Here is a 122,551-nt window from a genome sequence, read left to right on the forward strand (position 1 = left end):
CTTTGAAGCAAAAAAGCTGTGGTTCTAAGTTGCTCACAAGGAGCGAGAGGGTGAACACAAAGAGGGAGGGAGGCACTTTTAATGTCCAGAGCAGAGTTGCTGGTCCGGGGGCTGCAGGGCAGGAGAGGGGCTGAGCAAGCGTTTCAGCACCATGGACAGATACCTGAGCACCAGCCAAACATGAGCATCCCTGAAACCTGAATATTTACAGCTCCTGCAATACATGTGCATGGGGTTAGGTTTGTGTGTGTTAGTGTGTGTGGGGGATAATTTAGAATCGATTATACCAGTGCATTTTACCCAAGGTGAATTTGTTATCCTTGAAATACAGAAAGAAAAATAGGAATACTTAATAATTAGCCATTTAGAGTTTTGACCTTCAAAGATTCTGCTTCAAGTGATTTTAAATTGTTGTACCTATTCATTTATTATCATATATTTTCAAGGTTTAAAAAAAAGTGTGGAATGACCGAAGGGTTGGTTGGATTTTACCCCTTTAAAAAACATGTAGGTTTTATTTTAATTAATGTCCTAAATACACACATACACAACCACATGACACAATTTTTAAATTGAGTAAAACAACGACTCTATGTCATCAATCCACAAACCAAACATCTCCCACCGCCATCCTCGTGACAAATTAAGAGAATCAAAACGACCCTTATTAATGCGACAGCCATGATGGTTCATCAATTAAAAGATGCTCCTGGTGAGTGCTTCTAATTTCCCCTAAATGAGCCATTCACTTAATGCGTTAATAAGAGCGAATTATTAAATTACACATCGAATTATGAAAAGCAGATAATTATGAGGAGCGAGTTAAGGAGTCATTAGCCATCCCTGTTAATTACCGCTGGTCAGGGAGGGCTGCCGAGTGAGGGTCTCATCGGGAATTGAAATTAACTTTACGCATTGGAGCCTCGCTGCTGCTTGACAAGCACAGAACGACAGACAGGGAACAGACAGACAGACAGGGAGCAGACAGACAGTTTAGACTGGTGCTGCTGCTGCTGCCTTCTCTTTCACATATTGGAAAAAATCAATCTAGATTCTTTGATAGCGAATCAATGTTGCACCAGCACCAAAAATATAAAAAAAGGAAAAAAAAATCACACACAGAAAAAAAACAAGGCCTGAGCACAAAGAGGAAAATCGAAGGTCTATTTTCTAATATATAATAAATATGAGAAGTTTACCTTAGAGCCACACATGCAGCCACCACGCTGCATGGGCCCCATACATCCACACAGAGAAAACACGATGGGAGCTGTGTACAAAACGAAGAAGGGCAGCGCTGTTTCCTTTTGTTATAATTACGCCCTCTCTGGTTTTATTTTTCTCTCTTTCTCCCCTGAACATTCCCCCCCTTTCACAGGGATCCTGATGCAATTTTAATGAAGCCAGGGACCGTCGGAGCTGCGCCTGGGGACGCGGGAGTAGAATATTTTAACTGTACATTTACGCCAAGTGTCTGAATTCAAAGACGCGACTGCTCGAGAATTAGACGAACCGCGCGAGCCATAAATCGCGCGACGCTGCGCCGCCATACATCTTCGCTTTATTTATCATGTGTGTATGATGCTGCTGCTGATGCTGCTGCTGCTGCTGATGCTGCTGCTGCGTGGTGCGGAGCGGCCATCGCCATTTGATAGTGTCGCCAATCAGTTGTTGTTGATGCAATATTAATCAGCCATCAATAGTCATTAGTTTGTTAAGTGTTTTCCAGAAACTAATCGATGGGGCAGCGTTGGGTGGAGGAGGAGGTTGCTGGTGGGATACTTTATTTGGATCTAGGACCGCGCGCACTGCAGCCTCTCCGCCAATGAAACGGCTCCATCCATCTCCCTCTCTCTCTATATCTCTCTCTCTCTTTCTACTCGACCATACGCGCGCGCACGTGTGAGCCACGCGCACACACACAATCATAAACAGCAGAGTTGATTTCAGATGGAGACACGTGTTCTCATACTTTTCGTTCGAAGGCTGAATCTTCGTCTTGACCCATGAAAAACAGTTTTATATCCGCACATTTAATTCGGACTTAATCTTAAATTTAACTTATTGGCGTGTTCTTCATCACATTGGAGGCCAAATTCAGAAGAAAGAAAAAAAAACCTGTCCCTGATCCAAGTCCTGACACACTTTATTATTATTTTGTATTTTACACAAATCTGAAATTATGCTGAGATTGCATCACATCCATAAGATTTATTTTCTGCAGTGTGTTGGTAAAAAATAAATCAAATGCTCGTGGCCCAGAAATAAGTTGGTTAAGAGTTTGAGTGAGAAATAGAGAATAATTGTAGTGGAGGCCTTTGCTGCGTTACCTTTATTTTGAAATCTGAGAGCAGAGCTGTAGCTGTGCTGCACATGCTGGATGCTGTCTAGACATGCGTAGAGCTCTCGATTAAAAATTCATCAGGTCCATGTGTTTAAACACATCACCTTTACTTCAAGACAATTCATATATATTTTGATATCAAAGAAAATAAAGTCAAGGTTGCATTTTAAGTCTGATCTCTGCACCAAATGATTACATTCAAATAAATAAACGCAGAATATTAATTAATTAAATAGACTATACAAAAAAATCGGAATTAATCATATTTTCAATTAAAAAAAATAGAAAATCTACAATCTGAAAAAAAGTGGCTGTAAAATGAATGCCAGTGGAAACGTTCTCAGCCTTCATAAGTAAAATAGCTCAGGGGCGTGATTAGAGGGTGGCTGCTGGGAGGCCACAGTCACCCCTTGACATGTGGCTGCCCCCAAAATAATGATTTGGATGCAAAACGAAGTTTCTCCTCTTTTTACTCGGAGCGTTTTCATCTCTTTCATATATTTGTTACTAATGGAAACACTAGGCATATGTTTAATTTCTTTAAGATCCCGTATTATAATTCTTGGTTTTGTAGATTTGTGTTAACTGGCCATATACACTTGACGCTGTTTTGTGAATTTGTGCATTATATCGTCTAACGTGACGCTAAATTAATATTGAAATGCTTGTGCTTCAGGGGAAATACTGTCTGTACGTAGCCTAATCTGTAGCGATACAATGATCTTCAACATGGAGTCCATGTCAATGACTGATTTTGCTGTGTTCAGTAACAGCTGTCTGGAAGCCAGTGGAGTTTATCAATACAGATATTGATAAATAATTAAATCCAGTCCAGAGACGTCATCCACATATTAACTAGGACCCATAATGTTGCAAATTGAAATGTATTTAATTATGATTATTTCTGTACATCTACACCTTCTTAATAAGGCTAAGGCTAATGTTATTAACTTTCTGCAATACGTCTTCTTACAGCTAGGTGGATAGTGAGTCACACACACACACAAAAGAGTAACAAATTATTGTTATAGTGAACATGAAGGCAAAGTATTTTAGTGACATATATTTATTTGTATTCTGTGAATTTATTCCCATGTTTTCAACGAGACACATGACATGACTGACCTAAAAATAAGGAATTGAGTCAGTTTCATTTCCAGACTTTTTACATCACTGAAGAAGACGGTGCCCGAGTTCATGAACGTGAGCAACTTCCCAGAATAATCAATTCTTATCTCATATCTTAAACTTGTGTTCTTTCTTTGCAAAGTCAGTTTAAAAAGAGAAAATGCCAACCAAGGTGATTTAATCATGTGAATTAATTTAGCATAACATACATAGATGTAAGGAAGCTTTTAAAACCATGTACCGATTAATAAACAATGGCTCACAGCTTCTTCACTCATTCTGTTTATAAGAGTACATGTACATGGGCACACCCCAGCAACTTTGACATCAGAATAGCAGATCTCAAGTTGTTCGGTCTTTACAATGTGTTTAAATTCGCAAGCTATTAACTAAATGTGTTCATCATTTAATTCCGCCTCACTGTGTCTACTCGGTAATGTCTTATGACCTAATGTGTAAATTGATGGCATCAGAGTGCCTTCAGTGATCAAATATTTAACAACATCTGAAGAATATGCACCTTTATAAACACCAGCATTTTATTTTCACCGGATCTCCTTGTTGCAGCTGTGGAGTGTCAGGCCGGCTCACAGAGGCTGGTTAGGTGTTCCCAATGAGTAAGTTGTAGACCTCGTGGAGATTGGACCTTAATGAGAAGGTGGTAGAGCTGTCTAGTGGATGTGTGTTCATTGGGCTTTGACAGCCGTGCTCTGTTGCAGATCTATTAATCATACCCACAAGGAGTGCAAGTCTCTCTCCCTCTCTCTCTCTCACTCTCACTCTCACTCACTCACTCACTCCCTCAGTTTTCAGTTTATACAGAACAGAATCATTTACATAAAGTCCTTAAGGCAAATAACTGTTGGGGGCTCTAATTTATATCTGATCGAAAATTAGCCGTCATTATGCGCGCCATTAGCTGCGTCTTTAATGTGCTTCTAAGCACCATTTGTCAAGCAGCTTGTTAATATCCTTCAAGTCTTTAAAGTTGAGAGCTCATTAAAGACTGCTGTGCCTGCTCTTGATGCTATTTCATAAAATTCCGTGGGAAGGGACAGACCATTTAAAAGTTTTTCTTTTTCCCTCAATGACATTGTCCAAAAACAGAATAGACAATAGAATATAATAGAGCATGTGAATCCTGCTATGATTTAGTGATTCACAGTTTTATCTTTGGAAAATTATTTCTAATTATAAAGACAATACACATGTTGGGAAAGTATCAAGTATCAATCGTCAGGAAAGCCAATTGTCTTTTGCCAAACAAACTGTTTTCAAACGTACACATCAGAAAAGGCAAACGGACCTCTGCATATAAATTCTCTCCATAGCTGTCTTGCCCACAGCCCATAACAGGAGACCCTCCCAGGCCCAATCTTTGCCTTTGGGTAATGGGAGTTATGCTGCTTTATTATTGGTTAAAACTCCAGTGTCCTTAGTCTCCCTTTTTTCTCTCCAGTATAACAGACTCCTCCAGGCTAAAGCAATAAAGAGAGTAATTAGAATGCTAAAGACAGATGTAAATAAAGGGAATGAGACAGTGGTGAGGGATGAGGCGTCTAGGTCACACACTCTCATCAAAAACCCAGTTGGTAGCAAATGACACAACGTTCAGTGCCAGAGGCCTGGGGCTACTACCGCAAACCAGAGGACATAATGGACTAAATTATGGCCTCAATGGCTATGCATCTCAAAGCACCAATAAGGACACACACACACTCATGGACCCACATACACACGCACACATGCACACGCACACACACGCACAAGTCTGTATGTTCGGATTTAATCTATAGCATTACATAATGTATTCAACATTATACACCATATAATCTACAAGCATTATTATTCTTGTTGTTATTATGATTAAGCAATATGACCGGTAGACAACCCACAGAGAAACAATGTCCATTGAGTCTTTTTTGCCCACCAGCAACATGGGAATACTTTTTTGCTAAATCAATACCTGATTTCATTCAGATACAGTCTGAGGCTTTCACTCGGGCTTCGTTCATTCATTTAGAGGAATAACATTTGGGAAAATAAGAAGAATCTTATATTGGATGAATTAGAGGAGCAGCGTCAGAGCGAGCGAACGCAAACCCCAGCAAGCATCAACACTAAACACTATACACATGAGATTACATGCACGGCGAGGGGGTTGGGCTAATTACAATATTTGCATTATTAAAAATACATTAACTACTAGAATGCCATCATATTAAATAACATGATACATTAATAAATTAGCCAAATGTTGGTGATGAAATGAATCCTGTCTTTTTATTGGGCTTCTAGGGGAATTTCAGTGAATTTTTCTGGTGCGTCAGTGTTATTGCTCCTCCACGTTAACTCTCTACTCTGGTGTGTCATGTTGGAAAACAGCATTTTGTATCATGTGATAACCGTTGTGTCTTAGAGGGGGTGATTTCAAGAGGTGAAAACACCGGATCCATGTTATACAAGGTGAACATGACTCATCACGATATCCTCCAAAAAATAAACCAGAAATATGGTGGAGTAAACTCCACTGAAGGTTTTTTACAGCTAAGAAACAGAGGCAATAGTGTAACATGGGTAAAATCATCTTGGAGAAAGTGTAGTTTTTTTAGGATTTCGATGTATCGCAAGTTTTATACATTTCCTGGAAATTCTATTAGGTTAACATTAAATGGATCAAAATAAAAATACACAATTGACTTCAATCCAGTTCAATGGCTTCATCGTATGTATCTATTTACAACCAATCCAATCAATCAGACAAATCAAGCTACATTAAAACACAAACCTGTAAATCCAACAGGTTTGTGAAAGCATCTTTTGCAACATCAATATATTGTCAAGTAACTTTTTTTATTTAGAAGGAAGAAGTCAGAGGAGAGTATAACGTCACAGATACTGAAAATGTCTGTGTTTAAATTTGAAAACTGTACTTCCAGTATTCCTGACAACACTGGATTGCAGCCTTTACTAGCATCATCCAGATTGTTAGCTGCCAATCATTCTGGGAATAGGCCATCGGAAGAATTTCAGCCAGACATTCCCATTGAAGGACTGCTACCGAAAAACATGGACCTCATGCAAATGTGCATTGAGTATGGAAAGACAGTTTCCTGAAACTAGAACTTAAAATTGATTTACTGTGCTCAAATTATTACAAAGTACATAATGTGCAAAAAAAAGAAATGACAACGCACACACGCTTGACCACTAGGAGGACATGTCAGGTGAGTATGTCATTGACTGTAATGGAAATGAGAGGTATATATTGCATTTTTATTGCCAGTCACAAAAGTTACATGATCTTGTCATGCAAATATTCAGTTGGAAGTAATGTCTCGGCAAAGCTAGTTGATGCCAGCCACTATATCAGGTTACACAGGGCTGTTGAAATGCGTGTTTCTGAGGTGCCTTTGCGAAAGGTTGATTACCCTGGATATATTTCTTCTACCGCTCGGGGCTATTATTGCTTGAGATACAGACTACAGTCAAAACCCTGATGGAACGATTCTGAATGGGAAACGTCGCTGGTAAAACCATATAAAGTGATTCAATGCGAACATAAAGAAATGTTAATGATCATCAAAGACCTTTGTGTTGGATGGCTTTTTACCTCCAGTTCCTCTCTCTTTTCTCACTCTCTGCTGTCCTTTTTATTCCCTCCTCACTTTCCAGCAGCACTGATTCGAGCAGGGGTTTTTTTCCACACAAGAACATTTTAAAGAAAATAATGAAGAAGACGAATATGACACATCTCCAAGAAATAACCCTGTTGGGAAAAAGACCCCAAAAATGTAGTCCATCGACATGTTTCTTTAAAATTGCTAACATTGACAGTGAGCTTTGCCGGGGAGCTCTCAGCGGCGGTGCTGTGAAACGTGGCAGCAGACACAGTTTCTGACCTCTATAGAGCAGCGTGGAAGGACCTCAACAGCTGTAAACAACACTGCAATCAGTGTCCCATCTGCTCCCGTGTCCCACTTGTGTGGATGCCTTTTTGCCATTTCTTTCACCCTCTGCCAAGTGGCTGCCTCAGGACATCTAACCCACCGAAAAGAGCTCATTTACCCAAGGAGGGAAGAAGCAAACTAGATTTCTGAGGGCGTCTGCTGACAGGGAAACTTGGTCGTGGCAGCCATCGACCACGATAGAGAAGTTACAATGTGAAATATGTAAAAAAAAAATGAAAAGGTTCGATAAACCATGGAAAAGAATCTGGGACTAACAACGATCTTGTGAATAACCAGCTATCCATGCAGCTATCGCATGTTGAATTAACCTCTATTAACCCCAATTCAGGCTAATGATGCTTCACAGGGATTATATGAAGAGGGTAGCTAAGCTGCATGCACTCCAAAGGTAAGTGATGTGACTGCTGCTCAAGTGGCGCACACGTCCCCAAGAGGGTCCCTGCTTTATTTGTATGGTGCATGAATACAAGGACACACACTCCTTCACGCTCTTCAACAGATCGACAATTGATGGGGGTAACATGCAGGAAAAAAACTAAGGTGAATCAGGGAAGACAATGCAGAAAAAAACAAGTTGATGTGGTTATTTTGTTTGTTTTTCAATGACAAACGTTAAATGTTGGTACCATTATTCTAATTTACATTAAATTTATTACAATAAATAGTTCCCGTCATATTTTCTCATTCACTTTTTAGATCAAGTTTTAATTGCTTGTGCAGTTTTGCTTAAATCCATGTCTATAATGCGTGTTTATTAACTGTAAATTTGTAAAACGTATCTTTATCTACATTATTGTGCTCGTAACGTCAAGCTTGTTGACACATTATGCTAATGACCACGTTGCATGCTGGCTGTTTAAAGAGCGAGAGCACATTAATTAACCATTTCCATATATTTGGGTCCCTAAAAGAGTTTTCCTTTAAATATGTATGATGATGAAGATGATAACACGCTGCCCTTGCCACCTCGATACAGGGAGGTCATCACGCCTCAATCAATCCACGCTCCTCTGCTCGCCAAATAATTGCCTTATGTTTCTATAATCAAAGTATAACATCTTTACAAGCTCTTCGTTCGGGGATGGGCCGAGGCAAACTTTGTATTCTGAATGCATAATCCCGTGTATAAATATGCCTCACACCGGAGCCCTGTGTGTTATGTGATGTGAGTGGGGGTCAGAGCCACCTGTATTCCTGCGGGTGGCATCGTGGAATTGCAGGAGATCTGATTGGAGCATTACACGAGGGCCCTCCAGAACTGCTATCTGTTGTTCCCCCTGCTCATTTACTTTATCAGTGCACTCCTGTAATATACATAATTCAGACAACCGGGGAATGTCTTTGGGCTCTGAACCACCTGCTGGCTTTTATTAGCTAATTAATGGTGATTTATCAGAGCTGCTAATTTGAGTGGGGCCGCTTGCCTCCAGGAGTCTCAGAACACCGTATGAATCCTGATGGTGATTATGCTTATTTGCTGGGCAGTTTGCTAAAACAAAAAGTTCTGTCTTTTCCAAGCCACAGGGACGGAGTTTCTGTTCTTACTGACGACGACCTTGTGTGTTTTTTTTACTGTTTCTCTTTCTCATTAAAGTCTCACACACATTTCTTGTTCATACTTAAATTCAAAACATTAGAAAAGATATATATTTTTTACCTGTAGAGGCGTGTCCTTGGGAAGGTCTTTTTTTGATGCCCTTATGTTACAAGTAGTTTTGCTGTTCAAGGACCACAAATTCGCCTTAAGTGCAAAACGGGTAGTAGGGCAGCCTTAAAAGAGAATTCCAAAGTAAAAACAACCAATTTACTGTGTACTATGTATATATATGCATTTTTAAACACCTACTCACTTTTGTTAACACAAACTTCACCATGTTTAAGACTCCATTCTTGAAACTTGTGATGGAATGAGTTTTTCCTTAAACATAGACCTCTAATTCTCCCTCTAGGAGACAGGTGGTTGACAACGAGAATACCGTGCATGCAATGATGCAAATAAAAGTGCTACATTATAGTGTTAGTGGACTATCAATAATAAGTACTTGTCCAGTTTACTGCTCATGTCAAGAAAAATAAATGGCAAATTCTTGTCTTCTGGAAGATAATATTCAAAAATGTTATCAAAGATTTTGAATATCACCTTTTAACTCACCTCAGACTGAACCCAGTGTTACAGAAATTATGTTCATACACATTTAAACTGCTTCTCCAATTACATTGTGGTGGAGACGTAATCAGTGACTGGATCACGTTCAGAGGAAATGTTTTCTTTAATGACTGAAGCACTACATTTCCTAACAGCAGAGGGGTCATCAGGAGGTGGTTGGGGGTAGAGAGCAGGCGCATAGAGCACAGGACTAAGTCTGTCACAACCAGAGATGCACTCACAGATCCCTCCATGGTTAGACTAGAATGCAAAGGCAAAGAGGCAAAACTATTCTCTTTGGTCAAAGTCAGGGGGAAGATTGTCAGAGACAACAATGTTTCCTTTACCCCAACCAGGAGGGACGAGGCCACAAGCGAAACAGAAATGAGTTTGAGTTTATTGAAGCTACAGTCAGTTGATATGGAATTGCAGAATCTGATATTTTGGTGAAACAAGGATCTCTACATATGTGTCAACTCAGAAAGACAACATGATTCAGTTTTATGTTACACAGGCAGGGTCTGGAAAATATCTAGTGTGATAAAGTTCCTAAAGCATCCTCTGTTTGTAAAAGTAAAATGCTGTGCTAACATCTGCTAGTGTCATTAGAGTTGTGAGGATTCAGCATAATCATAAGGGTTCTTCCTCTGGGAAGCATGAATATCAAATTTAATACACAAGGTTGAGATCACCATGTTTGGAGCTGCCCTAATGACACAGACTAAACATTTAATGATGATTATATATGAATTCAAATCATTATTTAACTGTTACAAGGGATCCATCCTTTTCTTCATAAAGGGATCTTTGTGATGCAATGATATTTGATCCTAACGGAAGTATTCTATTGAAGAGAATGCTTCTTGTCATTCAATTCACCTCCGTTTCAAAACATTTGACAGCAGCTTGTCATATCAACAAAGATCCGACGTGTAAGGCATCAGCTGGCTGATTGATGTTTTCTGCCCTCTGCATGCATATCCTTGGGGAAATATCTTCGAGTCTCACCCTTTCTTCGCAAGCTGTTTAAATCCCCGAAGGCAGCCAGAAGTATAAAACATTATGTCAAGTCATTTTGTATGTCTTGAATTAGAAGGTGGATGTAGAAAAAAAACAGGGTTAAGATATGTCTGCCAGTGCCTACTGTATCCTTTCCTGATCTTTTCATCCCAATTCAAATAAAATTCAAAACAGCAGGTAAATGCTAATATCACACAAGCAAGCAACTGTGCCTCCAGCAACGCGCTCTATTAAAAGAGTTTGCCGCGCAAGGTGCCGCAGCTCTCTGCAGAAACTGAAGTGTTTGCTCAGTGGGATTTGAACAGGAAACGCACTTTAATGTTGAAAATCTCTCAACGCACACACACACAATACAGATGTAAAAATAACCATATTGTATGTCTGTCATGTTGTTAAAGGTATCAGTTGTGCATACATGTGTTGCATCACATCGTCAAAGCACAGTTGCACAATGACAGCAGTGCTCAATTCGTAAACAGAGGTGGATTGTTTGTGTAAAGACCGAATAAGCCCTTTTGATCGCATTCATGTGAACCAGCTTAGAGTCAATTAAGATGGAGGTCAAGATCTCCACATGAAAAGGTGGGATGTGTCTGTGCAATTCCAGCGATGACCCAGGGAGGTCACAGTGTGGGTGTTTGTGTGTCTGTTTTCTGTTGGTATGTACACACAATAGACCTCTGGTAGAGACAGGCCACCTCAGCCCCTCTTGGGAGAGAACCTTCAGTATAAAAGCATGCTATTCACAGGGACCTCAGCAATTGTACAAGGAGAAAGGGACCAATTCTCCCCCCTTAACCACAACACACACACTCACACATACACACACACTAGAAACTCACTTGGTTTGATGGGGGGCGAATGGAAATAAGCGCCCCTGTGCCTATGAATGCTATCATTTCATTCCTCTACTCTGAATGCTCCGGGGATCTGTGTGAAGGAGTAGGAGCAATAAGTTCACTTTGCTGAATTAATGCTGTAATTCTTTATCAGGAGAGCCTTGGCATTACCTTGAACCGGGCTGGTTTTATGCAAAATGGTTTCAAGCCTAGTTTTTTTAATGATGGTCCTAATTTGTTGGCTCACTCTGAATTATTAATCTCTTTTATATTCAAGTAGTTATTACATGTCATGACTGTATCTATGGGGTGAGTTTTAATAGCATCTACTGGACCTTAGGAAAGGAGCCAGTGTAGAAATGCTATTAAAAATTGATAATTAGCTAAATATTTGCCTTGGCACCTGCTTTGAGCCACCGTGCTAATTGGCATGGGAACAGCTGCAGTGGTCACTGAAGACACACACACACACACACACACACACACACACACACACAGTGGGAAGTTCGCGCAGAAACTCACAGACGGAGGCGAACAAATCAATTAGAGAGATGAAAATGTGACTTCCACAGGATTCCACTGGTGGCTGTTAAAAATCTGGATATTGTCTCATTTTGAAAGTTATTAGAGCATACTATGAAATTTAAATCTAGTCTCATTTTAGAGCAAGTCCTCCTGCCGTAGGGTTTTAAAATGATCTGTGTGGGACAGGGAATCAAACCTCAACCTTCTTTAGTACTTACCAGCTTAATATCATTATTCTGTCCTTTTTAGCCCAGGTATTTTTGCTTAATTGAAGTGCTTATACAGCTTCTTCTGTTTGGGAACAATTCCCATTTGACATGTTAGACTCTAGTGGTGGCTTCTTCTGTGGTAGCTCACAATCTGTGCAGCACATTGTGCGTCCACCTGGAATGAAATGTGCTGTATAAATAAAGATTTTCTTGCTTGCTTGCTAAATGAAAAACCTTCATGTTTACTATTGTGTCTCAGAGCTGCATTAGCCTCCATGCAATATTAGAGGTGGCAGTTTAGATGTATGTCGTGTGACCAAAAGACGATAAGTAAATTTCTAATCCATATTGATACACAATGCGAAATTGTGTATCAAATTTACTGTAAATTCAGTTGTTATTTATAAATTTACCGCATGGAAAAGCCTATTTGTCATTACATTTAATTAAATAAACAGGTGTACAATGTAGCAAAATATTAATGTAGTAAATATAAAAAAGAGAACATACTTGCAAACACAATAAATATAGGCTTAAAATGTCCAAATGGTGAATATCACAGCCTAACATACAAGTTGCAGGATCTATTTTTTGGTTTGAGGTATCACGTTCATTCTCCTCCATTGTTTTTCTACTCAGGTTGCTTTCATGCAAATTTCCGGCCTGCATCCATACCATTTGAAAGACTGTAAATCGTCTAAATGACACAAATATTGCTGTTTAGAGTTTGATCTGCCACTCAACCAAACAAATAAGATAGTTTAATCTAAAGGCAAATGTGTTTTTATATTGTCAAACAATACATATCATTGTATCGCATTGGCTCTATTGCAATCCATGTAAATATCATATAAAAACCGTAGAGATTTAGACCATACATGCAACAGAGGAATGACAGAGTCAGCAACATCCATCCATCCATCAGTCAGTCCATCCATCAGACATACCACTGAACCATCTGCCAGCCTCCCCCATCCCTCCCTGAACCCCCACAGCCACCAGCCAGGAGAAGGCTCTCTCTCGGGGCCTGATGTGCTAATGTGAACCTTTGTGGTGCTGAGCCAAGTGCGTGGCTAGGTGGTTGAACTGTGTCTGTAGCTTAGCCATGGGGCCTTTCTTATCAGGTTCTAATTCATCTTTGATTAATGTCAAGCCCATACACATGAAACAAGTTCTGTGTATCATTATGATCTTGAATCGGATTCAGGGAAAACCGCTAATGCTCAGAATTATTTTTAATCTATTCATAAGATGTTTTAGAAAAACCTTTTGTTTTAACATAAAAAAGAAAATAACCCTCAACAGCGCACTGCATGGCATCCTCTGCAAAATTCAATTAGAGATAATGTTGCACTGCAATCTATTCATTTGAGGCGCCCAGTGAGGCAGCCAGTGGGAGTGTATTGATTGGAATGTGTCATGTGTGGAAGCGAGAGAGGGGTGGCCGAAGTTTTTTGCTTAATGGACTGAAATAATAGAGGCGGGAATGGGCTTTAATTAGGGAGCAGCGGTGGGGGCATCTAGTCTCCCCTCCTTGTAGTTGCACCCTCTGCAGAACACAGTCAATGGCCCATGCATTTTAACATGCGGATACATGCAAACGCACTTGCACAATTCCACTACCAATGCATACAAACAAACACACACTCACACACTTGCAGTCTACCACCCATGCACACCCACACTAACACACACACTGAGACACACAGGAGGAGGGCAGAGGGGAATGGAGGGGGTGATGGAGGGAAGGATGAAAAAAATAACAAAAAAGGCAAGGGGAGTGCTGGGCTCCCGGGGTCTCAGCTGCTGCCAGGGTGCTGCCTGCTCCTCGCAATGAGTTGCAACTGTCAGTTTATTTTATCTCAGGCTTTTCATCATCACACAGAGCCTGGTTGGAGGAAGCCACCTGAGAGTGCAAGGAATTCTGTTGGCTACGAGTCATTAGCAAAGACTGCTGAGGTGCGCCGGGGCCAGAGACGTGGGTAGGCCGGGTACCGCCGCAGACGAGTGTGTCCCCTTAACCCTTGATAGGCTGATTGGCACGGCAGCTTGGCTTTGATGGCTGGATAATCACTTGCAGTCAGGACGACACAGGGCAGGTCAGAGAGGCTTAGCGGTGCAAGTGAGGAAAAAGAGAGATGCTGTGAATGAAGGCATGTGGCGCTCAAGCCTTTTCATTTCCTCCTTTTTTTAATCTTTTACGAGCGCACTGAAAATTTTAACCAAATATATTCGACGATGACCTTTTTTTCCATGACTAGGATGAGATAACCACCAACATCAACAATCTCTAACTGTGACAATATCATTATCAACGTGGAAAAAACTGAAAACTGCAAAAAATGTCTATGTATATTTGTCTAATCAAAACAATGGAGACGAAATTACACACTGAATGTTTGTGCAACAAACCGACAACAGTGCTAGGCTTCGACACGGAGTAAACATTGGAGCTGTAGGAGATTGGATAATATACAGTGAAGGGAAAAGAACATGACATTTGGATCCACTTCAAATATTACGCCACTGAGAGAGAAGAAGTGAGCGTGTGGTATTGTCAGGAGAAGCCCTGCAGCTACAAAATCGCTGGGAAGAAAACCACAAACCTAAAGAGACACCTTGAGGCGCACCACAGACAGACTGAGGTAACCCAACATTAAGATGTTCGATAGCATTACTTTACTTTAAAAGCCATATCAGGCTAACTACTAACGGCAGCAGCATAACGGTGTCTGTTTACATCTTCCAACAACGGGACATTGCTGCTTTGTTTTTCCAGATGGAGATTTAGCTATTCGTCAAATCAGCTACGACAATTTTTGTTCAAGACAATTTTTTTTTAGGGGGGGGTTGTATTAAATTTGCTTTGTATTTTAAAAGCACACACAACTTAATTGTCACACATTTTCAGGTCTAACATTTGGTGCACGTAAGGTTAGGATTTATTGCGTTGCGGTTGTACAGGATATACGTTTTGATCGCAAAGAGTTTTTTCCTGATGAATTTCATATCGAAACAGGTTGTATTAAAATTACTAATGTTGTTGCATCCAGTTATTAGTTAAAATCTGGTGGATAAAATATAATTAGAAAGCAGTGTCCTTTTGGTCTGGACGAATTCTAGACCAAAATATCCAAATTAAAATCATATAAAAACTGAATAAAATAAATTGTGAGGTAAATTTATCATGGCTTACGCAAACATGGACTTTTATATCAGGACTAAGACTAACTCTGTAGATAGTGAACATCATGGGTAGTAGAGCTTTTTCACTTAGCTGCACATTCACAGTCAGGGGGACATGACTAAAAACAGATACTGTAGACAGCATGTTAGGCAGGTGGACGGATGGTAAGCTGATGGTGTCTTAGAGGAATATTTCATCCAGGAGGGTTTAGAGATAAAATCTAAAGTGAGTGCAACCAAAAGATTGCAAATTTTCCAAGAGGTGAGAGCTCCACAGCCCTGATGGGTATCTACTGCCCTTTTCTAAGTTTAGATCCTCTGTGACTTTCTAACCCCTTCTTACCCAGCAATAGCACAGGTGACCCAGACAACATACACTACCGTTCAAAAGTTTGGGGTCACCGAGACAATTTCGGGTTTTCCATGAAAACTCACACTTTTATTTGTCAAATGAGTTGCAAAATGAATAGAAAATATAATCAAGACATTGACAAGGTTAGAAGTAAGAATTTTATTTGAAATGTGAATTTTGTTCTTTAAACTTTGCTCTCGTCAAAGGATGCTCCATTTGCAGCAATTACTTAATTGGCTCCAATCAAGCGCAGTCGCCATTGTATGGCATGGTGTTGCAAAATGGAGTGATAGCCTCCCTTATTTAAATTCCCTTTTACCTTGTACAAATCTCCCACTCTACCAGCACCAAAGTAGCCCCAGACCATCACATGACCTCCACTATGCTTGAAAGATGGCGTCAGTGTTCTGCGTCTCACAAATGTTCTTCTGTGTGATCCAAACACCTCAAACTTTGATTCGTCTGTCCATAACACTTTTATCCAATCTTCCTCTGTCCAATGTCTGGGTTCTTTTGCCCATATCAATCTTTTCTTTTTATTGGCCAGTCTCAGATATGGCTTTTTCTTTGCCACTCTGCCTAGAAGGCCAGCATCCTGGAGCCGCCTCTTCACTGTAGACGTTGACACCGGTGTTTTGCGGGTACCATTTAAAGAAGCTGCCAGTTGAGGACCTGTGAGGTGTCAATTTCTCAAACAAGAGACTCTAATATACTTGTCTTCTTGCTGAGTTGTGCACCGGGGCCTCCCTCTTCTCTTTCTACTCTGGTTAGAGCCCATTCGTGCTGATCTCTGAAGGGTGTAGTTCACACCGTTGTAGAAAAAGTTTAGTTTCTTCGCAATTTCTCACATTGAATAGCCTTCATTTCTAAGAACAAGAATAGACTGGCGAGTTTCACATGAAAGTTCTCTTTTTCTGGCCATTTTGAGAGAATAATCGAACCCACAAATATGATGCTCCAGTTACTCAACTAGCTCAAAGGAAGCCCAGTTTTATAGCTCCTCTCTAGAGCTAAACAGTTTTCATTTGAGCTAACATAACTGCACAAGGGTTTTCAAAGGTTTTCTAATCATCTATTGGTCTTCTAAGGCGATTAGGAGACAGAATTTACCATTAGAACACTGGAGTGATAGTTGCTGGAAATGGGCCTCTATACACCTATGTAGATATTTCATTAAAAAACAGACTTTTCCACCTAAAATAGTCATTTACCAAATTAACATTGTAGTGTATTTCTAGAGTGTATTTCTGATTAATTTAATGTTATTTTCATTGAAAAATTCTTTGAAAAATACGAAAATTTCTAAGTGACCCCAAACTTTTGAACGGTAGTGTATACAAAAAAAAAATATATCTATCCTTTTCTCTCATGAACAACATCCACCTGACGATCTATAGGCAGAAGAGAGCAGCACTAATGTGTTCAGTGACCGCTGGCTGCTTAGATGAGTGTGGATCACTGCACATGTCATTTCCACTACACTACGTTAGCACGCTGCAGGTACAGTGAAATGTCTGGATGTATCTGTGCGACCACCGAGTGCCAAGTTATCAGAGCGGTCGTGTCTGTGTTGGTTTTGTCTCTTCGTGTTTGGGTGCGCGTGTGTGTGTGCACGCATCAGATTGTGTATGCGCATGTGTGTATAATATGTAGGTTTCAACAGCTGATTTACATATTCTTATAAAGGCTACCAGCTCGTCTCTGATGCCACAATGCCTCGGTCAAAGAGAGCAACGTCTGTAGCTTCTTTTATGCTGACTTGAAAGAGTACATGTCCAAGTGAGAACACATTATTAAATATGGATTCTGTTTGGGTCCCTCTTCGGCTGGCTCCCTGCTCCTGCCAAACTCCCGACCAGTGTCAATGTCTCCATGTATGAATCCTTGTAAGTGGATTTTTTTGTAATGTGGAGGCTCCAGAGTGCAGGGCGGCTTACCTTGGAAGCGCTGTATGATTACCCAACTAACACAAACAGTGGTTGTAACCTTGACCACACAAAATTATTCTTTGGAGCGGAGGACATGTGAAGAGGAGTAAAATGTGAAATTCCAGCGGGTGTCTCTGTGTGTGTCTAACCTTGTGAAAACACAGAGGCGTGAGTTTGATGGAGTTATTACACATCCGTGCTTCCACCATTTGTGCGGCTGAATCTATTATCGCGACAGAGACAGGGCTAAGCTGAGATTCGGCCGGGACATTTCATCACCTCGTGGTCACGGGTCAGGCAATTGTAGCAGCCACTGTTTGCTTTTCATTACTAAAATACAAACTTAAAGGATGGCTTTTTGCTTTTCTTAACAGAACAGTGTTGACTCTGGCGATGATTACGATGTTATTATTTCTAGTATGCCTTCCGAAAAAATGTGATTTTAGAAGCTGAGACACTATTTCGGCTTTTGCTTCAACAATATGCTGCCAGTTTATTGTAGTTATAAGCATTGAGGAAAATAATCATCCAAACACATGGATGTACATTAAGTATAAGGCATCACTGTACCTTCTCTGGAATCTTGTTTTTCATAGAAATCGGGCTCCACTCTGCACTATGGTGGTGACTGAATCATTTCAGTCTTCAATTCCACATCAGAATAAAACTAGAGTATTTGATCATCTAGGTACGTCAACAACATCAGGCCTTTATCAAATTTTTACCATGTGGCCCGATGTGCTTGTCACTTTACATTGTCAGAGACTGTTATCTCACATTTCTATCTCTTTGCTACATAAGGAGCAAGTGGTCGCTCTCAAGGTGGGTCCCTATATCCATCAGGGAGGGGAAATAAGACGCTGGTTATCACTGCTCGACCTCCCCTGACAACTGTCCAATTATGTATATCACACCCTGCCCACTGTTTGCACTAGAAGTAATCAATAAAGGACGTGGCTGAGTGCACATACATTTTGGCGAAACCAAATGCATGAAAACTTAATCATTCGCTCAGGCTGGCGGGGAATCAAATATCGGTAGGGGAACAAGTAGGCAGTGGTTCTTCAGGAGGGGAGGGACTGATTAGTGATTGTAGCTCCAAGTTCGACAGGGGGTGCGGGTGGGGAGGGCTTCCCTCCTGACGGTGCAAATGGAATGGGTGACAGGTGGAAACGGGGATGAGAAGGCGGTCCTCCGTTTCATGAATAAATGTAAACACATCGCCGTGCAATTACTGCGGCTGGTCATCTCTTTTAGGTTGTGATGGGGGTAAACGTGCGGCGACATCCCTGCAGGTCCAATCTAATGAAAACGTGCAGGTTACTGGGGCGTTTAATTGTATATACGGTAAAGCTAAGAGTGAGGAGTGTGGCGGCTTGTTGCGGATGAAAGCCTAACCCCACAACTGGAAAATTTGATTCAGTTTAAACATAGCGTTTCGTTTATTGATCCGCTGTGGAAGGTGAGATCATCACAGGGACAGGACCTGAGCAGATGGATTCATTTGAACATGTCACGAGAACACATGGGTCTTGTTGCTCCAGAGAATAAATTGTTACACAGGGGCGGCAGCAGCTTGAATGTCATTTTAAATGTAGTGATCAGATAAATACCTCACAGATTTCTCAGAAGCTCACTGTGCACGATTCTGTAGATTGTGTACAGTTCATATGACGATTTATTCCGTTATAAAAATGTATAAAAGTGAATTAAAATCTCAGAGTATTGACACCGACTTAACCAGGATTTAGTCGAAATGTGTTGTTTTATTAATTTTAACAGATAGTTATTCAATGTATTCCCTATTCGAAAAGCTATCACACAGACAAGTGCTAATCTTTGCACTATTTAAAATAAATCTTATGTAATCATCTGCATACGTATGCATATCTATTTGGTATTAACACTTATTCACCGCAGAGGAGGCAGGTCAAAGCATGCCACAGTTATATCTTTTCTATTACCAAGGTTAATCAATAATTCATGGGTCACAATAGCAGGCAGTGAGAGTCGGGGGGGGGGGGGGCACCCTGAGATCCTGTCTCTAAGTAGGATCCCCTCAACACAGGAAGGAGAAATCAGAGCCTAAAACCAGGGAAGAAAAACATAAACATCCCAGTGGTTCCCCTTCCCACACCCACCCACAATTACAGCAAAGGGTAGAAAGGTATTCAGGATCATCATCACTGACACTACAGCCCTCGTTGTTGAGACGATAACCTTTTCTTTCCCCTCTTTCCCTGCGCCGCTCTCTGAGTAGTACTCACACCATCACTTAGAGCATTAATCAGAAAGCATGTGCCTAATGGCTCCTGACAGGCAGCGCCCATAATGGGCTGCAGTCCAAGCCTGCATCTTCCTCACGCATCCGATAACACTAACAGCAGCCGCCCGAGTACAGCTGCCTGCACGGCCACCGCTAGATTGTTAATGACAGTGGGCGATGCAGTCTCACCCACCATAAAACACTTAGGGCCCCGAGATGCTACCAGATCATGCATGAAGAAAGCTTTTTGATAGTATGCTAATCTCAGCCATTACTGTAGGATGATTTACAATCACTTAAACAGCACATGAGCCGGCTATAGAGACACAGGCCGGCTGGCTGGGATAATAACGACACTGGCATGTGTTGATCATTAGAGAGCTCTCTCTCTCTCTCCCTCACTCCATCTCCCTTTGTGTGTGTGTGGAAGCATGCACTCTGGGTGCAGTGGCATTTGGCTTAATTAGTAAGCGATTTTTAACATGAAAGAGACAAAAGACGAAAGGGAGAGAGCGTGTTGGGCTTTGTAGTGGTGCAGTGTTTACCGCCAATACCTGTGTGTGTGTGTGATTGCAGGTGTTATATTAACAGAGAAGAGTGTGAAGTCGAAAGAAAAACCTGCTACTATTTCAATAGAGTGTTTTTTGAACTGCCTTGGTTGAAAGTCAAACAGGAAAACATTTCATTTGGATTCTCCAACAACACAATTTCTCTAAGTTAATGCTTTTCCATAGACTTCTTATCTAATGTAGGAGGGAGTAACCGCCATTGCTATAAATTGAAATGAAATAAATGCAGACTTGAGATATAGATGTAGGATTTATAGTGGACTTTATTTACACTAAACATTCAAGCTTTAACCTATTAATCCAACATGCAATATTTGCTAATAAGCCATACATTTTGATTTCATGAATAGATATGTCTTTCCTGCTTTACCTATGGTGGCTTATGAATTTTTAACAATGAACTGATACACAAACGATGCAGATACATCAGTTATGATCCAATAAACCATCTTCAATACAGATTAGATTAGCAATTTGACTCTGTAGTGATTTACTATATTATTTTCTATTTTTGTTGATTAATGTACATGTTCACAAACATATTTTATCAATACATCTTCTCAGCATCCACTTTTCAGCAACACCTCAAATCGTTTACATCCTTAAAGATCCTTAAAAGAAATTCTATTCACAGATTTTATTCCAATTCCCACAGGGGCCGGTGTTAAAATAAAAATGTGCCACACAATAACAATAACAACATGTGGACCTGACCCGCAGTGAACAGTGTGACAGCTTGTTGTACCTGCGTTTCACCAGTGCTTTGCTGTTTCTAACAGGTTCTGTTACCAGGCTGCGTGCCATTCAGCAACCTGCTGCCACTGTGTAACACCTAGTTTTTCAATTACTTTTGTTCTACATGTAAAGCTAGGAAATTGCATCAATATTTCATGGAAGGCAGCATTTTCTTGTGCACGGATTCAATGGGCAAGGAGATAAACAGTGGGGTATTAATAATGCAGTGCGGTGACACTGACCTTATTTTGTGCCTTTCAACCTGCACTGATATTTTGATGCACAGTGCCCCGCTACTCCGAGCACACAGGAGGTTTTCACGCTCTTTGTTCAAAGCCTGGAAGAAGAAAAAAAAACACACTTCCTGTTTGACAGAGGTTACATCACTGCCTAAACCTCCTAAAGACATTAACGAAAAGGCTGAGGCCACGTGCCATTTTCTGGGATACACTGTGGAAAAAGCATATCTTCATTTTCACAGAAACAATGTGAATGCTAAGTGTCGGTTTGACAACCCGTGTTGACAGCTGAGCAGATGCCTTGAAGGTGAACTGTGAGAGGCTTTGACAGGGGACTAAAAAGGCAGCTCACACTGGATCTTCCCCACACTCAGTATCTCCCCCACTCTACAGTACGGGGAGGATGCTAAGCAGCCAGGAAGAGCTAGTTAGTATAACTTCAGGTCACCTGTACGAACAGAAATATCTGAATTCAGTTTTTGAAAGGAAAGATCAGGTCGGCTGTGTTGCACAAGGAATTTTATAGATTTTATGCAAAGTTTTGTTGGAAAGATGTGAAACAAATAATGTACAGTTGCTTTTCAAGGTGTGTACCTTTTAGGAAAATATAAAAAATGTATGATATGATGACGTTATATTGTTTTTTCAAAATATAAAACTCTGCTGCTCTAATTAATCATTTCCCATACTGTGATTTATACAAAAATTATATTAATTAGGTCTCCCAGCACTAATTATTCTTTCACTGAGGAATATGCAAATATAATGGCAATTATAATAGTAACAAATTGATTCGACTATTGTATATACTTTCTGTATAAGCTGCCTGAACCAATATTTCAATATTCTTATAACTCTTTAACTGTCTCTCAAATGTTTGAAATAAACAATGAATTATATTAAATCTTATTTTCAGACATTTAGATCAAAAAATGAGAAACATTAAAAAGGCCAACAACTTGATCCACGGGTCATGTGTCCCACTAAACCTAGTTTAGCTCCAGAGTTTCTGACTACCAATTAAATACGATGCCACAGTTAGCGGTTCAACTAGAAATTCTAAATCTAAAATTCACATGTCAAACATTTTATCTGGCATGTTTTAGAATTAAATAACTAGAAAGTTTCATATTGCTTTAACCACTGAGACCCTTGAGAGTGTGTGTATGTGTGTGTGTGTGCGTGTGTGTGTCAGTTTGTGTGTGTCAGTGTGTGTGTGTCAGTGCGTGTGTGTGTGCGTGTGTGTGCGTGCGTATGTGTGGCCTGGTCATGAGTGGTCATTTCTCTGAGCACCAGAAACACTTCCCAGTATAGAGTTGGTTGTGTGTGTTTGTATTTGTGTGTGTTCGGCCTCTCGTTCACACATTTACAAACGTGACAAACAATGACTAAGCCTCATCTGCCAGGAGCTTTTACCATGAGTGTTATAACAACTAGTAATAAGTGTAAATAATAAATGGCCCATATCTTACCATGAGGGGGCCTCGCCAGCGCTGCTAAACTATTTAAGGTGCCTTGTTGATGGGAGTTATTTTTTGCTGTGGGGTTGTAGAAATTCTCAGGCTTCCCAGTAGAATTTTGGCCTGACAATAAACAACAGTTTAATACTTTATCTAATCCCTGCCAGGAGGTGAGTCCAACAGCAAGCTCTTGCAGATGTTCACATCCAATAATCTATCCATAATTGATGAAACAGAGAGGTCAGATGTAATGGCTGCTGCCATTCCAGCAACAAATAAATGGTTATTGACAAAACAAGCCAGTGTGGCACTGAGTGGGCTGTGAGATGACAAGCGCAGGGCGGAGTGGAGAAGCGTGGAAACGAAGGCGGGATGCAGGAGAGAGAGGCTGAACTCTGGACCACTGATCCTCAGATGCACCAGCAGGGGCCAGCAGGGGCCAGACGGGGCCCAGGGATGGCCCAGAGAGCGAGGGAGATCCTCCCCTGGTGGAAAGTGGCGGACACGCCCGCAAGGAGCCGTCAGGAGAGCATAAACATGAGGAGAATGAGAGTGAAAAGGGGGGAGGAACGAGGAGGGGGTGCAGCGAGCGGCATGGTGAGGTGAGTGCAACTGCATAGAGCGTGCAGTAGGCCAGCTGTCCGCTCCTCTTTCATCTCTGGGCTTTATGTCAGATACAATCTACCTGGCTGTCAAGCCTCAGCTACCATCTCCCAGCCCTCTCTCCCTCCCTCTCACCTCCTATAACTAAATACCCCCCACCCTCCCCCTCCTCCCTCTCTCTCGCTCGCTCTCCATCTCGCTCTCTCTCCCCATCTCTCTGGTGGCTGTACAGAGGCGTCCACCTCTGTGTCCTCTGATTCTTCTGGCTAAATCTGTGAATGGTCGGCAGCATGCTTTATTCTCTGACTTCAAAGTCTGTCTTTTTCAAACCATCAAGTAAGTATATATTGCCCACATTTAAATGAAAATATTGGGGGAGGTGGGGGGACACTAATGCAAAATGAATTGTAGGGATGGAAAAAAATGTAGCAATTTCAAAATGTAATGTTGTGTACTGAGGGGCATTTTGAAATACTGCATCTAAAGAGGGTAAGCATCCATGTTTGAGTGAACCACCTAGTGACTCTGACAAAACAGAAAACAACACAGATGTGCAAATACTAATATGAATATGTTGTTCTAAAATTAATAGTGTTAATTCACATTATATTACTTAAAATGTTTACTTTATACCCAAGAAACAGTGGTGAAAGATCAAAGTTAAACGTGACTTAAGTTTCAACTCAAGAATTAAATCCCTAGTGAAAATATTCATATCAAAACCAACACTTAATATGTAATTCAGCAAGTTGCTTTTGAAAAGTGAAAGCAGGAGATTGTTTCATTCTATTTCAGTCACATGAAGAATCCCATTTCCGAGTATCAGTGTGTATATGGAAAGAATAGTAAAGGGGAAGTTAATGATGGACGTGGTGCAGTGAAAAACTGAGAAAAACAGGCTGGGTGTCACAATACGGGTCCTCTCTGGCACTTAACTCAAGTTAACTCACTAAACAAAACTGCTCTTCTTTGAAGCCTCATTAACTCTTACATGGTAAATGGCTTTGTGTTGCACAACAGCGCGCACACACACACAACCAGGGAGAAGCTTCGAAGAATTACTAAGAAAGCAGAGGATAACATGCTTTTTAGTGCTGCAGAAAAAAAAGGGCCATTTTTAACTCGTGCAGAGGGGGAGTGACTCTCCCTCGCAGAGTTCCCTTCTCCACTGCTTAATTACTCCGTGCGATCATGAATATTTCAGACATATGCTTTCCCACTTTGTCATTGGAGTTCAGAACTAAGAGAAACAAGTTCATATGCATATTAATAGGGGGTTTGCGAGTGGAGGGGGACAGGAGGACTAAGGGTTGCCAGTGTGCTGGTGACAGCAGGAGGAAATGGCACTCATTCCCCAGCAGCTGCTCTTTTTAGATCCCCCTCAGAGGGAACTGCCCGAGGAGGGCCTCCGCCACAAAGGGGATAAAGGAGATGAGGGCTCTTGATGGAAAACAGGCAAACAACCACTGGGACCCCTTCCTACCCCCCTTCAAACACTAATGCGAGTGCGCACTCGCACACACAGAAACCCTTGGCCCACACTTAGCCAACCCCCAGGAGTTGTCAGGACCTCTTTAGCATTTTCCGCGGTGGCTGCTAAACTGTGCATTAGCACCAGGCTAACGGGACCGCTCTAATGACAGACCGAGACCGAGGAGAGATTTTTTTCTTCCTTCTCGCTATGTATAATGACAAATGGGATGCAGTCCTGAGGGAGGGGGGGGGGGGGGACGAGCTGAGGCCCTGGAAGCATCTGAGGCCCCTATCGGTTGAAGAGGGGTGTGCTATTAAAATGACAATATAAATGTAAATCCTGAGTAATAATTCTTAAAAATGTTGACTCGACCCTCCCCCTGATCACGTGCGTCACTGCTCTAACGCGTTCTAGGGGCAGCATTAAATAATGTCTAATTGAATTTATGGACCTTTAAAATACCACTTAGCACCCAGTAGAGCATAATGATGGGCTTTATTTAACATATCCAAACAAAGACGATTACAGCATTGTGCAGGTTTAATGGTGCACAAAGTGTTCTCTTTCCACTTGATAAAGAGCCTGTTTTCTCATGTAAATGTCTCGTTATCAAACCATTTGCAAATAAAAGCCTTGTGTTCAGTTATTTGTGCATATTGATTAGAACACCTTCCCACGAAACAGAATACAAACAAGAAAATCTACTCAAATATGCCTGTTTCCTGCAATTAGGACGACGCTTAATTAATTTGAACTCTGTCAGGGCTTCATGGACACATCAGGAAGTTTCGGTGGCAAGTTCAAAGAGACCCCTAATTAGTTTGACCTTTCCTGTCATCATTAGCACGGCCCAGTCAACCTCCCACAGTCCACCCACGAGAACAAAAGAGGTGGCACTCAAGCTGCGTTTCTGGTTAGGAAACGTTCTTTTAATAGATGTTGTCACACAATACATGACACCGCGTTTTGTTCGGCGTGCCCCTCATTTGCACAATTCCTTAAAAAACGGCCACGGATCTAAAACACACATGCCGCGCTAGGAAGTGCTAAAGTCGGCCGAGTGTCTTAAAATGTAGGAGAGGAGCACAAAAGACAAGACGCGCAGGGTGAGGCAATTAGAGCACTGGCAGCTATTTCACTTCTTCTAACATGTCAGTGGTACTAAATGTGATTTATAGTGGGAGCTCCTGCTGGGCACTCTAAAAGGGGAAAGAATTGAGAGGCATTCTAGAGTGCAAGTAGCGAGGGGGGGGGTAATATTGCTATAAACAAGTGCTTTTTGCCTCTGTTTGTTTGTTGTTGGTTTTTTTTTTAGGAGAAGCAGAAAAATAAATTCACCATAGGCAAAGACGGGGAAAAAAAGCTTGTAAGCGCGCACAGATAACAACGGTAGCTAATATATTCTGCTTGGATACAAATGTATGTGTGTTAAGTAATCTTACAAGTGTAAAGCCCATTACTTAGGCTACCCAAAGTAATGTTAAGCATTTATCTGCAGCCAGGGTGAGCTTATTACAGCTTATGGACAGGATTAGAGGCACAAGTCTAACGCTTATATCTGCAAACACATCAGAATAACTGCCACGGCTACATAAACCCCTGTGATCTGGTTCTGATGTTGTTCCACTTTGCCATCAGTCGTCATCACAGCTCCCATAATTCCCTTTCTTGGTGCCAAGATTTTGGGGTCTTTTTTCCCTTCAGATAGAAGGCACAAAGAGAACAGGACAGAGAGGGTGTTTTTTTTGTTTTGGTACCTCTGTGTCTTCCCCCACTCTTTCTCTTGCCTTCCCTCTGTGGGGCTCTGGTGTGATTATTACACTTTCAGTGGAGGATTTAACCACGGGCCAGTTGGGCCATCGCCTCGGGGAGGCCCCCATTTCAATGCGTGTGTGCTACTTTTTCCCCCAGTTTATTGCCTTGCCTTTTATTCTGCCAGGCAGTCCCACTGACATCAGGGGCTCTTAGAATAACTTGCCTGAGGCGATCAGATCCCTGAACCTTAAATCAGCCACCGTATACTGGTATAGATTCCAGATTTGAAAATGAGCTACTGCTAATAGATGAAGGTAAATCATATAACGTCAAGGATGAAAGATTTTCTTTTTTCAAAGCTTTAATATTTGTGTATTTCCTGTCTGTCAAGCAGGAACACGTATATTTAACAATCTTCAGCTGAAATGATAAAACAAATTCTGATAAAAGATGTGGACTATTTATATCTGATTGAGAAACAGTGTTTTTTCATGTTGTCTTCAGCATGAGGGTTCTGGACCAACATGCTTTCACAGGACTCTTCCCTCCAATTGACACAATTTTAACCAGTGTCAGCAATTCATTAAGTATCTCTACATGTAAAATCTATGTCTCCTGTTTCTCTACATCAGACCAGATATGAGAGGCTCCTCACACAGACAAAATGATTATTGTGCAAATATGTTACATACTACTAATGTCTCTGAATCCCCAAATCTTGGAGACGTAGACGTGATAAAAAGACGATTATTTCTGTAATTCTAATTAAAAACTTGAATACATATCACCTTTACAATCTCTTTGCTCTTTTATCATCCTTAGACCAATCTCACCTCCGACATCCTTTGAAGGTTCAGATCATGGAGAGAAAAACCTAGCGTGGTTTGAATAACAGCTAAAATCGATTGGTGAAATAACAAATTAGCAGATGAAAAAAAAACATAATATGCGGAAAGTTTAGGTTTAATTATCCGTTGGTGAAGTCAGCGGGGACTCCGTTATGTATCGACAGTCTTGGCCTCTCGCTCCTCTGGTCAGCATGGACTGTGTGCGGATCAATGTGACAAGTCAAGTGCAGGTCAACCTTATGCGGAAAATTCAGAGCAGATATGGTGAAATGAAAGGCGATCGATACTCTTTTGTGTTGTGTGAATAAACAGCACATAAAGCCAACAATCCTGAGCTGGTTAGAAATAAATAAAATTATAAATAACGTTAATAATCATATATCGATCTTTGAGATCCAAATACTTTCTTTGGAAAATTTGTGTGAAAAGTACAAATGGTGTTTTAATGGTATTCTCAATTTTTGGGACACCTCAAAATGAAACATAGCACAACGCAAAAATATCTGTATAAAGCTATGTAAATACTATATGACCTCTTTTCATGGGTAGCATGTGTTAGCGGGCTATAAATAACAGGGCTGACCCTTATTATTCAAAATACTAACATTCATTCGAAAGTGGGAGGGGAAAGTTCACATTCGAACAGTTATGACCTGTTCAGAATTCAATGTATAAACTTCAGCATCCAGCAGAGGGCGATCACTCTCAGCTGAACATATTGCACGCCCTCTTCACCTATCAGTGAAGTAAGCCGGTAATTGAACATTGTTTTGCCACAAAAATGGAGGATGGTACCGGGGAAAGCCGACACCAAAGCACAGAATAATAGCCAAAGCTTTAAAAAGGGGAAATATTTCCATGGCCAAAATGTGCTTTTGTTTCCTAGTTTCTTGAATGAATTGGCGACCCCTCTGATTTTCTGCTGTTTCTTTACACAAAGGTTGAAAACGTTCAAGGTTTCATTTTGAGTAACAAACCAAAACTCTGTGAGGACTGACAACAGGTTCACGGGAAGGTGAAGCAGCCACATTCTCATCCTTTGTTCCTCATCAGCAATGAACCCACAACGTGTGGGTTGACTGTCCCAGAGTTAACTCGTAATCAGTCAAGAGTCAAAAATGCAAACCAAGACCTGATTAATTCAAGTTACTGAGTAAACACCTAATAATTTCTTAATGTAGGCCTGTCAAAAGACCTGATTTGTTGCTGGCTGATATAAATCCATAATTATGACATACTGTAATTCCTGTCTACTGTGTGTTTGTGTTTGTGCACCTGCATGAGTGTATGTGCTTCGGCGTATGAATGACAACTCGATGAGCCCATGTAGTGGGTAAATATTGCAGAAGGCCAGAGTCTCACCAGTGAGCACTGTGGATCTGAGATCTCTGATCTGTGCAGGAACTCAGCAGGACACTACCACGACTCCACAACCGTATCAGCCGTAGACATGAACTCACATTTGCTGAACTCACCCGTCTCCTGCTACAGGAGGTTTAGCATGTCTCGAATCGATGGCCCGCCCCGCCCAGTGGAGGTATATCAGGAGTCTGAGCTCTAATAAGAAGTAATTGTGCCCTTTGCTTTACCCCGGTACCCTACGAGGGATAGAGGTCAACAGAACAGCTGGAACTCAGAGACAGTTAAAAACAAACATGGCTGTTTAGGGTTTATTTGTAGATCTTCTCCAACATGAAATAAATGGCTTTGCTGATTTCTCGCAGGGCTTTGAGAGGGATCTTCACAGAAGTAAAGTCCTGGCTTCCAAAGTCTAATTGCAGCTGGAACCGAGCAGTTGAAGCAATGCTTGAAAGGAATAAATAGATACAGCTTAAAAACCAGAAAAGTGCTTTAAACCGAAAAAGAGCAAACATTGAATCATCGTTAAAACGATGTTAAGTTAAATTCATTAATATTGAAGGTGCGGCTTTGTTGAGACGGTTTTAAGTCAGATCGTATCAGCCTTTAAGATCTGACTTTAAGATTTTATATGCAGTTTATGCAAGCAAAATGGGCCAGCGCCACATTGAGTTCTCGCCTCACTCTTTATTGAAAGCCATCTTAAAAAACGACTGATAAAAGCCAAGGGCATCTTTAAGAATTGACACACTCTTTAAAACATACATCTCATGAAAAAGACTTAAAGAGGGCCAGTTGCAAATTTAATATAACTGGGGGGATGCAGCAGTGAAATACCATCAGTGTGGTGCAGGCAGCGAGTGGCTGTTCACAAAGTAACTGCCTGGGTCTGAGAGAATACTCTGCTCACATCACATCTGAAAGCCACACACACTGGCAGACAAAGGCGAGAGGCAGGGCTGATGAAGAGTGAGGAGAAAAGGCAGGCTCAATTGAGCTGGAGCGATATACCCCTATTTCACCTTTTTGCATCACTTGCTTTTGTACAATATGTCCATGCAGACAAGGGCCTTTTATGGCATGAAAGTGAGGGTTTGATGAGTTCATCTAAGTAAATAAGCAGAAAAAAGTGTAAGAAGAAAAAGTTCTGTGACATGTCTGATTCCTTCAACCCTCTACAAGCCAAAAAAGAAAGAAACCTGGACAAAAGAACTCTCAGTATTCAGAACAATACAAGTCGAGGGCTGTGAACATATGAGAAACTTAAGTGTAATTCTGTTCACCTCTGTTCTGATTCACTTTTTTTACCCCATAAATATTTGATGAAATGGGCCCAAACCAAAGCTATACAACACTCCTGCATAACTGATGCTCACACCCGTGAGCCATCAACATTAGGGGCATGATTGAGTGCATTCAAATGAATTCAAACTGCACATTGATTACTTGATGGAATAAATGGGTCCTTCCCATGCACCGCATTCTCCCGTCATTCTTCTACGCTTAGATGCAATAGATTCCAGAGAAAGCAGCATTTGCCAGACAAGGGAGCAGCGAAAGGGACGGACAACCTTGGCGAACGCTCGTTTTGATTTCACATGTATTTCAAAATGACGGGTAGATTTGATCTCTGTGGGAAGTTAATTAGGTTCACGGATTGCTCCAGGTATTCTTCAGGTAATTCAGAGTGTTGTGATCCCCAGAAAAAAACCCTGAGACCCCACTCTGCTCCGAAACACTCTGCTGCATTATTGGGAGAAGCTAATTATTTTTACTGTGTCAGGGGTGTGCATTTTTGCCCGGTAGTAACACAGTGAAAAGGAATAATAATTGGAAAAACTAATGAGATGAGGCTAGCAGACACACAAAAAAAAAAACAGAGCCTACATTGTAAAAAGTTAATGCAATTTACAGAAGTTGCTGTGATCCTCTGAGGCTGACGTTAAGACCTCAACCTCACCAGAACCTTTTCTCTTTCTTTAAATCATCATTATTAGCTGACATTTGCCGGTGAGGAATAACTAACACTGTTTCAGCGGAGCCCTCTTCATTGTAACAATCAGACTGTCAATCAGGACTATAAAGGCATGCAGTTTCAGGACAAACACTGTCACTGACATTGCACTGCAATTAATGGAAGATTGCAAAAACCCAAGGCAGCTCTGCTCTAAATAAAAAGAGGTAGTAGCTTCAGGATGAGCCTTAGGCGACTCCCAGCTGTCAAAGTTGGGAGGACACGCAATGAGGCCACTCATTTTCTTGCGCGGAACAACTTGTTCAGCTCAGAGCAGGTACAGGACCTGCAGGGTGGTTTGCATATCGGCTCACTGAAGGTTGAGAGAAGCAGAACCTCTCATTAAAACCCTCAGATATCATTAGTTCTTTCATCAACTCCTCACACCAGCCACTTCCTTCCCATCTCCTTGGCAGCTTTTCCTCGGTGGAGCAGGTGTCTTAAGAATAGCGAAACATAAACATGAATAAATAAATTTCTCATCTAATCACTCAGTGGAGAAGATTCATTCACGCTCCCACCTCTCAGGCATATTTTATTTAAACAAAGGACATCAATCCTTGAATCATAAATAGTGCCAATAGTTTTAAAATGTTAAGCTATAACTAAAACCTCATAATGAAGCTGATCCGGAGAGACCAAGGTCAATAGTAAAAAATCATTTTTGGGAATCCAATGTACAACATTTCCCTAACTCTGCCATAATTAACTTGAATATATTAAATCTTTAGTGCAATGCTTATTGAATTATACATCCTCAATTTGCCTTCGACAATACAGTATATTGAGCAGTGGTGGTGCATAAGGAGACCTGTTGGCATATATAGAGCCCCTGAGCATGAATTATTATCTATGTCTCACTGAAGGACCCTCTGTTGGGTTCAGGGGGGTCTCGAACCCCTCCTGAATAGACCTATTTGTCTAAATAAGTTGTAATTACTTTCTCAGGACATGCAGAACAATTTTAATATTTTAAGCCATATTGTCAAGGCTTTGTACACAGGAGCTGAACCGACACTCAGAGAGAAGGTTGTGCACGTTTCTTTCTATACAAAAATAAATGTCATTTCATTGATGGACAGCAGTTTATAATCAAATGATGCTTAAGGGACTATTCACAAGGGCAGTAATTACACTGTAATTACTGTATCTTTTATTTTGTTTGAAGTAATAACTTAATTCATATATAACAAGATTTTAAATGAGAATAAATTAATTTCTTTATTTGCCTGAAATTGTGCTCAAGATATGTACAAAGCAAGCTGGAAAACGTAAGAATAAAATACACTACATAATGATCGACAACACAGTTCCCCAGAAGTGAACCCAAATTGTCTTGATCGCCCCCTGGTGGCGGGCTGCAATAAAGATCATAAACTGCGATCCTTCTGTGTTGGCGGATGGGACATTGACTAAGGTCCATATACATCTGTCATTCTTATTACACTGATGTTTGTTTAGTAGTTCAAGTTTCTGATATGATAAAAATAGGGTGACACATTATAACTGAAAGCTGAGACTGAATGGTTGAGCAAGCGTATCAGTGGGACCATCTGCTGATCGCTGCTGTGCAGAATCTGCCCCCAAATGATGCCATTGCCACAAGATGGCAGCGTTCGTAAAGCAGGATTCATTTCTGGTTAGACAGAAGCTAAATAGAGACACATTTTCCATACAGTCTAAAGTCGAGTGCACAAACTGTAACTGTAGCAGTATTTCTATTTACATCTAATATACATTTTGTTTGGTTTTCTGTACTGCAATTTCATTTTGTTTATCAGCCATGCTTATACAAATGTTTTGGCCTGGAAATGACTTGAAATTGAATGCAAATGTTTCTGTTTATACAACTCCTCAGTATCTTTACATTTGGGTGTGTGCACGCTTGGGTCTTATTGTGCTGTATCGAAACAAGATATAAACACTTGAATTTTCCCATTAAATGCCCTGCAGTTAACCCATAATCTTCTCTTTTTGAGTGCCATCTGAAAACCAGGTCGACAAAGGCAGCGACACTGTAAAACTTTCCTATTGTCTTGTCAGTCATGCCTGAAGAACTCACATTCACATCTCTTATTCTCACTTTTTGATCCCCAGAAAATGGCAAAGATTCTTTTATATTCAAATGAGAACATTAACATTAGACATCCGGCATCACAAAGTCCCTCCCTGTTAGCATCTCATTTGAATATCTCATATCTTCAAGACACAGCTCAGTTAGAGTCATCTGGGCTTTTGTCCCCAGCACGGGACACCACAGGCAAGTCAGAGAGGTGTCAGACATCCAGCCTAGTAATTTGTCATGAAAGAACCCTTTCCTGGGATGAAGGTAACGAGCTGTCAAGGTTATAATGGCTAGCATAAACATAGCTAATTAATTAGGAACCAGGTGAGGCTGGTTGAGGCCACACTGCTGAGAGAATCCATAATTAGCTAATATGTTACATACACTACTCGGAGATATATTGTTCAGAAGGCAAAGCAATTACATTGGTGTGAATATCAACAAGGAGAGACTGATAAGGAGTCTCTCAGTGGCACCTGTAACAACCTCAAAGAGAGCATGCATTATAAATACAAAAGCCAAGTCATTCTCTATTAGAGATGAAGACCAAAAGGCACTCAGACAATAACATGTCAGCATCTCTTAAAGTGCACACCAACTCCCTCAGACGTCTCAAAAATGCCAAACAAAATGAAAATGACATGCCACGGCTCAGAAACTTGGCACTGAGTGAAAACTTTGAACAATGCTTCTCTCAGAGGACCAAGTTGTCTCTTTTTAGACTTTGACAGTAAATTGCGGCTCATCTAGCTATATAGTTCAGTGGGCGGAGAATGGCTTTTTGTTGTGTCAGGCTTGTAATATCACTTAGGATAATGTAATTTTACATAATTTCATGATATCGCAATTAGTGATTGGAAACAGAGATTGAGCGATTGCTGTAGGTGTGTGTGTGCAGACAAACACCGCTGGGACACTCAGGATCAATTTGAAATGTTGATAGTTAATAGTCTGGGTAGCTTCCTGTATGGAATCATTTATGGGGAGATTCAAACTATGACATTTAGAGTTTTTAGAATCCTATCAGTTTAATAACTACTCATTCTCAATAACATAAGGTGAGATATACATTTTACTCACTCAGCTGTCCTGGGTTGTAGCTCCAAAAGTTGCTTAATTAGAAAAATTAGCAATTAAATCTAACACCCTCCATTTACAATATAGTACGGAGAGTGGGATGCAATGTGGCTTGTGATGATGCAGGGTGCTGGGTGGATGATGGGACAACGAGGGACACCCTTATTTCTCTTACACACTGACCACCCCTATTCTATCAGCTTGTTTAAGTTGCTCCAGTGCCACTCTCTCTCTCTCTATTGTTCTCCTTCTCTCAAACACATTGACCTGTCTGTCACAATCGGACAGGCCGTCGGCAGCACCAGGAGAAATCCCACCGCATATGAGGGCTGTCATACCATCCATTAAGTTTTAAATGTCCTCGGTAGGCAGACAGAATTTGTTACTTGATCTTTCTGCTGTAACTGAGTTCCTGCAACGGGTTCTCAGCAGGATTAACACCTGCCTTCTCTGTCTTACCGCCACTTCTGCATGCATGTTCACTGCACAATCACAACAATCCACCCCCATTGGCCTGCATCCATTCCCAGAGCCGCTACCACCACAGATTGAATGTGATTCTGTGGGAAACACCGAAGATGATTTGTGCCTTGACTCCAGGCCATATCATTAAACAGATTTATTTCTAAAGGTTGATTCATAACAGCTTTGGAAGGTCCGGAAAACCAGACGGGTGATTTTGCTTTGAATTTTGTTCTATTGAATTTTGAGGTGTTGGTTGGAAGGGAGTCTGAGAAGGATTTTATAACTTGTAAATCACCTGTATAATATGACAAGAAATCTGAATTTCCTTTTACAGCTCAATGGAAACAAGTTGAGAAGCTTCAGTATCGCTTGCTCGTGTTACTGGGATCTTGAACACGAGGGGTTCAGTTGTTTTACACATGTTCTGTGTTGTTTTTCTTAGCTGACACCAGTGCATTAAATTCAGAAGCACACAAGTGCAAGAGAGCAGCAGAAGGAGGAAGGCCTTGCAGTCAGGAATGTTGAAGGGAAAGCACATTTGGAAGGAGATATGGCCACTCAGCATGCTGTTCGGAGCCGCAGAACAAACCACAATGCAAAATACGTCATCCTATAGATTACTGTGCAAATCAATCCACATACAGAACCCTGGGAAAATTATGTTATTCTGTAAAAATCAAACAAACTGCACTCCACAGACCTATCGCCTAAACACAGAAAACTAATGAATACATATTAGGGAACATCTTTGGCCTAAAAATACTCTTGCCTCCTTATAATTTCTGAATGTTCTACATTTGATCGAGTGTAAATATGATAAAAAAACTGGATTCTTTCACGTTTCCAGCTCCGTGTCATTTACATTTTCTGTGGATGTAACAGCATCACAGGAGTGCAAACTTTCTGACTCAGAATGCAATGGTCCCTTCTGAGAGAGGAGACGTGCCAGCAGACAAATGTGTCTCACCATGCTCAAGTCCTGAGGGCTTATGGTTCTGTTACACTGGCCTCATAAACCAGTTGCCTGATATAACTGTTCAGCTTTCAATAAGGTCCAGGGCATTTTATTGCATCACATTTATTAGGCCAAATGCTATAAAAGACTTAATTAGCATTTTAGTTTTTGATGCTTTAACAGAAACTCAATTCCCAGTTTTAAATAAACACTTCAATCATTTATTCTTGTATTTGAATGGTCTCTGTGACGAGAGATAAGAAATGCAGGGAGGTGGGACCATGGACCAGGAACCAGTGACCAGGCTGGATTCAAACCCAGTCCACTGTGGAAAGGACTTCGCTTTACGCTCTAAGTTACTGGTTCACTCCTCAATTGTCATTATTTATCTAAAAATGTTATGTTGTTGTGTTTTATGCTTAATTACAAATGCTTATGAATTGATGTGTTTTCATTTATTATTTAAAATAGTTTCAACAGGTTTAATATTCATTTTTATTTGACAAAATCTTCACTGGCCCTGAATATGTATCCTTAAGTGTTTTCAGTTTACAGTGGCAGAAAAAAATAACTTTCTGTTAATAATGTCAGATTTTAGATAATTAAACACAATGGATTTTATTTTGAAAGCTAAAACAGGCACAGCACTCAACAAGTTCTCCCTTACAGAACAGAGTACAGAGAGGATCAGCAGATTTATTGTAAGTTTTTAGCTGCCCTGACTTTAATTTCCCTTAGCATTGCAGATGCCAAGGATGAAACCATTTCCATTTCTCTGCCCTCAGGCTGCTAATGGTGCTGCTGTGGTTCCTGCTGCTGAAGGGGTAGCTGCCACCACCCCCCTTGATTACCTGCTTGGTGGTGCGGCCGGAGCCTCGGTCAGGAAGTGCTGAAGCTGATCCAGCTTATATGGCTGGTTCCACCAGGGGCTTCTGCCACCATATGTCTGACCCAGGCCCTGCAGCCTCCCCAGGGGGGGATTCGTGCCTGGATTAGAGTAACGATTCAGAGTTTAAAGCTCTCCACATTACCCCACTACCGCCAGCATGACTACACAGATGTTGTTTAAGGAAATTGCTGAAAACATTAACAATAGCGTGGGGACATGCAGGTTAATCTGGATGCACCATCGCTCCTACATGTCTAGTTTGAAAGTTGATACCAGATATGAAAGATATTATTTAAAAATTTTCTGTTTCAGCACTATGATGCAAAAAAATAACAGAAAAAGACATAAGTTGCAACTTGATTGGCAAAGGAAGAGAATGCTCTTCCTGTGGCAGTTTAGACCATGACACTCACTGTGGCCTGTGGGAGATGCACTTTTCAGCTGTTTCTCTTTTCCAGGCAGTGCCCTGACATTTTAAATGTGCTTTCACCAGTGGTTTCAATGGTCCTGCTCCAATATTTGCATGTCTTTTGTCACCAAAGGCAACAAAAGAGGAAGGAGAAGAGATGGGAGGAAAAAAGTCAGCAGTTTTTACACCAGCCAAAGCTGTATCTAAATATGTCTTACATCTTTGCACCCTGCTAGGGCCCCCCATCCCTCTCATCCCTCGTTCCTCTCGCCTCCTGGAGGGCAGAATGATTGAGGGGCGCTACCCCAGCCTTTTATCCTGCAAGCGAAGGTCTGCCTCTCTCCATAGTCAAAAACATCAACAGCAGAGGTGTAGTAAAAGATGAGGAAAGCATAGGGGAGGGATGTGACGTGTCACATAATCGCCTAGAGCACAATGAGCCATGCACAGGTTAGATGCAAGGGTATGGAAAGTCATTATTTGCAGGCCTAAAGGGATGTAGTTGAAGCCCAGGCCAGATGGTGTATAAACAACAGGCAGAAAAATCCGACCTATTAGAATCCTCTGTAGTATAGTGCTGTGCTATCAAAGACCTACAAAAGCCTTGTTGTGGCTACCTTGTTATCTAATTTGTGTTTATGGGCCGTGTGCACTGGTCGCCTGTGGGAATATGAAGATGCCGTTTACATGTTTGAGTACATCGGGGAATATGGAAGTGTGAGCAGTATGTGGTTAAACCTGAAGAAATAGTGTTTAACACGAATTGATTCTTAATGAAAGTTCAAGAGTTAGGTGTTTATTTGTGAATAATTACAAAATAACATTAAAAGTAAACATAACCATCATGATTCAAATAGAGCAATTCAATTTGGTATGTGACCTTTACATGATGCAATTTCTAATTCATTACATCATGTCAATTTGATTTTTTGGATTCAAGTTTTTGTTTGTTTATTCACAGTTATTTGAATGAGTAGCTTGGTCACTAGTAAGCAACAGCTCGGAAGAATTGAAAAGACATAAAAAATAAGGGATCTGATGTTTTAATCCACAAAATGTGAAATAAATACATAATCCAAATACACTTTCATGCATAACACTCAAATGTCAAAAGCATCAAATCATAGGATAAGCAACTGGAAGTCAACTAATATTGCAACAAGACAGAGCCACTCCGCAGTCAGTGTATCAGGCAACAAGACATCATGAATACAATTACAGCCCAAATCTAGCAGTGCAGAGACAAAAACAGACTCAAGACAGTTAAAAGCTATCACAGAACAAAGGAGACGGCACATGGAGGAACATCAGGTTTCAGTTATTGCTGGGTTATTGCCGGCTTTGGAGGCAAAAAGCAATTATCAGCGAGAACATCAGTAAAAGCATGGAGCTGTTGACATAAAAATGTCCACCTCGGTGTTCCTCCGCAGCTCCTTCCAGTTGCTGGGAACAGTAAATTGTAATGAGGAGAGCCTGATGGAGGCGTTAGCTCCTGGGACTGTTAACTGACGGGCAAAGCGGGTATCATAACTGACAGACGAGATTTGTTGCAAGCTTGGGTTTGTAATCTAATCTCTGCTGTCATCAAATGACACTATCAGGGGCTGTTTTATCGCCAATGTATAAGAAAATCACTTTGGGTACCCATAATATAGTTCCTTGAACATTTTACAGCCAAAATAGTTTCATTTCACGAGTTTATAAACTCGGCTAATGTCCATCTTAGTAAGTCGAGGCATTACCAGAGAAGCAACCCAAGATATTACCACCACCTTTTGTTATTTTAGAGTGCTGCGCTTTATTATAACACGTTACTTTATTAGTTGCAAAATTATTGCGAGCATTCCGATTTTTTTCACATTTTTGAGTCACTGTCATGTCTTGTAAATATAAAAAATCTCCATTTCAATTTAAACTTCTAAGACATTAGATCAAATCAGTTGGATTAGTCATGAAAATTGTATATACGAAATTAACCCAGAAATCATATACAAGCAATTATATATTGTGTCATTATGTTCAACGAAAATAAAAAAAATGTCAAGGAATGTACACGACGCGTAAATTACTTTGTAATCATCAGTTTCTTGTCCCTGTGGCCTCTGGTTCTGCACCAGTGAAAGAGATGGGGATGATTGTTATGTTTGCAGTTACAACTGTGCCACGCTGCGGGCACAGCCAGCACGGTGCGATGTATATATGGTTTGCAGGGACACCTGTTGGCTAAATGTGGGTACTACGTGGCGTGCTGCAGATGCACACGAGATGAAAATGTCCCAGCAATCAAGAGTGCATTGCTTTTAATTTGTGGAGTTCATAACAAACAAGACTTGTCATACATAATGGATAACAATTAAAGTGCAAGGCATATTTTTAATTCCTTTTCCTTAAAAACAAGGGGGGGGGGGGGAATAGCAGGAGCTCGAATTTTTTTTCTTAGACTTTAAATAGAGTTACACACTGAGCAGTCAAGTCAGCCTGTTAGGAATAAAAAAAGCACTGCTTCCTTAGGACATAATAATAAATCATGTATAAAAGATAATCATTATTGGTTTATAAACGCAGGCGTCTCACAAGCCACAAGCACATAGTTCAGTCCCAGGATATGCAACAACAAGTAAGATTGTAATTAAAACTGGAAACATGGCTGAAATCCTCAGACTTCAAATCACACAATGTTACAGCGTCACTCAATGACACGATACGCAGAAGTGTTTAAAAACTCTGCGTCTTTTTAAAACGTCAAAATAACACATGAGTTTCAAAATTTCACAGTAAAAACTGTCGATGATATTTTTTATTTTAGTCATCGCAAACTCAATCTTCCAATTTTTTGAGAAACCTTTAGGAAAAGTCGAAAATGTCAAACTTTTGGTTTATAAATCAGTGAGTCGTGTTTGAATACTTCCTTCACACTATGGGGAGTAGTAGTTTCTGTTTTTTGTTTGTGTCATTTATCATATTTCTGGATTTATAAAATAAAATAATGGAGAATCGTGAGAAAACAAACAAAGAAAAGCACTAAAAATATTAGTACTAAAAGATTGACTTTTAATGTTGCACTTAGCTTCGGTTCAGGTCCACAGTGCTCAACAGGTGTCGTTTGGTGCCGTAAGTCCTACTTAACAGCAAAAAAAGACTTTCCTCCTGTTTCAGCTTCACCTTTCATGGACCAGCTACCTTTGAAAGAGTGAGTGTATACAATAAATGGAATAATTCATGATTTTGTCATTAAAAATGAAAAGTTTCTTTTCCTCATACTTGGGATGTGTTTTGAAATTATACATAATGGACCATAGATGTTCAGAAGTTTTCCAAACCTCCTCTAGCTACATTGGGAGACGTACAAGAATCCCCCCCCCCCCCCCCCCCCCCCCCCCCCTTTACGTTTCACAGGAGAGGGGTACCAGGGCTTTAATTATGTGCAGAGCTCGGATCATTAGCATGGATGGGGGAGTGCAGTATGGAGCATCCTCGTCTCCAGTCAAGGCACCGGGCTCCGAGTCGACCACCCCCTCCTTTCTCCTCCTTCTCCTCTCATGTAACAAACGAGCCACGGTCTTGTTTCCCAAGCACAGGTTAACAAGCGGCAGCAAAAGTTCATGCTGATGAGCCGTAAATACATGTAGGATAACAGCAGCTAGGGCAGGTTCCTGTCCATTCACTCAGGACTAAATCAAATGAAAGCTTGTTTTTAAAATCAATTTGAAATAAAGTTTGTTTTCTTCCAAATAAATCCTAAACTTCAGGTTTTGAAGTTGAAATAAAATTCAAAATAAGAATGAATGGGTACGGTAATCAATACATTTGCCAGTACCTGTCTTTTCATGAACCCATGTGATCAATACGCTTAATCCCACAAAGACACCCTGCTCTATAGGGCTGCACTGCTGGAAACAATCCAAGCATTACCGTGACACAGATACATGTAACGCTCGCACACATTTATCCCAACCCAGTTCTAAACTTTCTCAATTATTCATTAATATGAAATTGTGTTTGTCTCAAGTGGAACAGTGCGATTTCCTCCTGCGACACACAGGCATTGTTTGGCCCCTCTCCAGGGCCACTGTCACTCCTTTGCCAATTTCTCCGTTGACACATATTGTTCAGGAATCCATTTCCCTCCTGATAGTTTGGAGAGCCCTGATTTGTCCTAATCCTGAGACCATTTGTAATACAGAAGACTGGGATAAATAATAAATTGTGTATGACAGAGTCAAAGGAACCCCCCCAAAAAAATGGAACTCGTGAACAAATGGTTTGCTTTATGGTTTGGAAAGAAAATCTTTCTTTACGGCCGCATTATCAAATCATGATATGTATATTCATTGTTGAAATGAATTATAATAAGTGAGTGAATGTGGGAGAAATATGTAGAACTAAAATAACTGAGTCTGCTATGTGCTGTGACGGCTTCATAATTGTGCCGCTCTGAGGCTGCTTACTGTGAAGATGTAGAATTTTGTATATTGTTGAAAATCACTTGGCTCATGTATACAGCTACAGCTCAGTCACATACTGCGGACATTGTGCACTACTAAGAAATTAATGCATCAAAATATGAGTCAGGCATATTGCCAATAATTTAATGACAAAGCCAAGGTTTTAATCATCCTTTCATTTGAGTCGCTACTAAGAACTTTGACGATTAAGAATGTATGTAGCACAAGAGGTATTTCATGAATGAATCATTTAATAAAAAGATTAAAGTGACTAAAACTCTCAGGGGCTTATTTTATATATGTTTAAACATTACATTCAAAATGGGATGGGTTTGTCATTCAACTCACATATGAATTTGTTTAATTGACGACATGTGCAACACTACAATGTAAAATGTAGACCTCATATTTCAGAAGGAGTTGAGCAGCTTATTTGATCAAATGTGATTTAACAAAAATGCTATTAAATATATATATATATATATATATATATATATATATATATATAATAAAATGTATCAATGAAGATTATACAGTCTCTCTTTATTTGGACCAAAAACTTCTTTAATATTAAAACATTTCATGTTGTGTAGTAATTATAGTGAATTCGGATCTGTTCATCTGGTTGACAAATAAATAAAGAAAACTCTGGACAATAATTCAATGTAATATCATGGTTGCAAATGGTCAACAAGTATCACAAAAAAAAATTCAGCTGCATGCTGTAGATGAATCCATACATAATTAGAAAAAATGTACAACACTTACAGAGGATCATACTGTGATGTGATAGATTCAACTACTGCAAAGGACTCCTGAATACTGAATAACTTTAGGGATAAAATCTGTGATGCAAAAGACTCCTAAAACAATACTCATCCAATTTATTGCTCCATTTCAATTTCCTTTGTAATTTAGATTCATTTTGCAGAAGCTAAATTAGTTTGAATAGTATAATTTGTAAATATATGTTAATTAAGCCCTTTTCTTCATCTCGTTTGTTAAGAGAGAGCAGAGCCAAATGAAATTCAAACTTACCTGTAAGGCAGACTAAGGACCTGTCTATGAATTAAGGCAAATAAAAACACGCCCGCACAGTTTACTTTTTCTGCACACTCAGTTGTTTTTAGTTAGGCGAGGGTCTTAATTGCACTGTCGTTAGTGTGTCTAATAATCGCCACGGGACATTTGGGTTTATGAACCTATTCAGGCTTCTACTGTGTGTAAAACCCGCAAAAGGAAAACCACAGGAAAAGGATGCCCACCACTGCTCCCTAATTTAAGGAGAGATTAATAAAGTAGTTGCTAGACTTGCAGTTTGTTCTCCCTAAGGGTTGTATTAATAATCTCGGAGATACAAGGTTCATCTGTGGAGATCTGCCCTTTTGAAAGACTGACAAAACTTAAAAGGCTTGTCTTAAGAGATCACTGATCTGCTGCTGTTACTTGTCGTCTATAATTTACTGTTAGATTCAGGCAGATTAAATGTTAAAAGAGAGTCTGTCTTTACAGTAGGAAATACTGTACTGTCGGCCTGGTAGACTAAACTGCTAACAAAATGGCCTGTAGATGAGAGGCCATTGAGGAAGTGATGTTGAGGCAATCTAGTTCTATATTAAGACATACAGTACAGGGCAGAGGAGTGGATGAGGAAGGAAAAGAGCGAGGAGAAGAAGAAGAAGGAGCAAATACGACGGCTTCAAATACAGAGACCCCCTGTGGCTTTTCACCATGAGCCGTGCTAATTTAAGAATGGAGCACAACAGAAAGTGGAAAAGTGTTTGTTTCCCGGCTGGAGACCGGAGATTTTCTACATCCAGGGAAAATCTGGAAGGGGGAAAGTTCATTGTTTACTTTTTTGGAAAATAGCAAATTAAATCACTGCTGGTCATGACTTTACTTCGTGTAAGTTTACTGTTAACGGCTTATTTCAAAATCCCTTATCTTACCTGAGCTTTTCCTCCTTTTGCATTTTACAATAATTCCAGTAACTACAGCTGAACAGACCAGCTGATAAAGTGGAATTGACATTAAGTGAAATGTGTTTCAAAGCCACCCTCGAAATCCTCAAATACGTTTTACACATCTTCTGAATAATAACTGGTCTTTGGATAAAACACAGGCTGATGAGTAATTCTTCTAGCTAAAGGACTAATGGCACTAAAGTCATTTGTTGATTAATTGATTCGTGGATTAGAAGCTGGAAAGAAAAATTAACTACTGACAATTTTGAATAATAGAAGAAACTCCAAAGTCATCTGTCGTGTGAGAGGTTGAAACATTTGATGTCTATAGCATCACTGTAAATTGAACACCTAAAGAACCAGGGACTAACTACAACTGTGGCTCTATGTCATTGTTACAGGTTTTTATTTTATTTTCTAGTCTCACTAATTGTTGGGTGCATGTATGATTTTTGTAATAATTTGTCTTTATATTGTTTTTACTGGTCATTTGTGTGTCTGTGCTTCCCATTACTTATGTGCTTTTGTTTGTGTATGTGCATGTACTTCTGTGTATTTATACATATTTCTATTGGTTATTTTAGCCCCTAAGGCTAAATCTGGTACATTTACATGTTGGACTATGTATGCATATTAATTAATGTGAAGTGGGTCTTTTACATAAGTAGCCTTAATGCCTTTGTTTTCCTTATAAGTGGGGATTTGATTCTACAACAACTACTTTTCGATTAAGTGAAAATGATCATTATATCAGACTGAGTGGTGGGAGTGTTCAGAAGATGCAAACTGCAATAAATAAATATTCTTGTCCTCTGACACGAGAATCACCACAAAAAAATTCAGAACTCAACTATTTAAAACTCTTCATTAGTGACAGTAAATGTTACAATTGCAGATAAATGTTTATTAGAATGAAAAAAAAATAGAAGGTCATTTTGAAGTGTTTTCTTTTTTTAACCACAGTGTTGCATAATTAAATGATGCGGGGTCATGTAGAATGGGTGTGTATCATTAATAAGATGAACCCAGATGACAGGGAGCATTATCGTATTCAAGTGTATTCACAGAAACACTCCAGTCCCTTTGCAGCGAGCTATCCTAGTCCCAAATGTTCATTAGTTTATAATTTATCCATTCTGTTCCCCCCCAAAAAATCAGACAGGCAATATTTATCAAACACTGTTCAGACACTATTTGAATTGATTGCATTAAAAAAAAATCAAGTGTGGCTCTCTGAAACAGAATTCCATCAGTGTTTGCTTCTGAAGCACCACACAGTTTTTGTAGAAGTATCATGTAGAAACCAATAGTGTGGTACGCCGCAGCACGAGTCTAATGTCAGAGTGGAAACGGTTTCTCACACTGTCAGTATAATAGTTACTGAAGATAAATCAGTGATTTTTTTTTAAATAACAAAACGATCTCTTTGCTAAGAGGGATAAAAATATACAATCTTAAAGTTTAAATTCTTAATGGACAATTCTTTAATGAACATGCTTTGGCCTCTAGATCTTACATAACATCTTCTCTTGTCTTGTTTGCAATAATACAAAATTTAAAGCTACTTTTATAAAGCAAGTATTCTTTAACAACTAGCTTCAAGTGGTATTTAACAGTATTTTATATTTTCTAGCAATGAAATACTTTCTGTGTTTAATTCTTATAGCCTAGTTGTCATTTAATTACACGCCGAAACATAAATATTGTATTGTATTTGTGTTATATATGTTAAGAGCGTTTCTTTTTTCAATTAGAAGAAAACAAATGACAAAAGTATAAGCATCATACAATATTCATTGGTAATGAAACCATAGCCCTGCATTGCACTCTTGACCACCTGTTGGGACCTCATACTAAATATTTCACAGCTTTTCTCCCTTTTTAGCCCTTTGATGTTTTTGTTCCACATTCTTTCCTCCTTTCTCATCCTCCCAGGAATAGCCGAGGAATAATCCTACGGTTTTCGACTTTCATGCCTGAAACTTTGCATTGCATTTTAACATTTGTCTGGAGAACATCCTCTGCTTTCTGTGTGAAAGATCATCTTTAATAAAAGTGAAGGGCTGAGAGGAGCTGTAAATCTGTACTAACCACACAGCGCTGAGGTCTCTGGGAGACTGATTAGCATCAGGGAGCCGGCGCATGGCTTCTTAGTAATAAAAAGTGCTGGTTGGCTGCCATGTGACTCGCATCGGCCTTGATGCCATTTCCCTGGTCGGGCAGGAATTATTACAGCCTACATTTTCCCTGTGTCCATCATGGCAGGCAGCCATTCAAAGAACTTTCCACTTGAAAGCTTTGTTGATTTCTAACAATTGTGTCACCAGAGCAGAGATGTGACTGTTTCTCCCTTAAGATAAAAAGATGCTCCAGTGTGGCCACATATATAAATCTCAGATAAAACCTATTCAAAGTGAAGATTAAGAGAATGTCTCTCTGCTTCCCATTAACAATAAAGTACATGAAAATGTATTTTAAAATGTGGTACCAATGTTGAATCAATGAATTTAACGACAATCATATAGTATTTTTTATGCAAGCAAAATTATTACGATCCGTGCCAACGCCCCGATGATTACAAGATGGTGTTGAAACACATGGCTACTGAACAAGAGAACAGCAGATTTAATTTGTTTTAGATGTGGCTGTTCTTTAGTTTGAATTAAAACATTTATAAAAAAGTGATAAATTCTCTAACGTAAAGGTTGTGATGTTTAAGTTTGTTATTTTCAATATTTTGTATGTTAAACAGCCACATCACATAATAAAATACAGATGCAGAGTGTAATTTCTGTGATTGATGCGTTGTAACACATCCTTAATGAAATTCTCAAGTTTCCTGTCCCGGTGTCAGGTTTGACTCGATGATGTGGTGCATCCATGATTCTCTTCTTTTTGTCTATTCCCTGGACAAAAAAGGGAAAAGATCTAAACCTTTTCTTTTCTACTGAATTTACATCTTTTACTCATTTCTCCTGCTTTCTTACCAAGAGAATTCTAATGAAGGGCAGAGTCAGATATCTACTGGGATACAAGAGGACCTGGAGATAGGAGAGAATGCAGCCACTGATGGCAGGAAATTTCCATAAAAAGTACAATCAGGTTGGAATTTTAAAAGTGAATGTTTAAGTAGTATAAGAGTTGAGCTTTGATTCACACTCTGATCAAACCCAAGGCATCTCATTCAGAGAATAATGATTTTTACCCTTAATTTTCTCTGTTTCTGTCTTATCTGTGAGCTTACAGGTAGAGCAAAGCCCAGTGGTATTGTTTTCCCTCCAGTACTTGAGCACAGGAGCCTTTCTTCTGCCGGATTAGACATGGCCAAAAAGAATGGCAAATGTAGATGTGCCACGTTATTAGCGGTTGGCTACAACGTGAAGATTCAGGCCCAATCCGGTGAACGCATTTCAGGTCTCTTCCAACCCCAGGATTTGCAAGTAAATAAAGATGTATATTTCATATGTTTTTATTTGAAATGTGGAAGAAAACAGAAAATAGGCTTCCTTTTGTGCATACGTTCACATGCATATGAGAATGTGGCTGGATGTCAAAATATCTATTGTTGCAGACAACACAGTGGTAAGAAGAAAGAAATGCATCCATTTGAGAAAAGCCCTTATTAGGATTATAGCCTCAATAAGAAGTCCTTCACAATTTTGCAGATATAAAAAGCGCAAATACTAAAATACAAGGAGTTTTAAAGAATCATTATGTGAATACTTCCACTTAGAGAAGCTGTTTTTGACCATCCATTTCCAGTAATAGATATTTCACTCTTGTTCGCTCCTTTGTCTCTTTGTAGGTTTTGCACTTCAAATGTATGAAATGTTCAAGAGGCACAAAAGGTCACGATAGCCAAAAGAAAGAACAGAGCACCACAGAAACTCCACTGATCAACGAGCAAAAGCCTCACAGGAGCTGCAAAGGAAATATAACCAAACAATTTGAGCCTATTGTTACTTGATTTAACATTTCACTCATATTGCTTTTTACGTGATACAGAGTCAAGCGTTATATGACTTAGTTAAAATTACATTTAACTATTTGTTAACACTCCAACCCAGGTCTTGCATCACCAAACAGAATAACTGCATTGTCAATGTCCCAGAAAAATGCTGTGACAACTACAATATTACATTGCACGGGAGAGGCGGTGGTCTAGTGGCAGAAACTTGGACTATGGGCAGAGAAGGTCTCTGGTTCGTCTCTTGTTCGACTTCACGGAGAGACAACAAAAAGACGAACCTGGATTGATCTGTCCAAAAATCCAAGAGCCTCCTTACCCTGTCTAGTGCCCCTGAGCAAGGCACCTTACTCCCCCTACATCTGCTCCCCGAGCGCCGTACATGGTCGCTCACTGCTCTGTGTGTCCTGCACCAGATGGGTCAAAAGCAGAGATTAAATTTCCCTACCTGCATGAGTGTGCCTTTGCATGTCTTTGCATGTGTTTGGGACTAATAAATGCATCTTAATCTTAATCTTAATTATATAACATAAGATTATAAGATAATGCGATAAGGACGTTTACATATCTACGACTAAGTAATACTCAACATAATTGCTTATCCAGAGAATCCCCTTATTCGGGTTAAAGTGATCAGATAATGTTGGCATGGCAGTGTCTATATAATCCAACGCTTGTTATTATCCAAAGCCATCTTTAACACTATCATTGTGTCCTGAGAAAAAGTAAAAGAAACTTTGTCTGAACTAGCTTTGAGGTTTGCAGGGCACAAAGTGGAGGTCTATACATTTTTTGTGTCAAATGTGATCTGTCAGACATACCTGTTTTTTGCTGCAAGCTATTACTCTTTCATGGCCCTTTTTGGAGAGAAGGTTCCTGACCAATTATTTTTAGACAGATGCAGGGATGCAGAATGACTCGCAGCATCAGTTTTTTTTCCAGATGATGCCTAAGGTAAGGGGAGAATGGCCAGAGGCTACGGCAGCCCTCCAGGGACACAGAGGGCTTATAAACTGTGAAATTGACATATCTCATCCATTACTCTTGCTAAGTAAACCTTTAAAAACCTTGACAGTCCTCTCCATGCTTTTCCCAACCTGTATAAATTTAGCATTTTATGAATTTGAAGTCAATTTTGAAGTATCGACTGCGTATAATCTTGTGAATAATCACTGATCCAAGGATGAATAAAAGCACTCAAACTTAAGAGTACCACCTCATCTGCAAGCTTTCATATTTTTTTAAACACACCTTATGTTACTTTTATGTAGTACAACTTTCCAAAAATCCATACACTCTCCACTTTCAAGATTACATATGTTTTATTATATCAATATACACTTCCTTCACAAGTCGGTGTTCACCCCTGCCCATCAAAGTCTGGCCAGTCAAAGCTAGTTGTAGGGTTGTAAAGTTGAAGTGAGTTTGTTGATGTGGTGCCGTGAGCAGCAAGTAAATACAACAAGAATAAAAAAAAGCCACTCTTCCTGCTGCCATGCAGGCTCCCTTGATGATGGGCCCTTGCAAACCGAAAAGCCTTGCAGGGTGCCTCCAGAAACATTCTTTCAGTCACAGGGAAGCCAGTCAACGGTCCCCTTTGCAAGGTCACCGTGTTTGAATGCTGTCACCTCCACTTAGAGACAGGCAAAGCAGCAGACATGTCAGTGTAGCTTCCTCCTAATCTGTCAGATGCTGTGCTGAATGAATACTGTATACTATGCCAACATATAACGATGGTGAACTGCATTATATTTACAATTTATCTGCATAATATAAGTGAGAGACAGACAAGTCTGAATGTTCTCAATATCGTCTTTAGATATTTTTTCAAAGAACATGATATTCTAGCAGACCAATACTGTACATAAAAAAAAAAATCCACAAGCTAATACCGATACCACTGATTACTTATCCATTAATTAATTTGTTTGTTTCATGCATTCCCTCTTTTGAAAAGGGTAAATGTAAAATAAAGAACTGATCAGTTTCAAAGTCCTCAAGCCCTTCATAACACCATTTTTTAATTAGCCCAATTTCAATCAAATAATGGATAATAATATAATATGTTAGGTCATTTTAAACTACCTTTAATATAATCATCTTTCACGTGCCAAATACTATATTTTATGAAAAATAAATGATTTTCATTATAAAATGATCATTAATAAAAACTCAGTATCTCACTGAAGAGAAAACTAAAATAATGAAGTAGATAATGGGCAAGCAGCCCCCTTCCCATTACATGTCGATATCTTGATACAGAAAATCTTGTTTATTGGAGCTGTATCAGTAAATAAAGTAAAAACCTTTACTCTGATACAGAGTGTCACCGGTTTAGCTCTAGATCAGTCCGCCAGGGTCAATAGGGTAAACAGATTTATAGTTCAAAGTACTACACAACATCAAAAAAGATCAATCTTTTTAAGGTCATTCGTATATCTGGGTCTGCAGTTGTCATTAGGGCAGCATTAATTATTCAGCACACCCCAAGGTATACACAGAATGTCTTGAGCAACAGTAAAGCACAAAAGCAGGACAATGCCATTCCTCAGAAGAAGGGACGAAGGACTCAATTTCACTTGCCAGTTGCTCTAATTTGGACAAAGATCAATCATTGTTTGGAGGACAAAACAATTCCCCAGTTTGTCCAGTTATGTCTGCTGTCCTTTTTTCAAAGCTAAGGCCTGTTCAGTTATAAGCTATAATAACCCAAATGGACGTAAACAGACATCAGCAATACAGATTGACCTCTGGAACTCAGGAGACAATATCTAGTCAATATTGCTGATCGGCGTGCCATTAGAAATGCCCTGAGGCCTTGATAGGCATTATGATTAGCATCTTGGAGAATACACAATGAGACAGGACATACATTATAATGGGTAATGTTCAGAGAGGCTCATCGGGCCTCTGCATAATGTAGCTGCAATGCTAACACGCTTTTCAGTTTTCAATTTAATACCTCATTACAGCGTATCTCACATCCAAACCTTATATTAGTGCCGGCGCTGGACTTTGCTTCTCTTCAGCAGAACTATGAAGGAGAACAATAAGGGAAGTAGCAACCATTTAACAACTTGTCTTGCCTCAGTGTCAGCAATCTGTAATGGATATAGGTGATTAAAAGGCAAAACAGAGCAACCTTGTTTCTAGGGATGAAATACAAGCCCACTGTCATAAAGGGTATAGTGCCCAGTTTTTGTTAGAACTATTTTACAGAGGTTTGGGATTTAGCTTATTATTTTGAAGGCTGTTCATGTTGATGAGAAAGGGGATTATTCACATTTTCAGGTTATTGAAACTGTTAATGCAAAGTGTGCTTGGAAGTGCAATAGAGCACACAAGGAATCACTTTTGTTTGATAAGTGCAACAGATGTTTATACCAGAAGAGGTCAGCCTGGCTTTCAAATACCATAAAACTTCAGAGTATAATCTCCTTCTTCTGTAAACGTATGTAGGCTAACGGTGACAAATTCCAAGCTTTCGTGCTGTAACCAGTGTCTGGGGGTTGGATTATTTGGACAGATAATTCTACATCCTTTTTTTTCTCATCAGTACATCCTGAAAAAAAACACATTGTAATGAGTATTAAACTGGACTCTTCTGGGGAATCGGAGAGGGAACATTCCAGAGGTGCAGAGCTTGAACACACAAGGGATGTCAGCAGCATTCCCTGGTGTAAACTTGAACAGACAGCATAATGTTCACTTTTCAAAATGGGTATATAAATTCAGAGCATGAGAACTAATTAGCTCACATAAACACGCCTATACAGAGGAGCAGGAATGTGGTTTTAATCTAAGAGAAATACTTTTTGTAACCTCTAGGCTTGACTATTGAAATTATCTTGTATGGCCTGCCACTGACAACTTGTCCGGAAAATCACGGCGCACAGCACTGAGGAAGATCCGTTAGGGAGTATAACACCTGTATTAAAGTTATTGCATCAGTTTAAGAATTGATTTTGAGAATTTCTCAGTAGTTGTTAAATCACTGAATAACCTGGCACTATAACATCTCTCTCAGAGAAGTCTCTTAGTTGTGCATCTAGCAGATCCCTCAGATCTATTTGTTGACTAATTTGACTGCCTGTAATTTCTTTTATCACGTTTGGTGTTTTATTGTTGCAATCTGTTTAAACTTGCCCTGTGATGCAATTGGGCTGCATGTTTGAAAGATGCTCTATAACTAAAGTTGAGTTGAGTAAATGGCTCAGTCGGACCTCTTCACAATCACATGGAACCAAACTCCTTCGACTGCGTAAAATTTCAACTTTTGTCGCAGCCAGGGCATCACAGCCTTAAATTACCCCAAACAAATGGACCAGGTGCAAGTCCTGTTCAACCTCTCGTTCTGTTTTTCATCATCTCTAAAAAGAGGAGGTCAAGTTGCAGTCTCCAGCAAGAACTCGAAACCAAGGCACAGTGATGTGTAGCATGACTTCCTGTCAGTCAACAGAATGAACCTCAGTTGGATTTTCCCCCGTGGTCACTTACAGCAACTGGACCAAGGAAACCAAACTAGAGGTCTAAAAGCAACCACAAGAAAAACAAAACCTGTTTTATCTGATAAAAAATAAGTTTGAAGGCGAGTGTAATTACAAGTTAAGCATTTACAGGCAAGAAAGAGTCAAAGAAGTAATAATGATTGTGGTTTGTCATCCTTAGTGTATGTGAGAAGAGAGTCCAGGGCTGAAATGCAGCCCTTCACAAAGCTGGACAGTGTTGTTTGAGTTTCAGTGAGTACAGGCAGCTCCATCAATATTTAGCTTCTCCACCTCCTACTGCAGATAAAAGCAAGTGGAGGCCAGAGTACAAGGAGACACAACCTCTCCCAGTGATGCTAATTATCCCTGTTTGCTATCTGGGTAGCTCCCAGGCATTCTGATTGGATTTACTTGACAAGATAAATAAATGATCATCATAAAAGTATAATGCCACCTCTCTGACCCTTCCCAACACTCAGGCCATGTTAGCAAAGGTATAGTGGAGCAAACATCATTAGAATCTTTTGTTCTTATGTTAGATACTTTCTCACTCTTAAACCATTGCTGAAACCTGCCAGGGAGAAGTTTGTGTGTGTTCCTCCCGGAGATTTCGCCCGGTTGCCTCTTGTTAACGTTTCTGCCTTTGATTACAGTCAACAGTGGTAAGATACACTAGATTTAAGAAAACATATAAGACACACTGTGTATACCAGAGTAAACTTGGTTGAGAGCTTGTGTGTAGCCACAGACCACAGCACGGCGTGTAGGATTGACCAGTAGTGTATTTAACTGAGAATATTTAACCTCTGCGGTGATGGATTTTCAGCAACTTGAGGGCAGCAGAAAAACACCCTTTAAGTTGATATATTAGATAAAGAGGAGAATGATTACGGGATTCATTTTTGTAAAGTTAAATCCAATACTCGCTTTCTCTTTAGTGTACTTTTGGTCTCCACCAGCTCCTCAGTGAAAGTTATGCTCTGCTTCACCCTTCACTACTTTCACCAGCTAGTCTCCAATTCTGTTGGTATTTGAAAAACATACTTTTGTACAGCTAAATCCAATAATCACTTTCCCTTTTATCTGACTTTTGGTCTCCACCAACTCTTGAGTGAAAGATCGAGCTTGACTTCACGCTTCAATATGTTCACTCCTCTCTACTTGTATCTGTAAGTGTATACTGGTAAAACACAGAACAGTGGGTTTTATTTGGCTGAAAATGAAACTGTGGTGAGTTATGGACTGTGCAACTGAAACAATAAGCTAAAAGTCACAATGACCCTGCATAAAGCTAAAGGGGACCGACTGCATAGTCTGGCTTGTGGGTTCATCATCAGTACAAGTAACCTTTTAGCAAAGAATCTATGTTGTTAATGAAAAACTAAAGATTATATGAACTTAAAGGGATACAGCTCATAAAATTGATCTTTCAAGTCTCTTAAACTCAGTCCCTGTGGGTTTGGAAGGTTGCTCTAAAAAGATATGTTCTTATTTACTCAGCCTACATTGTGGCAAATGGGATCGGACCAAAACTAAAACTTGTTAGAAACTGTTAGTGGTCTTTTTTAGGATTTGTTCAAGTTAGACATCCTCACATAAATCTAAGTCTATGACTCACACAAAACATACGGTAGGCATTTTTCACCACTGACATTTTGACTTTCATATAAAAAGATGCGTGAACAATGACTCAGTTCCCTTCAAGTGCAGCAATAAGACATTGCATTGTGTCAGTGAGCCAGAATGCCCCAGTCCCTGAAACTGAAGCAGCTAATCGGAAATTCAACTAATCAAAAATTGTATAATTGAAATCTGTGCTTTTCACTACTGTGATTTGTCTGCTGTGGTAAAACCTACTGCAAGCCAAAGCTGTTGCTTTGGAGCATGAAGGCCTTAATGAGAGGGCTGCTTGATATGATAAATGCTAGTAGCAAATTAATCCACTTTGGTAGTACTCACAAGCTTATGTAAGGTGACTGTGGGGAGATGTGCGGGACTTGATCAATGGCAGCATAATCACAAAATGTTAGGAGATCCATCCATTCCTCCAGGGATCCAAGGAGAGCTTGTTTGTCAATCGTGTGATGAACACACAACGTCCATATCTTCAATCCGTTAAATCAACAGGAGAAACAATGCAACAGGTCAATAAACAATGAAGTTTAAGTCTGTCTTTTTCACTGTTTTCGTGACCCTGAAAATCAGACTAAACCTTTGGTGAGCTCTGGATTCTGCTGCTCTGCATGTTCTTAATTAAAGTGTACCTACAAACACATATTAATGTACTCTCCATAGAATAAAGGTTTATCCTCAAAATAGTGGACCCTGTCAGCAATGTATTAGTACTATTGTATTATACTATGTCTCCTTGAATGAATATTACTGTTACCAAATACATTTTATTTTTCTGCTCTGGTTGTTTTACAAATTCTTACTAGACAACCTTTATTAAATCTTTGTGACTCCAATCTTTCCAGCTAATCCGATGGTAAAATTGTCTTAAGCCATTAAAAAACATAATTCTTAATCACCAAATTACGAGGTGAATGGTTCCCAGTGAACAGAAAGGATATGAAAACCTGAAACAGGAACTAGCTGTCAGAGGTAGTGGAGCTGAAAGTTTAATATTGTGCTGTAGTGGAGTAAAGGAGTTGAATAGCATAGACTTAACAAAGTAAAGTACAATTACCTCAGTTGATTACTTACTTAAACACAGAATAGTAACCGATAGGTAATGAAGCTACAATTAACGGGACCATGAGCTTCCCACTGTTTGAGCAAATATATCAACCTGACTATCTCCGTGTACTATATATACAAGTGTTTATATATATATAAACTTGACTTTATCATTAGGTCTCATATAACCTCCAACTAACAAATCTGTGACACAACACATGTTAGCATGCAGCTAATCAAGTGAAAGCCCTGCTAACAAAGCAAACTGCTAACGTCACTACCTTTTAAACGTCGTCACAACTCCTGAAGTATCAGCCATGAAATACACACAATTATATATATATTTGTATATATACATGCACACAAACACACACACACACAAACACACACCTGAGCTGTGTCTTTACTCCTCCATCACAGGTGTTCCCTTCTTCCTCCTCCTCTGGTTCTTCTTCCTGTTTTAGTTTTTTTTGCTCCTCTTCCTGTTCTTCTTCTTCTTCTTTCTGTTCTTCTTCTTGTTCTTCTTCTTCAGTTCTTTTATGGTTGTTTATCATTGCAGGTTGTATTCTCTGACAGGCTTTAACTGTGTGTGGGAATTTAGAAATTAAATTATGAAAGAAGTACTAATAATAGGTAATTTGGTTCAGCATGTTCTCAGTGAATGTCGTGCATTCGTCTTAAAGAAATGTCCAAACAAAACCATAACATCAGCTTTTCATCAGATTTGATACACTTGAGATAAATCCCAGTGTCTCATTTTACGTCTTTGCCATAAGACACAGAACACGGTCAGCAGAGCTCTGTCCTTCAGGCTCTAAAAACTATATACCAAATGAAGTTGGGCAAATTTATCACACCACCGGATGAAAGTTACAACCAAATAAATTGTTAATTATACAGTTGAAGATTAATTCAAACCTACACCATATTTAAAACAGTGCTTTCTATAACACCTGCCCAATTCAAACGCCCAAATAACATCCAGTATATTTTGTTTGATTGTGAACTGGACAGCCTGAACCCATACTTCCCTCCACACCTTCAGGTGGGATGATTAACAGCACTCAGGGAGGGACAGTGTAAAACTTCTCTCAGTGGCTGGGACTGTGCCGCTCGCCCATAGGCCACAGGACAGCCCCCTAGAATCCGGCTTTTTCCCCTCGCCTGTCTGTCACTCTCTTTCTCCCGGGCTCAGAGGCTCACTTTATTGTCTCTGTCAGTTGTGAGCCGGTGGTTTGCCTCCACTCACTGTCACCCCTCTGTCAGGCCCTGACCGATAAAGCTAGCACCAGCGCCAATCTCCCTTCTTCGGCTCCGTCGGCTGTTCCTGGACTCCATTCCACCGCTAATTAGCTCTTCAGAGATTTCTCTTCATGGAGGCAGGGGGCTGGTGGTGGTGAAGGGTAGGGGGCTTGAGGGGCGGGGTGGGCTAAGGAGGGAAGAGGCAGAAGGATGGAGTGAAGTGTTTGTACTTGTGTGTGTGGGGGGCGAGGGGGGGACTCTTATTGGATATCATGGTTCAAATGATAGTCCTCTGATTCTTGTACGGACAGACCTACAGAGTCCAACACATAGATAGACAGATAGATAGATTGAGGGATGATTGTTAGGGTTACGGATGGATGGATGGATGGATGGATGGATGGATGGATGGATGGATGGATGGATGGATAGATAGATAGATAGATAGATAGATAGATAGATAGATAGATAGATAGATAGATAGATAGATAGATAGATAGATAGATAGATAGATAGATAGATAGATAGATAGACAGACAGATGGATGGATGGATGAGGGTTAGGTTTACTGACAGATGGATTGATGGATGAATAGATGGATGATGGATGGATGGATGAGGGTTACGACTAAATGGATGGATGGATAGATGAATGGATGGATGGATGAGGGTTACGAACAGATGGATATATGGAGAGATGGATGGATGGATGAGTGGATGGAGGGATGGATGGATGGATACTGTATGTACTCCAGCTCCAGTCTCATGGCTCTGGTCAAATCGGAGGTGATGTGCCGAGGTGTCTCACTAATGTCCTGCCTCTGCTGGGCCAACAAAACCACTGCAAGTCCTCAGGTGATTAACATGTTGGCAGGGGTTCCTACATGAAAAGACCCCTGTTTCTTTGTCTTCTGGTGTGTAAATATTGTGCTAGCGGAATATGAAAGTAGTGCAACTATAAGGTACAAAAACATAGGGAAAAAAGATCAAGAGTGGGTCTCACATCAAGGAGGACCCTGAGGATGTCTTTGTTGTCAACTTCAGAAGGGGGAAGAGAGCAGCAGAGGAGGAAACTGGCAGAAGGGGGAAAGATGCCAGAGAGAGCTCAAAGGATTCGGTCTGGGCAAGGTGATCGGTATTCCTCGGCAGTCTGCCTTCTGGCTCAGATCAGTGGGAGTAAGCTGGCAGCCAAGCCAGAGGGCATAACAGCACAAACACACCTTCAGCACTACACTGCTAGAGGCTCGGCTTCACAATCTGGAGGGGCGGGAGTTGGAGGGCAGAGGCAGAGGGAAGAGCAGGAGAAAAATAAATACGACCGTAATTATCTTCAAAATCATCAACCGCTGACATCCCATTGTAAATATGTGCATGCGCGCGTGTGCTCAACGCATCGCTCTCTGCTGTGTCAAAACAAGAGTCCACCCGATGGGATTTAGCGGTGGGTTAGGCGCGGTGGAGGCACCGAGGTCACCGCTCAGGAAGACTCGGGCCAGTCGAAGTCGTATCTGCTCACATCACCCCCTCGCTCCTGGATGGCGTCCAGAATACCCTCCACGTGTGCGACGAGAGGAGGGACGCCAATCCTCTTCAAGGGCTTCCCGCCGCCATGCTGGGACACGAGGCTGACACACTCCTTGCATTAGACACCTACATGGCCCTCGCTGATGTTCCGGTACAGCTCTGACTAAAGGTCTAAACACGTACCTGATGGGTGGGCAGAGCTGGGCAGGGCGCACCAATAAAGTGTTCGCAAACGCACAACGTGTTGTGACAGGTACCAGCTGTCTCCATGGACGTGCACTACCCACAAACACACACACACCAGACGGGCACATGCTGCACACACACATTGAGCTTGGCCCTAGAATAAATTCCATGCAGTGTGTGTCCCTCAGCACCCAGTGGTCTGGCTCATGAGTGGATTGTCCACTAATGCCCTGCAACACACATTTAGCTTCAAACCCAAACAGAAAAATTTATTTTTATTTTCAAGGTTTTGTCAACCTCATGATAGAATAAACAAAATTCCCTCAAAGTCGATTACAATGTTTTATTACCTCACACCACATGTGACACAAACACAACAGGGCATCTTCTCTGTTATTCAGACATGACCCAATCACAGAAGTCAGTTCTGATAACTCTTATACTCCTGCAGAAACCTTCACCTCCTCATGGCTTCAGTTGTACAGGGGGTAAACCATTAGAGTTTATCATTTGTTATTTGTTGACATGTTCATCCACTGTGTGTATCCACACCTTGGAAAAGTAAAAATGGTCTTTAAGATTTTTTTGGCCCTCTTTAAATGTACTTTTCTGAAAATAAAACAGGCTTCATGTGACATAATATTGCTTGTACTTTTTCAAAGTTTCTTCAAGTTGACGTAGTCTCTGTTGGTTCTGCATCTAGTCAGTTCATTAGCCTTGCAAGCATGCAACACATTGATTATTCTGAATAAGAGATGTCAGTTCATTATAAGCAGAACCTCTTCTGCGCTAACAATACAAAAAAGAGTTTTATATACATATATACAGACTTTAACTTGTGTTATGGATTTGGCCACAGCTGTTAAAAGAAATGTGTTTTTATAAATGTTCAATTCTAAAACAATTTCTAAATCTGGTCTTTCAATATTTATCCCAGATCTAATTACGCACTCCATGAAGTTAGACCTTGAGATTCTGTGTCGAGAAACTCATTTCCCAGATATGACTACATTTTTCATGTGCTAAATCCAATACGTGTTTAATGATGAAAAATCGTCATTATTATTCCGTATCTCCGCAAATGTCATGTTGCGATCGATAGATGCGATGCCACCTTGAACCTCCAGTTGTAGAGACCCTTAAGAGCACCACTGTTCAAGGCTGCGCCGAAGAAACGACTAAAGTTTCGTCAAAGGTTCTCTACTCGGATTGTCATTCTGTCCGTGCTTTTCATCCTCATGAACAGATCATAACCAAGTTTTCTCCCTTGAATAAAAAAACCAGACAAGTCCTTGCTGGTTTAAGGTTTTAAGTGGAATCTTAATGTGTGTTTTTCCTCCACTGAGAAACCTGCCGCACAAGGTCAGCACATTCACATGGCCCGAGATGGAATTAAATAAATAACTGCAAGAAACAATTAGCGATGCATCAATAGTCAGATCAATAGTGATGTTGGTAATTATCACTTTTGGGACAGGGGAGATGCTCTTTCCTTATTGATGCTCTCTAATTCACGGGTATAACCTCAGGGCCTGCAGAATAAATCAAAACACATCAAGGTAAACCACATTCCCAATTCCTTTATGACAGATGTGAATGAATATTGCCCTGTAATTTAAAATATTAAAACTAGAACTTAGCATTCATGCTGTTATGGTCACGGTCAACTGTTTCATATTCATATAAAAAGTATTTTATATTTGAACACCAGCTTTGATTAGGTCTTTATGCTTCAAACAGTGATCTCTAATTTATGCTCATGTAAGGGGTTTAAACATATAAAATACATTAAAAAAGGCAATTCATCAATTTAAGACACATCGTTCGAGATAATCAGATAATTAAAAAATGATTTGTGATATTTATTTGACATGACAGCAAGTATCCACTATTCCTTTTTGCAATTAAAATTGTATTAATTTATTAATTTATTGTCAAATCAGTGTTTGAATCTCAATGACACTACTATATTTTATAATTTGGGGAACACAAGTTGTTTGTTGCTTGCAATTTAATCTCAAGTCTATTTTGGGAACATTTTTTTTCCCAATTCTGGTATAATGTCTAAAGAAATATGAGACCTTATTTAATTTTGAATTTAGTTTTTATGGCTGAATGAGGAAGCAATTGTTTTTATGAAGTGTAACCCGGACAGATCTTTGAGCCAGATACAGTCCATAATATTAAACCTCATCAGGGGAAATAAAATCTTTGCTCGACACCAGAGCTAAAAGCCACACTCCCAGAGCATTTAACCAGTCACCTTTATAACACATCTGGTTTAGTGTGTTTCACTAAACAGTTTAAATCGTAACTATGAAAGACAAAGAGAAGAGGTTTAAACTCAAGTCCAAATAAGGTATGCAGCATTAAATCTGCAGAGGTCAAAAAGCAAAAGAAAAGAGAAAAATCAAGCCATTTGAAAGTTCAAATATTTCTATTAAATTAAATCAATTAATGTTGCAGAATCAGTGTCACCAGTATAAAACTTAGTTGTCAATTGATGAGTACAAATTTATGACTGACGTGCTTTTAATTCAGGTGTCAATCAACTTTGTGATCCACATACTGCTCACATTACTAAAATGGCACATATTGAGCCGTACCTCCACCAATTTCTTGAATAAAAATCCATGAATTCCTTCCAAGTAAATTGGTGGAAATGTTGAAAAACTCCTTATTTCATAATGTTAAAGGCAGTGAAACAAAATTCCTGGAACTGACTCTTGGTCCGGATCTGCAGGAAAGTTTAATTGGTTCTTCCTTGTCGTCAAGCACCACGCCTCCAAAGAATTTCATAGAAATCAACTGAGTTGTTTTTGTGTAATCTTGGTGACAAACAAACAACAAACTAACTAACTCACTAACTCACTAACCAACCAACAAAGAAGCAAACAGGGGTGAAAACATAACCTCTTCCTGAAGACTGTGAAGTTGTCAAACAAACACGAATATCTCCATCATTGAACATGGCCTCTGTTGATGTGTTGATTCTGTCTCTTTCTCTTCTCTTCATCCTTCCTGTGTGTTCTCATACGTACACACAGTGAGACCCTGGTGCACCCCTGACCATCATCTCTCCCATAGGCCCTGCTACCATTTATTTTCACTTAAACCAGAATAAGTTGGCGCAGGTTTTCAGCTCTAGGCCTGATTTTACTTTTGTCCTACGTTACCTCTGAGCCCTCCCCAGATCCAGACTCTCTGCAGACACACAGGAGAACATTGTGAGGCTGTGCACCATCTGAGCCTGGGCACCTCAGGCCCTCGCGGTATCAATAATGCAGCCATGACCACACTGATTGGAGGAGACAACTGGCGTTTAGAAGGAACAAACCCAAAAGTGTGCTCCGTCTCCACACAAGTTAGCTCAGCTCTCCGCTCGCCTCCGATTTAGACGTTCAGTGTAACTTGCTGCGCTGGAAATGACGGCTCGGCTTTGAGCAGAAGACTCGCTGCCATGGATGTGCTAATGCGGGTTCGGGCACACACATACACACACCTCAAGTGCACGCTCAGCCACCCAGGTTCGAGAAGACACACACAACACCCAGCCTCGTTAATGGGTCCATTGATTTTTGAAGGCCTCGCTCCTTCTTCCCCTTTTTCTTTGATTATTAATTCACAGAAGCAAAAGAGAACTGCCCGGTGCTTTTAAATCTTAACTGCTCACTGAAGTAACATCTATGGGAAATTTGTACCCTGCAGTGGGTACATAGGTGTTTGATACAGGCAATTAATAATGAACGGGCAGCATTAAGGAGAAATATAGCATTATGACTGCCCCATATCTTATCATTGTACTCATTAACATTGCATGCATTACACAATTGAAAACCAAAGTAAAAAATAAAAGATAAAGAGGAAGACAGTGGTGAAGAGAGTACTCAAATGTCTTACTTAAGTAAAAAATGTACTTTACATTTACTTATCTACTTGAGTAAAAGTAAGTCTTTGCTTTTAAATATTAAAGTATTAAAAGTAATTCCAAAGATTACTATTCCCTACATCATTAACTGTACTTACTGCAAACTGAGTTTAATACAAGCATAATACACACGCACACACAGATATATATGTATATATATATATACATATATATTTCCTGAAAATTATATAGTTGAGTAAAAGGGTAAAATACCCAGACATAACTCATAAAGTACAGATACAAGGAAAATGTACAGTAACAAAGTAAATTTACTTTGTTACATCCGATAAATTAGATAAATTCTATGTCTGTGGCCGCAAAGTTAATTTCCCCAAGCTTCCAGTATGATGATGAAACTAAAGTTTAAATGCTGGTGGCTGCTGGGTAACGACCACGGGGTGAGATGTGAAGGGTGTTGGGAAATAGTCAAACTGACCAACTGGGCTCTGAGGAATTATGATTGAAAGTTATAAAAGGTTTTTCACATTGAGAGATTATAGTGATTTTGTGGCGGCTGATCTTTGCCTGTTGTCATGAATCAAGTGTCCAGTTTTGTCATTTCCACAATTATTCACTAGAGGGAGCAAACACAAAGCTCTTAATTCTCTCCCACACTCAGAAGACAGAAGTGGTGCAAACACAAACATCCAACTGTTTGCACTCATTCATTCAATATCCAGTTCTGCAGATATATTCCAACACTGAGCCGCGAGAACTGTGCAAATGACATTTCAAACTCTGTCTATTATAGAAAATCACTTCTCGTACTTTACTTTCCTCCAGCTGCTATAGCTTCCTTTAGACAAATAGTTCATGCTGGTAGACCGAGACACTTTGAAAACTTTTCATTTTGGATGAAGAACATTCACAAATGGCAGCGGGAGGAACAAGGTTCCCTCCGAAGCGCAGCCGCTGAATGTTTGTGCCTCCCAGAGATGATTTCGCAAAGGAAGCGCGGCTCAATACTGCATGCTGGGATCTTTTTGATCAGTTGACTTAGCCGTGTTTGTTTGTCTGATGTTGTGATGCGGCTGATTAGTGCAGATGGATTAATGAATCATAAAAAGACACGTTAGAAGTGTCTTCTCTGAGGGACGCGTCCATTCATCCGATGAGGAACTCGTGATGCATTTTTCACTTTTTCTTCGCATAATTAGATGTATTGATGAATATTAACAATTAAGTCTTTCAAATGTCGTATTTTATCTGACGCCAGATAAAGACTGCTGCTCTTATTGAATTAATTCCTGAGTTCCTCCTCGCGGAAACATCTAAGATTTACCCAGAAGCCTTTGCTCTGCTTGCTCCATGCTAGTTGCTCTGTGCTCCCTGTACGCCCCCCCTCATGCCTGCATCCCTCAACTAGCACCCGCCCTTCCCTTTTCCCCCATTTTTTTTATTTCTTTTTTGCTTGTTTGATATATTTCTTTCCACCCCACCACCGCCATATTCAAAGACTTATACAATATACATGTTCCATCTGGTCAAACTTGGTGAACTTAAATATACCTGTCAAGTGCAACTTTAAAGTTTCCCTCGCAACCTCTACTGGGTCTCGCCCAATCCACCAAGGCTTTAATTAAAAAGCAGCCCCAGTTCCAGGATGTGCTTCTAAATGAGGGAGTTTGCGCTGGCAGACGAGGAGCTGGGGTCTTGCAGTGGGACCCGGCTTGTGGCTTTCATCACTTCCACTCCTCGGCTCTGAAGTTCCGGAGAGGCATCTGTCTGACTTGAATAGGAAAGATGGAGCGATGCACAGTGAGAGAAAATGAGAGAGAGGAGAAATTGAAGAAGCCAGACAGCGGGCGGGGGGTTGATATTGGAGCTGATACGCTCCTTTGTTCTGACTGTGCAGAAGGAAAGTGGAAATGTTAAAGGTAGACTTTCACCCCTGTTTTTAAAAGCCGTTAATGAAGGACCTTTGTGCACAAATGATCAATCGTCTGAAATCGTATTTGCTATAAATCGTAGCCATTTTTACCATTCAATTATATATTTTTTAAGTTTCTGTTAAAGGTTGAACAACACGATTTTATAAAAATGTATCCTTAATAAAATCCATCACATTTTTGTCTTTAAATGTTAAAAACACTTAAAGCAAAGGTTAAATAATCAGAAAGGTCACGTTGATTTAGTTTTGTAGCATTGATATACTACACATTGTAAAGTATTGACAGCAGTCGAATGAACATACATGAGTGGTAGATGGAAGTGGAAAATCCAATATTTTAATTTTCCACAGCCATTATAAAAAAGAACAAAAACTCAATGGAAACAACCTCATGTCTTGTTCAGGGTTTTTATCAGGATAGGAAAGTTTGTAAAGGTCTGTGATTGTAACCACAGTGCGGGACGTTCGAGAAAACCAAGCAACTGTGACACCTAGTGGACACATGGTCATAAAACACAGCTCTGGAACAAAATGTTAAAAAAAATCCCTGAGCACCAATAAACAACTTGTCAGATTATAGAGATCGGAAAATGAGGTTGTGATTATATTAAATTTAATTACAAAAATAATACAAATCTGTGAGTGTTCAACCTAGGCCTGCTTGCCACGGATGTAAACATTAACTCATTTAAAGTTCACAGGTGAAACAGCACCAAATAATAGTATCCTTCTAAACAACACCATTGAAAACAAAATAATCAATAATAATAATAATAGGACCAAATATAAATGATAAACTCTTGTTGGACGTGACCTCACACATCTAATGATCACAGGAGTAGCTGGTTTGACGGCAAACTTCAAGGGGTCACGAGATCAACCTGAGGGGTCACGGGATCACTAACGAGACAGGAGTGATGAAAAAACAACTCTAGTTTATTTTTCTAACATTTATTTCACTTCAGGCCAATTCACCAAACTCAAAATAACCTCTGCTTTAGATATTTGTACAATTCAAATTTGAAAACTCGTGTCAAACATCAAAAGCACTATGGCTTCTCTGCGTCTATCATTAGTTATATTGCTGTTTACAGACGCCGCTGACCTCTTATAATCCAGAAATCCAAAGGCCCAAAACGTCATCCAGTGCTCTGCGATTCCGGGCAGGGAGCCAAAACCTACTGAACTCTGAGAAAGGTTAGAAATTTCTCACGCATGTCTCGAGCTGCTCTGCGAAGCTATTTTATTTTTTTCTCAAGTTCTGCGCTTCGGTCATTTATGCCAATAACACGTTGCGCCACGAGGGCATTCGCAAAAAGGCTCAGGGCGAAGTGCAAGGCCCTGATCTCCAAAGTACGGTCACACAATTGCCATGATGTCAGCTACATGAACCCGATGATGGACATGGTTCTAAGTATACTTTGTCCTTTCACACGTACAGCACATGTGCCTCCGCCGAGGGATCCGTGTCCCTTGTTGTGTCATTATGGACATCAGCTGTTCGTCTCTGATCAAAGAGGGGTTCGAATAACAAATACCTCACAGTCGCATATAGAGACGGAGTCAGTGCCATTATATAATCAGGCCCGTTTACCTTTGATGTTTTGAATCTAGATTGTACACAGAGAAACTAATGGATCCTCGCTTCCATGCAGATTAGAAGAGGAACACAAACACATGCGGGAGTTCAGCGACCACACGATACACATGAAGATGTGACCCGCGTCTGAAAGGAGGATTGTGGGTAGAAAATTAGTTTAACACAGTTTGGCTCTGTGGTCGTTTCTTTCTTTTAACTTTCTCATAAGTTTTCTTCCCTCGGCTGAATAATGTGATTATTTATTTTTCAAAACGTCAAATGAACAATACAGCAAATATTTGTTTCTATTTGAAATGAGTCAACCTCTAATTTAACAAGAAAATAAACTTATTACCGCTGAATTAAAATATTTGTTCACCATGGAAACCCATTTAACAGAAGTCCTTCTCACCAGTTGTTTACGTAATATCTGCCTCATTAATCTCCGATGGTACATGCGTCCCTGTTTATAAGCACAATGCTTGCATGTGTGTATCTAACTGCCGACTTCAGACAAGTATTTTCATACTTTTTATTGGAACATAATCTTTTGTCTTTAATCCTTCTCTCTTTGACCAAACTCGGTCATTACGTCAAGATGCAGAGGAACCCGTTCCGGCCTTTGAGCCATTACCAGTGAAGTGCTACCACATGCAGGGCAGAGGGTCACATGTTTGCGATTATGCACCACAGAAGCAATCACAAAGGCATTAGCATCACGTTAACACACGTGAAACAACAAAACAAAAACAAAAAGGACTGCAGTTATTTTTCAAGGTAAATCAAAAACAAACCTTGTGAGCTCGTTGGTGATTAGTGAAAGAAATTGTTTCTCGGACATAATTCAAGATTTTCAGTGTCCACTCTCTTGGACTGTGGCAGCGGGTTCTCAGATTTAGAGGCTCTGGGACTCATCACATGCATAATAAATCATAAACAGTCTCTTGAATCACCCTGTTTCCCGTCTTACTGGTCAGTGAACTTTCTTCCAGCCGTGTCCGTGCCAAGTTGTGTTATTCTGTTTGTATCCCCCCATTTCCTTACACAGTTCAGGATCTTGTTTTCAGTTTTAATGGTTACACTTTGCTTCTTGATGAAAACACATCATTTAAACCAAGTGTAGAAGCTCACGAAATAGAAAAGTTGCACGTTTTCATTTTAAAATCTCATATTTAATTATTGGTGGCTTATACATAACTGTGTGAATACCTGTGTAAATCTGATATGAAGCCATCACGCATGTATTCCAGTGGACTACATGAATCGTGCCATGGTGCACTGAGAGTCAAACTAAGTAAGGAAAGCAAAACATGGCTATACACACACTACACACACACACATATATATATATATATATATATATATATATATATATATACACCTACACACAGACACAGTGTTTTCCTAGCGTAATTAAATCATCCCATGCTCGGCCCATGGGATCTCCCTGGAGGATTTAGGGGCCCATGCTGACCGTACCCGCAGGTCACAGGGGTGGCTGTTTTCCTTGGACATGTTTCATGAGACTGCATGTGTTCTCTCTGGGAATTAGATCCTTTAGAAAGAAGAAGAAGAAGAAGCAGGGCACGCAGATGGGGATGTGGATTCTGGGCATCACAGCGACGTTGAGCCACAGACTCATCTCAGCCCTGCACCCTAACACCACAAGCAACCCGGGTCTTTGATTGAAGAGGCTCCCAGTAGGTGGCCTCACATTCACAACATGCTGGAGGTCATCTCGGGTCTTCTCATGTTTGCCCAGTTTATATTTTATGAAGGAACCTCGCGCAGACTGGATTTGCTGGATGGGCTGAGTTTTAGATGACAGGACCTTTTGAATGTGTCTCCCTCTTACGGCATGTCTGCATCATAAGGGGGGGGAGGGGCAGCTTGTTCCTGTTTATGATAAACTAAAGGTCTAAAAGCTTATGGTAAAACTCCATAACAGGCATATAATCAATAGTTGATAGAATGTAGTGGTTGTGATTCTCAGTCTTTCTGCACACCCTGCTGCAGACTACGCTGTACTGCATCAGCCTTTGCCCCTTCGACAGAAATGTTGTTATACAGCCTCCAGCCACCAGGGCCACTATCCAGTGCAATGACACCAAACAGTCACACAGAGGAAAAAGGATGCTCGCCATCTTGTATACTTCAAATAAAAGATCCCTCTGGAGTAAGTAGTGTTTCACCGATGGGTCACTGATGAGTCAGTTTGACTCACATCTCTCCTCCGTCAATGAGCTTGATGAGCGCATGAAATGGAACCATGAGAAAAACACTGCAAGAGAAGGGTAAGTAAACTATGAAATGTGATAGGGCTCGGATCATGTAAGACTTCAAAGTTATTGTTCAAATCAAATAACCTTAGTATGTGCATGGTACTGGTCAGACCAGACCACAAGAGATGGTGACTATCCTGTGGAGTTAACTCTGGCTCATTTAAAGTATAATGTCTGTGGATCGATGAGCAGCATCCCCATCAAATCAAATAAATGAATTTAAAAAAGAAATACATATATTGGGTCACAAGCGGTGTGGGGGAAAATATGAACACCCCTGGTCAGCCATCAGGTTCAAACCCAGAACCTTCTTACTGGGTGACAGTTCCAACCACTGAACCACCATGCCAGAATTGAATTAGACAAAGTATTCTCAAAAGTCTTTAACCAGGGAACATATTGTTACGGAGTAGAATTCATTAGCGGAGGAAGAACTTTCAAACGTCAAACCTTCCCACAAGTTGTTGTCATCTTCCATGAACGCTGGCGGTTTGAAACTTTTAAAACGATCTTATTGTGCACAGGTTGGAAAGAGTCCTATCGGTGGTTTGACTTCCATGAATTCAAATGATATCGTTTGTAAGAAAAGCTTTGAAAAGGGGATTTGAAGCACAGCGGACCCCCTGCCACTGTGCGGCTCCAGGTCCCTCCTCAGGTGAGACATATTGACGAACCGGCCCATTTCGAGAGGAGAGCCAGCGGGCTCGGGTCATTAGCTCGGCTGCTGTGGCTGTGACACCAGATGGAGGCGGGGGTCTATGGCTGTAGGCTGTACTGTGATCCGCGACTTCTAAAACGTGTAATCCACTCTCCTCTGAGGGTCTCCAACCGCAGGAAGCCGCTCGAGCTGCTCCACTGATCTCTACCTCGTGCGGCCTCAGTGCACCTTCACACACACACACCCCCCCCACCCCTCCCTTGCTCTCCCCAATAAATACACGTGTGGCGTAACGTTTCATACGGCAGTAGCGGTACAGTGAGGCGACTTCCAGAGAATCGATCCGCCTTTGTTGTTTACGATGTCTGTGTTGGTTGTTCAATAGGAAAGACTGGAGACGGTGTATGGATTTTTTTTTATGCTGTTACTTCAACAAGAAATTATATAATCAAATTATCTTCGGTGGGACTATGTAACATGAGAGAATCATGAGGTTCAGAGGAGCTTTGAGAAGGATGATCTCCATCATGAGCAAAAATTACTCAACTTATAGTCTTGATGTCATAATAAGCTCTTTGTCACAGGCTCTTTTATTTTGAAATATATTTCATGTGATATTTTGAGTTTTTACATGAACACAGCTGAATGGAATGATAACTAGACATTTCTCCTAAAGTTTAAATCCTTGAGGCTACATAATGCTGTTATCATACAATTCTAAAGGGTACAATTATGAAGACAATAGAACAATGTGTAGTGTGTTGATTGAAATTATTTGGCATGTTTGCCTGTACACCCCTCCTATGCTTGTTCCTGGTGTCTCTCTCTTTTCACTCTCTCTCTCTCCCTTTCCATCCATCGCTCCTCTATCCCCCAGCTTTCTCCTTCACTCTTCTCTCCCTTTCTCTCTTCTCTCCCCCCTCCCCCTCCTCTATCCCCCATCTCTCCCCTCTGGTCCCACTGTCAACAAGGGCTCGCTAGCTCGTTGTGGGAACTGTTGAGTTTCTCTGTGATATTTGTAAGGTCTCGACCTCTCTATGTAAAGTGCCTCGAGATAATGCAGAAATGTATGTTGGTATTTGGTGCTGTACAAAATAAAGTGAATTGAATTGAGCTCTTTAGATTTTGATGACGCAGGGTTGAATCAGAGCTTGTTATTCAAGCATCCCTGTTATCCATGAGAGTGATTCCCTATTTGTACTTTGACTTTTCAAAAAACTGAATTTAATTTACAAAATATGATTTGTAAGTGAAATCAGATCCACCTCGACCGGCAACGTCATGAAAGCAAATTTGATTTCAGTCTGTAAATAATTACACAAGCACTTTGGGATATGATAAACAAACAAGCAGTAATACATGAAAAATAACTCCTATTAAAACGTCGCAACTGAGCTGTAGAGGTTGAACATCGCAGACAGACGTGTTTCTTCAGGTTTAAAGATTTAAGCATTTTGAAAATATATACCTGAAGCCCAGATATGTTTTTTAGTTAGTTCATGAATATGCTTTTTTTTTCATCTCAAATCATGTCGTCTTTCTCCAATTTCAAACAATATTTAACAGTTTTTGTTTTTGCTTTGCATTTCACACGATCTGATTTTTAGTCATTCATTTAATAAGCAATAAGTTAGTTGGTTATTAAAGTTGTTAAATTTCTTAACCTCTCTCTTGTGAAGAATTTAAACGTATTAGTTTGTTTTATTTGCCCTCACTTCCACAACTGTATTGAAACATAATTAAAGAACACAGTGTCTCATGATAGTTTTGTACAGGTTTGCAAGTTACTTGGAAAACATGTAATAATACAACATTCACAGGGGCCATGTTTGTGTATTGGTTACTTTTAATACTTTAAATAAACGTTGAGCCTCTAGAAGGGAGACCTGCAGAGGCAGAGGGTGACCGGGTCATGGAGATAAATTTACCATCAAGACTCTCACAGGAGGATGAATGTTCTGTGTGTTCCCGGGAGAGGAAATGAAGCAGCAGCCGAGAAAAACTCATCCTGAATTCTTCCACCATGTCTCATAGTCAGGAGGTTTTTCCAGAGTCTCACTGAAGAGTCAGTCATTATTCAACTCCAGAGGGTACTTGGATACATTTAAAATATGTGTGTGCATTATGTTTGTGTCTGTCGAGACGTGATGATGACGATAACGTGTGTGCGGATATGCTGAAGATCACCTCAGACCTGGTCGTTAAAATCAACTCACAGTAAATTGGCGAGTTATCCACCACATCTGGCAACTTCCCCCTGAAAAGCACAATTTCCTCCGAGCACCTGATGGAGATAGAGGAGAACGAGGAGATAAAGCAGGAATTTTTCCAACTATGACATCCAGATTTGTGTGGAAAGCTCTTTATGGGAGATACCATCAGGGCAGAAGTCACCTGGAGAGTCCACAGCGACAAGGGAAGCTGATGTGGTCCTTTACTCTGTGTCGGTAGATGTGGAATCCTCAAGTCCCATTGCTCCTGCTAGTTTCAAGGTATCAAAGGGAGACTAAAGTTTCTGCGATGTTTCTCCGGCCAGCTCGCTAGAAATAACACAACCTTAGCAGGAATCACCATGAGGACATGGTTGGTGATGTTTTTAACATGCGAGAGACACAAAAATGAAAATACAAATATCTCAGGATGGAAAAGCAGATGTCAAAAGAGCTTTTCTGTGATAAAGGACTTTAGCAGGGGGCTATAGTTCAACTATGATATCCTTCCTCACAGGACGATTCAGGATTATGAGAGGCCTGATGAGTAATAGTAAGACATAAAAGTGTGTGAAGAAGAAAAATGATGCAGCAACTTCCATCGGAGGCTTTGAATAGATCTTGTAGCTCTCATCAGAGCCAATGATTCTCCTCCAGCAACGTCCTCCGGTGCAGAAGTGCAGGATGTTGCTACAGAGCTGGAGGATGTTGCTATGGGATGGGTGAAGGTGCCAGGATGTCCACTCCACCTCTTCCCTCATCAATATAACTGATGAGATAGAAGAAGAGCCAACGGGAAACAGCCCCTGTGGCTTCTTGGAAGATGAGGATGTGTGTACGTTGGAATCCTAATCTTTGAGATCCCACTGAACGTACACATGTAATGTAAGAGTTGACGGATAAGACGACAGATGTTCGGTGTCAGTTTGGAGGCTCCATGATGAGATCTCTTGATCCAAAGTCAAAAGATTTTCTTTTTCTCCTTCCTTTTCTTCACTAACTGACCTGAAAACAGAAGAATCTGCTGAATTCTGCTTCTTTGCCCAGAAGCTTCTCTGTACTTGTGAAGAGAAGCCTCCTCGGGACCAGAGCAGAGTTGAGTTATCTTTCACTTGAAGACAACTTCTCACTGTTGATTTCTTGTTTTTTTTCTTTGTATTGATGTGTTGTTGTTGTCTTACAGCTTCTGAAAAGAAATGAAAAGAGGGAGGAGGAGGAGAAGAAGAAGAACTCGGACTAAATTACCTCCTCTGTGGATGTGGCTGTTCTTCTGTTCATGCTTTGCTTCATTCTGCAGCAACCTTTCTTCTTGTAGCTGAAGCTTCAAATTGGTGAGATGAAGCTGCACTTTGTACAGACAATTCAATCGTTCTTAATAAAGAGAATGAAATTTCTGAACCGACCAGCTGTTTCCAATGGGACCCGAGCACTGCCTCCACTCTCCCAACAGATAGAAGTATGCACGTGAATGAATATACTTACATTTAAATGGAAACTTACGTAAATAAATAACCAGATTCAAAATGAATACATTAAACGTACCTTTGGAACTTAAAGAAAAGTCAAAATAAGTTTAGGTTAAATTTACTTTCCCTGTGCATATAGGTCTGATTTCAGAGGGGGACACAGTAAAGTAATCTGGGAGGAGAAAGCAAAGGTTGAGTGCTATTTCCTGTCCTGCCTAACAATGCAGTTACTCACACATTATGATTAAATTAGTCTTCATACTTTGCCAGATAATCTTTTTCTATTGTTGGCACGTCGGGTCAGACACTCAATAATCGTTTTATCCCATCAAACTGTTAAAAGCTCACGAAGAATCTCTCATAAAGCAACTGGTGGATGGTGATAATTGAGTTATATAATAACGTCTGGACGGAATCCAGGTTTGAAACAACAGTCACCATAACACACACACACACATTGTATATTCAGCTTCTAGTGGTCTGAACTGACAGTGTGTTGTGGGTCTGAGCATATTTGTGTTTTATTACGATCATGATTGGTATATTTGTACAGATTGTGTTAATGTATTAAAAACTTTGTTACACCTATAAATTGTTTTTAGTGCAAAGCAGTTTCTGCTCTAATTGTCTCTTGTTTTGTTGTTAAAATTATGACTTCCTTAACAGTTCATGCTTATTTTAAGATATAGCTCCTTTTTCTTCCAAAAACGATTGTATTTTTTCCCAGAGAAATGTCTTTGTCGTTCAAGAACCTACTGGAGTTTTGTGGATATAACCAGATAAAGAAGAAACGCTCTATTTCACAGCAGCTTTGGCCTGGCACAGACATGTATAAGTTACAGTATATAAGCCATTAGCCAACATTTTTCTTGCGGTCTTTAACATTTCCGATAATCTCAGTTTCACACGCAGCAGCAGCCCAGGCATCTGTAAGAACATTCAGTGTAAACAAGCACAGAAAATGATGATGATGATGATGATGATAAGAATGATGTCCAGGCACAGCCCGAGCAGTGAACTGAGGTTATTCCCTTTGCAAGTCGTAAAAGTGTTGACACATCAGCTGCCTGGCTGGGTCATCAAGGATCGAATAAAAACAAATAATGTCACAGTCAGACAGTTGGGAAAATGCACTGGGCCTAGTCTTTTATTTAAATGTTTTATGTTTTATTCCTTTTATTTGCTTTTAGGCAATGTCGTCTTTTTACTTTTAATGCTTTTGTTCAGTTATTTGTAGTCACAGCTTTAACATGATTCTAATTGCTTTTATTTATTAATTGTTTTTGCTTTTGAATGATTTTGTGCGGTTTTGTTTAAAAGAGGCTATGAAGAATTTTTTTTAATATTATAATTTATATTTTTATCATTCAACTATTATTATTGTTATTATTAGTTGTAGTAGTTATTGTAGTAGGGATTGTAGTAATAGAAGTAGCAATAGTAGTGGCAGTAGTAGTAGAAGTAACAGTAGTAGAAGTATTAGTAGCTGTACTAGTATTAGTAGTAGTGGTGGCAGTAGTAGTAGTTGTAGTATTAGTAGTAGTTGTGGCAGTAGTAGTAGCAGCAGTAGGCGTAGTATCTTATGGACATAAGCATAAGAGGCTTTTTTGTGGAGATGTCAGTGACTTTCTTGATTCTTGTCGTCCTTGGTATGTACCCTCGGGGTTGAATGCACTTATTGTAAGTCGCTTTGGATAAAAGCGTCAGGTAAAAGAAATGTAATGTAATGTAATGTAATGTAATGTGAGATAAACAAACAACACAACTTCATCAGAACTCCATCACACAAGGATACCTCCGGATGAATGTGACAAAGTCCAGCTGCTAAATGTTGGTTTTCTTCAGCCTATTTTCTTTCAAAATAAAGGTTTGAGTTGTGCACATTCATCACAGCTCGTACTTCATCAGTCTCCAGCGACCTCAACAAACCTCTCAGAGACGCCCACATAACAAAAACATGGCAGATTTATAAAATAGCCGAGGCTGCAGTTAATGGCCCGTATCTCCAACCTCACAGTGAGTTTCTGGGCAGCCCTGCCCTGGCATGTCTGGCACTGCCCATTTCCTCCACTCTGATCATGGAGTGCAGGAAACAGCAGTCAGTGTGACAGGCTGGGTCCCAGTCTGATTAAATGAGCGATAAGGTAAGATGAAGTGACCCGAGTCTGAAGAAACTCTTTAACTCTGCATGGGAAAAGGAAAGAGACACATGTTGCATAATGGTTTGAAATATTTAAGACTAGACTTTTCATGATAAATATATATATTTACCTTTGGGGTTCAATGGTTATGAGCAGAGACTTCGGAGCATCTTGATTACCCCCTGGTGTCTGACACGTCATACAACCAATCTCTTCCATGTTGGTGGATGGGACATGGTCCAAATTAAGAAAATACATGTCAAATAAATTTTTCTCAAAGATGCATTGTGTCATTTTAGGAAGTTCTTATTCCGCTGATCTTTCGAAGTCTATATGTAATTCGAGATTTTATGTTGTGAAAACATCATGATTGACAGCTGAGACGGACTCGGGATTGGTCGAGTTGCTGTTTTGGCGGGAACCCGATATCGTGGCTCCATTCAGAAGATGGCAGCACACACATCCGGGATATTGTGGCTTCACTTCTGGATAGATTATGTACAGTCAATGGAGAACTCCCAGTGTCTCTTGGACAGATGTAGCTGTAAAGTAACCACCACCGTGTCTGTTCAGTGACGTTGAGCCCTCAGGACCTGTCAGGCATCTGTAGGTGAATTGTTTTTGTTTTTCCAGCCCACATTTTTCCAGTTATGATTCAGCTTCTCCGCTCTCATCCATGTTGTTTACAGGCGCTGCTGGCAGATTTGATGAAAACATTCTCCACAACTTTTCCAGCACCAAACTCCAGACAAACACATTCGACTGGTTAGTGACTAAGGAAAACCTGAAATGAATTAAGTGAACAGACACATGACTTGAAAAAGAATGCTAATGTTGCTCCACATCTGCTGAATGTGCAGCTTCTGGCAACATGTTTGTTATAACACTTTTACATGGTCAATGATGTCTTTAAATCAATTTCAACGTTTTGATGCCATCACAAACAAGCCATTCTTTAGGATGATCCAACATTACAGACTTGATAAGTTATCGAAAACAACCTTTTTAAAGCAGGCCTCAGGTTTGCATGTGTGTTTGTAAGGGATAAATATTTATACGTTTTTTAAAGTTAGTGAAAGCCAACACATTCCAGGCCCCGAGGCTTTCATTTAAATGAGAGCTAACGACCAAACAATGTAGAATATTCTATTCATGCATTAATACACATCTCTAATGCATATAAACAGATTCAATAAAGCATAACTCAGTCATTGAAGAGACAATAAAATCTTAATCACACATTGTAGATGCTTAACACTACATCATATATATATATAATAAATATATTAGTTGGCCTGTTAACGTTGTCTGCGAGTGAATCTTGCCAGTGTTGTGTTTCAGTTTAGAAACAAGCTTCCTGGTTTTAATTGTCTACACAGGTGGGCCTCTGAATATCCTTTGACCCCAGAGGCAGAATAAGGGCCCTATTAGGAAAGTCAAAGGTCAGCTTATTGCTCCAGGCTAATTGATTTGAGTGACGCTTAGATATGCATATCCCATGAATCACAGCCTTCTCAACTCATCAGCGTGATTATCCATGTATTAAAACACACAAGGGCATTAAATATATAATGACTTCTTTGGCATCATACAATTTTAAGTGAGCATTATTTTTTGAATCCTTATATTTACTCATGGAAAAACATGTAATAGTCGTTTTGTTTGCGACTTTTCTCTTAGCACAGATAAATTATCAGAAGCATTTACAGGCCGTTGTGGAGACATTCAAACCACAAACAGACAAATACACATTCAAGTCACATCACACATGATATCTCAGGCTCTCATCGGAGACACAATCACTGCCAGATGGTGTCAGCCTTCTCCCTCTAACCTTTGACACCCCCCCTCTCCGTCTCTCTCTTCCTCTTGCACACAGGAGAGAATGATAAGGTCTGGGGAGTTGCAGCCCCAGTGAGCTGGAGGAACATAACTCAGAAGGTCATACAGTACGGAGGCCCCGGCAAATCCCTGTGGTCTGTTAATCAACATGGAAGATAAACAGAAGATGCCCAGGGAAGGTAATGCATCATGCATGAAGGTCTCTCCGACCACAGTTTGCAACAGTGCAGATGTTTGAAGGCGGGATGACGTGCGATGTCAATAAACATTTCTAAACACTGATTACGATCACTGTACAGTTTGTGACTTCATCTCAGGGTTTCTTATACAAGATATTGTGATGAATAGTTATTATCTGTGCTGTAGTTGAACAGTGCTAAAGAGATATGTTATACATTTTTCTTATTGTTCCATGAAAAGACAAAAAAACTAAATGTTTAACTCCGTCTTTCAGTCCTTTCTGAATCCCTCTATCCACCACACAGACCATCGGTTCCTGCTCAGTGCAAAATTCCTTAAAACCATGTGATAGAAACCAAAGTAATGACTTTAAATATGTCACTGAATCAGCAGTAAACTGGGAATACACTCAGAGAGCACATCTGTCTGCCAAAGCCCAACAGTCAGAAACAGAAACCACATTTAAATTCACCAGATCTGGATTTTTATGTGGATCCGCACCCAAAGACACAGACATCGACGAATTCTGAAAACGCCCTTTCTCACAATGTTGAAGGAGTGAAAGTCTGGATCTGCCCCCGGATCTGGATCCACTCCATCATTTAATGGGTTGTTCTCTGACCCATTCACATGCATCCTTCCGCCAAGTTTGCTGAAAATCCATCCAATAGTTTTTGCCTAATCTTGCTAGATAACAAACAAAGCAGATAAAAACACAACTTCCTTGACAGAGATAACAATGCAACTGTTGAGAACTGCATTTTCACTCATAGAGGTGATCTTCAGATTTTGTTACAGCAGCAGGACGGTGAATACGTGGTCACAATAAGCTACAGTGCTGCCAATGTTCATTATGAAGATGGGACATATGTCACCCAGAGCAACAGTATTGTTCATTGATATTTGTCTTTTACTACTTTTCGGATATCCCACTGTTTGAAGAATTGTAAATAGAGTATATCAGGCTTTGGTTGCACAAACTACAGACATCTTGTTTGTTGTTTTAGTTCTTTTTTTTGGTTTAAATATTTTAATTGGACTTGTTGAAAATGCATCTTATCCCTTGAATACATTACAGATCATTGTTATTATATTAATGTGTTATTATTGGCTATACAATGAGCCTATAAGCCTTGTAATACACAGTATATGTGTATACATTCTCTGGCTACAGTCTGACAGCTGCAACTCACGCCATACGTATGTGTTAATTATAGACTAAGTTGGAATGACCTCAATGATAACCCGGCACAACACAGGAATAGAAGCTTGATTGCTCATGGTGGGACGGTAGAAGCTCTATTTCTAGCAGTAACTTGTTTTTGCTTATTTAACTAACTGACAGTCATTGCAGAAAACAAATTTCCCCCCTTACAGGTCGTGTGTGTGCATGTGTGTGGGACAATAAATGTATCTTAATCTTAATCGATTCAGCCTTTGCCTGAAAATCTACTTAAATATTTGTAAGTTTTATTATTCAGGGTCCTAACACAAAAATTAAGACAAATCAATCCAATACAATTGCTTTAAACTTCATTTTCAGGATCCGCAGATTTGATAGGTTTATGTTGGTGACGGTATTCTACACTGTATTCTATTCAGAGGTGTTTCTAATTTTCTGCTCCCCTCTGTGGAGTTCAATGATACACATATAATTTACACATTTCCAACAATGTCAACGAAAACAGAACATTCTAGACGTAACAATGGTAGCTGTAGGTACAGGTGTACCTAATAAAGTGGCCACATTGTGTAGCAGATACTGCAATGTAGTAGAACCAAATATAAGATTTTGCTTTTTCCGATTGCGGCCCCATGTACATCCATGTTTTATGTAACGGTTTGCACCAGACCCAAACCTTGACTTTTACAAACATACCCCAGCTCATAACTTTTCAAAAATGTGAAGCATTCATGAAAACAAGAACACTTCTCCCTAAGCACGGCCACAAGGCAGCCTGAGCGAGGACCTCAAATGGGCCCGGTGCCCTGCATCTAAACAGAAAACAACAGGGTTTGCAATCAAGGGAAATAAGTGGAGGGATTAGGTGTTCTGGAGTGAGCACGGGGGGCAGTCTAAATAGCAACTGGTTCTGATGGACAGTGGGGAGGAGATTAGAGGGAAAGTATGCAGAGGGTTGGTGGACAGGAGGGCATCGCATCGCACATGTATGTGAATCTACTCAAGGGCGATCCAAAACAGAAAGTGGATCTCTCCGGCTCAGCACATGGATGCAGTTATATGGTGAGATTGACTCGTCTGTATCAGCAAACAAGTGGTCAGCCTCCCAGTGTTCAACAAGGGAACCAGTACATCAGTCTCTTTCCACTCGGGTTTGTTCAGCTTTGGCCACTTGGTCTTCACAGCTGTATTAACAAGTAGCAAGCCCCTTCCAAAATTGTCCACAGATGTTTTCCCAGTGAGGCCTGCGCGGAGCAAAGATCGTGGCCTCGGTGGCAGGTTACGCCACAGCAGCTTCCCGCTCATTAGAGGTTGATCCAGAACTCACACACAGATATCAGCATTTCAGAAAAATCCACAAACACAGATTTTTCAAAAAACAGGCCTGTCTGTCGGGCGTGGTAATTATATCCCAGATGTTTTGAATGTGCACTCATGGGCTTCCTGATATGGGGAACGCAAAAAGTGCGATGGGCTAAGACTCCTGCATTTACCAGCTCATTTGAGGTCTGTCTGACAAGAGCCAGATTGTGAGATGGAATGTGTCCAGGCTGCAACTGACTCCACTATCAGTGAGCCTGTCATCTGGGAGCTCTGTGTTACGCATATGAACACTGCAAGTATTGTATGTTATCGCAACATTTTGGAAAATGACTAACAGTTAGCAATATGCTTTTACGTAGTGGAAATACTTGTACTATCGCTGTCGTCCTGAACAACAACATCTCATTTTAAAGTACTTTCGCCCTAATTATTTACACCTACTGTATGTCAATTCTACGTGGCACCATTTCTGTGGTTGTTACCTGTAAAGTTAAGCTGCTACAAAACTTCTCATCTCTTATTGGCCTATTGCTATTGCTAATTTTGGTAAACGTTCAAATTCAAACAATGGAAACATGCTAGCTTCGACTTGCCATCTCGTTATTTGGAGTCTTGCAGACATTAGCTCAAACTACACAACCGACACTACACAATCAGTGGCCAGGAGAAAAGCCCTGACTCGTATGTTTGTTTCTATCTCTACCTTCGTCACCCCATCTTGTGTGCGAATTAACTAGTCGCAGATTTTTCTGGGTATTTAGCCAAATACAAATCTCGTCAGAGGAGGCAACGTGTCGTCTAGCCTCTCAAATCGTTTTTGAAGAGTTCATGTATAGTATTCGGTAACCCAGATCAGAGGCTTTTGTTTGAGATGGATAGTTGAGCTAACATTTCCGTAGTGTGGAATTACACATCAGATAAAAACCTTCAAGTACATCTTTCTGCATAAAGTAGAGGTTCAGATTTCTGTTAGCTTGGCATAGCACAGTGAATTGAAGCCTGCTACCCTTCACCAAAACAGGATAAACTAAACCTTTGTGTGTTGTGTCTAGTTATCAAACTTGCCACTGATGTTTCCAGAGCGTTGGCCGGGTTGATGATCTTAGAGCCGTTGTGCAGACACAGGACCCAGCTGTTACTGGAGAGTAAACAGTTCTGATAAGCTCAGTGCTAATGACACCACTGTCCACATGTTGAATTCACGAGACACAAAGTGGAAACATGTAACTCTGAAGACGACTTCAACATCTCAAGATAGAAATAGGAGTTTCTTTGTTTTCCAGTGTTTGAGTTAAGCTAACACTAATTTAAACACCAAAATACAGAGATGGTTCTACATGACACTATGTTAGAATTCTCTACTTTACAGTAGATCAAGTTTTAGTTAATTGAAGCTATGATCCAAGGTATAGGTCTACATCAAGCTACAGTCTTTAGCTTCTGAAGATCCTAGAATAATGTTATAGTTGCTCCAAAGAGACTAAGGGTGTTTTCACACGTGAAAGTCTGAACGAAGGTCTTACCCAGGGTTCATGTTACATTTGATCATGTTAGTTTTGCCTTAATCAGGAGAGGACTTAAGATTTTTGTCCGTAGATAAACTCGTCGTCATCTCAATATGGTCCATGTTGCCAATCTGCCTTGCAAGTATCTGCATTTAACAGAAAGCTGACAAATCTAATGAGCACCACATACTGCGACAGTTCCTCAACACAATGATGTTCAATGTGTTCCCCCTCACTTTCAGGACGCACATCCCTAACACCCCACTAATGTCAGTGAGGTCTGCTGCTGCCGGTAAGCCTGAGTCATCCTGTGGAAGTGGTTGAGTTTATATTAAGGCGTCCGAATGCAGGTCTCAGTTACGAAGGTAGAGGCGGTTTGACATCAACAAAATGCACATCAATACGATGACCCTGTTACTGCGTCTCTCCAGCTGAAGAAGAGAGTGAGAGATAGAGTCGTAATGGCAGCAATCCAAATCCACTCAATGTGCTAAATTTCATTCTGCTAATAAGCCATGCTACGGACGTTTAATCGTGAAAAAAAAACAATTAAAAGCAAAGTCCATTTACCATTGAGGTTACTAAACATTCTACAAAGACTCAAACAATAAGTGCATTTAAAATAAATGTGCAATGTCATATTATATCATATTTATTTGTCTTAATGTCTGAATACTCTCATTTTATCAGTATATATTGTATTTAGTATTACTGTATTATATGTCTTAATAACATTATTGTTGTGTTTTTATTACTGACGTATTAATATATTATTTAGAGCTTCCCTGCTAAAGTTTTGCTACACGATTATACAGGTAGCATTGTGTCAATGAACAGCTTTAATCTCCACTTGTACAAAACTAACCTTTTCTGTCAGTAACGGTTAAACATGCACCTTCTAGCAGCTTGAGGCCGGAGTGGGAGAAAAAAACTTTACAACTGTTTTCTTGTGGAGAACATTGACTTCTCCACAGGCTCTTTTCATCAGATATCATCATCGCTGCTCTGACAAAGTTTCCCTCCTTCTAATTAAAGTCGTCTGTTCATATTATATTGATTAATTTCAGATGAAGTCAGGCGCTGGCACTAATCAGGCTATTATCAAAAACGCCGCCATCGCAATTCACGATTTTCTCTCGTGCTGCAACTTCTTTTTTGTTTGTGCGAACCATATGTCCCAAATTAATAAAGCCTGGCGTTACACTGAACCCTCTTCACTCTGTCACTGCTTGTCACAGTAGAATTGGCCTCAAACTTATTTCTTCCTTCCCTCTCTCCTCCTCTTTTCCGTGTATCTTTCGCTCTCTGTTCTTTCTGTTTTTCGCGCAAGTGTCCCAGTTAAGAAATTGCTTACATCCCACTCAGTCTGGGGCTGGATTGAAATTTCCCATAGGGTATGTACCAATATGCAGAGAGCACACTTCGACAGATGCCATCAGAGAACAAGCATATGAATTACCAGGCAGCCTGCCATCTTTGAGTTCACACAGAATGGCATTAATACCTGATTGCGATCCAAACAACAACACAACAACAACATGAAAGCCAAAGCAACTGGGAGCAGGTAAAGGTTTCATCATTTATATATTAATGGATTTACTAACAAAGGCTTGACTACCCCCTCAAAAGTTAAAATGTCATCGAAGCTGCCAACAATCAAGGGACTTCGGAGAAATTAAGGGGGGGGGGGGGTAAGAAAATCAGATGCCGTCAGCAAATCACGTTCCAATAAATTAAATATTCGCCACTGCTGACCATAAGTAATTCAGAAGCCATGAATATATTCATGGCTACAATTAAAGAAAACATGATCCCCTTAATTTTAAACGGCTGTAAATATTGGGATTACCCAATTAAGTCACGCTGCACTGTAGGAGAAAGTACCTCCAAATGAATCGACACTCAACCTTTATTTTCAGTTTGATTTAAAGTTTGATAAAAAAATGTATCACTGGGCAAGGCACTGCTTTATGTAAAATTATTGTGAAACTATGTACACTGTAAAATCCAATTAGTTATCATTACTTTAAAAAAGCATGCAAACCGGTTGCACTTAAAAAAACATGTAAAGAGAACTAGGTATTTTAAGTTGTTCTAACTAGTGCTTCCTTATTAGAGTACACTTATACATGAGTTTAAGCAACTAAAACAATCAAGTAGAGTGTGCTTGATAACTTACTTTAGATGTACTCTCGACTTAGTAAAGACTACTCAGAATTCCTATTTTAATCTACTAAGTCATTGCATGTGAAATTTACTCTGTGTTTAGTCCATATAACACAATTATCTAAGTTGGACTAACTTAGCATTTCTAAGTTATATTTACTTGAACAGCAATCTGACTTACTTGCTAAAACCATGCAAACCGATTGCACTTAAAAAAACATGTAAGTGTTACTTCAACAATCTAAGTGGCTCAAATATCTATACAGGAATGAAAAAAAGGTTCCAATCTCCTAAAATAATCGGAGTTTCAATTAAACATAATAAATCAAGGTAATAACACAGTTGAATGTTCAAATATATCAATTGTTTTTAATTTTTCTTCCATTTATATCAACTTTTTTTCTTAAAGATTGCCTTGAAAGACATCCACAAACACAGCTCAATATCAATATCAAGATCAATAATACAGTAAACACAAGTTCTTTCCCACCAATGGGAAATAACCCACAAGCTGACAAGTGCACTTTTGTATTCCTGAATAATGTTACTCAAAAATCACTAAATAAAAACTACATATATATAAAAAATTAAAAAAAAGTGCAAAGTGGCTTTACTCAATGAGCGCAAAAACCTGACAGGGTAATAACTGGCAATGGATCTCACATACATGTGAATGAATATACATACATGTACAGCCTCTATACCTGCTGATGAACCCATGGGCTGACAATTTGAGTGGAGTGTGTTAATTTAGTGAACAATAAAAAACAACTAAATCCACTCGTACATTTGCATTCTAACTCAACAAGAGTTTTTTAAGACTTTGCAATTTTGGTGGGAGTTTGTCCTCTCCCAAGCCAAGCATCACTCTTTGAATGAAGCAGAAAGTGTTTTTCATGGCTTTAGGGTAGTCTAAATGCAAAGCGTATGACATTCCAAACAAAAGGCAAAGTGCCTCAGGTAGGTTCTGGAGTTCATCCATTACAATACCTCCCTCAACAATGATGGCAGTAGACATTGGGTGAAGGTGGAGCTGATTTGGAAGGAGTTGCAGATCTTCAGGGAGAACAGTCAGCACCCCGACAGATACTTTTACCCAGGTCTCATCAGTGTCACAATCCTGTGATGAAACCAAACAAAAACATTACATTGCAACAGGGAAATGTTGTTGGCAGTTGTTGTGTCCTGCCCGACACTGCCTTCCAGCCTTGTGCATTAAAGGAATACTTTCTCTATCATTTTCATAGTGAGACAACATGATCAATACCTTTTTTGTGTCTGTACATCCAGTAGCTGGCTTTCAGCTCTTAACATCACGGCTTAGCTCAGCGCAAACAATGGCAGTGGATAGAAGTCAGTGGCATACTCGGTAAAAGTGAACAAAATATTCACTGCCATGATTTGCGCTAAGCTAAGTTGAAAACATTTAAGATTTTTTTGAGGCATTTCTGCTTTATTTGATAGTGACTGTGGAGTCAGCTCTCTCAATGGGTCAGAGAGGCAGACACTCTCTCTACATTTAAGTCCAGGCTTAAAACCTTCCTCTATGACAGAGCTTTTAGTTAGGGCTGGTTCAGGTAGCCCTTAACCATTTTATAGCTACGCTGCTATAGGCTTAGACTGCTGGGGGACACATCTCCTACTGTGTCCTTAGCACAGCGACCCCAGGTTTGAATCCGTCCTGGGCCATTTGCTGCATGTTATCCCCTCTCCCTCCCCCTGGATTTACTGTTTCTCTCCACTGCATCATTCAAAATAAAACAGAAACCACAAAAAAGAATATGTACAAGGTCTTGTACTTAAATAACTCAGTTTTGGAGATCAAAGGTATTCCTCTCACTTCACAGGAGTTAGGCTGGTAACTTCACCCTTCTGGTAGACATCAAACTGTCAGTCAGCAAGCAGCCCATGCCAATGTTTGTACTGAACTCATGGATATATTCAGTATTACGTTTTTTTTGTTTTTTTATCTCACTCTAATTGAGACACTGGTAAATACAAATCAAATTTCCCCATAACTGTGTGTGCTCCTTTAAGATGCTCCTATGAAAACTTACGAAGCAGGTGTTGTAGAAGTCACTGGGGTCATAACCAAGTAGAACAGGGAGGCCTCGGAGTACAACGGTGCGTACCGCTGTCACATCTGGTTTCTAGAAGTGGATGATGAACAAATTCAGCTATAGATAATGCAGCATTTAAAAGCTACAGTAAAACCTCCATGTTTTAGGCGACAGTTTTTTAACAACTGTCCTCTTTTGTCTGCGGAAAAGAGGCACTGCTTACAGTTCCAAAGCATCTGCAAGAAATATTTTCAAAGGAGATTATAAGTAAGAATAGTCTCTCAATTTAATCTAATTAAGGTGCAGCACTTTGTCAAAAACTGTTCTACTGCTGGTGGTTATAACTCCTTAAAGGAATAGTTCACCCAAAAATGAAAATACGGTCATCATCTACTCACCCCCTTGCTGATAAGATGTCAGGTGAAGGTTTTTTAGCCCTCTAAGCACTGCTGGAGCTCCACGGGGAAACAGCTTCCTGTATTTTTCCAAACAATGGATGTCTGCTGTAAGCACAGGCAAAACCGAATAAAAGTACCCCCAAAAAAGGTTTAAAACCCTCCAAACTTCTCATGAGCCATAATCCATATGTCCGGAACCCGCAACATGCAAAATTACAAAATGACTGCTCGTGCACGTGTGCCTAAAAGCTAACAGCATACAGACGGATTTAGCCTGTAAACATATATTAAATGGCAACTTTTGCACATAAATTTACATGACGCTGGTTCTGGACATATGGATTATGGCTCACAAGAAGTTTTTTGGATTTTTTAAGATGAAATGTCCCCCATAATATAAACTACTGGCATCTCACCTCCAGTGCAGTGGGCCCACGTTGTCAAAGCAGCTCTTCAATAGCTCTGAGCACTTGTTCTGAAAGAGAAAAATATTGTAGTTACAAGGAAGTTCCACTGATGTTGTGGTTTGTAGATTACTGACACGTTCCTTAATATGTGCATGCTTAACACTGGTATTACAGGAACCTGTTTTTAATAATAAAGTACAAGGTCAGGCAAATCCAACCTTGGGCTATAGTTTCCTAATAATTTTGGTCAAAAAAATTATCAGATTTTTTTTTTATTGCTCCTATTATGAAGTAGTTCTCTGTCCTCACATTGGCACAGCAGTTTAGAATGGGAGCGGATGGAAAAATATGAAAGTGTAACATTTTAATTTTATTAGACCTCAAAGGTATTCATGTAATTAATCAATCTTAATTTATATAGCACATGTCTACACCCAATGTGCTGCACGTGATAGAAAGACACTGCAACAAAAACAAAAACCACAGGTGAGCAAGGGCACAAAAATTAAGATAGCATTAGGCAAAATCAACTAATAATGGAGGCACATTGCTTAAAATTCAGGCTAAAATGATGTCTTAAGATTTCTTTTTAAATATCAGAGGTAGAGGTCATGATTTAAAAATTAGGGTTAGGGCTAACGCTAGCTAGCGAACGCTAACGCTAGCTAGCGAACGCTAACGCTAGCGCTAGCGCTAGCTAGCGAACGCTAACAGTCGTAGCAGTAATTCAAACATATTAACAGAAACACTTGCTTGATAACTTACCTTATTATTTTTCAAAAGAATAAACAAGACGGCGCAAAAGTCGAGTCAGCAGGCTGCCCTCAGTGCCCCGGCCTGTGTGCTGGACTGGCGAGCGGGAGAGACTGAATGTTGCTACTGCGCATGCACACTTCTTCTTCTTCTTTGAATGCGCAGTGGGAGTGAGACTGTGTTGGCTACTTATTGTTGCGAGTGAGCATAACTCTAAATAAAGTAATCTTCACTCTAAACACTAAGTATTTTGCGTTTTTCACCATGCAAGTAACTCTTACTTGATAAATACCAGTCATAAGTGCATATTGTTGATAACCTAGTAAAGTTAACTAATAAATGTATGTCAGGGCAGCTATTGGATTTTACAGTGTACATGCGTTGAATTATTGTTATGTTGCATAGATGAAGAATAGAAAAATACAAGTTTATGAATATTTGTTTGTATGTGTTTGCCTTTTCCAACATTTCTCTTTTTTCATATAGTGGTAATTAATAATAAAAATCAGATTTTGGCAGCACCGTATAAATAAATCCAGCCCTTACTAGTTCATATTGATGTTGAGTATTTGCATATAAGCCCAAGGAGCTAAGATAGGCTCTCTTTAATACTTCTACGCATATTAGTTTTTGTATTTCCTAAAAAGTCGAGTACAAATATACTTACTCTGCCGAAACAGGATATCACACTTCCCTACCAGAGGTTACACACGTCACATAAATGTCTCAGTCCATCAATTTTCTTATTCTACTTTAATTTCATTGAGAGGAGGTTACTTTATCATTTGATGTGTTCAGAGGAGATTTTTCTTCTCAACAACTATGTTCTCTGTCCGACGTAGACAGGAATAGAACATGAATATCCTAATTGAGTGGTTTTCCCCTTTAAGCAGCTGCTGCGTCGGCTCTTTGTCGGTGGGAGAGACCGAGGATGAGCGGCTCTGATGGCCCTCTTCCTGCTCTTAGTGCACTTCATGATAAACGGTCCATTTTGGAATCCATAATTGGACAGTGATGTAGGAGCACTCGTCTTTCTGGACACTCGACCGTCCTCTCTCCTCACTCTGGCTTTTAGTCATCTCACAGAAAAGCACCGAGCTGTCAGGGACGTGTCGATATTTAAGTGTGTTTTGTTTTCCTACAGTGATAATGTATATCTGGTCATTTAAAGGGACTCCACAGCCCGTTACAGCATCTGAACTTCAGCAGCAGTTAGGGTGCGTGAGGCACCTCGACCACCCACACACTGGTTGTTCTGTGAAAGCAACGACCGGCAGGGCTGATGGTTCGCTCCTGCTTCCCGTCTCGGTCCTCCCCTCCCATCACAATTAAAAGAAACATGGCACAGCAACATGGACACTTGACTGCCTCGTGCGCGTCCTCCTTCCGATCAAACCTCTGCTGCCTCTTGTGTGAGGAAACAGTTGCATGTTATGTATACAAGACACAATGTAAGTGGGCCTGGAAGAGAAGGTAGGAGGGTTTTAAGGAGAAGGGGCAGATTGAGGGGGGGGGGGCCGTCGGGCTCCCAGATGCCCCTGTGTGTGTGTGTGTGTGTGTGTGTGTGTGTGTGTGTGTGTGTGTGTGTGTGTGTGTGTGTGCTGCAGTGCCTTGGAGATGACTGTCAGCAGGCGGTGCCTCCAAGAGAGAGGAGAGAGAGTGCGGAGAGGGGGGGGGGGGGGGTGATGTTTCCAAAGGGGGCCCAGTCTGTTACCAAAGGGAGGTGGAGATTTACTATCCCACCCAGTCAAAGAGTCTCACTGGTGCTCTGACACACACTCACACACACACACATGCAGGGATACACACACACATGCACACACACACTCAGACATACTGCAAACTCTCAACAGGAAACTCTGAGCCATAATGCGAAGGCACCTCAGAGCAGACGGGTGCATTGCTCAAACCAAGTGGGATACCGTGCGGCTTTGATAGTGCGTTAATTACTCATGTGATGTGATACAGATGTCTGGGGGCTTCAGCCGAAAGTTTGCCTGACAGTTTCCAAGGGGGCCAGGCAGACATTTTAGAAGCGGTAGGTGAAAACCAAACGTATTTATTATTTATGGACAGATCGGTTTGCGTGCTGTCACAGATCCCAGCAGTGTCATGCTGATGCTAAACTGTGATGCTACTTGAAGGGCTGGCTGCTAAATAGTTCTTTGTGTACTTGGTGACAGCTGGGACTTTGAACAGGAAGAACTCTGGGCTGTAAGAGTTTGCCTGCACTGTGACATGATGAAAAGGGGCTTCACTATCCATCTGACAGTTTGAAACTTTGTCTGCTCTCCGCCATGGAATGAGCTACTCTGATTTTTGTCCAGAAAGTTTGTTGGTTTTTTGTGCCTGATAAGAGGCAGTGAAAGGTGAAGATATGTATAAACTAAGCATTCAGATGGAAAGTCTGTATTTTGTCTTGTTGGATAGTCTGTAATCTTGCATTGCGTATTTTTTTTTTACTTGAAATCAACCCTGCACCAAGAAAAAGCGCTTTATTTTCAAACCACATGTTTAAACCTTTCTAAATTGGAAACAGAGGGGAAAATGCAGCACTGAGGAAATCAGCCAGTCGTAGACCCACAGACGGGACTTGTGGTCGGAGCAGCGAGGGCACACATGAAGCCTTCCCTGTATAGCTGCACCAGTATTGTGACGGAGTAGTAACACAAAGATGTTCTGATATCCTCCAGGAGCGGTGGAGAGTGAAGGAGATGCCCTTTGCCCTCTTGCTGATGCCTCGTCCTAAACCACAATCCAAAATTCTTTCTTTTTACTTCACAACAGATTTTTCCTTTTAAATAATACATGTTATCTTATGATGTAATATTATTCTCAGGGTTCCCGTCTTGTATTAAATTCAAACCAGTAACCAGTGTCACGCTTTGGGTAGGAATCAACACTGATTGCTAAATACAGTGATCAGTCAACCTGATGTAGTGAGTTAATTATGGGAATCCATTGAACAGCATAACAATGAGAACGCTGTCCACTGTCCCACTGTAACCAGTCCCGGCATCTCCAGTCTGTGCCGCCTCCGTAAAACCTTTCTGAAGTCTTGAAGAAGTTTTAAACTTGCTCGCAGTGTTAAAAAGGGACAGATCTTTTTAAAACTAACATGTAATACTCCACTTTGGTTGGATTTAATTGGAGATGAGATGGTTGAGGGATTTCCATGTGTTCTCTGAAAAATAACCAGTTCTTCCTCTTGTTCGTTTTGTTTTCTTTCCTCACCAGAGATTTACTGGGACTGCATTCCAATCAGTGAAATCAAAGCTCCGACTGTGTTCCACAATGGGCACCGCAGCTCTACATATGTTGGTGCTAATGGCCTGTTTGGCAGCCAGGGGAATGTGCCAGATAAACAGAGCCCAAGCCGAGAAGGACCTGGGCCTCCTCGCCCACTCCACCCGTCAGTCTCGGGGAACCTACAGCACCGTCAGTCCGAGCACGGGCCCAGGGCCCCACCTGCAGGCCCTGGGGGCCGATTCACAGGCGGCGGGATCCGCCTTTGCCAATGAAACTGTCGTAAAGACGCCGGTAAAGCCTCCGATGTGCCTGCAAATGACTTCTCTTAAGGGCTACTTTAAGTACATCAACACCACAATTTCCGTGATCGTGTTTGCCGTCGGCCTGATCGGCAACGCCACCCTGCTGAGGATTATTTACCGCAACAAGTGCATGAGGAATGGGCCCAATGCCCTGATTGCCAGCCTAGCACTGGGGGACCTCATCTACATCTTCATTGATATACCAATCAATGTTTACAAGGTACAGTTTCTACTCCATTTGTGCATGTTTACTTGAAGTTTTACTTACCTTCACTGCCATGCCACTAAGCGACAGGTCCCTGTGTGTTGATAGAGTGAAAAGCAGCAACAATTGAAGTGAAAGGCAAAGTTAAAGTGGCATATTATAGACGGGCAAATGGGGGCGGGGTGTAAGTGAGTGTGCAAACAGACGGGAAAGTGTAATCAGTCAGGCAGCGTTAACTTCGGGGTGTGAGCAGATTAGTGATGAGAGGAGCAGGGATACGGCCGGCGTGAGCAAACAAAGGGATCAGGCTGTAGTCCCACATGCCAGTGGCCTTGTGCTGACCTGAGACATTAGACGCTTATCTGGAAGTTTTATTTTCAGATATAATCTACTGCTCCTCCAGTGATAAATCAAGTGAATCGTTTTTGGACTCAGTTGTTTATTGGACCACCCAACGATCGTAGGTAGCCCATGAGGATGAGTTTGAACAGGGATACATTCAGTAGAGCGTCAACAAGCCTTACAGCTGAGGCCCAATTATGTTTCTCAACTACACATTGGAGGTAGTTACAGCCTTCTAATCCTATTTGATACCATACAGCAGCTGAGAAAAGCCTACACCCTAATGAAACCACATTTAAATCCACACAGATCCAGATTTTTATTTCGATCTTCACCAAATTGCCAACATTCATAAATATCAGTCCCCTGAACATCTCTTATCAAGATCGATTAATCATTCCCTTGGAAAGTGGTGAAAATGTTAAAAAACATCGATCTCGGGACGTACAAGAAAGTGAAAAAGAAAAAAGAATCCACCCCCTGATTTGGATCTGCACCAAAACATAATGATTAATTGCCTCAACCATAACACAACCTTCCTCCAAGTTTCAAGATAATCCATGGAGTGGTTTTAATCCTGGTAACAGACAAACAAACAAACCCAACCACTTTTGCGGAAGGACATTTTTTCAACCCTGTGTTTACGAACAGCTTCAACCACAATCAGAAATTCTTTCCTTTTACTTCACCACAGATTTTTTTTTCCTTTTAAATAATAAATGTTATCTAATGATGAAATATTATTCTCAGGTTTCCCGTCTTGTGTTGATTATCACCAGTAACCAATGTCACGCTTTGGGTAGTAATCAACCCTGATTGCTAAATACAGTGATCAGTCAATGTGATGTAGTGAGTTCATTATGGGACTCCATCTCACAGCATAACAATGAGAACGCCACCTGGTTAAAATTAAGTGGGGGACTTTGAGGCCACGGTGACTTTGAAGTTCCAGCTGCACATGTGCAAAGAGGAAACAGAAACATTACTGGGGCAACAGTTTGTGCAAAAAAACAAAGAAAGAGCCACGTCTACAAGGCTGTAGCCATCCCAAGCCTCCTGTTCACTTCCTCGGGGCAGCGACTGTTATCTAAAAATAATCTGCTACTTATACTCTAAAAACAATGGCGTGGGCTCCTCTCCTGACCTCCTAGGAAACTGCACGGGTAAACATAACAGGGCCAGGAAGCATCGTAAAGTTCTTCCTTTGGGTTCGGCCCAAAGACACTTGATCAACGCAGGTTGTGTCCTTATGAAGGAAAATTGCCAAGGCCGGCTCTGACGCAAAACAAAAACCTCCACTCGCATGGCCTTGACTTCTTCACTAAGGAAGTAATATAATGAGAGGCAGTGGAAGTGGCTCGTAGTAGTGACGATATGGACTCATTATCATTCAAGTTTAGTTGCAGGTTTTGAGAGCTTTATGTTTACAGGAAATGGGAAATGTCAGCAGAAGTTGTTCAAAGTGGATGAGCTCCATGGGGTCCATGTCCAACTAAATCCTCAATGATGTTAAGATGATGTTGAGACGTAACTCAGTCCACAGTCACATCAGTTTAAAAGGTCAACATGCAGAGAGAGATTAATAATCAGAAAGGCTTTCACTACTCACTACGAGAAGGTGTCACTCAGTAGAACATTGAACTCCACCAAGGCCCAACACTCTCCTTATAAAACCACATGTACATTCAATAGATCCCAATTTGTATTTATAATATCCAGAGAAATCAACGGAAATATCTCACAGTGTTAAAGAAAGTGAAAATGCCCCTGATCTGGATCTACACCTAAATGTAACGTTGTCTTCCTTTTGCCAAAAACCACAAACCAACAAACATACGCCATTGAAAACATAACTTCCTTGACAGAGGTAATGATGTGAATGTGAAAGACCAATGATCAAAGTGTTGACCCGACCATGATGTTGTTGTTGTTGTTTTTCCTCCAGCTCCTGGCGTCACGTTGGCCGTTTGACGACAGCGTGGTCGGCCTGTGGCTGTGCAAGATGGTGCCCTTCCTGCAGAAAGCCTCTGTGGGCATCACTGTGCTCAACCTGTGCGCCCTCAGCGTGGACAGGTCAGTGGCCACATCCTCCACACTGCTTCACCATCAGTCACAGGAAGAGCTGTAAAGGCTTAGAGGCTTTTAATACACAAGTTAGATTCCAGCAAAACTCTTGCTCCAAGAACACTATGATGGGTTTTGTACAGACGTTTGTGGTGTTTAATAAGATAAGATGAGATAAGATAAGATAAGATAAGATAAGATAAGATAATTTGAGTTGAGGTGCAGATTAGGCATGACATTTCTAGGACTGGAATGAGTATCACATATTTAATCACACCTGTTAAAGTCGTTTTTAGGGGATTTCAATAATTCTCTATAACTCACATTATATACGTTTTCCCATTCTCCTTAAGGAGGCAGCTTTTTTAATAAGAGATTATTATTTTTTTCCCCGTTACAAAAGCGGATGTGATTACACTAAAGGAGGCAGTCCACTCAAATCACTGGAAAGAAAATTAAACAAGTCTGATTCAGCCAACGAGCCCTGCCAATTCAATCCAGTCTCAGGAGAGAGAGAGAGAGAGAGAGAGAGAGAGAGAGAGAGAGAGAGAGAGAGAGAGAGAGAGAGAGAGAGAGAGAGAGAGGCTCGTTTCGGATTGTTATGTCTCACATCTGTTTTTGTCTCATATCATTTTTGCTTATGAGGTTGGTTTGTATAATAATAAATTATGAATATCTTATTTCAAGGAAACAATGAATATCAATAACAATCTTTCATTGGAAAGTTAGTTCTCATGTGTGTGTTGCCTCAGTATCTGTTGCTGCTTCCTTTAAGATCTGTTCCTTAATTGTTTATCGGAACCTTTTTATGATCAACACTAAGTGTATGGTAGAAAGTGGACGCTCTACCCGTATGAACTTCATATTACAAACTCCATCTCGATAGCAAGTATAATGACAAGCTACATTTTTTTATAGTGCCTTAATAGAATTTCCCTAATGAATAAATAATCACGGTGAAGTGCTGAAGTTCAGTGGCATCTCACTTTGTGCTCCAGACACAACTTTAGAGATAAGAGGCTCCTTCTTTGATGCACAGATTGACCCCTGCAGTGATGTAATGACCTCTATTAGAGAGGAGAAGAAGAAGGTTGCAGAGCTGCAGAGCTGCAGAGCTGCGTTCAAGAGCACACCTTTCCAGGAAATGTGTATATAGCATACATCTCTCCCTGTGAGACTCTTTGCATCTTTTCAACGTTGGAGGAAGAGAAAAAAAGGTGGATACATTACCACTTAGTAAAATATAAATGCCGCCATGTTGTTCGACAGAGAAATTCAAATGTGTCATGAAAAATATATTGTTTTAGCCATAAAATCTTGATGCGGGATTTTACTAAAACATTTCGACAAGTGGTTTCCATTAAAGAAACAAACAGGCAAACAAGTACCGAGTGCACGGGAAAAACAAGCCAACACAGACCTCTCTGCCAACACGGGCCAGTCTGTTTGGAGGCGTCACAGAAATATAAATATTAGATATTTAAAATAAACAATTGATCATCTCTCGTCATTAATTCTTAACATTTTGATATGCTTTGCTGACTGAGCAGTTTGCTGTGTTTGCTTTTGGGAAATGATGTTTGCTTTGTCAGTCATGAGACACGGGGAAAATGATGGGTTTACTGGTTTGTGTTTAAAGTTGGAGAAGCAAGCTGCACGCAAGTCAGCTGTTGTAGACTGATTCTCATTAATAAAGGGCAGTCTTTATTCATGTCATATTAATATCATGGTAATAACATATGCTGTTTTATGCTTTAAAATCAAAAATGTAATATATACTTAACTCAAAAGCCTTGAGTCTTGTTCATCTGATCCAGCTGGCACTTTCACACCTTCCTTGTTTGGTCTGGACCTTCAGGCTTAATATATCAGGAGTTGGAACCACAGACCATGGATAAGTTTGTCTAAAGTTTGAAAAGGTTTCTTTAGAAGGTTTGAACTTTCAGACCATTTTCCAAAACTCACTACAAAGTGGACTAAATAGTGATTAGTGGGTAATTACGTTCACACTTTTCCGGTAATCCTCACCCTGGCTTTTATATACTGAGACACTGAATGTTAATTTCTCTGTCTCACAGGTACAGAGCCGTGGCCTCCTGGAGCAGAGTGCAGGGCGTGGGCATCCCTCTGTTCACTGTCATTGAGATCGTTTCCATTTGGCTGCTGTCGTTCATCCTGGCCGTACCCGAGGCTATGGTGTTCAACATGCACACCTTCAACTACAGGAATCAAACCATACACACCTGCATGATGAAACCCACAACCGATTTTCTGACGGTACGCTCACGTCCTCACTCCTACAGTGGTTTTATACGAGTCATTGTTTTGCCTGTATTCAGACCATGATGTGCTGCACAGTGCATTGTCTCAAAGTACACTTCAGAACAGTCGTTGATTCTTGGAGTGAAGAGACAGAACATTACAGGACTAATGAGATAGGAACCTCAGCTGCATGAGGAAAACTTCAAGTGAAAGTGCACGTTCAGCTGAATATTTCTATCATCTTCAAAGCAAGCGTTGTTTGTTCTGAGTGTTTTAAATTGCAGGCTGGCACGATGATGTGCTATTTATAGGGCCGTATACTTTTAAAGTATCTATATGACAGCAGAAGCTATCAACTGTAACATTTCCCTATAAGGGCCATAAATATTTAAAACCCTAAAAAACTATTATTTCAGGGTGTGGCACTCCGACCCAAATTCACCTTTCAAGCCCTGAGTTGAGAATTTGACACTAAGAGGATTTGGGGGGGGGGGCCCTTTAAGAAATAAACTGGGTCTATTTACTCTCTCTCAGAGTCGGTGGCCTTTTTAACATCCTCCGAGCACATAATTGATAGCAGGCCACGTGCAATTACCCGCCTGAAATCTGAGGCCTGGAGCTGAGCCACATGTGAATATCTATTCCATATGCACTCGGCCGGCCCACTCTGTCCTCAATGTCTCTGCAATAGATAAACAGGTCTTTAGAAACGTAAGCCTCCTAACAGTGTTATTTGATTGAAATGAAATAGTGTTTTTATTTTTACTTTACTAGATTTTCTCACCAGTTTTATTCAGCTTTATCAGCAAAATGTAGGTTTATGCTTCAGATTTAATGTAAAAAGGTTCAGTCACAATGTGTGGTTTTTAATTTGCGCTGTTTTTAAAGCGTATAGTTACTAAGCAAAGAAATCCAGATGGCCTCATTTAATGTACAAAGGCCAATTAAAACCAGTCAGTTTTCAGAACATGTGAAGTATTCACACAGACTTCAATGGCACTGGAGTACATGGGTAGTCTGGTAGTGGTTTGGGTCCCGGTCAGGTACAATTACCAAAGCATATAAGGATTATAGCCAAGTCTGACTATTCAGGTTCACGCCTACTTCCAGCATCACATATGATGTCTATTTTTTCCTTACATCAGTAGCTATGACAAATTCTATAGAGATTTGCTGCCTACTAAGACAGATGTAATAATTCTAAAAACTTTATTTTTATAGCACTTATCTAAACAAGGTTACAAAGTGCTTAACAAAAACAAATCCATGGCAAAAAGAAGAGTGAATTATAATAAGATGGATTCAGTTCAGTTCAATTTTAAGGCCCAAGTCATCACATAATTAGGTCAAGATCTAAAAATAAATAGAGAAATCCAAAAGTTCCCACAATGAGCAGCACTTTGTGCTCTGTGGAGAGAAAAACACTCCCTACAAAAGATGTAGGTCCAAGAAGAGTCATTTGTGGGAAGTTGTCAATTACAGAAAAGGAAGAGAAGGTTTTATAGGGCAAGAAGAGGTATTAAAGTGTGATGCAGAGCAGGTGGTGGAGTTTTATGGAAGGAGAGGAGGATTGGGCATTTCTAAGGAATTACAAAGAGCGACCTGCTCACACTGTAATTTGTGTTTTTATTCTAATTAACTGTGATTTAATATGTCACATGTGCTTGTCCCTGTAGTTCTACAAGGATGCAAAGGACTGGTGGTTGTTTGGCTTCTACTTCTGTGTCCCGCTCGCCTGCACCGCTGTCTTTTACACGCTGATGACCGGCGAGATGCTCAACCACAGGAACGGCAGCCTGCGGATCGCTCTGAGTGAGCACCTCAAACAGGTGGGACCACACGGCTTCTAAAGCACGATGAAAACCCTTATAAGCTTTTAACTCTGAGAAACACAATTCTGTCAAGTCCAAAAAAAAGGACATTAACAGTAGCAGTGTGTAAAATGGATACACACTGGCTAAGTGTGTAATCAATAGCCGTCTAACTATCCATTATGCAAACTTCATTATATTTGCTCTTTTCATTTCCTCACCAGAGACGGGAAGTGGCCAAAGCTGTCTTCTGCCTGGTCCTCATCTTTGCCCTATGCTGGTTCCCACTGCACCTCAGCAGGATCCTGAAGAGGACGGTCTACTCCCAGAATGATAGATCGCGATGTGACCTGCTCAGGTTAGTTGCTGGTAGAGCAACGCTCCTCAATTAAAAAATGTACAAATATGAAACCCGAAGAATAAGGATAAGTATAATCAGACTTTTTTACATTTTCTTTTCACAGTTTCCTGTTGGTGCTGGATTACCTTGGTATCAACCTTGCAACCATCAACTCCTGCATAAACCCCATTATCCTCTACTTTGTGAGCAAGAAGTTTAAAAACTGCTTCAAGGTATAGTACTTCCCTACAACAGGGCGCATGTTACACAAACACACACACGACCACACAAACATTCTGAATAAGCCTTCGGATTTAGTCTTGCCAGTAAAGAAAACAGAGAACTCGGGATATGGTCCATGACTCAGATGTTGTGATGGCATTCCATGCAAAAGCAGCTCTTTGATTTATGTATTCACTTTACTGGCAGAGGTCACACACTGCAAATATCTGTCAAAGGGACCTGAGCTGGAGATAAACCATGTCTCAAGTTTGCACGTCATATGAGTTTTGGGAGGGAGGGTGGGGGGGGAGTCAAAAGAAAATCCTACAAGTAACAATGTTAATGTATGAGTGAGTGGAATCCATCTTCTCATCGAACTCCCAACAAGAACGAAAATGAATCATAATGTATTTCCCGAAACTTTTCCTTTAAAAATTAACTTTATTTTTTTCTCTTCACATGTTCTTTCAGTCATGCTTGTGCTGCTGGTGTTACTCTGACAACCAGCTGAGCAGTATCGGACCCATGAACGGCACCAGTATCCAGTGTAAGAGCCCCGAGCCCAACAACCTGTACAGTGACCGCAGCATCAGGAAGGACAGCAACTGAACCACTCGCTCACCTGAGGACTGTTTTCAAGCTTTTCAAAACCCCCACAAGAAGCTGTTCCAACGCAACCAGTTCAGAAAAAGTACTTTTTCAGTCAACATCCTTCGGACAACTGACGCAACTCATGAGCCTGTATGGGGACAATTCATTTTCATTTCTCTGCGACTTTTTGGACGGACGGAGCCGCAAAGTACAAGACCTTCACACGGTGGACCTTTGCTTGGTCAGGATTGTTTCTTCTATCCGTTATTGTTCAACTTCCCATTTATTATTGTAACCATGAGGCCAAAGGTCCTCCAACCATAAGGAATCACCATGAACTTTTCTTTAACCTAACCGTGTCGTGACCATTCCATAAGTTTTATTACGACTTTGAGGAAGAAGGTCCAGGAGACCTCTGTTTGGGATGAACGACATCCGGCCACCTACGCCTGTTCCGGCTGGAAGACATGCTGGAAATACGTCTGGTGTCAGAATATGAGCAAAAACAGTTCACTGGCACAAAATTAGAAAAAGTGCAGGACTGTTTTTGGAGCAGATAAGGTACAACTCTGTATTTTTGTAGCACAGGTCAAGCAAATGATAAATATGGAGTAATGCGTTATGACAGGTCTGATATCACCATTCACCAAAAATGGACAGGAATGACCTTTTTAATAGCACTGTGAATTCGACTATACAACAATAGGCTAATGTGCATGTATAAGCCATGGAATATATATATATATATGTGTATAGTGTCCACTTTTATAAAGTGTTATATTGCAGTAATGATAAGTGTTTTATCCAGACAATGATGTAATAACAGAGGCAGATGAGTTGTACTGGTGGTGGTAAAGACTCCGAATGTTATAGTCTGACATTTTGGTAACATGATTATTCGCTTTCTTGCAAAGAGTTAGAATCGACTTTCATGTCTGTGTGTTGAACATTACGTTAAATCAGCTAGTTAGCTTAGCTTAAAGGCTGATAGAAGGGGGAAACTGCTAGCAAAACAACATTTGTTTAAGTCGCTGTATCTCCTTTATTTGAACCATACAAAAAAACGTGTACTTGTATAGAGGGGACGACAAAATACATTTACACTAAAAGGAACAGTGTGTAAGATTTAGATGAAAGGGATCTATTGACAGAAATTGAACATAAAATAATCTAAATTGTGGACTGTGAGGTGAGGGGGATTCAGCTGCAACATGCAACGTCACCACTAGGTGTCACTGAATTCTACACACTGAACCTTTAAGTAACTATTAATGTAATCACTTAGTAATTATCTATAGCTTTATGTAAACCTAACCCGATCACTATTAGTGGGGTTTACGTCTGTACCTTGGCTGACTGCAGTTATTTCCCAGCTGAACTAAGCTAAGCTAACTTGCTGCTAGCCGTAGCCTTGTACACAACCTGCAGTAATGAGAGCGATGTCAATCTCCTCTACTCATTCAAGAAAGTACTTACAGGAAATTATAAGTGTTCTTTAATGTGTGGCAAACGTGTTCAACTATAATGCCTTATATTGTTTGATATGTGAATACATGTAAACCTATGTGTGCTTGAACATGTGTGTGTGTGTGTGTGTGTGTGTGTGTGTGTGTGTGTGTGTGTGTGTGCGTGTTCCACTTTTGCACACTTGAGTACATAAGACCAAGTGATATCTGTACCGTGTTATTTTACCACTATCCCTCAACATATACAAACGTTACACATACCCTGTGGAAGACGGAACTCACATGTGTTTGTTGCCTTGGATTTAACGTGTAAACCACGTGTTAGTGCTGCTGCTTGTACCAATAAATCCATTTTCCATCTCCACTGTGAACAAAGAGGTTCATTTTACCGTTGCCCACAAGCGTTGCTCTCTCCGGAAAAGCCACTGGGGCCCCCCTCTCTGTTTTTCATCTGCGTCTTTGAGAAAAAGGCGTCTGGGAGTGATTTGACGCTCACTGTGACCTGCTTGGCAACGGAGCCCTCAGGGTTGCGAATGTCAGTGGAGAGGATGTGACCAGCTCGGACGGTGGGAATCTGATACCAACTCACTTCGCATCTGTGTGGCCAAAAGAGCGTAGAGGAAAAAAGATTTGAGCGTTTTAACTCCATTTTTAGTCTCAGCTTTGATGTGACGGGATTGTTTGTGCATGTTTGCTTACATACAATGTCATAATGGTCATTAAAGTGAGCGATTGCTGAAAATGTAGAAGTTTTAATGGCAGTGGGACTTTATTCAATGCGACACAAACACATTTCAACTTTCTTTAATGGAACAAGCATTTATTTGACACTTTTTTTGCATCGGCTAACTCAAAAAGAGACAATTACCAGGACCACGGATATCCATTCACAAAGCTGAGAAACACCCAAGACCAACAGCACATTGTAGCAACCCACTTCTTTATCTGAATAAGGCCTGTTATTTGTTTCAGCTGGTTGGTGATAAATCACAGCCAGGTCATAAACTTCATGAAACTGTTTCATATTCCTCAAATGAAATCACTGATTGGGTCAAAACATGGGTTGATAAAACACAACATTTCACAGTTTAATGAGGATGGAAATGAAGCAAAACATGTAATGACATTCAGATGAAACAGAATGGGAAAACATCCATGTGTTTCTGGGACATGAACAACCCAAGTGTGTGAGAGGAAGTGAGGAAGAGTGGGACGCTGCGGTTTTATTTCTGTGGAATTTGGTGGGAACCTTTCCTTCTTGCCAGCAGTGAATTGAATAAAGCTAGAAAACAAATAAGAGGCTCTCGTGGCTCCAAAGTACTCCTCAGTGCGGAGCTCACTCAGATTTGTTTATGGATTCCCTCAGTCTGTTAAAAACCAAGTGTCCGAGGCAAAGACAATGGAGGCTGCGTCACAAGATTTCCTGCTCAAGTACTCAAGTTTTGAAATAAAGAAAGGTCCTGAATTTCAAAGTCTTTCTGCTGCCGGACATTGTCATGCTATTCTATTTAATGTGGAATATGTGTTACAACGTTTATTCAATTCCAAGAGTCAAAAATAAACAACTAACAACTAACAAGTTCAGTTTAAACCACTCTGTTCACATGAGACAAATAAATAAAATAAATAAAACATTCTCTTTCCTGCCCAAGCATTAGATGGTAAAATAAACTCACTTATTTGTGAGTGAAGTCGCTTACGCCCTCAGACTTTTGCAGAAACATACAGGTATGCTGAATAATAAATATATTTATACCAATTTAATTATAAGAAATGCAAAAAATAATGATGCACACAGTGGAGAGTGGATGAGTAAGGGTAAGCACAAAAAGCCATAATAGCTGAAAAGCTACAGGCCTGCGTGAGAAGAGCAGATCTCCGCTGAGCTGGCTGCTTTTCTGGCCTTGACACATGGTGCACATGAGGCTGTCAGGTCCAGCCTCTGCAGACAGGAAACACTGAGCAGCAGACAAGATGAGACACTTTCATAATGTAGTGCACGTTGTTAAATTAATAATTTGCTTCATCAAATTAACAATCAGGCAGGTAAAGTATAAGTTTACAGCCCTGGCTCAGCAGCTCAGTTCCCTAGTGTGACTTATTGCAGTACTTTTGTTATGTCGTATAATTGATTAGGTTGATTTTATTCAATATTCTTAATATTGTCAACAGATACAAACACTGATATAAATCATGAAACAGGTCCCAAATAGTTTAGTCCATAGAAAGGTATTCCTCAAATCAGCTCGGTATTGGTAGATTTAAAACATGTATGTCAAACTGGATCAAATGCTCTGTTTGTTGGGGCCTAATTTCAGGCACAGATTTGAAGGGCCATGTTTTACATTATATATATTTACACGTATACATTACATGGAATCAATTCAAAGTATAGTTGCTATCATGCCTGTAGTGCAACATGATAAGAAAATAATTTGTCACTCAATAGAGACACTGACTCAGTTGTATAAAGCTTTAGATAAGCAGGTAATTCTTGGAAATTCAATACTGGTTTATTGATAGTAAACACTAAAATATTACCAGCCTGATCCTTTAAAGAGGCTCAGAGGGACATGTTGTGAAACTATGACTCCTGCTTTCACTGTCGATGCTGTTTGACTTTGAGCTTCTTCAGCCCCATCTCCACTCGCGGGTGTTGTTCCGGAGCAGATGAGCTGAAGTGAACAGCCCTCAGTGAGTCTGAACATTTCCTGACACACAGGCCTATGGCAGACGTATTAAGATAAATAAGTCATTGTTGAACAATGGCACACTTGTGTATTACCCTGACAGAGGAGGTGCACTTTGGGTGATACATTATATCTAAGGGAATCAGACTCGATGTCTCTTCTTTTCTTATGCATTGATTGTTATTGTTCCTCCGGCCGATCCATTCTGCTCATCTTTTCCTGTGAGGCACGTTCGGTACGAGCTGCCTCACCCAATGGTTTTGGGCGGTGATTTAGCAGAAGCGATGGACGCCACATCCCTTATTCTAAAATGTGTTTTGGCTCTGATCAAACACAGCATATGTTTATCTACCCTGCCTTAACATGGTTGTACCCTGTATGCCACTTTGCATGGCAGCCCCTCCAAGCTATCCACCATGACACTCGCTTGCACGACTTGTGGCAAAGACCATTTCTAATTCATAAAAGCCAAAAGGAGCCATTCAAAATTCATGAACAATCTGTCCTGCAACAACCGGTGATTCCTGTGACTGTGGGGCAGTGGAAACATGGTGCAACAGAATGGAAAGTTCTACCTCCCGTCATTTCGAAGGGAGACACACAGACATACTCGTGCATGATTCTTTTCAGTTCAATTGTTAATTTAGATGAAAGAAAATATATTGCCCCCTGGGAAACCAGCGTAAAATTGAAATTAGCGAACGGTGGGTCATTGTCAGAGTATGATGATTATTTCAGTTTGAGGATCAGTAACAATCCAGTTCTGGACCTTATTATTTATAGTCTTCATTTGTTAAATGTAAAACATAAACAAGGCAGCTGAATCACGAAATTGATTTATTAATTAGTGTCTTGTAGTTCAGTCTGAACAGAGACAGGTCAATGTAAAGATAGCCACATGTCTTTTTAATTTTTAAAACAAAAACTAGAGTGGCATTCAGTAGAGCACGTTCCTCCGCTAACTTCCAAATTGCACACACTCATAGATACCAGTCCCTTTAACATTTCAGATTTGCCATCAAGACCCATGAACAGGGCCGGTCTTTCCTACAGGCGACATAGGCGGTTGCCTTGGGCGCCATTCAGAGGGGGGCGCCAAAAACTGCGCAGAGCAAATACATTTTTTTCCTGACAAATCTTCACCGTGATACGTTTTTAGATAGTGAGAGATTCCTCAATTGGCCTCTTGGTTAAAGCAAATGGGAAATACAGCATTTGTTCGTAAATAGCTATACTCCCTGAAAAAGAGGCCCTTTTTCAAAGTGTGAATTTTTGTTGCTGTAGCACAGGAAGTTTTAAAAGCATTAGATTACATTACACAGTGAGTCAGCCCACACAACAGCAATAATCAAAGTATACATGTGCCTTTTCTGATGAAAAGTCGGCCGTGAGAAAACTCTGCATGAGGTCTGAGACAGTTTAAGAACAACCTCCTCCTTTTGTTTTTCCTCCCACTCTCTGCTACTACAACTGATGCTTGGATTGGTTTCACAGTAATTGTTAATTTACATTGCCATCTGGTGGCGAAAGCACGGCCTCTGTGGCATGCATTTATTGTGATGAATAAGAATGCATTTTTTTAAATGATAAAAACAGATATATACACAGACACAAACAATAGCCCCCCCCCCACCCACCTTAGGACCATTCTAGCACCACCACCCCACCCACCCACCCGTCTACATCATCCAACCCCTACCTCCAAACAACAAGAACTGTTACTGAATTTGTTCAATGCAAACATGCACCTGTCACTTTATGTGGTAATTTAACCTTTTTGACTGTGAATGCTTTTATCATACTATAACTACTGCTATTTACTCCATCCTGTTAGTGTACATTACAGTTATTACCAGGAAGTATTTTTGCACTCTCAATCTATTTTTGCACTATTTTACTTTGTACTCCTCTCATCCTAACCACCATGTGCCTTATGAGTATGTTGTACTGTGGACTATGTTTTCAGTACTTAATATGTTGCATACTTATATATTCTGTCTACTTATATGTTTACACCGGGGGTCAGAGAGAAACAGCATTTCAGTCCAGTCTATGTCTTTTACATATGGCAGAATTGACAATAAAATTGATGTAATCAGATGTAACGTTGTAAACAGGTGGTAATTGTAAATGTAGAATACAATGATATGATGAAAATATACATATATGTATGATTATAAAAAGACAAAAACATAAAAGCTGCATGTGTAAAGGAGGAAATATTTAATCAGCAGTCTCAGGGGAAATATTTGAAGTTACTTAACTTAATATTTGTTGGTCTCAATGGAGCTAAGGCGCAACCCAACTTCCGGTTTATGACGTCACCGGGGAAGACAAGCAACTCTGTTTGCCTATTGGTCAACTTCATCCCCACAAACCAATCAGCTTCAAGAATACGGGCGGACCTTTACCACCCGCCAATTAACACGAGAGGAAGAAGCGGTGTGGGCGGGACTCTGTCGCGAATAACAGGAAGTAGCAACTCAACAGGAATTAGTTTTCTGGAAACTTTTACCGTCAAACGCAAACAAAGGCTTGAATCTAAAAGACTAAACTTGTGTGTAGGAAGTGTGTTCACGTGTCAGACTAGTGTTTTATCAGCCGTTGTTAGATACGGAGAGACTCGACGCTTCCGGGGCCGAGGGTCATCGTCTGTGTTTGTTTACATGGAGTCAAACAGCTGACCAGCTAGCAGTTAGCATCCTAGCTCAGTGAGACCGAGTCAGACGAGCTGTTACATCGTCTCCATGAATGAAACTGAACTCCGGAGGACGAGTTAACACACATTCTCTAACAGGGAAGCGGTGGTTCTAGGTCCCGGTGATCTGCTGGAAGTGTGACTGTGATGCGAGGCTAGCGAGCAGCGTTAGCAGGGTCCTTCCAGACAAGCGAAGAAGAAGTTGTTTGTGCCGCTGAGCCTCGGGCCAGCTCCGGAGGCCCCGATGTGCAACATACCGTGTTCCTGCGGGAACTGGAGGAGGTGGATCCGGCCGCTGGTCGTGTTCCTGTACATCCTGCTGCTGCTGGTGGTCCTGCCACTGTGCATCTGGGAGCTGCAGAAGTCAGCGGTCAGTCTCCAGCTGTCAGTTGATGTGATGTACATGTTGTTTTCGACTTACAGATAGACAGATATATACACAGATAGATAGACAGACACTTTACTAATACAGAGAAAGATTTACGCGGTTAAATGTAACTTAAATTGTACTTATATACAGTTTAATGTTGCACCCATGACTCACTTATACATATTGTTGGGAAATAAAGGCACTATAAACAAAGAACATAATACAATCTTCTTCAATAAAAAGTTAACATAAGTCTAATATATATTGATATAATGCATTGTGAATGCATTGAGGAAGTATAACACATAATTTATGTTTATCAGATTCCTTTGTATTTGTCATTCTCTGCCCTCAGAGAAGAGTTTAAAACCACAACATTACCCCAGGAACAAAACCTGTCTTTATCGTGATAATTATCAATATCAACTGATGTGAAAATATTGAATGGAATTTAATAGCCTTTATTGATCTTCTTGATATCATTTTTGGGTGTATCTTCCAGCGCTAATATAGAATCTGGGTGGTCAAAGTGCTGGAGGTGCACAGCCTCACATTAACATGGTGACTGTTTCTCTCCATGTAATGGCAGGTTAGTACAAACAACAAAGCATGGTTCATTGCTGGGATATTCGTCTTCATGACCATACCCATATCATTATGGGGCATTCTTCAGCATCTGGTTCACTACACTCAGCCGGAGCTTCAGAAACCTATCATCAGGTAAACATGTCGACAAGCACGTCGTCTGCCATGATCAGAAGAAACAGCCTTTTTTTAATGCACGTGTTTTCATGATTTTTATAGAATATTATGGATGGTCCCAATCTACAGCCTGGACAGTGTAAGTTGTATATTTTATACTCAAATCCATTCACCAAATCACCAATAATTACTGCTGAGACTTGACTCAAGTAGCAACACTGAGAGAATGTTGCTTTATGCATCGTGTTACTTGAAAATGTTATAATTTCCCCCGTGTGATCCGGCTTTTTCTTTCTCAGTGGCTGGCACTGAAATACCCCAGCATAGCGATCTATGTGGACACATGCAGAGAATGCTATGAGGCCTACGTCATCTACAACTTCATGACCTTCCTGCTCAACTACCTGGAAAACCAGTACCCAAGCCTGGTGCGGATGCTGGAGGTTCAGGAGCAGCAGAAACACCTGCCTCCTCTCTGTTGCTGCCCACCATGGCCGATGGGAGAGTAAGTTCTCTTTAAAATAAATCACTTTTAAAGGGAGGCTTCATTTACATACAATCATCCATGTGGGCAAATTTTACACTAAACTGGATGCTACTTAATTTTGTCCTCCTATATAACTACCCTGTTAGACTGCTCGTATGAAGAGATCTGACTTACTTCTCAATAACATCATGGATTTATCAGTTTTATTATGAGTCTTTCTGCAAACCTGAGGTTATACAACATTACCCCATCGGGTATAACTGGATTTCAATGAGGTTTTGGTTTGAAAGTTCAGAAACGATGAGAGTGACTAAGCGATAGGAGGTGATTATTTTATTTCTTGTGCGGCTGTTTGTTCGACTTTGTCTCAAGGCTCAGAAATGTTCAAAAGTTGAGATGAATGTGTTCATTTTTTCTTGAAGGAAACAAATCAATGAGAGTCACCAGCCTCAATTTAGCCGCAGTCTGGCAACATCAGTAATTGGTTAACGTGCCTGTGTGTGGTTCATTTTGCCTGGAGATTTTCCTTCTCTTCTTTTTTTATACAAGAATCAGTTTGTTTCTTAAAAACTAAAGGAGAACAAACACTTTACAATTTCTTGAAGGTCATCAGCATTAGTGTCATCTATTAAACATATTTTGTAATGCTCCCCCTGTCATTTCTAACCCTTTACAGTAGTGTGGCATTTAGCACGTGATTTTCAAAGCTCATGACTGAAAAAGTGATCAATCAACTCCTGAGTTGATTGATTAAATGTTTTAATTTCACTCACGTGTCTCAAATTTACCATATTTCTTACGACCATTCGTGTTTTGTGTATTTGATCAATAGATCTTCACTTATTTCAACTTAAATCTTTTTTGCCAATATCTTTCTAACTCAAGTCACATGTTTGTTCTGCAGGGTTTTACTGTTGAGATGCAAGTTGGGAGTGTTACAGTACACAGTCGTAAGACCTGTCACAACAGTGATTGCCTTGTAAGTAAACTCAAATGTTCACTGCACTTAATATAACTCTTGTAACTCAAACAAAAGTATTTTTGCTCATTTCATTTGTATTGATGTCGGTTGTGGCTCTTTATTCTTCCACCCAGAATCTGTGAGCTGTGTGGAGTGTACGATGAAGGAAATTTCAGTTCCACAAATGCTTGGACGTACCTGGTCATCTTCAACAATATGTCACAGCTGGTAATAATGAAACCGTCTTTTTACCCCCGGACAAGGTGGTTGTGTTTTCACCTGTGTCCGTTTGCCTGTTTGTTTGTTTGTCTGTTTGTCTGTCAGCAGGATCTTGAAAAAAGTACTGATAAAATGTCCATAATACTTGGTTGAAGGTTGGGACATGGGCAAAGAAAGAATAGATCCAATTTTGTTGTTCATCTGGAAAAATGTTAACCTATTCACATGGATCTTGTTTCCCTTCATTTTTCTTGCGCCTATTCTAGTTGTTATGGGACTATATAGAACCGTACTTTAGAAGGCTTTATATAAGAAATGCGAGTAGCCTGATGTTTTGTCTTTCATCTCTTGATCTAGTTTGCCATGTACTGCCTGGTGCTGTTCTACAGAGCCCTCAGAGAGGAGCTGGGTCCAATCAAACCAGTGGGCAAATTCCTGTGTGTGAAGATGGTGGTGTTTGTCTCTTTCTGGTAATTACTTTTTTTTTTTTTAACTTATTAAAATTAAAAAATTATAATTTCTTTAAAGAAATTCAGATTTTGTGTCGGGCCGTGATGTGACGACTTTCTTTGTAAACTCTCAGGCAAGCCGTGTTCATTGCTCTGCTGGTGAAGGTGGGAATCATTTCAAAGGACCAAACATGGGAATGGAAAAGTGTGGAGGCTGTCGCTACTGGATTGCAGGTGGGCAAAATCTTGTGTAGTTGAAAAAGAGGTCACAATAATTTGTAAGGAAATAGAATAAATGAAAACTTTTTTTCCTTTCACACAAGTTGATATCCGAGTTTGGTTTTGACTTCCTAACTACAACACAACTACTGTCCTGTTTCCTTCAGGATTTCATCATATGTGTGGAGATGTTTCTGGCAGCTATTGCCCATCACTACAGTTTCTCTTACAAGCCTTACATCCAGGAGGCTGAGGAGGGCTCGTGCTTTGACTCTTTCTTGGCAATGTGGGACATATCTGATGTCAGAGCAGACATTTCTGAACAAGTCCGCAATGTTGGTAAGTGCCTTGTAGCTGATAGTGTATTTTCACAGCTTTGTAAATATATCTGGCCCTGAGGAGAATGGACAGACATTTTCTTTTGGTTTGTCATTGACAGGGAGAACAGTTATGGGTCGTCCGAGGAAGTCTTACTTCGGCGAGGCGGAGAGCGATGGCGAGCGATCTGGCTTGCTCTCGTCGGCCTCCCAAGACGCCATCACCGAGGCGTCATCCGACCCAGTGTCGCCCAACGGTCAGTACCAGGGCCTGGGGAGAACCCTCACGCCTCACTCTCGCTCGGCTCCCGCTGGGCTCAGCTCGGTCCCATGGGACGAAGGGTATGAAGCTCGACCTGAAGACACCCCGGAAGAAGACCGGGCCGACCAAAGCACAGACCCGCCTGAGGGAGATCTCATCGTGATCACTTAGCCCAATATCAGAGCTGATGTCACCAAGACTCTACCAGACATGGTTGGGCAGGACCCAATTAACGCCTTGCCACTTTCCTGCAGACATTACGTAACTGATTCAACAGCAAAGGGTACATCCGCCAAGTAGCTGTAGACGTTTGCCAGCAGAGGCAAAGCTAGATGGACCTCTCTGCCAGTGACAGCTCCGTGAATGTTCAGTGGAGTTATGGCTTAATGATTTGTAGGTAACAAGCATTTTAGCCAGTTTGCATATTATTATGCCTCATCAAGCTATGCCAGAATGGTTTTTATCCACTTTTATTGGGAAAGACTGGTTGGTCTCTTTTATCCCGTGTCCCAAAGAGCCCGGTCTGTGTTGTTGTGTTCCTTAAGGTGAGAGTCAACATGAAAACTCCTGAAGTCCCAGTGAAGCATGTATCTACGTGTCAGTACTTTCATGTTCAAATCTCAAAATGTGACAGAAATATGCAACTCGTGAAAGACAAATGTTACCCTCACATTGTGTCTGAAGACTGAAGCACATTAGGTGTACAGACCAGTCTTTCTTTCTTTAACTTAACCAGTTGAGGATGGAGAAGTTCAAGGAAAAATTCTGAATATTCTGATTTAGTATATAAGCATTATAGTGAAATTAAAGCAAGGGTTAGTAATCTTGGAAAAAGCAGGAGCAGGCTACACATACATTCCCCCCCCCGTCAAAGCTCTTAAACACATTATCGCACAACTGCTAGAAGCTAATTTTTCCACGAGTCACTCACTAACTTGCTGTGAGAGCATGTGCAGGTCCAGATGAAGTGATTGGTCGTGTTTATTATTGTCCTGCGAGGGCCACAGACACAGAGGAATTCGAAAAATAAGATAAGTAGTTCAGAAACAACCAATGCTTTTGTGAAAGTATAACGATGCTGAGCAGGTACTGGATGTTTTGACGTGAACGAAAATGATGTGACTCGTATGCTATGACCTTTGCGGTGACCAGATTATAAACACAACTAACCTGGGAGAATAATACGAAGGGCGATCACCCTCCAGTAGAAATAGTGGAATCAATGTCAAAGCACATGGAAGCTGTTTTGGAGGCTCAACACCTTACTAAGACACTTTATGTTGTTTTTGTTTTCATTGTTTGTCTGTTGTGTTTGTTTATCCCAGAGAGAACAGGTGAGAAGAGCAGAAGCACCAAGTTATTAAGATGCACAGTAGAGATTTAACTTTATCAGTGGGAAAAGATAAACTTAGGATTTGAGCTTCCTACTGGAGAAACCGTGTCCTTACTGACAGTGTGACATCATTACAGTGTCTGTATCAATACAGTGTATTTTCTATGGGTTTTATTAGATACTAGGAGTACAGTCCAAGTATTAATACAATATACATATTCAGCATGAAACTGTACAATCAAGCACATTCTAGTAAAATTCCTATCAATGCTTTAATGCACGGACAGACTTCTTGTTCTATGTGCTCATGGAACTAATCTATCCACTACATTCATCTGTTAATATGTGAAGAGGTTCTCCATCCACCTTTTAGCCTTTTATCGAACTTTGCACCTAAGCCATTGATTTTACCTATAGATTCTACTTAGCGTATCTTGTGACTTACATGGATATGTGCAGGGATATTGACATGTTTGATGTACAGTGGATATCAGGTTGATGTGTCAGTAAATACGTAAAATGTATGATATCGACATCCTGGTCCGTGTCCAGCTGAAACATGCTGCATTGCCTTATGTGAATTATTTCTTGTTTTGTCATAAAACTGTCAGGATCACAGAGGAATTTGTTCCACAGGTTAATTTGAATTCATCTTCTGTCTCGTCAATAAATCAGATTAACTACAGTTTGCTCATGTTTTCCATTTATTAAGAAAATTGCCACATTTATTGTTGCCTTTTTTTATTTATACCCACAAACATTCTTTACAAAATCAACTGAAATCAGGTGACAACTATGATATTTATATTATATACTTACAATAGTATATATAAGTATAAACTATAAATGTCCTGATACCCGGAACAATTTACAAATAAAAACAGGACTTGAACGTTCAATGTTGAACTTTCTAAATGGTTGTGACGGAGCAGCTTTGGGTCATGCAGGTTTCTACTCAATCTCAGAACAGAGACTGATAATACATTTATTTAAAAAAAAAAACACTGAAATCCTCTTGTGGTATTTAACAATACCCAGAAGTGAATGCATAGTAATTTAATGCATTTCCCTATAGCGCTTGTGACAATTATCTAAAATGAAGCTACAACCGGGTTATTACTGAGTCTGCTCATTGACTACATGTGCTGATATGGAGATGGTGCTCTTGTGAAGCTTCACAGCCAGAAGGACCCAGTCTCCAGCCTGTACCTGCAGGGGCTGCTGCAGCACAGCGGCCGCCTGCTTCCAGTGAGAGTTCTTGCTCAGGGTGCTGATGCTGATCTCCTGGTCCAGGTGGATTTGGTACCAGAAAGGAATTGCTGTTATTCTGCCGGAGGATGTAGCCTTGACCTGGACAACATGGATCAGGGCGTTAACAAGATACTAAATGGATCATGGACAAGGTCTAATTTTCAATTCCAGTCACTTCTAAGTCATTTTTAAATCAGGTTAAGAGGCGTAAGAGTGACTAAAGGTCAAACTAAAGGTTGTGATCAGTGTTAGAAACATATTTTGATGCACAAAAAAAAGAGGTACAGAATATAACTTTGAATTTCAGAAATTTCTGAAAGAGATGATATGCCCTCGTGCTTGGAAGAGTGTCTCTGACCCAAAGCTTGAACATTTATTTCTACACTGTTTCCACTAGAGCTCTTCTTCACAGGTAACATCTTTATTATACTCATTTCAATCAACCTGTTCCAACGGAGGCCTTACCTTGACTTCCCTGTTGGAGTAGTTTGCATTGGCGTCCATGAGGTCCAGAACAAAGAGCTCCACAGACTCACTGAGATGTCTGCACTCCAGAGTGGAAAAATCCAGGAACACGTGGACTGGGACCTGGAGTACATGAGACATTACAACAATGTTAGCAGGTTCTTTGCAGCAAACTAATACAAATTGGCTGATATGACCCTTTCAGACATAAAGTTTAAAATATCAAGCCTCAATTACATTTCTTTGTCAATTGTTTGCTCCTAAACATTGGTATCTCTATCCACCACGCAAATCTATATTGGTCGGGCTCTAGAAAACCATATTTGTTCTCTTAAAACTCATAGACGTATAGCTATTAAAAAAGATCAAAAAAAGGCAGAGGAACACTTGAATGTAAACAAGGTGAAGAAGCTAACTCACAATTGATGTAGGCTCACTTTCTCACAAGCCAGCTTTCATCCACATTAGCTCTTAACAGCTAGTGTCAGTGGTTAATCACTCGATGGTTGATTGATGCTGAGAAACTAATCTTGCACCTCAAACTCCGCCGAACTTGACTAAAGAGGCCGTGGCTGCGGGGCACCAGATGTAAAACGCAGAGGAAGGAATCAAAGTGGAGGCACGGAAAGGTGTCACGGTTTCCTTCACTGCAAAACAAAAGAATCTTTCCTCCTCCCTGTCACAGTTGTGTAGACCTTGGCGCCCGCGTTCTCATGTGCTTGATGTAATGTGTACTGATGGATTCAGGTAGGGATGTCTCGGGCAGAGCTGTGTGTTGTGCCTTGTGTGACAGTTGTGCCAGAAAAGGTCCCTCCACAGAGGGCTTCAAAGACGACATCTGTTAAAGCAAACGACCATCCCGCGTGGGGCCTGAGAAATTAGATCACAAACACGATCCTGGGAAAAAAATAACTAACAGACCAAATAATAAAGGAAGAGAATTCAAAGGGATTTTCTGCAGCTTCTGTAAACCAGCTGGGAAACACACATCAAACAGCAGTAAACTCGGGCCTGGACCTCGTGAATACCTTGTTCCACTCGACACAAACTGAACAAGGTAGAAAACAAAGCCACTGGAATCAGAGTCCGTCTGATCATCTCCAGTCAAATACAACCTGAGACAATTTTATTGCATCGCGCCGCGTGCCAATCATATTTAACAAACACCTCGGGCTACACATTTGCACCTAATCCACGGAATTTGAAAGTGAATGATGCAAGCGCACAAACACAGCGTAGTGTGTGTGAAGCCTGTCAATATTGACGGTTGCATCAGGAGCGTGAGATTGACGGTTGCATCAGGAACATGAGACGGAATACGAGAGACGAGCGGCCCGAGATGTTACAATGGGAAGATTTTTTCAAACTCGTGTTCTGAAGACTGGAGAAGTTTCGGCTCAACAATAACTGTGTAAGGGCTCAATGGGATTCTCTTTCAATTAAACGAGACGCCTCCAAATACAAGATCTCATTTAAAGTCACTATTTAATATTGGATTATATTTTGATACTGAAATAATAATAAAAAGTCAGACTCCAAGGTGAACAGAAGTATGAGCACTCGGTTTGTTTGGCTCTATAAGTATACTGAAATGCCTTCTACAGTCAAAGAAATCTTAAAATTGAGTTAATATTCAGATTTTTTCAATTTTAAGAAAGTCAAAACTGTGTGAATATTAACAATTTAATAGTAATATAGCAGATATAAAGTGGATAAACATTAGCCCGACTGATGCCAGTGACACCAATATATCAGCCAATTTGTCCTTTTTACACGATCTTACAATTTTAGCTTTTATTTCCCATTAACTAGGTGAATACATTTTATTTTTATTATATTTGTCAGTATTAATCAGTTCTAATGTACAAAGAAGATCAATATATGGTATATAAAGAATACATGTGACTTACGTCAATGTCACCCAACTCTGCCTTTTGAGGACTAACAAGACCAAGTTTTAAAAAAGCAGTTTTATTGGATGAAACCAGTAAACATGTTAGTTTTTTCACAGTCCTGCTTGGAAAAACCTGTTTTGCTGACCATATTTTAAAATATTATTTTTTATAAGTTATAGTTATAGCAGATGCAGTGAGTAAGGCCTCGATGTTTCATTTAGCAAACCAGCCGTCCACTAACAGGGATCTTACACATCAGTCAGTGTTGTTACTGTTTGCATGTGGATTGGCTGAACTAACAACAAAGTACCTCATGTTATCAAATATATATATCATAAATAAGTGAATGTGGATACACAGCAGCTATCTGTACGTTGGTAAACTTACAGTGAACTGGTTGATGAAAGGAGCGATGTTGAATCCCAGTGTCGCCTCCTGACCCTGGACGGCGCTCTCCAGCAGCAACATGTCCGACTCCACCAACATCCCATAGACCTTGATCCTCTGTGGGAAGATGTGTCCTCCTTCCTCCAGCAGACACCTGGTGCAGTTCATCACATGGTTAAGTGTCTTAAAATAGTATCCATAAATATACAAAACTACCATAAATTTAATAACCCAAAAACACAACCACATGTATGCCACTTCCTCTTACCTGGCCAGTGAGGCCTTCTCCATCAGCTTCTGTCGGATCAGGCCACAGGTCTCCACACAGTCCAGGATGATGGCAGTCCACAGCTTCTCCCTGGACGGCCTCTTCAGCATCCCGTGCTCGTCGTCCACGTTGTTGAGCCAGAACTCCAGATGCTTTTCTGGGATGTTGTTGGAGTGAGCCAGTCTCTTCAGCACTTCCTGTTGCTTCTTCTTCTCCACGGAGCTGTAGGCCTTCACGTGACCGTGACTGGCGGCGATGAAGGAGAGCAAGGAGAAGCCCTCCGAGACGTCCAGCACGTACAGCAGGTCACTGGAGTCTGTGGGAGGAACTGGGTCACCCTGGCCCGACTGAACACCTTGGCATTTCACCTTCAGCCGAGATATGAGTTTCCCAAACGCACTGGAAAACTTGTGGTGGTAATCCTCATTGTTCACCAGGGCCATTTCTGCACATTCCAGCATGCAGAAGTCTTTGGGGGGATCCTGGCCGGTCTGAAGGCACGCTAATGCGCTGCACAGTTCGGCTTCTGGGTTTGGGACTGAAACGGGATTCCCAGAGATCTTCGAGTCGTGACGCTTGTCCAGACGGATTTCGTGGTCGTCTCTCAACACGGCGACGCTGCAGAGCCTCAGGTAGGCGTCTCGGCAGGAGACCTCCACAATCAGCTTGTCTCCGGGTTTCAGGACAAAACCTGAGGGACAATAAAGGAAACAATTGACCAGACCGGATTTTAATGGAACAATGTAAGATGTGGGTTTTAAATCAAAGCATTTCTTGGTCCAGTAAAAAGAGAAATGCCCACAGAGGCAACTCTTCATACTGTCAAGTGCTGAAAGTTGTTGGATGTTTGGTCAGATTTATAGTTCATTTATCATTCAACTAGAGATATACATTTTTTTTTTTTGTTTATTAAATTGTTGTTGTATAACTGAACATAAAGTTTGTTTTGGGGTAAATACCTAATATCATGTATTGTATCTGCACATGCGTTGAAATATTTAAAATATCAAACCCTGGAGTTACATGGATGGAACTAAATGGCTACATCTGCTGTACAGAAGTAGAAATAATTAACAATGAAAACTCACGATAATAACAATAGTTATTCATAATTTAATATAAACACATTTGGAGTTTTGAACTGGAATGAAAGAGGAGTCCATCATAACATTTTTAGATCGTTGTAGAAATAGAGTGAGGAGGCGGAGGGGAAAAGAAAATACAGAAAGCAAAGAGGAGAGGAAGGGAGAGCAAACCCCACGGAGAAATGAGATTCAGGGGACTGGGGAGAAGGGGGGGGGGGGGCGCGCAGAAAGGATTCCTACAGGAATAACATCTGTTCATGTCTTCATGTCAGTGCGCCGCTCATCAGAGGCATTTGGGAGAAATGCATATTTATTGCCTATAAGAATTTCATGAACACTAAAGCGTGTCACAGGCGATCATGGCACACACGTCACCGCGGCCGGGAAGCGGATGTTGGTGATCACCGGGAAAGGTGGCGGCTCCCCCGACGCTGCCCGAGCCAATTAGCAGCGCGGGGGAAACGCTGCCGAGCTCTGTCTGCGGGAGGAGGCACCACGTTGCCAACTGGAACATGTCACCTCGTGTCAGCAGGTATTACGCTCACAGCTGCCTGGCTCTTATGGCATAGCAAAGAGTTGGGAGAGCTCTTTAGGAAATTTGGCAACTTTAATTTGATATAATTAAAACAATTGAAGAATGCTGAAGGCTTTCGATTCTGAGATCCCAATGATTACATCTGACTTCTGGTTTCATTCACCACATGCTTGAAATTCGTTACCTGGTCTTGGCATGTTTAAAAATGTATAAAAAAAAAAAAGTTTCATAGGTTAGATTAAACATGGTTTTTATTTTCAATGATTCACTTTTGCCATTGATTCCTGTATGTTTGTATTTCTGTTCTGTTTTTAATATGTGTATTAGTATGTTTTATATATTTGTCCCTATTTGTATTTATATTTGAAACTATTATTTCACTGTTGCCCATATTGACCAGGACTCCCTCAGTGGGACCTTCCTGTCAAATAAAATATAAATAAAAAATATGTATATTTTCTTTGGTGGTAAATTATAGCTTTTTATATATTATAGTAAGATAAATATGGTAAAGTCAATATAATCATATGGTCTATATCAATATAGTAACTACAGTAAACTATAATGTAAATAATAGCTTTATTGCCATAGTTCATAAATGCTTTAGTTTTATACTAATGTGGAAAAGGTATTTCTAATTTTTTATATATATATTATTTTAATTGGGTCTTTATTTTAAAATGCCATATTTTATCAGATTTTTAACAAGCTACATTTATATGTGCAATCGTGGTTTACAGTAAACAATTCCCAGAAAATAGTAAAAGTAGTAATGATTGGGCTACAGTATAACCTCAGAGTATCTCTGTCATTACTGACAAGTCAGGTTTAAAAGGTAAAGAATCCAAGATATGACAAACACTGCCCTCATCTGATACAACATGGAAGTGCATGACAGACGGGAGTAGAGAATACAGGCAGGCTGATATATAAACAAGCTTTGTTTTAAACTAGAATCCGACTCGCCAGAAGTTTGAAACTATAATCTGTATATATAAATATATAAATATATAAAATTATAAATGTGGTCTCTTGTGTCTCTATTGGTGTAACTTGGGGATCTTACCCGTGGTGCTGTGGAAAGGATAGATGGCCTGTTCCCAGCAGGTGTCCTCCTGAGGCCCAGTAGACAGACTGCTCTCCTCATCCAGGTGGAGCTGGAACCACACGGCCAGAGCATCCAGCTCCCCCTCCTTGATGACGGGCAGGTAGAGCTCCTGAACCTCCCTGGAGCTCAGACCCTCCAGGTCCTACAGGTCACCATCATACAACAACAACAACAACGACAACATAGCAAAGTTACAGACACATACAAAAAATCGGGTTGTTTCAGTCTTACATATTTATATAAATAATATTGAATATATATGTCCAGCCTGATCAGACCAATATGTTTTCTTTGTGTTACCCAAAGCTTACACAGTCAAATCCAACCTCACTGGCTCGTTGCAAATCACCAAAACTACATCAAAACCACAGAAAATAAATAGTAATGGGAAGGTGAGGAAAATATCAGGATCCCCCACATTCAGGAGATTAAACTTAAACTGGGTTTATTCGATTCACCAGACCTCTCTGCTAAAGGGAGTTTGCGTCACAGACTGAGGACTGTTTCACAGCTCTGTGATAAGGATTCTGTAATAAGGCTACATTTTCCTGCAAGTCCAGTCTTCACGTGAGGGAATAAATGTAAAGTATCAACAAATCGTCCGGCAGGTACCTGCCTACGAGACAAATGCAATGTTTCCAATCTGCCAGATGTGAACTGGAGTTCATAAATCAGATTGTCCTGCAGGCACCCAGCTGAATAATAAGAGGCCACTTGTTTGCAATATTTCAGGCTGTGAGGAAGTTGGTTTATTAGTTCCATGGGACTAACAGACATGTGGTCAGGACAATAAATATTTGTCTCAATATTACGTTATTCTACTTGACACCAGCCATAAAATACACACGGAATAAAGTCAAAACTTGGTTAAATTGGTAGAACACACATATACACAGAGCCCAGTCATATTTTGCTCACCTGCACATTATTGAAATCGATGTTGAAGGCTGTGAAAGGCTCTGTGAGAGATTTGTATCCTTCTGGCAGGCGGCTCAGTCTCTCTGTGGTGTATGGCTCCATGGAGTCGTCTGGCTCAGTGCTGCAGCTCACTGGACTCCGCAGCTGCCCGGCTGCAGCCATGGACAGACCTCCCACCTCTGACACACACTGTCTGTACACAGACAAACAATTTACATATGAGGTTCAGACAACTTGTACTGATGCTTCAAAAGAACTGGTCAGTAAAACACGTCGTATCTGACACAGAATACAGAGATGGAGGCCTACCTGTGATGCCGGCGGATCTCACTGCACTCGACAGCCATACCAAACACAGTGGCTCCAGCAGGGATGACCCGTCCAGTCGCAGACTGTTCCCTGAATTCATTCTCACCTCTCTTTAGGGAAAGAAATACTTGATTTTAATGATTAAGCACATTAGGCCTCTTTAATGGCACCAATGCAACAAGCATTTTAACTGAACACTGGCAGGTTTCTGGTTAGAAACTAATACAAGCACACTATTGTTTGCAGTTACTGCAGTAGCTATATGTGTTGAAAGAAATGAAATGGCACATCTGCTGGACACAGAAAGGTGAAACGACCTCTAAACCTATATGTTGTCAGAGGTAGACTATGGCCCAAATAAATACTGAACCAACATCCTGTCACAACATCTATTGCCTCTCAACGTGCCATGAATATTGGACTGAATTTCTATCGCTTAAAGGGGAAGTATTATATATACATTTATATTTACCTACTTTATAACAAATTTAACTTTGTTTAGTGGTTTAGGTGAAACCTGCACATCTTTTAAACCAGAGTACCAAGAGATATTTTGCCCAAGACCTGTCTTCAACTTGCGGGTAAATTAAATGTTTGCAAAGCAGCTTTTTACAGAGAAACTTTGAAATCTTTCTCTGTTTGAAATAATAAATTATGTATAATGATACCAAAACATTACATCGCCTGGTCCCTGGATTCTCCAAGCGCCCACCCACCACCTGTTTTTAATATATTTATTAAGCCTTACAGTGACCTTTTCAGGATCTTCATGACCATGAGAGGTCTGTGCGTCAGTGACAAAGATGCGTTTGTGCTGAAAAACTGAAGTTACCTTTGGAGGCAGCAGGAGGTGGTGCCAGGCATGAATGAGACTCTCTATGATGCCCTCTCCAAACAATCCTGCATCCACCGTCTCCGTCACCACCAAGGACACCCTGAGAGAAACAAAGCACACGAGTATATATTTCACATCAGCTCGAACGAAGAAGCAGATGCGGAGTCTGTGAGATCAAATCCACACTGCACCTGTGGGGGATGTCCTTTGGCACTTCCATCTCCAGAGATTTCATGTGAAGGATCTTGATGCTGCCTTCCATTCCATTGGCCGTCACCACCTCACAGGCCAGTTCGTACATCGTCTTCGACAGCTCGCAGGCGTACACCTCGGCAGCCCCGGCCTTCTTAGCACACATACTTTACAGAGAGGACAGGAAATCAGTACAAGAACATATGTACGTTAAAACACAGGTTGAATTCTAGCTGTAGCAAAAAAGAATTGAAGATTCAAGCTCTAACTTTTAAATAAAAGTCACGACAAAACCTAAAAACCCAAAAGTTTCCAAATTCTCGTAGAACATTTCTCACCCGAGGATCCCAGTGCCAGTGCCTATGTCGAGCACAGTGTGGCAGCCGCTCTGAACCGCCTTCTGAATGGCTTGCTGGTATTTCTGGTTCCTCCTGTGGTCGTTGAGCATTAAGAAATGCCAGCGCTCCACCAGCCAGTTGGCCACACGGTAGAAGTTCTCCCGGGCTTCTTGGTAATCCGGTCTCAGCTTTAGGGCTTTGTGGAAGTGACCTGCAGCTTCGTCTCTAAATCCCATCCTGGATGATCAAAGAGGAGCCAAAACAAAGACAAAAACCCACGAGCAGATGCTTTATCTTACTAATGTCAAAACTGAATTACGCCCTGGAATTACAAGTAGTGTTGAGGTGTTGGGAAAAACGTGCAAACATGAACGTTCCCCACAGTGCAGGAGCCCACCTGAACAGCTGTTCACCCATGCTGTTGAGGATGACCTCATCCGCAGGGAAAAGCTCCAGTGCTTGTTCGTAACAGTCAAAAAGTTCCTGGATACGTCCTACAGAGTCCAGCTCCTCTGCCCATTTGAACAGAGTGAACCTGAAGGACTCCTGGAAGAGAGATGTCACATAAGTTTTAGTTACGCAGTTAAAATCCGAACACTCTTAAATCACCATGAGCTATATTCACTACATTATGTGTTCAAATGTATCCACTATATCATCCCCTTAAATCGATAAAAGTACACTCTGGCAATCCCACAATGCAATTCTTTGCATTTTACATAATATAAAATGATCATTAATTGACTCAACATCTATAACTAGGGATGAAAAATCATGATTGTGAATTACTTATATTAGTATTAGCGAAAGCAGTGAAGGAAAGAACAAGCGATCGCACACACAGCAAACGACTGTACGATTGTGGTTTTGTGTTATCAGTGCAGTGATTGTGCACACAGACTGGACTTGTGAGTAAAGCAAACAGTCATCACCTTTGCAATGTCCTTAAACAAGGGTGCAAGGTTGAGGACCAGGAGGTAGTGAACAAACGCCGTTCCATAGTCCTGGTTGAACAGGCACTGCTGGGCACTTTCTAGGGAACTCGAGACCAGCTCGTTCCTGGCTGGGTCCTCTCTGCGGCGCCTCCTGGTCCTCCTGCTGTGCCTCGGCCTTGCACTGGCATTAGGCATCCCTAGAGAAAATACAAACAACGAGTAAAGCTTGAGACGCCTTATAAGAGCCAGGACTTAAAGTTTCTAAACGGAGCTTTAGCAACTAGTCAGGCCGAAAAACCTGCAAGTCTGAGTTCTTCCTAAGCAAAACCTCCAAAAAATTTAAAGTCCCAGCTTCTCAATTAGGTGATTTCTCTGCTTTTTCTTGGCTTAACATTATGGGAAATTTTACAAGATATCATGAGACTCTTTTTTTTTTCAGACTAAACTATTTATTGACAGAGAAAATAGTCCAAAGAGTTATTGGATAAGAAAATGATAATTAGCCACAGCCCTCGTTCCATTAAAAACATTGTACTGTTCAGCTCATAACCATGAAAGGTAGTTTCTTCTGGGAGGAAAAAAAAATATAACAAAAACAGATGAAGAGTAAGAAAATAAAATACAGTAATCCGTTCACGAATAATATTTGTTTTTCAAATTGTGAGATATGGGGACAAACCTTGTATTTCAACAGATACAAAACGTTTACATAAGAAGTAACAATTATAAGATATGAGGTCAGAATTATAAAAGTAAAATTATGGATTTTATTAGTAAAAGTTATGGGATGACTTGACTTAATTAATTATTATCACTGACATTCCCAATAATTATCACAGTTATGTTTTTCGGCTAATGTCCTAACTTTTCAAAGTCATAATAATTCTAAAAAATAACATCAACATGAAGAGTTAACCTTACCAAGCCAGTTAAAAAAAGTTAATTAAAAAACAAATCAAATCACAACAGACCGACTGAGAGCTGCTTGTCTCTTCACAGACACGACTTGCATTAGGACTTACTGTGAGAGGTGTCAGATCACCGGCTGCAGACTGCGGAGAAAGACACGTTCGTTTCTATTTCATCTATTTGCGTGTTTATCCCGCGAACACACACACAGACGTCAACGTTGCGCTTCAGCCGTTAGCATCGCACCGAGCGGTTCTTCCTCCAGCAGCAGGATGCTAACAGTTAGCTCACATGGTAATAAAAACAACAGAGACAAAGCAGCGATAACTCAGCCGCGTGTCACGAAACCGACATATCTGATTTGTATCCCTGTTGCATCTACACGCTGGTTGTTTGAAAACAACCACAATCACATCTCTGCTGAGGATGAAGATGCAGCTACCGTTCAACCAGAGGCGAGTCCGTGCGATTAAGCCTTCCGATACGAATATGGACCGAGCGATATGGTTCCGCCCCCCCGGGTCGTGAGGATACATTGATCTACAGGTGACCACGTTGTAAATTGAGAAATGTCACATTAAAGGTATTTGACTGATGTTGTCTGATCTCTAAATATAAAGGTGTTTATCAGAATATCTGGTGGAAACAATATAATTGATTTACACTACAGTATCTATGTTAAATCTCTCTTTAAATAGATTTGCATGATCTCCTGATGTGAAATAATATATTTCAAATTCCATTCACTGAGCTGAACCTGAAACTGTGGCCAACACTAAATGATATATGACAAAACCTTATAATGTATATTGTATGTAATTACAACAATAAGCAGAAAAAAATAAATAAAAATAACATAATAATCTATCACAGTGAAATAGTACTTTATGTGAAATACTGCTGTCACACAATATTTATTATGTGTTAACTCAATAAAGAAACATGACCCTTAGTGATCCAGTGGCTCTTTTTTTTATTATATAATTTTGAATCAACTTTCACCACAAATAAACTTTTCATGTTGGATTAACAAACCTGTATGTATATAAACTCACAGATTTACAAAATAAAATGATATTCAACAACAATGAAGAGTCTATTCATCAGATTTTGGCCACAGTGAGAACAAGGTCGTAACTTTACGAGAATTTGTGTCAGCAGCTATGACATCATACAAGACCTGGACTTTTATTTTGAAGGAGCAGTGTCTGTTTCCGTCTGTGGATTTATTTCTTCAGTTTTGTGTTTCTCAGGTTTGACAAAGAGCAAAGTTGATCTGAGTTTTGCTGAATCGCGTGGATCTCAGTTTAATTCACAAACTGCATCAAAGTAAAAGTGTCCTCCTCTGAGGGAGCTAAAGAAGCAATAAGGCACAATCAAAGAGTACAAGAGCTCAACATAGTTCACTGCCCCACCTTCAGACAGGAAGAGAACACCCATCTGCCCACAGTATCTCTTTTCTTAATGTCAACAGAAACATGGCATACAAGTGAAATCAAATTGATGGTTGTTTTTTTAAGATACTGATTTTAAAGCCTAACAACTATCTGTGTTGATCTTAATGAGACTGTCCAACAGAATATAACTGTGAGCAGAACTACTGTAGTTTACTGTATACTGTATTATACTGTATTTTGTACTCCTCTGTATCTGATGATCATATGGTGCATATGATTATCCGTATAATTCATCGGTAAACGTTATTGTTTAGTGACTGACCTTCTGAGGTTGAACTTTTTCAGCTCTGAATTAATTAATTTATTTCAGGTATGTGCGAGTCAGCGGTGATTGGAGTTCCATTATTCATAATAAGAAAAGAAAAAGATAACACAAATAATAATATATGAATTTATATAATAATGATGGGATTTCTTCACTGGGATTCATCCTCATGATCATGATGATTGTTAAAGCTTTAAATGTCATGTATTAAAACTGGCCTTTGTCGCACATTGTGTATTGTACTGATTGAAACTTATATTATGTTTCTTCTGTTGTATTTTATGTCGCTGTCTTACTGCTGTATATGTGTATTGTTTATTCATCATGTGAAGCAATTTGTTCTGTGAAAGGTGTTTTAAACTTACCTATCTCTCCACCCAACAGTAAGAGTGGAAAAAAACGTCATTAGTATTGTTAATAATATTATGTGCTGCTGTTGTGTGCATCCTTGCATTGATGATATATTTTGTCCATATGATTTCAACAGCTGTTTTGAGTTTCTTATGTCTAAATATGCGAGTGATTAAGTCATTCACAGATAGC

General features: G+C 40.4%; 3 protein-coding genes and 2 long non-coding RNA genes across 5 annotated transcripts; 3 read left to right on the plus strand and 2 right to left on the minus strand.

Moving 5' to 3' along the window:
* The first annotated feature begins 66,903 nt into the window (after positions 1-66,903).
* On the plus strand, positions 66,904-75,566 carry LOC133954324 (uncharacterized). Its single transcript, XR_009920767.1, has 4 exons — positions 66,904-67,015; positions 71,055-71,202; positions 74,168-74,243; positions 75,358-75,566. It is a non-coding gene; the product is annotated as an uncharacterized LOC133954324 (long non-coding RNA).
* Positions 75,567-82,173: 6,607 nt separating this feature from the next.
* Positions 82,174-85,633, minus strand: LOC133953774 (uncharacterized). Its single transcript, XR_009920719.1, has 4 exons — positions 84,552-85,633; positions 84,136-84,212; positions 83,735-83,827; positions 82,174-82,797 (listed from the first exon to the last, which is right to left on the minus strand). It is a non-coding gene; the product is annotated as an uncharacterized LOC133953774 (long non-coding RNA).
* Positions 85,634-87,101: 1,468 nt separating this feature from the next.
* ednraa (endothelin receptor type Aa) lies at positions 87,102-98,898 on the plus strand. Its single transcript, XM_062387854.1, has 8 exons — positions 87,102-87,333; positions 88,533-89,066; positions 91,339-91,466; positions 93,536-93,734; positions 95,396-95,548; positions 95,755-95,888; positions 95,995-96,103; positions 96,564-98,898. The coding sequence occupies exons 2-8, from the start codon at positions 88,590-88,592 to the stop codon at positions 96,699-96,701; spliced, it is 1,338 nt and encodes a 445-aa protein (XP_062243838.1). The 5' UTR covers positions 87,102-87,333; positions 88,533-88,589; the 3' UTR covers positions 96,702-98,898.
* Positions 98,899-103,294: 4,396 nt separating this feature from the next.
* Positions 103,295-109,541, plus strand: tmem184c (transmembrane protein 184C). Its single transcript, XM_062387594.1, has 10 exons — positions 103,295-103,907; positions 104,497-104,627; positions 104,712-104,748; positions 104,909-105,114; positions 106,001-106,075; positions 106,192-106,285; positions 106,634-106,746; positions 106,860-106,959; positions 107,112-107,283; positions 107,384-109,541. Exons 1-10 carry the CDS (start codon positions 103,782-103,784, stop codon positions 107,692-107,694), a joined length of 1,365 nt encoding a protein of 454 aa, XP_062243578.1. The 5' UTR covers positions 103,295-103,781; the 3' UTR covers positions 107,695-109,541.
* On the minus strand, positions 109,526-120,768 carry prmt9 (protein arginine methyltransferase 9). The gene is made up of 13 exons (XM_062387593.1): positions 120,400-120,768; positions 119,375-119,574; positions 118,840-118,988; positions 118,443-118,679; positions 118,104-118,271; positions 117,910-118,012; positions 117,078-117,187; positions 116,769-116,961; positions 115,809-115,992; positions 113,123-113,813; positions 112,855-113,008; positions 110,573-110,695; positions 109,526-110,206 (listed from the first exon to the last, which is right to left on the minus strand). Exons 2-13 carry the CDS (start codon positions 119,570-119,572, stop codon positions 109,973-109,975), a joined length of 2,544 nt encoding a protein of 847 aa, XP_062243577.1. The 5' UTR covers positions 119,573-119,574; positions 120,400-120,768; the 3' UTR covers positions 109,526-109,972.
* Positions 120,769-122,551: the final 1,783 nt, after the last annotated feature.

Source organism: Platichthys flesus, chromosome 5 (genome assembly GCF_949316205.1).
Source record: "Platichthys flesus chromosome 5, fPlaFle2.1, whole genome shotgun sequence".
NCBI lineage: Eukaryota > Metazoa > Chordata > Actinopteri > Pleuronectiformes > Pleuronectidae > Platichthys > Platichthys flesus.

Bases quoted from the DNA above. Each gene is read 5' to 3' on its own strand.
- ednraa (XM_062387854.1), top strand. From the start codon at position 88,590: ATGGGCACCGCAGCTCTACATATGTTGGTGCTAATGGCCTGTTTGGCA. The intron at 95,549-95,754 runs GTGGGACCACAC...TTTCCTCACCAG, and splicing joins TGAGTGAGCACCTCAAACAG to AGACGGGAAGTGGCCAAAGC. The intron at 95,889-95,994 runs GTTAGTTGCTGG...TTCTTTTCACAG, and splicing joins TCGCGATGTGACCTGCTCAG to TTTCCTGTTGGTGCTGGATT.
- tmem184c (XM_062387594.1), top strand. From the start codon at position 103,782: ATGTGCAACATACCGTGTTCCTGCGGGAACTGGAGGAGGTGGATCCGG. The intron at 103,908-104,496 runs GTCAGTCTCCAG...ATGTAATGGCAG, and splicing joins GGGAGCTGCAGAAGTCAGCG to GTTAGTACAAACAACAAAGC. The intron at 104,628-104,711 runs GTAAACATGTCG...TGATTTTTATAG, and splicing joins CTTCAGAAACCTATCATCAG to AATATTATGGATGGTCCCAA.
- prmt9 (XM_062387593.1), bottom strand. From the start codon at position 119,572: ATGCCTAATGCCAGTGCAAGGCCGAGGCACAGCAGGAGGACCAGGAGG. The intron at 118,272-118,442 runs GTGAGAAATGTT...CTCTCTGTAAAG, and splicing joins ACTGGCACTGGGATCCTCGG to TATGTGTGCTAAGAAGGCCG. The intron at 117,188-117,909 runs GTAACTTCAGTT...CTTTCCCTAAAG, and splicing joins ACCTCCTGCTGCCTCCAAAG to AGAGGTGAGAATGAATTCAG.